The sequence below is a fragment of the Carassius gibelio genome, chromosome B10 (assembly GCF_023724105.1).
Source record: "Carassius gibelio isolate Cgi1373 ecotype wild population from Czech Republic chromosome B10, carGib1.2-hapl.c, whole genome shotgun sequence".
Taxonomy (NCBI): Eukaryota; Metazoa; Chordata; class Actinopteri; order Cypriniformes; family Cyprinidae; genus Carassius; species Carassius gibelio.
The window spans coordinates 3,938,019-4,082,197 of NC_068405.1; the positions used below are offsets into that span (position 1 = coordinate 3,938,019).

Consider the following 144,179-nt stretch of genomic DNA (forward strand, 5'->3'; position numbering starts at 1 on the left):
AAGTGGAAATATCTGGAAATTAGCTTACTTTAGTTGAGCATAAAGACAAAAACTTTTAGTCAAATGTAAGCTGTGTCTTTCTGGTTCAAATTACGGAGCCTCGCACGTCACCTGTAGGAGAAAAAAAATCGTTCTGTGGTGACGGTTTTGTAATCTGTCCCCTCAGTTTATAAATCGTACTCACAAATTCATAAACTGTTCCCTCGGTTTTAACAAATCGTGCCCACGGATTAACAAATCGTGTAATCAGATTTGGTAAACGGATTGCAAAACTGTTGCCACGGATTGTATTTTTATATCCTACATGTGATGTGCGGGGCTCCGTAATAAAGCTATTGCATGGTATGTTGTTGAAAACATGCAGCCTGTCTCTGTTGTGGAGTCGCTAGTGTTCTGTCGATTTGTCCTATGCTGTCAGATTTTCCTACGCTTTCAGGCACCTCGTTAGCATGATAACATAGATTTCATTTTTAAACAGTATTTATATTTTTTATGTTTTTTTAATGCATATCATTTATGGTTGTCAATAAAAGAAGTTTTTTGGTGCTGAGTTTCTCGAAATTGATTCTGAATAATTAAGATTGCTTTCATTTATTTATTTCAATATGTTTTGTGTTATGTTGTCCATTGTTGATAGTTTTCATACTTAAGCTGTGAAAGGAACATTTTTAAGGGCTCAACACAACAGCTTTTATGATGCAGAAGCCACTTTAGTTTTTGATTCTGAATATATTATTCAGGTGTTTTGTTATTTATTTCAGAAATCTTTGTGATATACAATATTCAGTTTGTGCTGGTCTGAATTAAATAAAATAGTGTTTAAAAATTACTTTCTGTTTAAGTCAGTTTTGTGTTTGTATAGACCATAACGCATAAAAGCGCATTAATGGGAACATTGAAGAACGTTCTTTAAAAAAGTAACCAAAAAGTTACTTTTAACAGTAATGCATTACTTTTTGGTGTAAGTAATTAACAAGGTAATTTAGTTACTTTTTGAATGAAGTAACTAGTAACTGTAACTAGTTACTATTTCTTAGTAACTAGCACAACACTGCTTAACAGACAAATAACTTTTTTTTTTAACAAAATTTGAATTGTTTGTAAATTAATAACATGCAAAGACATAAGTACTTCTGTTAGTTATTTAGTTCTGATACTGTTCCGTTAATTCTTCTGACAGATGGGAAAGGTGGCATTTGAAATATGTACCTCTATATCTCTTCGGTTAAGCATTACTCCTCTCACCCACCACTCTGCCCTGATACTCTAGTAATAAAATGTTGGATGGCTAATACATTTTTTTTTTTTCAATTAAATAGGGGCAAAAGTGAAATTCTGATTTTAGGTCAGTCTAGTCCAAAAGCTATCTCTCGTTTGGGCCCGCTTTCTGCTTGTGTTCAAACGGATGTAAGAAATCTTGGGTTTGTATTTGATTCATTGTTAAACTTTGAGAAACAAATTAGCATCGTAGTGAATGGAAGTTTTTACCATTTGAGAATGATTGCAAAAATAAAACATTTCCTGTCTTATAAAGATTTGGAAACAATAATCCACGCCTTTATAACTTTGCGCTTGGACTATTGCTACTCCCTTTATAGCGGCTTGCGTAAAGCAAATTTACAAATTGTGCAAAACGCTGCAGCTAGGCTTCTCACCGGTACTATAAAGAGGGATCACATCACTCCTATTTTAGCATCCCTTCACTGGCTTTCAGTACAGCTCAGGGTCGATTTTAAAATTGTTGTTTTTGTATACAAGGCTTTGTCTGGCAAAGATCTTTTGATTCCTTTCTCTCCTCAAATGGCTCTGAGATCGGGTAGTCGGTTTCTTTTAACCGTTCCTCGTTGTCGCTACAAAACAAAACGTGGGCGGTCATTTGCTTCCACAGCTCCCAGACTCTGGAATAGCCTGGCTATTAATGTGAGGCTTGCTCCTTTGCTGACAAGTTTTAAATCTGCTCTGAAATTTCATTTTTATTCTTTAGCATTTTCTTAAGAGTTGTTGAGATTGTGTTATTTGCCTTGTTCTAAATGTACAGCACTTTGGTGCAATGCTGTTGCTGTTAAATGTGCTTTAAAAATAAAAATGACTTGACTTCTGAACCATAAAACAGCAGTCTGGGTCATCTGTGCTGTCAATCCTTCCTTGGGGAAAAAAGCTACATCATTTTTATGTTTTTTTGCATTCTACCAAAATAGTGACGTTTAACTATTAGGAATGAATATTGGTCAAGCTTGTGGCCTCATAATATAATAATTACAGGTAGATTGTTCAGACACTGGGCATGAAAATATTTCAACTCAGTTAGCTGGATTTGAAGGTTGACGATTTGGTGTGATCTTGGATCATTTGGTTCTTCGAAGCTCATCCCGGAGCTGCTGTCATAGCAACAAGTCCGTAAGCTTAAAACTGCTCGGGAGCAGCTTATTTCATGTAAACAGGATTAGATCGCTTCTTTTCAACCAGAACTGATACAAAAATATGTCTGCTACCACCGCTACTTTATTACAAGAGTATCGTACTGATCCAGGGACAATAATTTAAAATAATAATCATTTAAAAATAATATAAAAATGCTGTGTAGTCCATAACAGCCTACTATAGACACAGCCAGTTTTACTCACTGAAATATTTATTTGTCATAAAATTATTACTTCATAATTGAATTAGAGTCGTACACACATGCTATACAGATAATAGAGTCGTGCATTATTTTGAGTGATGACTTCTATTATTCGAGTGGCTTGATGGAGCGCAGGAGATGCAGATAACATGATATTGACCCTTAAGAAACTTTTATTAATGCTGACACGTAACAAATCTGTCCCAATATAAAATGAAATGAATAGATAATTTCTACATTGAAATAAAAATGTAAAGACTGCACAACTATAAATTGCGAATCTAAATAATTGGGAATCATGAAAAAAATTCTAATAAAATAAAAACATGTATCTATTATCTGTCTCATGTATCTATTATAACATTTATGTAGTTTTGTTTGCTTGGCTGTTTCCTTATAAAAGTCCAGAAATTTGTTTTTCGTCAGGTGTCGTTTTAAATGATATGACGTCATTACGTTGCCGTCTTGCCACCAGCCAATCGCTGCACTGCTGATCATGGTTTCGAGTATCGATACATATCCCCTTTTAAGACAACACATGAACGCGCAATTATCTCAGATAACTCAATCCTGGTGGTGATTTCCACTTGATCGAGCTTATTAATCTGGTCCTTTGGTTGAACAAGTCGGACTTCGATGTGGAAAAAGTTTGTGAAGAGCCTAAATTATTTCCTCGTCCAGTCCCCTCAGGAACGAGCAGTGTTGAGCCCGCTCACCCCGTGCCGGGACCCTCTGCATACCGCTCCAGCAGCTCCTCCTGCCTGCCCAATTCCAACCGCCCCAGTAGCCTCCAGAACTCAGCTATTTCCCTCAGCCTGCCAATGCGGCAGCCGGTGGCGAGTCATATGACAAGCCATATATATATATATATATTAAACCACCCTCTCCTCCAAATCACCCTTCATCGCCAGCCCCCAGCTATAGTATCCTGAACATGGCAATAATCTGCACCCATCCTCTCCCCAGATTTCCCTCTAGAGCCCTTCCCTGACCCTCCTTCACATCCTGAATCTCATACGTCTCCACTGTTTCCATCCATCCCTTCCTCGTCTCTTGAGCAGACTGATGCCCAGTTAAGCCCAGGGAGGGCTCCCGATCCCCTGCTTGCTCCAGTGTCAGCTCCAGGCCCGAGTCCAGCCCCGTAAGTTTTCCCAAGTATTTTTTTGGGGGGGAGCAGTAGAGATCCAGCCATAGAGGCCGAGATTGGAGCCACGGCCTCGGAGGCAGTTCCACCATGGCCTCCCGAGTCTCCAGATCTGCCCTGGAGGTCCTCTTCAAATCCACCCTGTTCCTGTCCTGCACTGACCTCCATCATTTTCTGTTTTAAATTTATTTTAGATAAGTACATTTTTAAATAATTTTAAAAGTTTTAAAATTGCTTGTTTTATTCTTTTTTTCATTATTCTTTTACTTTCTTTTATGTAAAGCACTTTTACCATTGTGTATGAAATGTGCTATATAAATAACCTTGCCTTGCATTAAAACCAACTCCTTTTGGATTTTCATCTGGCACCCTTCATTTGTAGACACGCATGTGTTACTTTTTTTTTTTTTTTTAACCATAAAAAAACAATTATTGATGAATAGAATATGTCTTAATTGAGGAAAGGTACTTTTTGGGCCAATTTTTGCCAATAGGGTTTTTTTTTTTTTTTTTTTTTTTTTAAACCCTCATATGCTGTTAGTGCTCTTCACCTCACAAAATAAGACAAAAGTATGCCAAACATTTAATGTTGCTGTCAAATTATTTAAAATGACAGGGTGGAAAGGAGCCCCTGCGCCCCTGCGCTGAACGTTCTATTCAGATTCTAATGTTTCACTGAAGCGCACGGCTTGAATACGCCCATACAGAAGACAACACAGCGAGACTGTTCTTCTAGTTTTTTTATTTTACTGGATGATTTGTGATGAGAGGAATAAGACATAATTCACCCCAAAAAAAGTGATGTGGTTGAGGATTTGAGATTTGGATTTCCTCAGAAAAAAAGAATGAACTCAACTGCTTTATTCAGCAGAGATCATAAACAAGAGTAATTCTCTTTTTATTTATTTGTATACTTGTACTAGTTTTCAGATAATGTGTAAAAATGTTATTATATTATATTTTATTATATTATAATTCCTAACTAAATGTATAATCAAGTAAAACATTATGAACATTATGAAGTAATGTAAACATTATGAAGTTTCAATTACAGTATGCAATACTATACCTTTCTTAATATAAATAATATAAATGTAACAAATAAATGTAACTGTAACAAATGTAATAAACAATGCTGTTCTTTCAATTTATCCCCCCCCCCCCCTAAAAAAACCTGAAAAAAAAATATTCTCAGCTCTTTTTAACATTAATAATAATGATAATTATAATGGTAATAATATTAACAATAAATGTTTTTTGTAGAAAATAAGATTGTTAAAAGGATTTCTGAAGGATTGTGTGACTGGAGTAATGATGTAAAAAAATTCAGCTTTGAAAGTCAGCTTTGATTGTTCCTAATAAACTGTTTAACTGCTCCCCCAAGTGGATATTATATTATGTTGTGAAATAAGCTCATTATGCGGGTCTTTGTCTTCTCTGGTGTAAATCACAATGATATTCATGATAGTTGATGCCTACTTGCATATGACTTTTACCAACAAATAGTGTCTTATAAAATTTAAATCAATATATTGTTTTCTGTAAGATGATTTTCACTTAATTTAGAAAGAAAACTCCAGTTCTCAAAAGTCCCGGGAAACAATGTTCTGTATGTGTTTTATTGCCTTATTCAAGTGATTTACCATTTTTAGTTTTTCACTAACAACACATAACATTGTTTTTCCCAAAAATCATGTGCATTCATGCTGCTCGCATATTATTATAGCCCAGTATGTGCTGATTACAGTGAGATTAGACTTTAGCTATTTAGATATTTATAAGAAACTGAAAAAATCCCAAATGTCCTTTGTGGAGGGCGATCTTGGTGCCGGCGGTGTATAATTGGTTCAAAACATAGTCTATTTCTTTCAGGTGGTCGACCACCGTTGTGCTCTTCATGAGAACATAGTCTACATAGTTCAGGTTACCTCTCATTCTGGCATCTGGGCAGGCTTTGTTCAGAAAGATGTTGAAGTCAGCTGGTGAGTTGGCGCAGCCAAATGGACACCTGTTGAAGGTGAACTGTCTGTTGCCAAATGTGAATGCCAACTTGTATTGGTTTTCCGGGGTCACAGGTATGGTCCAGAATCCAGAGACCACATCCAGTGTAGAGAAGATTGTGGCTCCTCTGATTCGGGGTATTGCTAGCTGGGTCATGGGCCATCGTGACAGTGGTACCTGTTGATTCAGTTTCCTGTAGTCAATGGTGGGTTGCCATTTGCCGTTAGGTTTGAGGACGGGCCAGATGGGGGCTGAGTAGGTGCTGTTGCATGAAGGGATGACACCTTTCTCAAGCATAGATTCGATGACCTTGTGCACTGGTTCGTATGAGGCGATGGGAATATTGTACTGTTTGACAAAAGTGGGAGGGGCATCAGGGTGCGTAGGGATGTGCACCATGTGGAGGTTGGTAAGACCACAGTCTGAAGAGTCTTTGGCACAGGATTCTTTGAACTTATAAAGAACTTGTCCTTGATGATCTATATTGCTCTTAAGTGCATTAGTGTCTTGTAGAATTTGCTGCACTTGAGATTCAAAACCTGTGTAAGGCTCCTCCATTGGTGTGTCATCAGTCGGTTTGGTATTGAGAGGTGTAGCAGGTTCATCAGTCTCACCAATGCTCTGGTGGGAGACTATGTATACTGCGAGGTGTTGGTCCTTGGTCAGCTCCATTCTGCACACCTGGGGCCTCATGTACAAAGACTTGCGTTGAATTCATACTAAAACAGTGCGTATGGACAAAGCTGTAAATTAGCGTACGCACAAAAAAACAGATGTATGAATCTCTGCATACGAAGGATTCCACGCATATTCTCTTTGTACATCCCAGTAAACGAAAAATTTAGCTCACATGCACGAGCACAACGCCCCACCCAGTCTCCTCCCCTAATTAAATCAATTTAAATATAGTAATGAGTCCACTTTGGCAAAAGATAGCAGTAAGAAAATGGCTAAAGCAAGCGGCAAGAAACGAAACTTTACGGAAAGTGAATTGGAGGTGCTACTATCGGAGGTAGAGACTAGAAAAAATATTTTATTTGGAACTTTGTCCTCCGGGATTAATAACAAAAGGAAAAAAATATGAGTGATAGAGTTTGGCTGAAGCCGTCAATGCGGTGGGATCTGAAAGTCGCACTGTAAATGACCTTAAAGGGGGGGTGAAATGCTCGTTTTCACTCAATATCCTGTTAATCTTGAGTACCTATAGAGTAGTACTGCATCCTTCATAACTCCAAAAAGTCTTTAGTTTTATTATATTCATAAGAGAAAGATAGTCTGTACCGATTTTTCCCGGAAAAACACGAGTGCCTGGAGGCGTGACGTGTGGGCGGAGCTAAAGAATCACGAGCGCGAGTAAGCTTTTGTGTTGAGCACGTCTGGAAGCTGTGACACTGTGAGGACAAAACCAACCAAAACAAACCACGGCTAACAGTCAGATTCAGCGTATATTTATGATCCAGAATCAGATCCAGAGGCTGAAATTTAACAAGAGCAGCAGCAGCAAAGGCGTCTCTATGTGGTATGTATTGAAACTGTATATATTTGCTTAGCGGTTTTGGAAAATGACTAAGTTCCACTTTGTTGTCTTTTTTTTTTTTTTTTTTTTTTAAGCTGTACATGTGGAAAGTGCAGTTTGATGACAACATCGCATGTTGTTTACTTGATGTGCTTACGCGCCGATAGCTAAGTTAACAACACAGAGATATTTGAAGCAGTTTTACTCACCGCATGCGGTTCCAACACACAATCATGACCCTTTTTCGTTGGGACTGCATTATCCTTAAGAAATAAGCGATGTGCAAATCCGGCGTCAAACTGGACCTTGTTGTAAAACAAGCATCTTCGAAATGCAGGGGAACAAACACAAACACTTGCACAACTCCGTTGATGCTCTGTAAAAATAAACTCCATCCACTGGTCCCTTAATGCTGTTTCTCTTTTGGTAATCTGTGCAGGGTTGTCTTGCCCTGGCAACCAAAAACACACTTCTTTTGTGACATTTCGCGACGCTCTCGCTCTGATCAGTGAAGTGTGTTGTGCTCTCAGTGCTGTGCTGTACGGGAGCGCGCGCTCTTCTTCTTCTCTAGTAAAGAGCGCGCGCTCTTCCGGCAGACGTGCCCTCATATAAGGAAATTCCGCTCCATCTAACGTTACACAGAGCCATACTCGAAAAAAACTTTCCGAAACTTGTGACAAACCGGAAGTAGTATTTTTGGAACAGAAATACACCTTCAAAAGTACAACTTAATTTTTGAAACTTTGTCCATGTTTAGCATGGGAATCCAACTCTTTAACAGTGTAAAAAACTCAGTATGCATGAAATAGCATTTCACCCCCCCTTTAAAAAGAAATGGTCTGATATAAAGGTGGACGTTGAACGAAGAACTGCTGCACACCGACAAAGTGTGGGCAGAACAGGCAGTGGTAAAGGGGTCGATGAACTTACCCCCTTTGAGCAGAGAGTTGCCTGAATTATGGGTGACACTTTACTCTCTGGAGTAGTGTCTGCTGCTGTGGGAGACTCTGATTTACTACAGGACTGCCACGAAGGTAACCAGTTTCTCATTTGTTTTTACTTAGGTACATATAGCATACCTATTTCATTGTCAAATGCATGCAGTGTAGCGAACCAAAGTACACCAGAGATTTTACAGATCCATTTAATTTATTGCAAATGTGTGTGCCTCTTAAAAATGGAACGGACTTAAATTACAGTTAACATGTGCCTGTTTATTTAGACTGACATGGTGCAACAGCAGAAACATCCACTGCTCAGGAGGGGCACTCGGAGTCCTCCCCTCCTGAGCAGCCAGCGCCCACTGTGCCCAGCGTTTCCAGTGCTCTCCCCAGTGCTGACGCCCGTCTGTCTGGCCGCGTCTTGACGCATGCTGATTTGGAGTCACAACAGCAAATCGCTATAGCCATCGGAGAAATTAACAGTCACCTGAAAAATATCACTGACGCACTCACAGACATAAGCCACTCATTAAAGGAATTGGTCAAAAAATTAACTTTGTCTCTGATTACCATTTATATTGTTGCAATCACATGTTGGCAGGCATGAACGGCTTGTTGGTTGGGCTGCACATACATTGGTCCTGGGTCAGGGTCATCTGGCGGTGCTGCCACCTCACCAAGTGGTATGCCATGCCTGTTCGCGACATTGTGCAGCACACCACAGGCCAGCACAATGCGGCACACCTTGTCAGGGCGGTATAACAGCATCCCCCCAGTATTTAATTGCATAATTGATATAATATTCCCACAAGGCTCATGTGACAATATATGTCAATTATTTTATAAATTGCAAATTAATTGCAATGCTTCCGACAGGTGGTGGTGCAATAGACTTGTAGAACAATTTGTTGTGTAATGTTTGCAACTTCAGTTCATTGCCTGTAAGAGTCGCCAATTGACAAAAACAATGAGAAATGAACGTACGCCAGACATGAAATTGGCTTGGAGGAACGCACATTCTTGCGTTAATTTCACTGTTAGTACATCCGACCGTGAGTGTGAAAGCTGGCGTACGCAAAGTTTTTGTGCGTATGCAAGGTTGATACATGAGACCCCTGGTCTTTGGTCACCGACATGACAGATATGATGGCGATGAATTTGAAGGGTGCAGTGAACAATGTGTTGTCTGTACTCCCTTCGGGTATCTGTGCAGGTGGAATGGGCCCAATGACAGGTAGTACAAGTTCAAAGTCATGAAAGTCATGGCTCATTAGCCATCCCAGCCGGTAGGCCTTGGGAATGTTGATGTCAGTTGCTGTGCAGTTGTTGAAAAGGGTGTAGACTACACAATATGACACTTCAGTGAGGGGTCTGGATTCAAGTGTGAGTTCAAGTTCCACACATTCAGGTGAGGGTTGTAAGAAACCAAGCGTGTGATTTAGGGTTTGACCACATCGCATGTTAAGCCGAACAGCGCCCCCCTTTGGTGTAAGCTGGTACCACTGTTCCCTGTTCGTTGACTAAGGTGCAGAAGAGCGAACTTGAGCCTTGGTTTGTTGTTGAGGCTGTGTACCCATGGCTGTCTGCTGGGTTTCCCGTGAGCTCTGTTACCTGACAGTTTGTCACCAGCAACCTGTGTGGCTGGAGGGGAAGAGGTTCTCGCACTTGATCCCAAACTTTTAACTTTTTCTGATGTGGGCTCAGGATTGAGCTCACCAATGTCGTGTCGAGAGTGGTTCCACTGCCAGCTTTTGGGGCTTTGTGTCCTGGACGGTGGGGATAGGCTCTTTTTGGGTCGCCGGTCCCAGAATCTTTCCGATCGCTCGCTCTGGTGCTTTGGACGAGTACCAAAAATGATTGTGTGGCCCTCTGCTGGCTTGGAACAGTCTTGACCCTCTGTAAAAAGGTCTGTGACTGTGGTGTTGTGGAGCGCCCTCTAGGGTCAACTCCGAGCAGTGCTCAGAGACTGAGTAGATTGTGGGGTTTTTTCACAGTCTTTTCAGAAATAGTCTTTTGCTTGATGTAAGTTTTATGGGCTAAGTTCCGTAACTCTTGTGTAGACATGCTACGCGGACATGCTGAGACTCTGAGATGAAAACTCCAACTGGCATTTTAAAACAGAGTTTTAAAATTGACATCCTGTTCCATACCTGGTTTGTTGCATGCTCCAAAAATAGGCTTTTCGTAGTTGACTGTATAAAAGTCTGTGGGTTTTCAAGTTGGCCCTGTTTGAGGTCCATAGCGTGAAGGAGCCTATGGTCTGAGTCTGGATCAGAGAATTCAAGAATCAAACCTTTTCGCAGTTGCTGGTAGTCTGCTTTGACAGTCTCTGGTTGACGATTCAAAAAACTATGCACAACACGGCTGGACGTGATTTTTAACAGGTACAATTTGTCCAAAGATGTCACGTTGGCGACAGTTTGCTCTGGGTTTTTGGTTTAAAGGGTTGGAGTGGCGGGCCGGGAGAAACTTTGTGGTGTGTGTTTCTCCATTCCAGCCATTCTCTAATCTGTAAGTATGTTTCACTTCTGCGTGAACAGTATCAAGTTCATCTTGGAGCTCGTCTCTCTGCAGAGTAAGCTCGTCGATTTTAGCTTGGGCCGCTTGCAAGTATTTTTCGCAGGCCCTGGCTTTAGTGTCTCTTTCTTTCAGTACAGTTGCTCCTCTCTCTAGGAGAGCATCGCCTTGCTGGAGTTTTACGTTGAGTTCTTTTCTGGCTTCTCTCTCCAACTGTTCTCTTTGGTCTGTGTCGAGGCGAAGATCTTGCAGGGCATTTTGAAGTCTTTCTACTTCTTTCTGTAGCTCTGGATCTGTGGTGTCCTCTTTTTCGCACTGGTTCTGGGTCTCAAGGAGGAGCTGATCAAGGCGAAACACATTTTAAAAATAGGCACTGTCTTTATAAATAAACCACTGATTTGAGTTTTAAACAACTACATTCTCGCCTGAAATACTTTTAAAATTACATTTCATGACACAATAACAGTAACTTTAATATTTTGAAAATAATCTGAATAAATGGTGGTTAACCCAAACAATGTTGTGTGAACTTAGCAATTTTCCTCTCTGTATATTTACAATAAAACAAAATAGGATATCAAAGACCACTGCCTCCTTTCGTTTTCATTTAAACATAATAACAGCTGTAGAAATGTACTTAGTTCAGGGATATGTGTATATACACCTACTCATTGTCGAAATCATACTCTAGATTTAATACTGTCACATGGAATTGATGTTGATAGTGTTGAAATTATTCAGCCAAGTGATATCTCAGATCATTATTTAGTTCTGTGTAAACTTCATATAGCCAAAATTGTAAATTCTACTTCTTGTTACAAGTATCGAAGAACCATCACTTCTACCACAAAAGACTGCTTTTTAAGTTATCTTCCTGATGTATCCGAATTCCTTAGCATATCCAACAACTTGATGATGTAACAGAAACTATGGACTCTCTCTTTTCTAGCACTTTAAATACAGTTGCTCCTTTACGCTTAAGAAAGGTTAAGGAAAACAGTTTGACACCATGGTATAATGAGCATACTCGCACCCTAAAGAGAGCAGCCCGAAAAATGGAGCGCAGCTGGAGGAAAACAAAACTAGAGGTATTTCGTATTGCTTGGCGGGAAAGTAGCATATCCTACAGAAAAGCATTAAAAACTGCTAGATCTGATTACTTTTCTTCTCTTTTAGAAGAAAACAAACATAACCCCAGGTATTTATTCAATACAGTGGCTAAATTAACGAAAAATAAAGCCTCAACAAGTGTTGACATTTCCCAACACCACAGCAGTAATGACTTTATGAACTACTTTACTTCTAAAATCGATACTATTAGAGATAAAATTGCAACCATTCAGCCGTCAGCTACAGTATCACATCAGACAGTGCACTATAGACCCCCTGAGGAACAGTTCCACTCATTCTCTACTATAGGAGAGGAAGAATTGTATAAACTTGTTAAATCATCTAAACTTACAACATGTATGTTAGACCCTATACCATCTAAGCTCTTAAAAGAGGTGCTTCCAGAAGTCATAGGTCCTCTTCTGACTATTATTAATTCCTCATTGTCATTAGGATATGTCCCCAAAACCTTCAAACTGGCTGTTATTAAGCCTCTCATAAAAAAGCCACAACTTGACCCCAGAGAACTAGTTAATTATAGACCAATCTCGAATCTCCCTTTTCTGTCCAAGATACTAGAAAAGGTGGTATCCTCACAATTATATTCCTTCTTAGAGAAAAATGGTATATGTGAGGATTTCCAGTCAGGATTTAGACCGTATCATAGTACTGAAACTGCTCTCCTTAGAGTTACAAATGATCTGCTCTTATCATCTGATCGTGGGTGTATCTCTCTATTAGTTTTATTGGATCTTAGTGCTGCGTTTGACACAATTGACCACAACATTCTTTTGCATAGACTTGAACACTTTGTTGGCATCAGTGGAAGTGCATTAGCATGGTTTAAATCGTACTTATATGACCGCCATCAGTTCGTAGCAGTGAATGAAGATGTATCATATCGATCACAAGTGCAGTATGGAGTACCTCAAGGCTCAGTTCTAGGGCCGCTACTCTTCACGCTTTATATGTTACCCTTGGGAGATATCATCAGGAAACATGGTGTTAGCTTTCACTGTTATGCTGATGATACGCAGCTCTATATTTCCTCGCAGCCCGGTGAAACACACCAATTTGAAAAACTAATGGAATGCATAGTCGATATAAAAAATTGGATGACGAGTAATTTCTTACTGCTAAATTCAGAAAAAACAGAGGTGTTAATCATAGGGCCTAAAAACTCTACTTGTAATAACCTAGAACACTGTCTAAGACTTGATGGTTGCTCTGTCAATTCTTCGTCATCAGTTAGGAACCTAGGTGTGCTACTTGATCGCAATCTTTCCTTAGAAAGCCACGTTTCTAGCATTTGTAAAACTGCATTTTTCCATCTCAAAAATATATCTAAATTACGGCCTATGCTCTCAATGTCAAATGCAGAAATGTTAATCCATGCATTTATGACTTCAAGGTTAGACTATTGTAATGCTTTATTGGGTGGTTGTTCTGCACGCTTGGTAAACAAACTACAGCTAGTCCAAAATGCAGCAGCAAGAGTTCTTACTAGAACCAGGAAGTATGACCATATTAGCCCGGTCCTGTCCACACTGCACTGGCTCCCTATCAAACATCGTATAGATTTTAAAATATTGCTTATTACTTATAAAGCCCTGAATGGTTTAGCACCTCAGTATTTGAATGAGCTCCTTTTACATTATACTCCTCTACGTCCGCTACGTTCTCAAAACTCAGGCAATTTGATAATACCTAGAATATCAAAATTAACTGCGGGCGGCAGATCCTTTTCCTATTTGGCGCCTAAACTCTGGAATAACCTACCTAACATTGTTCGGGAGGCAGACACACTCTTGCAGTTTAAATCTAGATTAAAGACCCATCTCTTTAACCTGGCATACACATAACATACTAATATGCTTTTAATATCCAAATCCGTTAAAGGATTTTTAGGCTGCATTAATTAGGTAAACCGGAACCGGAAACACTTCACATAACACCGTACTTTCTACATCATTAGAAGAATGGCATCTACGCTAATATTTGTCTGTTTCTCTCTTGTTCCGAGGTCACCGTGGCCACCAGATCCAGTCTGTGTCCAGATCAGAGGGTCACTGCAGTCACCCGGATCCAGTACGTATCCAGACCAGATGGTGGATCAGTACCTAGAAAGGACCTCTACTGCCCTGAAAGACAGCGGAGACCAGGACAACTAGAGCCCAGATACAGATCCCCTGTAAAGACCTTGTCTCAGAGGAGCACCAGGACACAGGAAACAGATGATTCTTCTGCACAATCTGACTTTGCTGCAGCCTGGAATTGAACTACTGGTTTCGTCTGGTCAGAGGAGAACTGGCCCCCCAACTGAGCCTGGTTTCTCCCAAGGTTTTTTTCTCCATTCTGTCACTGATGGAGTTTCGGTTCCTTGCCGCTGTCGTCTCTGGCTTGCTTAGTTGGGGTCACTTCATCTACAGCGATATCATTGACTTGATTGCAAATTAAAACAGACACTATTTAAACTGAACAGAGATGACATAACTGAATTCAATGATGAACTGCCTTTAACTATCATTTTGCATTATTGAGACACTGTTTTCCAAATGAATGTTGTTCAGTGCTTTGGCGCAATGTATTTTGTTTAAAGCACTATATAAATAAAGGTGATTGATTGATATACAGCCATTACAATGAAACAAAATATTATATAAATTTGCCTTTTTTATTTTCATTTTATCATTTAGATAAATTGAATACCGACCAAAGATAACCTGTTAGATTTACCCAAAACGAATTATATTTTATGTTTAACCACTAAAGTTACATCAAAGCCAGCGGCACACATCAGAAGGTCTATCCCAGGTGAGGCTGCTCTCTGCGGATACATGAGGACTGAGCTCCCGCTGATCGAGTGGAGTTCACCGTCTCTGAGATCGGCGAAACACATTTTTAAATAGACTGTGTCTTTATAAATCAAATCAATAAATCACAGATTTGAGTTTTAAACAACTACATTCTCGCCTGAAATACTTTTAAAATTACATTTCATGACACAATAACAGTAATATTTTGAAAATGATCCGAATAAATGTTGGTTGAACTCAACCAATGCTGCGTGAACTAAACCAATCAGGATGTGTAGTGCCCAAGTCTTGCCCCCGAAAGTTCCGGAACTTTGAAAAAGTACCACCTCGCCAGCAGGGACTTTCTGAGGGGCATTTTTTTTACCCGGAACTTTATTTAGTTCCTGGTTCCTGCGGTGGAAACACACCGAGTACCAGGCCAAAGTCCCTAGTTCCTAGGTAAAGTTCCTGCGGTGGAAACGCGGCATTTGATTTACATTGCATGAGTTCAGAGGCTAAAAGTTTTGGGTTGGATAAGGAATGTGCCCCTGGTGCCTGGCATTGAGGGCCATCTAGTTATCTTAATTTAATTTAATTTAATCTTGGAATCAGGGCTTGACATTAACACCCGCCAAATGCGGGTGGGATTTTGCTCGTGGTGGGTAACATGGTGACTCCAACTAGCCACTTTGGCAGGTTGAGTAATTGTAGTGTTTTTAAAAGGCATCTGAAATGAGCCATATTGCAGTGTGACACTATAACACTACAACTCCCATGAGTATTACATGCACACAGTGTTTCCTTGCACTTGCTCACTAGTGACAAAAACAAGGAGACAGCTATCCATTTCTTGTCAACCCAACCCTCTACATTTCGAGTAAATCACTTGCATATGCGACTAAATCTTCATTCTGGCGACTAAATGATGTCTAATATTAACCAATGGCTAATAAATTCTCAGATATTACTCACCAGTGTGTGAGTTGGAGGCTAAGTGTAAGTTTTGCACAGATATACCTGTATTTTCACTCGCGAAAACACTGTGCATTTATCAAATGAGGAATGTGTGATGTCCAAACTAATTACATTATAGTTGTTGTATAATCCTTTCCTATTGAAATTAATTAAAACAAAAATTAATTGTGATATTTTTTAATGATTATTTTACTTTCTTTTATGTAAAGCACTTTGAATTACCATTGTGTATGAAATGTGCTTTATAAATAAACTTGCCTTGCCTACTGCTTTTACACATGACTGGTGAATGCATTGCATAGCGCCATTTCACACTTTTGGAGTATTTGCTTTCTGCAGTCCACTGTAGTTTAAACAGCACCAAATGTGTGGGAAGGTCTCATTTGCTTTGGCGATTGGCCAGCATTTTGAATGAATCGGGAGAACAATTTTTTCCATTGCCCATTCATAAAGAGAGCATGATTCAGCCATTTGAATAGAATCTAATTAATAAATGACTCAATGACTTAAGACATTTACCACCATCTACTGGCAGCTATAGTATTTTATATTTGTATATTTTGCTTGTCTCTTGTTTAACACACCTGACTTAAATAATATATTTTCATAATAATTAAAAAAGGATTACTGCATAACTTTGGCGATATTTTATGAATGTAAAAATATCTTGCAAAATGACAATATTTCCATTAACCGATGTTATGCGACTAAAACCTAAGTTTTCCTTTCACGATAAGTCATGTTGGTAGGTTTACATACTGTATATTGCAGCCATCGCACTAGCCATTATTTTTAATTGAAGAAGACGCATGCATGTATGTTGAGCAAAGCAGCATGGAAAGCCGCTTCTGAGCCGTTTATGAAACATGCTGCCCCGCATCTGCTATAAACACAAACTTTGACTTGAAGAGGCCAGTGGTCGTGTTGGAGTCGCAATGCACCGCAAACGTGTGCAGTGTAAATAAGGGGTTATCCTGACAACATATTAAGTGTTTCTTGCAGGTTATAGTATATAAAAAAATTATATTTGACTTTTAAGTATGCCAGATGACCCGGACATGTGAAAAGGGTTCCCACAGCAGTTTTGCAATATGTTCTTTTTCGAAATTGCCTGAAAAACTACCTCATGCAAGCATTCTTCTTCTTCTCCAAAGTGAATAGTATTTTTGAGAGCCTAAATATACTCCAAAACTCAAGAAACTGCACACACATCAGATCTGGCAAAAATTTACATCTGACATAGGTTTCAGAAGTGGGTGTGGCAAAATGGCTTGATAGCGCCACCTGTAAAATTTCAACAGAGTGCGCTTCGAGCAATGTTTTACGTACATGCATGAAAATTGGTACACGTGTAGCACACCATTACCTACAAAAAAGTCTCCTGTTACAAATTACAAAACTCAACAGGAAGTATATTATTTTGAATTTCCTGTACAATTTTTGTGCAGTTTTTGGCATTTCCATGCCTCGTACTTTGGCAAACTCCTACTACAGTTTTACTTGGATCATCTTCAAATTTGGTGAGGGTTATTTTAAGACCTTTGTGACGTTAAATTGGGACGATCTTAAATTTTCGTCAAGGGGTGTGTCCCTGGCGGCCTGACACATTTTGATGTTTTGCCATGAAACAGGACGTTGCTGTAATTCAGGCAAGCAATGTCCAATCTGCCCTTTAAATATGCTGACAACATGCTAGATATTTACTAAAAAATGCTAGCAACACTTAGCTAAGTGCTAAAGCGTGCTACTAATGCAGTGAAACAGGAAGTTTTTGTAACGCAGGCAAGCAATGTCTGATCTGCCCTAAACTTTAAATGTTTGATAAGAGTCCTGTCCAGAACACAAAAAAATGTCATAGCAACACTTGCTGGCAACAGGAAGTGTCATGTATAACACTTATATACTCCTAGCAACATATTCAAAAGTGTCAGCAAGTGCTAAATACACTGGCAACATGCTAGAACCATGCTAAAACATGATAGCAGCACTTAGCTAAGTGTTAAAGCATGCTATTATTGCAGTGAAAGAGGAAGTTAGTGTAACTCAGGCATGCAGTGTCCAATCTGACCCAAATTTAACAAGTTTGGTAAGAGTCCTGAACACACCTATATGCCCATATTCTATTATAGTCATAGCGCCACCTGGAAACATTCTAGAACCATGCTAAAACATAATAGCAACACTAAGTGTTTAAGCATGCGATTAATGCAGTGAAGCAGAACATAACTGTAACTTGTGCATACTATGTCCAATCTGCCTCACATGTTCACGTTTGACTAGAGTCCTGGCCTGAAGATATCTACGTTACATATTTTGTTGTGGTAATAGCACCACCTACTGGCAACAGTAAAATATGCCATTATGTCAAACCTGCTAGCAACACTTACTAAGTGCTAAAGCATGCTAATGATAGTATGAAACAGAAAGATTTTTGTTACTCATGCATACAATGCCCAATCTGCCCCAAAGTTTTATCTAAAGTCCAATATTCAATTATAATTATAGCACTACTTGCTGGCAACAGGAAATATCTTTTTTCACACTAACTTAAAAATGTAATGTCTGATCTTACCTAAACTTCACATGTTTGATAAGAGTCCTGGCCTTAACAGATCCTAAGGCCAATATTGATTTATAGTCATAGCACCATCTGCTGGCAACAGGAAATTTGCCACAAATATTTACCATTTTATAAGCATATTGCCCAACATTTGCTGTTCTCCTATAGCCACCGGGTGGCAGTAAGCCCAGAGTGAGGGCCCTTTCTTCGCTTCTTGCAGCTTTAATTTTCTGGTTATGTTTTCAAATGGCAATTTCAATATATGACATTTGAAGGGTAATGAAAATATGGCTATTTACTCACCTGCATGCCCTTTCAGACCTGGATGACATCTTACTCTCCTTTAAAAAAAATGTATTTATTCATTTTTATGTAGAATAATGTGGGTAAACAAACTGTTTTGGTTATGATTAAGTTCCATTGTATACGAGTTATTTCTCAAATTATCTTATTTTATGTTCCACTGTTTATGTTAGGCCATTGTAGCCTACATTTTTATAGTAAATTCTATGTTCAAATAAAATATTTCTTTTTAAAGTTGTTATTATTATTATTATTTTACATTTTATGTCTATTTAATACTTCCCTTAATGAAACAATAATGGCTCTGGGGCAGTCGTGGTTAGAGAGTCAGACTTGTAATCCAAAGGTCGTGGGTTGAAACTCAAACACCATTGGCTATTGCAGGCAAAATACTGCAATTCAATCAGGTTTCAGCATCTCAGAGAAAGTAAGTTCTCAAAAACATGAAAACCATCACACAATGTTGAGAGAACTTGATTTTTAAACCCCATAGGGAATTCTCAAAGGAAGCAGCAGTGAATTAGTCCTATAGCATCCAGCTGCAGCCCCGCAGACTCACCTCCGGCTAGACACCACTGGCTGGACACCAGTGGATAGACCGCCTACGTCATTTCCGTTTCGCCACTAATTTCCGTTTTCACCACTCGATGGACAGCAATTTTATTTCTTATTTTCACCTCTGGATTGAGATATATTTATTTTATATTTTCACCTCTGGATAGACAGATATTTAGTTCTCACTTCTGGATAGACAGCATATTTAGTTCTCACTTCTGGATAGACAGCATATTTAGTTCTCACCTCTGGATAGACAGCATATTTAGTTCTCACCTCTGGATGGACAGCATATTTAGTTCTCACCTCTGGATGGACAGCATATTTAGTTCTCACCTCTGGATGGACAGCATATTTAGTTCTCACCTCTGGATAGACAGCATATTTAGTTCTCACCTCTGGATGGACAGCATATTTAGTTCTCACCTCTGGATGGACAGCATATTTAGTTCTCACCTCTGGATGGACAGCATATTTAGTTCTCACCTCTGGATAGACAGCATATTTAGTTCTCACCTCTGGATAGACAGATATTTAGTTCTCACCTCTGGATGGACAGCATATTTAGTTCTCACCTCTGGATGGACAGCATATTTAGTTCTCACCTCTGGATAGACAGATATTTAGTTCTCACCTCTGGATAGACAACATATTTAGTTCTCACCTCTGGATAGACAGCATATTTAGTTCTCACCTCTGGATAGACAGATATTTAGTTCTCACCTCTGGATAGACAGATATTTAGTTCTCACCTCTGGATAGACAGCATATTTAGTTCTCACCTCTGGATGGACAGCATATTTAGTTCTCACCTCTGGATGGACAGTATATTTAGTTCTCACCTCTGGATGGACAGATATTTAGTTCTCACCTCTGGATAGACAGATATTTAGTTCTCACCTCTGGATAGACAGATATTTAGTTCTCACCTCTGGATGGACAGCATATTTAGTTCTCACCTCTGGATGGACAGCATATTTAGTTCTCACCTCTGGATGGACAGTATATTTAGTTCTCACCTCTGGATGGACAGATATTTAGTTCTCACCTCTGGATAGACAGATATTTAGTTCTCACCTCTGGATAGACAGATATTTAGTTCTCACCTCTGGATAGACAGCATATTTAGTTCTCACCTCTGGATGGACAGCATATTTAGTTCTCACCTCTGGATAGACAGATATTTAGTTCTCACCTCTGGATAGACAGATATTTAGTTCTCACCTCTGGATAGACAGATATTTAGTTCTCACCTCTGGATAGACAGCATATTTAGTTCTCACCTCTGGATGGACAGCATATTTAGTTCTCACCTCTGGATAGACAGATATTTAGTTCTCACCTCTGGATAGACAGATATTTAGTTCTCACCTCTGGATAGACAGCATATTTAGTTCTCACCTCTGGATGGACAGTATATTTAGTTCTCACCTCTGGATAGACAGCATATTTAGTTCTCACCTCTGGATGGACAGTATATTTAGTTCTCACCTCTGGATAGACAGATATTTAGTTCTCACCTCTGGATGGACAGATATTTAGTTCTCACCTCTGGATAGACAGCATATTTAGTTCTCACCTCTGGATAGACAGCATATTTAGTTCTCACCTCTGGATAGACAGCATATTTAGTTCTCACCTCTGGATGGACAGCATATTTAGTTCTCACCTCTGGATAGACAGCATATTTAGTTCTCACCTCTGGATAGACAGCATATTTAGTTCTCACCTCTGGATAGACAGATATTTAGTTCTCACCTCTGGATAGACAGCATATTTAGTTCTCACCTCTGGATGGACAGCATATTTAGTTCTCACCTCTGGATAGACAGATATTTAGTTCTCACCTCTGGATAGACAACATATTTAGTTCTCACCTCTGGATAGACAACATATTTAGTTCTCACCTCTGGATAGACAGCATATTTAGTTCTCACCTCTGGATAGACAGATATTTAGTTCTCACCTCTGGATAGACAGATATTTAGTTCTCACCTCTGGATAGACAGATATTTAGTTCTCACCTCTGGATAGACAGCATATTTAGTTCTCACCTCTGGATGGACAGCATATTTAGTTCTCACCTCTGGATAGACAGATATTTAGTTCTCACCTCTGGATAGACAACATATTTAGTTCTCACCTCTGGATAGACAGCATATTTAGTTCTCACCTCTGGATAGACAGATATTTAGTTCTCACCTCTGGATAGACAGATATTTAGTTCTCACCTCTGGATAGACAGCATATTTAGTTCTCACCTCTGGATGGACAGCATATTTAGTTCTCACCTCTGGATAGACAGATATTTAGTTCTCACCTCTGGATAGACAGCATATTTAGTTCTCACCTCTGGATAGACAGCATATTTAGTTCTCACCTCTGGATAGACAGCATATTTAGTTCTCACCTCTGGATAGACAGATATTTAGTTCTCACCTCTGGATAGACAGCATATTTAGTTCTCACCTCTGGATAGACAGCATATTTAGTTCTCACCTCTGGATAGACAGCATATTTAGTTCTCACCTCTGGATAGACAGCATATTTAGTTCTCACCTCTGGATGGACAGTATATTTAGTTCTCACCTCTGGATGGACAGATATTTAGTTCTCACCTCTGGATAGACAGTATATTTAGTTCTCACCTCTGGATGGACAGCATATTTAGTTCTCACCTCTGGATAGACAGATATTTAGTTCTCACCTCTGGATAGACAGCATATTTAGTTCTCACCTCTGGATAGACAGCATATTTAGTTCTCACCTCTGGATAGACAGCATATTTAGTTCTCACCTCTGGATGGACAGCATATTTAGTTCTCACCTCTGGATAGACAGCATATTTAGTTCTCACCTCTGGATAGACAGCATATTTAGTTCTCACCTCTGGATAGACAGATATTTAGTTCTCACCTCTGGATGGACAGCATATTTAGTTCTCACCTCTGGATGGACAGCATATTTAGTTCTCACCTCTGGATAGACAGATATTTAGTTCTCACCTCTGGATAGACAACATATTTAGTTCTCACCTCTGGATAGACAGATATTTAGTTCTCACCTCTGGATGGACAGTATATTTAGTTCTCACCTCTGGATAGACAGCATATTTAGTTCTCACCTCTGGATGGACAGCATATTTAGTTCTCACCTCTGGATAGACAGCATATTTAGTTCTCACCTCTGGATGGACAGCATATTTAGTTCTCACCTCTGGATGGACAGCATATTTAGTTCTCACCTCTGGATAGACAGCATATTTAGTTCTCACCTCTGGATGGACAGCATATTTAGTTCTCACCTCTGGATAGACAGCATATTTAGTTCTCACCTCTGGATAGACAGCATATTTAGTTCTCACCTCTGGATAGACAGCATATTTAGTTCTCACCTCTGGATAGACAGCATATTTAGTTCTCACCTCTGGATAGACAGATATTTAGTTCTCACCTCTGGATAGACAGCATATTTAGTTCTCACCTCTGGATAGACAGCATATTTAGTTCTCACCTCTGGATGGACAGCATATTTAGTTCTCACCTCTGGATAGACAGCATATTTAGTTCTCACCTCTGGATAGACAGCATATTTAGTTCTCACCTCTGGATAGACAGCATATTTAGTTCTCACCTCTGGATAGACAGATATTTAGTTCTCACCTCTGGATGGACAGCATATTTAGTTCTCACCTCTGGATAGACAGCATATTTAGTTCTCACCTCTGGATGGACAGCATATTTAGTTCTCACCTCTGGATAGACAGCATATTTAGTTCTCACCTCTGGATAGACAGCATATTTAGTTCTCACCTCTGGATAGACAGCATATTTAGTTCTCACCTCTGGATGGACAGTATATTTAGTTCTCACCTCTGGATGGACAGTATATTTAGTTCTCACCTCTGGATAGACATTTATTTTATATTTTCACCTCTGGATGGACAGTATATTTATTTTATATTTTCACCTCTGGATTGAGATATATTTATTTTATATTTTCACCTCTGGATAGACAGCATATTTATTTTATATTTTCACCTCTGGATGGACAGTATATTTATTTTATATTTTCACCTCTGGATAGACAGCATATTTATTTTATATTTTCACCTCTGGATAGACAGCATATTTATTTTATATTTTCACCTCTGGATAGACATATATTTATTTTATAGTTTCACATAAGGATAGACAGCATATTTATTTTCTGTTTTCACCAGTGGATAGACAGCATTCTTTGCAGGCTTAATTGCACACGTCTTTTCCGTATTGTCATTTTACTTTTATGACTTAAAATATATAATATAAAAACTGTGTGCAAATTGAAATATTATCTTTATCATATCTCTTCACATAAAACAATTCTCAATAATATACTTAATATTATAACATCAATAATTCATGCAAACTGCATTCACAAGAACCACCTTGAAAATATATATTGTTCAGATCATATCACTATTTTTTTGACTCAAATTCAGCCTAGATCAATGGACTATAACGTTTTGTCAATACAACAGACTTGTACATGTTAATTGACCACAATTTTTTGCCTTGCCCATTTGGATATTCAATCCTTATTTTTTATTTATTTTTTGTAAATGTAACCACTTCTGTTTTTAAAATATACGTAGATTCACATGATCAGACAATTTACCAAACAATCAAGATCAAATAAACACTTCATGGTTTTGCAATATTTATTGGAAATTACACAATCTAATTAGTAAAATTTGTCAAATCTGACCATCGGAATGAAGCTGCCACAGTCAGGCTCCTTAAGATTGTGGGGGAAGTCCCTATTTCAAGAGAAAATAAAACATGAACAGTTCCAAATAAACTATTGCACACTGTGCACACCACACCTCATTCCTGCCCCCTAAAACTAGCAGTCTGGGCAATGCTCAGGAAATTCAGGGTCTATATAAAACCCTTGCAGGTCTCCACGTCTTCCGTTTCCACAGTACCTCACAGTGTTTGAATTGCACAGCGGGCAGTGATACCGGCTGCAGCACTCTGTGCATTTCTGTATTGGTGGTAGCTCCGTCCCTTTACGCACACTAATGTGATTTGCCTTAAAGAAGAGGGTAGTATTAATAGATTGTTTACATAATAAGTATAGTGACACATATGAAATACCGGTAGTACCTTATAATTCATAAGAGTTTACAAAAATCCAATTAATAACTTAAAAAAAAAAGAAAAGGAACTGATAATGTAGGTGAAAAATTGTGTGTGGTAGATGGACTGTAAAAAATAGTGTGGTATCAAAAAAAAAAAAAAAACTTATATAAATGTTAACATTCTCCTATACAAAATATGTAAAATGGTAAATGGACTGCATTTAGGCTATATAGCGCTTTCAACAGACCCATGGCCACCAAAGCGTTTTAAACATCATCATAAACATATTAAACATCAGGCATTTACACCTGCATAGGGAAAAGTACTACTTCAACTAAAAAAAAAAAAAAAAAACCATAGTTAGCTAACAAACTCTCGTGTGCATAGACAACCTAGCATTTTAGACTATTCTCTACCAAGACTGTTCTATGAGATCTCGTTAACTGGGTACAATCTTCACACATCCAAGTGAATAAAAAACATGTTTACAATATTAAATCATACCACTCAAAGAACGATTTAATTGGAAAATCTATTGTAGCAACCTAACGTTAGCTCTAGAATTGAGGCACACCAGAGTTCACTTATACCTTTAAAAAACACGACACAGTACCTTGAAAACAAGACGTTTTTTTTAACTAGCTAGTTTGTGCATTTGAATTCTGACATGACCTATAAATCATCAACAGTTTATTATTTTTTCTTACCGCTGACATCTATATGGCGCGTTAAAATTGCGGATCAGCGTCAGTTCAGGTCCACAGGGATTTCTTTTTTCAAACACAAACCACTCAAATATGCAATACTTTTCATTTTCGAAGAGCTGGTTTTGTTCTGTTATGTAAGATAAATGTTTCTGACTGTCAAACGACGCACAGAGATTTCTGATAAAGCATTAACTTTATTTGATAACATAATTTATAACTAACTGTACAATTAAACGTAATGTACTTATGGTAGGTTTGCATTAAATAAAAGATGGCTGTTTGCATTCATGTGTGTTTTTATCTGTTTATTTGTTTTGTGAAAGATCTGCAGCATCATTATCTGTCTATGAGCAACCATGTATATTGTTATTGTTTTGCATTAATTATCAGATTAAACAGATATTAAAATCAGTCACATATTTTTTACTGTGTGAAATAATAAAGTATGTTGTGAAAATAACGATGAAACAGACTGATGTATGTGTACAATTGAGAAATGGATACTTCTGAAGATAAATCGCAGCCCACGTCTCACGAGGTAAATATTTAATATAAAAAAAATAATAATAATGCAAACATTTTCGAGTAATAAGTAATTTGTACATTTACATATTTGGTAAGATAAAATACATTATATAGCTCTGTATACACACCATGAGTTAAACTTTCATCTCGTGAACAGTAGTGAACATTAGTGTATTTAATTCAACAGGACCGAAACATACAGGTTTCAAATCCACTGGCTCAGTTAACATTTATAGTATAGTGATAATAGCAGTGTATATCTTATTTGCATATGAAGTGATATAAATCCTGTAAACATATAGAAGGTAATATTTGGACTTCTCCGGTTCTCTGCACTGACTTTAAGCACAACCGGAAATATCTACGCACACACTCGCAAGACCGGAAATCCAAGATGGCGGAGATATGCAACTAGCCCATTCTATCATGATGGTGGAGTGAAATTAGACTAGGTGCCACATCTTGTTGAACTGTTGTATAAAACCAATCATAATGCAATCGCCTATTAGTTTGAATATCACTCACTGTATGGTTGGTTACAGCTGAAATATTTTACCTAACTACCAAGAACTTGATGAGATCAGTTCAGATCATATAATTTCATTAATAGGAATCTATTCCAATGACATTTACTAAATTAATAAAGCTCACATAACCATGTCAACTTCACAATTATTTATTTCATTGTTAATCATATTTGCATGTATAGGATATTTCAGCTAAAAATTTAAAATAATTCATTCAAAGAAAATGTGGAAAGAAAGTGGTTGCAGAGTAGAAATATATTAGAATGTCTGTCATTGGGGAGAGAAAAAGGACACCTTTTGGGATGTATTACACTTTGTACATTTATTTAAAAAAAGAATCTGGAAAAAGCAAAACACAGTTTTAAGATACATACAGCACACACACTCAGATTTGTTTTTGGAATCAGTATTATTAATCATTTCTTTGTGTGGCATATTTAGCAGAGTAAAAAAAACAAACAAAAAAAGAGAAGTATATAGAGGTCCAGTCAGAGTCTTCACTGCATGTCCTGCTTTACACAGTATTGGTCAAGTTACAGAGGAATTTAGGAATATGTAGGAAATAAATGCAATTTATTAAAGAACTGGCACTATGTACAATTTTACACAGTTAAAGTCTAGGCTCAGAGTGCTTTAAGACTTATGTCCTAAATACTCCAAAGATGTATTAATTTCAAACTGACCCCACCACATCAACTTAAAGATTTGTCTTTCTTCGCAAAAGTCCAGCTTTAGCTTACTAGAAACTATAAAGTACTACAAACTGAAATATATGCATTTCATTTCATTTATCATGTTTAATAGGACTAAAATCAAAAGACAAGCCAAAAATGATGCTAATGTTAAAACTTGTGACTGTAAACTATAGTTACTGGGAGGCTGTCAATATCAATACAACACAAAGTGTGCATTATCAGGGCATGTCAACCTTTGGTAAACCTGAAATGCTTTATAAAAATAAAACCAGTACTAATACCCTCAATATCATAAAAAAATGTCAAACTGTCATTAGGAATAATCTGACATATTTGATCAGAAACATTAAAGAAATAGTTCACCCAAAAAAGAAAATTCTTAATCTGATCCCCAAATGGAAAAAGGAAAACCAGTCTCCTTTTGGCTTATATCAAACTCATTTGTGACCACTGTTGTGCTTTGCTCTCTCCTCTGTGCTTCTCTGCATTTGTCACTTCTCAGCGGCGCATGACATCCTCCGTCATCCACCAGAACAGAATTTATTGTGAACATGCATATGACAGTTAATGGAAGCTAGAGATTACTGTGTACAAAGTTTCAAATATGAATATTTTTCTTACACAAGTGCTAGGAGGCCTTTATTCACCCCTCGGAGCTGCGTGAGGCATGTCTTATCATGGATTGAAGCACTTTATTGGACTTCTTTTAGACTAATGAAAAATAAAGCTTGGAAGAGCCAGGACAATTTTTAATATACCTCCGATTAGATGTCTGAAAGAAGAAAGTCATATACATTAAGATGCCTTGAAGGTGAGTAAATCATGGGCTAATTTTCATTTTTGGGTGAACGATCCCTTCAAGGATTGTCCTGTATTTGTGTGCAATGTTGTTCTTAATGAATGGAATGATTTGTTTGTGAAGATTACAAATGTTTGCACCTCCACCGAAAAACTCCACATTACTCTGGGTAAGACTTGACAAGAACTATTGAATCCTGTAAGGCAAAAGCAATTAAGAACTCTAAAAAGGAGGGATGTCAGCACAGACAGCTATGGAAGGGTTAACAGAGTGCTGTGGAAATGCAGAGGTTCACGGTGCATCTCGGGTTTATTTGAGAGGCGAGGGGCTGCTGTCTCTCGTGGGAAGCAGGTCATAATGACACGGGATGTGGCTGTTCTTTGGTAGGTCGTATGGATCTTGACAAAATGGCCAGTTGCAGCTGTTGTTAGAGAGTGTGTGGACAGAACTGATGGTCGGCTCTGGATAGGGAAAAACACAGGTTTGAACCATTACATGGCTTACATACTGTTATCTCATTAATTATTTACAAATACTAAAAACAAGTTTCTGTTCTGTAGGAGGGTTGAGTCCCATTGTGGCAACAACGAGGAGCTTCAAGCAGTGTTCGAATTTAGGGGGGCTAAGCATTAAGGTACCCCCCATAAGGCCCAACGAAATGACCTTAGGTGGTCCCCTGGTTTTTCATTAAAACTTAAATAGAAACAATATCTGAGATAGCCTTATCTATTTTTTTTCTTTAATCAAAGTATTGCGCTGCCACTCCCATAAAAAGCTACTTCAAATTAGATGTGCGTCTGTAAATATGCTCAAGTGCGCCACACGCTGTTTTCTGAAGGGATTTACAGACTGCGGGCGCGACATCGCTGTGTGATTGGCTGACAGAGTGATCCTTCCTCATTATTTTACCTCACGATGATGGTAGGAATATTTCTTTGTTAAATGATTGTTTGGTACACCTAATGTACTGCTCCTGAATAAGTGTTTATCTTAGAGTCGGACAGTCACTTTTATTATAATCTTGGTCTGTCAATAGTTGTTTTTTTATCTTATGATGTTAGCTCACTATCGGATTGTTAGTTGTAAATTAGCCATCTAACGTAATTCTGAGAAAAAAAACTAGCATTGCACCCATTCTGAATTAAACAAATAATTTTAAATGTAGTAACATTAAGGCCGTGTGTCCACCAAAGCGTTTTTCACCGCAGCTAGCGTATTTTTTCAGTTGGCAAGAGCTTTGACACAATTCGAACACTGGCTTCAAGCATATCAAAGCCAAAATCCTGAACCTGGACTGGAAGACACAGACCTTTTAAACAAGTTAATAAACATGAAATAAAAATGTAACTTTTTTTCATGCAAGCCAATTGAAATGTTTAATCCACTCATTATTCCAGCTTCAAAAGTCTTGCTATCAAAGTGACAAATAACAAATGCGACTTTGCAGTTTTTTTATTTTTTTTTGTATCTGGAGTCAACTTGTAATATTAATAATAATAATAATTATAACTTAGATTATTTACCCATTTGGAATGTAATAACAATGTATCGTCCAGTGCTAACGTTAGCTTTAATTATTTGCTATCATCTCTGTGCTCTCTGAGCCAAGTCTGAGCAAAAATTTGAGATATAACTACCAGACGGTTTATTCATAATATTATTATAAAGCTTGGAGAAACTGCAAACTGAGATGGTGGAATAAGTCCCGCCATAGAAACATGGCATGCACACATGTGGGTTAGCCACCTGGTGAAACCAAATATAAACTTTAACGCAATTTCTGAGTGTCATAGAAAACAGTATGCAAAGATTTTTTTTGCTGTTTTGAAATATTTAATTGAAATGCCAAAAGGGACTACAGACGAAAATTAGCAATTGTTGGCTAAATCTGGCACATTTGACATATTTATGCATTATTAATGTGCATTGCCCCTGATTAAAAGAAAGAAATAAAAAAAGAAATAAAATGTGAGTGTGCAAGTCTGCAAGCAGTATTTCAGATTCCAAGCTTGTTTGCATTTATTGTTGCACACAATAAGAACATGAACTCGAAATTATACTTACATAAATTAATAATTAATGCCAAGAATAGGTATAAATATAGAAATACAAGTGTTTTGTTTGTTTGTTTGTTTTTCTTACACCTTATTTCAAATTACCGACTGACACTTTTCTCATCCTAATTTTGCAAGTTGAAAGTTACAGAACAACACACGAACAGCGCTGACTCTGCAAAAATGCTTGGTGTTCTCACAGTCTGATCAACTTGGCTATTACACACAATGTTAAACAGACCCGGAACCTGGGACCCTAAGTAATAGATTGGGACCAGACCCAGACCCGGATGACCATTTAAAATATAGCCTCGAACCCATACGGTTCCCGGGTCGGGTCCTCCGTGTAGACCTCTCAGAGGTGGAAAGAGTACAAAAATATTCTACTCAAGTAAAAGTACCATTACATTAATGAAATTTTACTTAAGTACAAGTAAAAGTACCAGCCTAAAAATCTACTCAAGTAAAAGTAAAAAGTAGCTCATTTAAAATTTACTCAGAGTAAAATATTACTTAGTTACATTTTAACAGCGGGAGGGAGTCAAAAATGGGTCTAGCCAAGGGTGTCAGACTCAGTTCCTGGAGGGCCACAGTCCTGCACAGTTTAGATATAACCCTAATTAAACAAACCTGATCCAGCTAATCTAATCATTTAGGTTTATTTGAAAACTACATGATATGTGTGCTGGAGCAGGGTTAGAACTAAACTCTGCAGGGCTATATGGCCCTCCAGGAACTGAGTTTGACACCCCTGGGATAGGCCTATTAATCTCAAACTAGTTGTTTTTAATTAAAGGAATCAGTTATTTAGAATAATAAGACATTTGGGCTGTTACCAGGCAAATCAGTATCAACAAACTCATCTTTTAATGCAGACGAAATGCAGAAGATTCATTGGAAGCTTTAGATGTATTTACACACTGTTTAGTGCAGGACGAGAATGCATTTAACCTGCAGTTACAAATGCATGAATAATGTTTTGATATACAAGACATAAAATGTTGAATACTCATTTGAAATGATTAGAAATTAATTATTTAAAAAAATCAAAAGATACTTTAAATGTGAAATTAAAATGGCCAGTATGTGTCAGCAAGTCACTGTTAATAAGTGAGTCATTGCGATTGAACCGAATCAATTAAACGGTTGATTCATTCAGGAACGAAACACTGTGTGCTTTGGTGGCTGTGTTTGGAATTATTTTCTGTTGTAAAAATAGAGCTAAAAAGGCAATATGGTGTCTAAAACGCAAGTCTCTTAATTAAATTGTTTACTGAACTGTTATATATATGTATGTATATATTCATGATGATTTTTGGAGGAAAAGACGGCATTATTTGTGTGATTCTGATTTAATATATGAAATTATATAAATATGTGAATTTTCTGCCCCTATATCTTCAATTTTGTGATCATTCTAAATGCATTTTAGGAGACTGAATCACACAGTGAAAGAACGCACTGTAAATGTGCGCGCACATCATTAAAACAAAAATTATGATATTATCGCAGACTATATATATCGCACACTCCTCACCACTGTCTTTTTGGCTAATTTGTGCAAAACCTCTTGCTAAAATGTCAAAGCTTCATTTTAACCATCAATGCAGCGATGCAATTATTTAGCTTACCTCTACATGCTTGCGAAGGGTTGATGTCGAGATTTTAGAAGCTGCTAGTTTGGTCTCTCTAGGTAAGCACAGTTTACACTGCATAGAGCATAAATATGGCCAGGGGTTCACTTCATTTCCTTCGAGTTAGACTTCAGAATATATCACGGGGTTTCGTTTTCAGCGGTGTCTGCACCACTAACGCCTTTTTTGTCCGTCTGCATCTTTCTTGTGATTTTAGCACCAGTTTGCCCTCCTGCCCATTATTTAGTACAATACTTCATACAAAATATATTTAAGTAAAAGTAAAATTACAGATTAAAAAAATTACTTTAAAAAGTATTAGTACACAAAAAAGCTACTCAATTACAGTAACGCAAGTAAATGTAATTCATTACTTTCCACCTCTGAGACCTCTAATAGTGCTACCTTTACTGTCATTTTGTATCAGAGCTTCTGTAAGAGTACTAGAATATTGCATGCTGATTACAGGAGTTTTCCTGTTGCTTTGCCATTGCTGCATGGGATGAATATGCAGAAGTGTCTCTGACCACCTTAGACCGCTGGAGGATTTGCTAGCACATATTTGCTCTTATTTGCATCAAGACAAAATACTGATGCAAGCGTCAAACAAGGCCAAAAATGGTTCCAAATCATTTGTTCATCTTACAGAATCAGTAACGGGGGAAAAACAGTGTAGCATTAAGTTCCTGAAGTGTACAGCTTCACTGTGTGGTACGAGTCAAAGGAACGTTAGGATCTAAAGTAAGCAATAGTGCGCTGTGGTTGGAGCGCTGAGGGAAGGGCTGTGTGACTTTAGCTGTGTCCCGAGTGCTCAGTGGAAGATGAACACTCAGAGACTGTGCTGTGTAGTTGACTGATGGAGGGCTCAGTGCTGGTTTTTTGAGCACCTGCTTAAACATTATAGGAATATTTCCTGTAGTAAGAGATGTGTGGAGAGTAAGATAAAGGGTGCATCTGCTTGGATCTTTCAAATGGAAAGTGACATTATAAACATTGTTTCTCTAGGTAGTCTGTCCTCATCTGCAGTGCCTGTACAAATGGGCCGGGGTGAGGACTGATGGAAAAGACAGGCGTGACGCCCGATTATAATGTTAGTGTGGTAACATGATGTGAACGCAAAAGCTGCTCTCGCACGACTCACGATTACTCATTTTCTGCTAGCCGAGGAAATGATGCGATGCCTTTAGGTTTGTAAGCATACAGTAATGGCCAACCGAGGCATCTGTAAAGTGCATTTGCAGCTTTTGAGTGTCGCTTTAACCACAAATTATCAAACAAACCATTATAGCACATTTTAGCTAATAAACGTGAGCTTTGCCTCACCGATGTGTTATATTTGACAGCTGCAGTCTGAGAAAATTAAAGAAAAACACTGTAGTTAAAATATTCACAGAAGAAAGTTTAGTCCTTATAAAGTTATGTTATGTGAATTCAAGCAATTCCTCTTTTGTATCCTTCCGATCTCCTCTGTGGGAGAGGAGTGTCGTTCATTTCCCAATCACTTCACCGGCCTCGCTACGTTCCCACGTTAACTATTTTAATGGCGATAGAGAGAGAGAAAAAGAAATAGGCTCCAGTCGGACTCAGGCCAGGATACTGGTAAGATGTCGGCCAAGGGCTGCTATAGGGCTTAGGTTTGAGGCCCATGCAAGGCTCTACCTGATTTCTGTGTTTGGAAATGAATGTTGTGAATCTGGGGTTGTTTACTAATTAAATTACAAAATTCTTCAGTTGTACAGTGTTGACTTATTTATTTATTACATTTTATGGATTCCTCTAATCTCCCACATGGCCTAAACTCTGTATACGAAACTGTTTAATTTATTTTAAATGGATTAATTATTATTTAAACATTTTAATTTCTTGATTCATGGACATAATGTTCGGCGTGTCATGGGCTCTGTATATGGGAATAAATGGTGTTAAAAAGGCCAGATAACGAATAAATATGTGTCACCAGCTGAAATAAATAAGTGTATATCAGTTTCAAGCCTTTCATAAATTGTGACATTAACTATAATGCAAAAATGTGTTAGAACTAGCACTAGCCTATAACAAGCAACAATAAGCCACCTTTTCAATCATTTTATGTTTTTATGGCATAATGCACACATCCTTGAAATTAATATAAATATTAAAAGTTAATATCCTACTTTTTTTTACAATTTTTAGTTTTTCCATGTCGTAATTTTAGCCTATTATTCTTTATTTCTCAAAACGTGTGAGTCAGAGGTGTGAGTCAGAGTTATTAAGATACGAATAAAGTATCATGTATGCGCAGCCATGTATACTAGTGATGTGCGGGTCATATTCTGATGAATTATCTCCCTTGACTTCATGCCTCCACGTCTCCCCGATAGCCTCATAGACAGTAAAAGATTGTCTGTGCGCTTCTCCTCCTGTCCAAACGGTAATTTATCTACTGCGCCACAGAGAGTAGCTGGTTATGATGCAATCATTAGCCTATTTTTACAAAAACTGCTTCTACAGGACCATAAAGTAAGATACAAGGTAATGGAGCCTTTCATACATTCTCGTGTTTCTTTAGAAATAATTAATGGACAAATTGAGTCTTTAAACGCCTCAGATGTAAAGTTATTCGCTGTCAAAGTGACGCCAAAATGAATGAGAGTCAATGGAACGCTAACTACAGGTGGGGGTCCGCTAGCCAATGGTGGCGCCCAAGGGTGCTTCAAAAAAATATGAAACCCTGCTCCCCTGGTTTCATCCTGTCAAAGAGTTACTTAAGATGTGACGGAGCATGTGATCTGTTGAATGTAGTGAACAAATATGATATTCCCGTTTGTCAACGAGTTGAATGAACTGATACATAGTTCGTTTGTGAATGAAATGAAAAAGCCATAAAACATAAGACACTCTTTTTCGCCAGCTGCTGTGGCGTATTTGTGTATAATATGAAGAAATGGTCACTGAACAAATCAGTGAACAAATCTGAATGAATCATTTTGGTGAACGAACTGAAAATCAACGAATCTCTTGAAATAATAAAAATTTCCACCACCTAATTCCACGCACCATAAATGTATTTTTGAAATTTTTAGTTTTTAGTGACCCGCCCCGCAAAAAAGTGCCAATTTCTTCAATTTCAATTTCTGTTTTATTTCATTATTTGATCTCTGTTTATCAAATATAATATAAATATAATCAGTTTGCAAAGTCCCTTTGCGCCACCTAATGGTTGTTTCGTAAAACAACTTTAACATGCGACTGAATTGCAGTTAACGCCGTGGCCCGGTGGCGGCGGTAATAGGCATTTTGGTTGGCCACCGATTGCACATTACATCTGTGCAGCATTACTGGAGACTTCAGGCTGTTCATACGGAGTGGTCAGTAAGCCCATTTCTAATACAGTTCTATCATGACAACTCTCAGAAGATTTTTGCATGGTCATAGATATGACAATGTTAATGTATTTGGTCTTGGAGAATAGATCTGCTACACTGTTGCTGTTGGTTATTGCTGTAGTTGTAGATTATTGCTGTTGCTGCAGTCAAGTACAAGAATTTGCCTACTGCCAATGCATTCGGCAATATGGTGCTGTGAGTATTTAAGACATACTGCTGCTGCACAAATAGCTGTTAATATTATCAGTTTGTATTAACGACCCACCAACCTGAGTCATCTAGAGTTTCATGAAGGAACTTGGCATTTATTACGTCAGCTTTGAATAATGAAAGTGCAAAGCTCACTACTGTGGCTGGATCTGTTATCCTCTTACCAACTTCATAGACATTTTTGTTGACAGAGTTGGAGGGGTGTATCTCAGCGTACGGTGCATCTCTATGAGCAGGAGACATCATCTCCACATAGCCGCACTCCGAGCTCTGGGTCTGCAGCAGAGGAGGGTCTTTGATGGTGGCGTACGGGTTCTCTGAGCTGTTTAGAGAGCTGGAGCTGGCGTGATGGGGAACGCTCTTCACCAGGTCTACAGACAGAGAGAAGGGGTCAAATCATCACACTATGGTAAGGCATTTACTCACCCTCAATCTGTATGCCTTCTTCACAAAGCAAAGAACATATTTTGAAGCACGCAAACAACAAGGGTGCAAACAACCCTGCACCCAACTGACAATGTTGTCTTTTGTGTCCACGGAAGAAATGCATACATTTCATGAGTAAATCACAGAATTTTCTCTTTGCTTGCTAAATGATAATTTACCTCGCAGTGACTTTCCAATGTAATGCCTGTCAACTCCATAAGCTCCTAATAAGAGAATCAAGACAGAAGAAGTTAAACTAATGCTTTCTTTTTGTTAACACAGCTTACAGCTGCAAATGCTACGAATGCTGCATGTGAGATGACGAGTGTTTGCACAGAGGCAGTCAGGAAACAAGTCTCCGCACAGATAGTCTTCTGTAATTTTTTGTTAATGATGGTTATTCAGTAGAATATTATTGTGTCAAATGTTTGGCTGCTGTGTTTGTTGTGCTCATGGTGGTTGGATGTCACACCGAGCTCACTGAAGGATCCTCCTTGTTTCCAGTCGGCCGGTAGAGTTCCTGTATGATCCAGCAGCGAAAGACGTTTCCGCGGCTCAGCGTTCTTCACGTTCACAAACAACTGATTGTTCTTTGGCTGTCAGGCAGAAGAAAATCAACAATTATAGTCAGTGTCTTTCTGCAATGTTCCACATAATTCCTCAATTATGGTCAGCTTCTGCTTCTAAAAGCATAAGTTAGAATGTTAGAATGGCAGTTTTAGATTCTTGATTAGCTTACGGTCAACATTCCATTTTCATGTACAATTTGTGCCAAATGACACCTTATTTTACTCCAAAATAAATAAAGAGATGCTTTTAACAACACACAGCCAAGGGAATCAGTTGAAAAAGCTGTATTCAGCAGCAGTATCTTGTAAACAGCCCAGAATATAAGTCCTTTATTCCCAGAGCTGTCTGTTGGTAGATTAGCACCTTTCCATAGGGCAGGTTGTTGGCGTGAGGTGGGCTGCTGCACTGGGTCAGCGTGTGGTAGCCGGGGTTGGAGAAATAGTTACTGTTGGGAAGGACATCAGACTGCGGGAGCGCTTCTACAAACAGAAAACACATCACACACTCACGTCTCCTCATGAGAATTACACAGGAAAACATATAATTGGGAAGAAATGTCATCGTGATGCTGACCTGCGATGGCGTAATCGGTGTTGGCCCTCATGGTAGGTGTGTATGTGACCGCAGGCATCGTGGATTCTTTGCCTTTCTGTTTCTTGCGGTAGATGATGAAGAGGAGGAGGAGGATGAGCACGAGGAGCACCAGAACGATGATTCCTGTGATCGCACTGATCTGATATGAGTCCACAGGCACAGCAGCACTTGTCAAGCTGTTGAGATTACCTACGATGATCACACCGGCTGAGAAAGACAGGAAACTTCAGAGTCACACAGTCAAAGAGCAACACGAAAGAATCCCACTGAGCAAAACCTCATTGTGCATCCATGTGCAGAACCAGAGGGTCAGTGTAGCCATGAAGCATCTACACTGGACATACAGTGTCTTGCAAAAGTATTCATTTTTTTCACGTGTTGTTGTTGCAACATTATTTTAATTATTTTGGAAATGTATTATAAATAAAATACTAAAATACGTACATTGCTCAGTACATACAGTATTGTTCAAAATAATAGCAGTACAATGTGACTAACCAGAATAATCAAGGTTTTTAGTATATTTTTTATTGCTACGTGGCAAACAAGTTACCAGTAGGTTCAGTAGATTGTCAGAAAACAAACAAGACCCAGCATTCATGATATGCACGCTCTTAAGGCTGTGCAATTGGGCAATTAGTTGAAAGGGGTGTGTTCAAAAAAATAGCAGTGTCTACCTTTGACTGTACAAACTCAAAACTATTTTGTACAAACATTTTTTTTCTGGGATTTAGCAATCCTGTGAATCACTAAACTAATATTTAGTTGTATGACCACAGTTTTTTAAAACTGCTTGACATCTGTGTGGCATGGAGTCAACCAACTTGTGGCACCTCTCAGCTGTTATTCCACTCCATGATTCTTTAACAACATTCCACAATTCATTCACATTTCTTGGTTTTGCTTCAGAAACAGCATTTTTGATATCACCCCACAAGTTCTCAATTGGATTAAGGTCTGGAGATTGGGCTGGCCACTCCATAACATTAATTTTGTTGGTTTGGAACCAAGACTTTGCCCGTTTACTAGTGTGTTTTGGGTCATTGTCTTGTTGAAACAACCATTTCAAGGGCATGTCCTCTTCAGCATAGGGCAACATGACCTCTTCAAGTATTTTAACATATGCAAACTGATCCATGATCCCTGGTATGCGATAAATAGGCCCAACACCATAGTAGGAGAAACATGCCCATATCATGATGCTTGCACCTCCATGCTTCACGGTCTTCACTGTGTACTGTGGCTTGAATTCAGAGTTTGGGGGTCGTCTCACAAACTGCCTGTGGCCCTTGGACCCAAAAAGAACAATTTTACTCTCATCAGTCCACAAAATGTTCCTCCATTTCTCTTTAGGCCAGTTGATGTGTTCTTTGGCAAATTGTAACCTCTTCTGCACATGCCTTTTTTTTAACAGAGGGACTTTGCGGGGGATTCTTGAAAATAGATTAGCTTCACACAGACGTCTTCTAACTGTCACAGTACTTACAGGTAACTCCAGACTGTCTTTGATCATCCTGGAGGTGATCATTGGCTGAGCCTTTGCCATTCTGGTTATTCTTCTATCCATTTTGATGGTTGTCTTCCGTTTTCTTCCACGTCTCTCTGGTTTTGCTCTCCATTTTAAGGCATTGGAGATCATTTTAGCTGAACAGCCTATCATTTTTTGCACCTCTTTATAGGTTTTCCCCTCTCTAATCAACTTTTTAATCAAAGTACGCTGTTCTTCTGAACAATGTCTTGAACGACCCATTTTCCTCAGCTTTCAAATGCATGTTCAACAAGTGTTGGCTTCATCCTTAAATAGGGGCCACCTGATTCACACCTGTTTCTTCACAAAATTGATGACCTCAGTGATTGAATGCCACACTGCTATTTTTTTGAACACACCCCTTTCAACTAATTCAACTAATTGCCCAATTGCACAGCCTTAAGAGCGTGCATATCATGAATGCTGGGTCTCATTTGTTTTCTGAGAATCTACTGAACCTACTGGTAACTTGTTTGCCACGTAGCAATAAAAAATATACGAAAACCTTGATTATTCTGGTTAGTCACATTGTACTGCTATTATTTTGAACAATACTGTAGTTGAAGCACATTTTCAGGTTCTTCAGAAATGTTTGATTGGGTTCAAGCCCAGGCTGTGGCTGGGCCACTCAAGCACATTTACAGAGCTGTCTATAAGTCAATCTTGCTGTGTGTTTACAGACATTTTCCTGTTGGAAGGTGAACCTTCTATCCAGTCTGAGGTTTTGAATGCTCTGGACTAGGTTTTCATTAAGGCTATCTCAATATTTTGGTGCACTGAGATTTTGTTGTACTTTGACGAGTTCCTTAGTCCCTGCCACAGAAAAACAGCCCCTCAGTATCAAGCTGCTACCAGCACATTTCACTTTTGGGATGGTACTCTGGAGTACAGAGCAGGATTTTTTCTGAACTCTTCCCCAGAAGTGTGTCTTGATGCAATATTTTCTCTGAGCACACTAGAAGTAGTTCTTTTGACCTCAGGGCTTGGTTTTTGCTCTTATATGCATTATCAGCTGTTGGACCTTCTATTAAGACGTGCATTTCCTAATCATATCCATTCAATTGAATTTGTCACATCTACAAGCGAGATGATACTCTTGAGTTAAAGTGTTAGAAAGTTTATTTCTAACAAATTTGAAAAGACTGATGTGAAAAAATAAATATAAAGCAGTTTAAGATAAGGCTGTAACAAAACATGCAAAAAATGCAATGCCCCATATTTATTTCTGATTGAGATGTTTTGCCATTCTAAAACAGCTTGTTCATACCAATGGATACAAAGGAAACAAAGATTCTACCTACAGCGGGTAAAATAAGTATTGAACACTGGTTAGATACTGTGCAGATCTTAAATAATATCAGGATATGATACAGTCCATTATACTGTAAGTGAAGTAAATTTAATATGGTGTTAATTGTGTGTTATAAATCATCATACTCTTAAAAGCTATAACCACAGTAAAAATTATAATATATTAAAACTGTTCTTATAAATATTCATGAGATGATACAACATATTATAAGGTTTTTTATAATGCATTATGCATTCATTATAATGTATTATAAATACGGGCTTCATAGACACTTCATACACACTGACTGTGAGTATAAGTTACCTGTCTTTCAGAAACGGGCTTGGCTTACCCTGCTTTCTCAGGTTTGACAAACCTCCCATTCCGAAATGGAAAACCCAGAGTTTCCCTCATTTCAGGGTTAAGATACTCAAGAGTTTTCACTTAACCTCCTTTCTGAAACAGGCCCCAGTAATTAAGTTCTGTTTAATAAAATGGAATGACACAGGGAAAAAGTTCTGAACACATGATGAAAGGGAGGTCCAAAAAGGCATGGAAAGCCAAGACAGCAGCTGAAATCTATCAGTAATTAGAAAGCAATCCTGCCCCTCGTCAGTGGAAATAAATATTAGCTTCAGTCCCAACATCTACAGTACCAGGATGATGAAGCTGAAACAAGGCTGGACATTTCAGCAAGACAATGATCCCTGACACAGCCAAGGGAACTCTCGATTGGTTTCAGAAAAAGAAAATATAGCTGCTAGAACGGTCAGCCAATCACATGACTCGAATCCAATAGAAAATAAGAACTAGAGATCAGAGGGTCCTAGAAGGGGCCCACAGAACCGTATAGATTTGAAGACTCCGTGGAAGAATGGGCCAAAACCATACCTGAGCAATGCATGCTACTAGTTTCTCCATAATTCATTTTTGCTGTCAGAAGTGCATGTGCTTTTGCTTTAACGATTCTCCGCTAATCAAGCACCGCCGCGTGCATGCGCCAAACAGACAGAGCCCCATGGAATAGGAATGCAAAAATTCTAATGTATACATTTTGCTGAAATATTTATAGTTGGACATTAAATGTGACGTTAAATTTTAAACAGATAAGTAAGTGTATTTGTATGCTAGCACTAACTGTAAAGTGAAATGAGGTAATCAAAATAGCCTTTTTACTCATTATTTGCTTTTTAATAATTTTCATTTTTAACTTTAACTTCTGCTTATATATATATATATATATATATATATATATATATATATTTATATATATATATATATATAGTTTTAATTAGTTTTTAATTAGTAATGTAGTTTTTCCCTTTGTTAAAGTAGTATAAAAACAACTAAATAGCAAAAATAAATAAATAATTAAATAAATAAACAGGTACAGTAAACTGCAAACTGTAGACCCTCCCAGCTGATGGTACTTAAAAAAATTCCCAAGGTTGGCAGGTCTGCTTCTGTAGGTATTTTGGTGAAAGTAACTCAAAAGTAATACAGGACTAATGTAATGCATTACAATTCTGAGACATCCATCCATCCATCATCTTCCGCTTATCCGGGACCGGGTCGCGGGGGCAACAGTCTAAGCAGAGACGCCCAGACTTCCCTCTCCCTAGCCACTTCCTCCAGCCCTTCCGGGGGGACCCTGAGGTGTTCCCAGGCCAGCCGGGAGACATAGTCCCTCCAGCGTGTCCTAGGTCTTCCTGGAGGCATCCGAAATAGATGCCCGAGCCACCTCAGCTGGCTCCTCTCGATGTGGACGAGCAACGGCGAGCAATGGCTCTACACCGAGTGGGGGGGAGTGCCCAGCCACCCGACGGAGAAAGCTCATTTCGGCCGCCTGTATCCGGGATCTTGTCCTTTCGGTCATGACCCACAGCTCATGACCATAGGTGAGAGTAGGAACGTAGATTGACCCGTAAATCGAGAGCTTTGCCTTACAGCTCAGCTCCTTCTTCGCCACGAACTCTCCACCAACCTGAAGTGGGCAATCCACCCTTTTCTGACTGAGAACCATGGCCTCGGACTTGGAGGTGCTGATTCTCATCCCAGCCGATTCACACTCGGCTGCAAACCGTCCCAGTTCACGCTGAAGGTCCTGGTTTGAGGAGGCCAACACGACAACATCTTCCGCAAAAAACAGTGACTAAATCGTATGGTCCCCAAACCGGACAGTCTCCGGCCCTTGGCTGCACCTAGAAATTCTGTCTATAAAAATTATGAACAGAACCGGTGACAAAGGGCAGCCCTGCCGGAGTCCAACATGCACCGGGAACAGGTCTGACGTCCGGTCGTACAGGGACCGAACAGCCCTAAGCAGGGGGCCGCCGACCCCATACTCCCAGACCACCCTCCACAGGATGCCACGAGGAACACGGTCAAATGCCTTCTCCAAATCCACAAAATCCATGACCGGGACAAAAACCACACTTATCCTCCTGAATCCAAGGTTCCACTATCGGCCGAAATTTTCCTCTCCAGTACCCTGGCATAGACTTTTCCCAGGGAGGTTGAGAAGTGTGATCCCCCTATAGTTGGAACACACTCTCCGGTCCCCCTTCTTGAAAAGAGGGACCACCACCCCGGTCTGCCAGTCCAGAGGTACTGTCCCCAACTGCCATGCGATGTTGCAGAGGCGTGTCAGCCAAGACAGCCCCACAACATCCAGAGACTTGAGGTACTCGGGATGGATCTCATCCACCCCCGGTGCCTTGCCACCGAGGAGCTTTTTAACTACCTCGATGACTTCAGCCCGGGTGATGGATGAGTGCTCCTCCGAGTCCCCAGCCACTGCTTCCTCAACGGAACACAAGTCGGTGGGATTGAGGAGATCCTTGAAGTATTCTTTCCACCACCCGACGATATTTACATTTACATTTATTCATTTAGCTGACGCTTTTATCCAAAGCGACTTACAATTGCTATATATGTCAGAGGTCGCACGCCTCTGGAGCAACTAGGGGTTAAGTGTCTTGCTCAGGGACACATTGGTGTCTCACAGTGGATTCGAACCCGGGTCTCTCACACCACAGACGTGTGTCTTATCCACTGCGCTAACACCACCCTCAAAGAGGACAGCTGTTTCTGCTCGGTTTCGAACAGAGGACCTTTCGCGTGTTAGGCGAACGTGATGACCACTACACTACAGAAACTCCACAGTTGAGGTCAACAGGTGCCCATCTCCACTGTAAACAGTGTTAGTAGGGCACTGCTTCCCCCTCCTGAGGAGTCGAACTGTTTGACAGAATCTCTTAGAGGCCAACCGACAGTCTTTCTCCATGGCCTCACCGAACTCCTCCCAGGCCTGATTTTTTGCCTCCACGACTACCCGGGCTGCAGTCCGCTTGGCCTGCCGGTACCTGTCAGCTGCCTCCGGAGTCCCACAAGCCATCCAGGCCCGATAGGACTCCTTCTTCAGCTTGACAGCATCCCTTACTTCCGGTGTCCACCACCGGGTTCGGGGATTGCTGCCTCGAAAGGCACCGGAGACCACAGCTCCGAGCAGCCGCAGCGACAATGGAGGTGGAGAACATGGTCCACTCAGACTCATTATCTCCAGACTCCATCGGGATCCGGTCGAAGCTCTGCCCGAGGTTGGAGTTGAAGATCTCTCTGATAGGGAGCTCGGTCAAATGTTCCCAACAGACCCTCACACTATGTTTGGGTCTGCCAAGTCTGTCCAGCTTCCTCCCCCGAGGAAGTTCTGAGACAGTAATATTTTAATCTAAGGAATTACTTTTAATGACAGTAAGAAGTAATCTATAATGTATTACAGTTTGGAAGTAACTTGCACAACACTGGTCATTAACCACAAAGGCTTTTGTACAAAGTATTAATACAATTTCAGTAGTTCAATGTTTTTTCCCTTTGTCATTCAATTTTATTACACATAACTTAATTTCTGGACTTGTTTGTTTTGTTTTCTTTGATTGTTTGGATCACTTGGGTTGTTACCAACATCTGGTGAAGATTTCATGTCTACAGCACATATAGAAATATATTTACTGAGAAAAACTTCAATACTTATTTTACCCGCTGTATTTAATAACTGCAAGTGCTAATGTAAGCTTACCCTGGTCACAGCGCATGCCTTTCCAGCCGGGGTTACAGTAGCAGGTGCCAGTCATGTGATCACAGGTGGAGTTATTGAGACAGTCACACACCTGCCGACAGCCGTATCCATACGTACCTGCAGGACATTCTGGAAACCAGTGGAAAACCGTGGATCAGACACAGACTCCAGCATGTGCTTGACAATATCACAGGACCAGCTCTGCTTTCATACTCACTCAATTCACAGTGGTGTCCCATGAAGCAGGTGCGGCAGGTGCACTGACCGGAGATGTGATCGCAGTCTGCACCGTTCTCACACTGACACGCCTGAACACAGTCCTTTCCAAAGAAGCCCAGCGGACAGCCTGCAGGACACAGCAGGACCATGGGGTCAATCTTGAGTGCACAGGCTAGAGGTCAGAGGTGATGAGTTGTACTCACGCTGTGTGCAGTACAGCCCCGTCCAGCCGGCCGTACACTTACACTCGCCGTCATATGCACTGCAGGATGCTCCGTTGTGACAGTTACAGGTGTGGATGCAGTCGGGACCCCACTGACCTGGGGAACACGCTACGGGGAACACACATACAAGTCACGTTTGGTCAGAAATGATGGAAAAACAGCAACCGTGTGGAAAAGTATTTCAGCACCAGTCTTCAGTGTCCCATGACCCTTCTGAAATCATTCTAATATGCTGACTTGCTGCTCAAGAAACATTATTTAAAAAAAATAAAATAATTTTGTTTAATAGTTTTGTGAAATCTTTGGTAACATTTTCTATGAAGCCCATATTTATAATACATTATAAGGGTATTCTTAAGGCATTAGAATGAATGCATAATGCATTATAACATATTATAAGGTTTTTTATATCAACTCAAACAACAATTATAATACATCATAATACTTATGTATTTGTGGTTATAGGTTTAAGAGTATGATTATTTATAACACACAATTAACACCATATTAAATCTTCTTCATTTACAGTATAATGGACTGTATCATATCCTGACATTGTTTAAGATCTGCACAGTATCTTACTACAGCTTATGAGTGGTTAGATGATGGGTGTTACTTGAGTGTTTCTGTGGAGCTAATGTTAATTCATTGATGTGAGCTTAATATTCCAACTGAAAAAAAATGCAGTGTTTTATTTAGTTACATTTCATTTAGATTGTCTCCTTAATCAATACTACATGTCAAATAACTCTCATTAGAGTATTAATATGCTCAATAATGGTAGGATCTAGTTTGGAAGAATAAGATAAGGTACTTGAAAAGAAAATTATAGTCAGTTTATCTGTTGGTTGACCATCAAAATAAAGTGTTAGCATATTTTTACAGTAGCAGACATACTAATACACTAATGACTGCTAGTTGATATGTAGTTACAGAGTTACTTATCAACAGCTACCATCAAACTGATATTACAATAAAAATAGTTAAAACCTGTGTCATTTTTATCATTATTATTATTACTACTTATAAGTGGTCTTTGACCGCTTTAAGTAAAGTAACATCGGAAAAATGGCAAGATATGAGACTTATAATACATTATAACTATTTATTTAAGACCCTTTAATTTTTCCATATTTGCAGAAAATGCACTAAAACTACACAGTCAGTAATATTTTTAGAGCTTTATAAATGAAAACCTTCTTTACGATCACTATTGTGATCGGTGGGATAAAATACTTTAATAAAAATACTGACATACTAAATTGATCAAAAGTTACAAAAAACATGTATAACTTAAAATATTTCAAAATTTATGGTGTTCATTGAACTTTCTGTTTATCAAAGATTCTTGGAGAAAAAAATATATATAATGGTTTCCACAAAAATATGAACCCGCAAAAACAGTTTTACCGCATCTTCACCAATAAAATGCAGCCTTGGTGATCATAAAGAGAAGCAAGAGACCACAGACACTGAATGAGGTCGGAGCACAAAGAGAGCTTTATTAAACCAAAGTCATGGGTAAAAACAAACTCGGTTCCTAATTCTCCTGAGTGATAAACTTTCACTGAGCATTGTCTTCATGTAAACCATCCACTTACAGGAGAAGAGCTACGTCAGCTCAGCCAATTCAAGGAACTGCATGGGATCGTTTGTCCAGATGTGCAAAGTAATATTTTCTATCAGTTACAACAACCCAGATGTAACATGCTATATATTATTCAGGAGGATAACACTTCACTATATATATATATATATATATATATATATATTTATAAAATCTCAAATAATTAATTTGATAAGTGTTATGTCATTAGACACATCAGTAAACATCTGTAATGGTCAAAATACAAAATCATATCACATCACATTATACAATGCTCAACATCTCAACATCTGCTATCAATTACAGATTGAGAGGATTTCCAGTAAGGATTTAGATCGTATCATAGGATCATACTGAACCTTCCTGAGAGGAAGTGTGCAGACAGCCACAATCTCTTCAGACACAGAGAATGGCCAACATTAAGGCTGAGAATACACGGGGCAAATGTATGAGCAATGTTGCTTGGGCACTTTCCCGTTGAAAATGGGAAATACATTTGCATAATTTAGATCGGTCAAGGGCTTCGTGTCTCACCTGGTTGCCTGTTGACAGCAACATTACTCAAAAAGTTGCCCCATGTTTCATTAGCTTAAGTCATCTGATGATCAGAAACTGGTTTTGTCATCCGATGAGCTGAGCTGAAGTCAGTCAAACAGCCGAGCACTAAAACACATCACATCACTGTTCTGAGTGGCCTTGTGTCTCACTTGGGACGGAGAATTAACTAATCTCGGTTCTAAAGCCCGAAGAAGCTCTTTTATGATGTTTTTTTTTACGAGATTCACCCAAAACACTGCAAACCAGTATAAAGGAGTGATTCTGTGTTTTAGAAAGAGCCTGAGATGAATCGGTGTGTAAGGCAGAATCTGACAGAGGAAGAGCTTTAGTGTTTTAGTGTGATTGCACAGAATACTGACGCTGTGAGCGGTCACTGCCGATCCAGCCGGGGAACACTGACACGAGCCGTCGATGGGGTCACACCTGCCGTTATTAGTGCAGGTGCAGCTCCACGCACAGTTCTTACTGAACCTGCCACTGGGACACACTGCAGACAGAGACAGACATCAACACCAGCGTCTGCTGACACAACCACAGCACAAACTCTGGAGTGTGGAAATGGAAGACACTACAGAAAGAGAAGACACTCTCCCCGCATGATTCAGACTATCTGACAGCTGGACAGCAGGAGTGAGTGAGTGCCTCTGTTTCTTGCCTTCGTTGCAGAGCGCCCCTCTGAACCCGGGCAGACAGTCTCATGGTGACAGGGGCCACTGCTGTGGACGCAGTGTGGACAGGCTACAGCGGTGGCCAAAGAAACCCGGAGAACAGACTAGGAGCGTGTGGAGAAACATGATAACAGAGCGGATGAGAAAACAGACACAGCACGGTGGGACGAGAGGCAGGCGTGTGTTCGAGCACTCACTGCGCTGGCAGGTGCTTCCTCTGAATCATACACTCGCACGTACCCTCGTCCGGGGAACACCACGCTCCATTCTTACAGTTACAGGACAGAGAGCAGTTGGGCCCCCAGCGGCCCTCCGCACACACACTGTCACAGTGAAGGCCTGTCAGAAACACACACACACACACACACACAACATCAATTTAGAGTCACAGAAAAAAAAAACATCTCTCAATTGATGCTTCACAAAACTATCAGTAACACTTTACATAAAGCCTCTATATATTATGCATTATTTCTGCCTTGTAATGCACACTTTAAGGCGATTTCATGAATTACTACAATCACAGTTATAACTGAACAGGCCAGAACTAAAGTAGCTTAGGAAAATGAAAAAAAAATGTGAATATTCAATTTTGAGCTTGATTAGTTTGATTCATTTTGAGTATAAATATTTTGTCCCTCTTGGGTTAGTTTATAACATGTAAGCAAAATGATGGGAAAGACTACTGACATGACAGTTGTCCAGAAGACCATCATCAACACCCTCCACAAGGAGGTCATCACTGAAAGGGACAGAGTCTTCTCCGGTTCCGGTTTACCTAATCAATGCAGCCTAAAAATCCTTTAATGGATTTGGATATATAAAGCATATTAGTATGTTATGTGTATGCCAGGTTAAAGAGAAGGGTCTTTAATCTAGATTTAAACTGCAAGAGTGTGTCTGCCTCCCGAACAATGTTAGGTAGGTTATTCCAGAGTTTAGGCGCCAAATAGGAAAAGGATCTGCCGCCCGCAGTTGATTTTGATATTCTAGGTATTATCAAATTGCCTGAGTTTTGAGAACGTAGCGGACGTAGAGGAGTATAATGTAAAAGGAGCTCATTCAAATACTGAGGTGCTAAACCATTCAGGGCTTTATAAGTAATAAGCAATATTTTAAAATCTATACAATGTTTGATAGGGAGTCAGTTCAGTGTTGACAGGACCGGGCTAATATGGTCATACTTCCTTGTTCTAGTAAGAACTCTTGATGACACTATTTAAACTGAACAGAGATGACATCACTGAATTCAATGATGAACTGCCTTTAACTATCATTCTTCATTATTGAGACACTGTTTTCCTAATGAATGTTGTTCAGTTGCTTTGACACAATGTATTTTGTTTAAAGCGCTATATAAATAACGGTGACTTGACTTGAGCTCAGGATTTGAGATTTCCTCAGAAAAAAAGAATGAAGTGCTTTATTCAGAAGAGATCATAAACATAAGTTAGTCTTTTTAATGTATATACTTGTATTAGTTTTACTAGTTAGACTTTTTCCAAATTATAATTCCTGACTAAATGTATAATCAAGTGAAACATGAAGTTTTAATAACAATATACACTATACCATACAAATGTAAATAATAACAGTATTAATATTCTCAGCTCTTTGCAACATAAATAATAATAATAATGATAATAATTACTAATATATATATATATGGTGTTCTGGTGTTCAGGGCTCGCGCAGAGAAAGGCGTCTCAAAACACTTGAACATCGAATTTGCTTATTTTTGCTCTTGTGCCGACAAATACATACAAAACATGTCAAAATATCCACCTTGGAAATTATGCTCAAAAAAAAAAAACTGTCAGTTATTTCTTAAGTGAAAGTAAACAGTTGAGGAAAAATGGGATGTGTATTATATTGGATGCGTTCATCTTCTCTTAAAGGGACCGCGCCTAATTTAGCTACTGGCTGCTGTAATGTTAATCCAAGAAAATGAAAATCACTCACTGCTCTCGACTGAATTTCTTTGTAGTTTTAACAGCCAAACCTTTTTTTTTTTTAAGATGTATAATGACACAGATTACAAACTAATTACCAATTTTCAAGAAAGAGTCATCTATTACATGTAATCTGTAAATAATTAAATTAAATACCATTAAATTTGAAGTTTCAGTTGATTCTGATGTTCTACTGACATTACTAAATAATAATGCTTCTCCAAAACTTATGTTTTGAACTTCATTTCATATCCCTTCTTCATCTCCCAATGCATGCACACACACACACTCACACACACTCACAGAATGAACAACAGTCAATCAAAAGTCCATGCTGCTGTCAAGAGCTTGATCACTGGAAGTGGCAGAAGACGTAAGCACAGAGCATGCTGATAATGAGCAGAACCATACTGCGTGATGGAGTGAACTGGTCCTAACCCAGCGACCGTCAGGACAGATGATTACACGTGAGTCTGGAGCTCAGGCCGAGCGCTGAAGTGGCTCAGTGCTGCCAGAACTCAGACAAAAGCTCTTCAGAGAGTGAGAGTGTGTTGCTGGGAGCTGGAGATCATTCTAGTGCCGCCGAGGGCATCAGTATGCAGCCGGAGTCCGGCACAAACCCCAGGAATGAGTGGGAGAGAACACCACACCACATACAAACATAATGACACATCCACACGAACGCTCACATGACCTGCTGCTCACACACTTCATCACAAAATAAACATTTGCTCCCAACCGTAAGAATGCTGGTACCCAAACTATTGCTTTTCCGCATTGACTTTCAAAGTAGCCTATGGAAAAAAAATACTGTGGAAGTCAATGGTGTCACGGTTATGTTCTGTGTAGCTTTAGTTTTCCATCTGTTTCTGATTCAGTTCCTGGTTATTCTCCATGGCTTTTGATCAACTACTCTACCGTTCCAGTTCCTCCCTGAATACTTCTCTAGTATTTAAGTCCTATGTTCTTCCCTGTTCCGTTGTCTGCAATTATTTGTGCTTATGTGGTCCTGTGGATTATTATTAAATATTACTATGTACCCTACTCCTTCATCGTGCACTTACTTTTACACCCACCGCGTGACAAATGGGGACCAGCAATCATTTGGTTACAAACATTCTTCAAAATATCTTCTTTTGTAGAAAACCTGCAGGTTTGGATCAACTTGATGGAGAGTAAAGATTTAACTTTACCTTTAGCAGGATATTTGAGTCAATCAGTAAATAAATAAACCTTTTCTAAATGGTCACTAAAGATGTTAGAAGCAGGACCAGTGGTTTTGGGTGATTGGGGTGGATGGACATTGAGGCTGTAACATCATACATATTTAGGAACAGCCACCTTAAAGCCCACTAATCTGAGAACTGGCTTCTGCGGTGGGGAACAGCTTGTGAGAAGAGTCTCAGCTGCTTTACCTGTCCATCCGTCCAGACAGCGGCAGTGTCCGGTCGAGGGCTGACACCCGTCACAGCGCTCACCACAGTCCAGCCCATACGTCCCATCCTGCATCAGTCCACAACACACAACAGATCCTCTGGTATTTCATTTACAAAAATATGTATAGCTATAACATACTGACTGCAAACGGGAAATCTGACTCATTCAGCATCCCAATATTGTTCTCTGTTGTTCTAGAAACATTGCGGTTTTATTTGTTTTGAGCAAATGGGAACATAAAATCATATTTGTTGTAGTTTCCATTCATCACTGTGACTGTATAGGTTTACCCAACCATTCTTCACGTCTGAGAACCCGGGACCCTGGAAAGGTCCCAGAGTTAGCTTTGACTGTGTGACTGGGTTCAGTAAGAGGTTTGGTGTCTCTGGGCTGAGGTGTTGGAGGTGTTGGAGGAAAGCTGACCTGACAGTGTTGATGGCAGCGGTCTCCTCTCCAGCCCGGGGTACAGGAGCAGCTCCTGTCCAGAGCGCTACAGGCTCCTCTGTTCCCACACACACACGTCAGGTTACAGCCCAGACCCCACCAGCCGCTGGGGCAGATGATGGAGCAGTCCACCCCGTGCCATCCTGACACCAAACACAAAACACCTTTATTTGTCTTCTGACGAGGAACGACATGAGATTGACAAAATGATCACAGAATTTTTCATCTGGGTTTCAAAATGTACACATTACTCTTTGTACTGTAAAAATCTTACAACAATACAAAGAGCAATTTTAAAAATACATACAAGTATATAAATAACATATAAACAAGTATATAAATCATTCATACAGAAATATAAAAGACATTTATTTTAAGGTGAGACACAGGCAGGCAAACACACGCTGTTTTTTCAAGCACCTGTCAATTTTGAGATTTTGGGCTTTTTGGTTTTTCATAAAGTGCTTTTTCAAACTAGTGGAAGGAAAACATCCAAAAGACACTGTTAAGTGTTTCTTTTATAGCACTTTATCTGTTTGTGTCAATAGATCTCAATTACAATACATATTTTTAAAGGCCGTTTTCTCAAAATGAGTTTTTTCTTCAACACTGAGCCATAAATCTCCACTTCAGTAGCACTTACACACACCAAACTTGACATTTTTATTCCTGTCTATATTCTGAAGGATTTTACAGAGGGATTTGTTCATATATATTTTCCTTGATTATATACAACATTTTATTCCCCCCAAAATTGTGAAAATATATTGTTTTCTGGCTGTTCAAAATATTTTCTCAATTATGGAGTGACAAAAAAAGATACCCAGAATTCCCTCTGTAAAAACATTCAACTCTAATATGTCAAAAAAATTAAACAAAAATTTTGAAACTGACTTCATCTAGTGTTCAGATTTTTGTACTAGACGTTTATGTCACAACCGGGGCTAGAACCCAGAATGTGTTGCAGGTAGCCCAATGCTCTAGCCACTACACCACAGAGCAGTGTAGACCCAAATTGCAGAGAACCACACAAGGCAGGATTGGAGAAAAACAAACTGTCTTTACTTAGTGTCTTTCTTGAATAAATATGAAAGTTAAATTCTGAAGCATGGCTGAAGAAGGTACAGATCCACAAGGCAAAAAGGTCCAGAAAAACAAAGTAAAGCCTACAAATAAGCAGGTCAATGTTCTGAGCAAAAAGTCTCTCAAAGAAATCCAAAACATAGGGCCAAAGGATCTGTCTGAACAAAAGACCTTCAAGACTGAGCAAAGATACAAATGAATGCAGGCCTTATATATGCCCACGCACAAACACTAACAAGCCAGACACAGGTGACATCATTGAGCTAATCATTAACAGGAAATCAGGAGGAAGTTGTGGAAGGTCTTGTGCTCTAGGTTTCCCTCTGCTGGACAGACCGTGGTGTGACAGGGCCCCCCCCCTTTATGGCCGGCTCCAGACGGCCCTGGATGGTCAGGATGCAAGCGATGGAATGTTTTGATCAAGTCTGGGTCCAAGATGTGTCATGCTGGCACCCAGGTACGCTCCTCAGGCCCATATCCCTCCCAGTCGACCAGGTAGTGAAAACCACGGCCACGGCGTCTTGAGTCTAACAGCCTCCTCACTGTATACGTGGGGCCACCTTCTATAATACGAGGAGGGGGAGGGACGGGACCTGGGGGAGACAAAGGAGAGGTTACTACAGGTTTCAGTTGAGAAACATGGAAGGTAGGTCTTACTCTCATCGATCTTGGTAGAGCAAGCTGGTATGTAACGGGATTGACCCTTCTAGTGATCTTGAATGGGCCAACAAATCTTGGGGCAAGTTTCTTGGACTCAACTCTTAAAGGCAAATCCTTAGCTGAGAGCCAGACCCTTTGTCCAATTCTGAAGTATGGGGTCACCCTTCTTCTCCTGTCAGCATACTTCTGGAAACGAGCTGAAGCACTTTTCAAGGCCAAGTGAGCCCTTTTCCATGTCTTTCTGCAACGTTCAACAAACTTTTTTGCATTAGGAACTCCAACCTCTATTTCTTGACTGAAGAACAATGGTGGCTCAAATCCAAATTGACACTTGAATGGAGAAAATCCAGTGGAGGAGCTGCGTAAGGTGTTGTGTGCCAGCTCTGCCCATACCAAGAACCGACTCCAAGAGGATGGCTGATGGGATGTGAAGCAGCGAAGATATTTCTCCAACTCCTGATTCACCCGTTCTGTTTGGCCATTTGACTGAGGGTGGAAACCTGAAGAGAGACTGACAGAAGAGCCAAATAGAGACCAGAATGCCTTCCAATAACGAGACATGAACTGGGGACCCCGATCCGTAACGATGTCCACAGGAATTCCATGGATCCTTACAACATTTTGAAGGACAATGTCAGCAGTTTCTTTAGCAGAAGGGAGTTTAGGTAACGGAATGAAATGTGCAGCTTTAGAGAAGCGGTCCACCACCACCAGTACAACAGTGTTACCTTCAGATACTGGCAAACCCGTGATAAAATCCATGGATACATGAGACCAGGGACGTTGAGGGATTGGCAATGGGTGTAGAAGACCGGCAGGGCGCTGATTAGAAGCCTTCTGTTGAGCACAGACTGGGCAGGCTTGTACAAAAGATCGGACCTCTCTTGACAACTCTGGCCACCAAAACCGTCTTTGAATAAAATCCAATGTCCTCTCTACTCCTGGATGTCCAGCAAGGGAGGAGGCATGACCCCACTGAAGGACCTCAGATCTTGCTTCCTTGGGAACAAACAAGCATCCTGCTGGAACCTCATCAGGAATGTGCACGCCATGTAGCGCCTCACGCACAGTATCTTCGATGGACCGGCAAATAGGTGCCAGTATGCGGTCTCTGGGAATGATGAATTCTGGGGAACGGTCCTTCTGGGAGCAATCATACTGTCGTGATAAGGCATCAGCCTTTACATTCTTTGATCCAGGTCTGTAAGAGATCACAAAATTGAAACGGGTAAAAAAGAGGGCCCACCTAGCCTGACGAGGGTTAAGGCGCTTAGCCTGCTGTAGATAGGACAGGTTCTTGTGGTCTGTCCACACAATGAAAGGATGCTTGGACCCCTCTAGCCAGTGGCGCCACTCTTCTAGTGCTAGTTTCACAGCTAGGAGTTCTCGGTTACCCACATCGTAATTTTTTTCTGCTGAAGACAGGCGTCTGGAAAAGAAGGAACATGGATGAACCTTGTTATCTGTAACGGATCTCTGAGAGAGAACTGCTCCTACTCCCACTTCAGATGCATCCACTTCAACAATAAAAGGTAATTCAGGGTCTGGGTGTACCAAGATTGGGGCAGAAGCAAACAGTATCTTTAACCTGTCAAAAGACTTCAGAGCTTCAGCAGTCCAGTGAATATGAGTGGGTGAACCCTTCGTAAGAGCGGAAATGGGTGCTGCAATTGTGCTGAAGTTACGAATAAACCTCCTATAGAAATTGGCAAAGCCAAGAAATCTTTGTACCTGCTTCAGTGTTTTGGGCTGGGGCCAGTTTGTGATGGCAGATACCTTCTTTTGTTCCACCTGGATGCCTTCTTGAGATACAACATAGCCTAGGAATGAGACTTGAGACACATGAAACTCACACTTTTCAAGCTTTACAAAAAGATGATTCTCAAGTAGATTCTTCAGAACTTGTTGGACATGGTGAATATGTTCCTGTAGAGAGTTTGAGAAGATTAATATGTCATCTAGATAGACAAACACGAAACGATTCAGCATCTCCCTCAGGACATCATTAATGAAAGCTTGAAACACAGCTGGGGCATTAGCCAATCCAAAGGGCATGACTTGGTATTCCCAATGGCCAGTTGGAGTACTGAAGGCTGTTTTCCATTCATCACCCTTCCGAATACGTACCAAGTTGTATGCACTCCGCAAATCTAATTTTGAAAAAATCTTAGCTTTCTGAAGCAGTTCAAACGCAGATGACATGAGTGGGAGAGGGTAACGATTCTTAATAGTTATTTTATTGAGCCCACGGTAGTCTATGCAAGGCCTAAGGCTGCCATATTTCTTAGGGACAAAAAAGAAACCAGCACTAGCTGGTGATGTTGATGGGCGAATGAAGCCAGTTCTTAAAGCATCCTGAATATATTCATTCATGGCTTTAGTTTCTGGGGCAGAGAGGGAATATAGATGACCTCTAGGAGGGAGTGTGCCAGGAAGGAGGTCAATAGCACAATCATATGGTCTGTGAGGTGGTAGTTTGGTAGCACATTGTTTGCTAAACACTTCTCTCAACTCATAATATTCAAGGGGCATAGGTGTCAGATCTGGTAGATTATTCAATGAACAGACACTCACCTCTTCAATAGCTGCCATAATTTCTTTATTCCCAGCCACAAAGGAAGCAGGAGAGGTGCAGGAGTCCTTACATGCTGAACCCCAGTCAAGAAGAGTTCCCGAGGTCCAGGAAAATTGAGGGTTGTGAAGCCGCAACCAGGGGTAACCAAGGATAAGGGGTTCTCTGGAAGACTCAATAAGATAAAAGGAGATTGTCTCATGATGGTTAGCTTCAATGGTTAAACACAGAGGAACGGTTCTAAACCTGATCACTCCAGACCCAATAGTCTGCCATTCCGGGCTTCAACTTTCCAGGATTCAGGACAAGTCTCATAGGGGATACACATCTTTTTTGCCAGTTCAATGTCCAAAAAATTGTCAGCCGCACCTGAATCCACAAATGCCTTCAATGATATTCTCTTATCTTTTGCATCCCCCCAAGTAATGGTAGCTGACAACAGTAAACGGGAGTGAGGAGTGTTAAACTGGGCAGTTCCACTCGCTAAGGTCCCCACACACCCTAGCGAGCCTTGGCTTTTAACGCTAATTCAGGGCAGGAAGAGCGCATGTGGCCAGTACCTCCACAGTAGAAACAACGACCCTCTCTCATGTGCCTCTCTCTCTCTTTAGGTGATAGACGAGTCCTGCCCAGCTGCATTGGTTCTTCCTCTGTCTGTTGGTTGAGATGAACAATTTCTGGAACATTTGTAGGTGATAACATGGGCATGACTTGGGGAGAGCAACGTTCTCTTCTCCTCTCACGAATACGGTTATCAATGCGGATGGCCAAGGTTATGAGTTCCTCCAGACTTGAACCCCAGTCTCTACTGGCTAATTCATCCTTAACATCTTCAGAAAGGCCACGGTAGAAGGTTGAAAGAAGAGCCTCTGAATCCCATTTACTCTCAGAAGCCAGAGTACGGAACTCAATGGCATAATCAGCCACAGATTGATGCCCCTGGCGTAGGTCAAGCAACCTTCTTGCTGCCTCACGGCCACTGACTGGATGGTCGAACACCTGTTGGAGAGTCTCGGTGAACACCTTTAGATCCGAGCAAACGGGGGACTGTTGTCTCCAAAGAGCTGAGGCCCAATCCAGGGCACGATCACACAACAGGGATATTATATATGCAATCTTAGCCTTCTCAGAAGCAAAGGAAGAGGGTTGGAGTTCAAAAATCAGAGAGACTTGAGTCAGGAAACCCTTACATGTACCAGGCTTCCCATCATAGCGCTGAGGGGCTGGGATCTTGGGTTCCTGGGAAATAGGTGCAGCTATTGGTGGAAGATCTGGGGCTGGTGCTGCTACAGGTTCTCGGGGAAAGTGGGCTTGTAGTTGTTGCAGAGATTCCCCAATCTGGTTAACAGCATCTGTCAGCCTCTGTAGCTGTGATGCATGTGTTCCAAGCAATACTCCCTGTTTGCTAAGGGCTCCATTAATCTGTTCAGCCTCTGCTGGGTCCATCATTTGCTGGCTCAGTCTTGCTGTCACAACCAGGGCTAGAACCCAGAATGTGTTGCAGGTAGCCCAATGCTCTAGCCACTACACCACAGAGCAGTGTAGACCCAAATTGCAGAGAACCACACAAGGCAGGATTGGAGAAAAACAAACTGTCTTTACTTAGTGTCTTTCTTGAATAAACATGAAAGTTAAATTCTGAAGCATGGCTGAAGAAGGTACAGATCCACAAGGCAAAAAGGTCCAGAAAAACAAAGTAAAGCCTACAAATAAGCAGGTCAATGTTCTGAGCAAAAAGTCTCTCAAAGAAATCCAAAACATAGGGCCAAAGGATCTGTCTGAACAAAAGACCTTCAAGACTGAGCAAAGATACAAATGAATGCAGGCCTTATATATGCCCACGCACAAACACTAACAAGCCAGACACAGGTGACATCATTGAGCTAATCATTAACAGGAAATCAGGAGGAAGTTGTGGAAGGTCTTGTGCTCAAGGTTTCCCTCTGCTGGACAGACCGTGGTGTGACAGTTTATTCAAATTAGCACATATTTCATTAAATAATGCTTCATTTGCATATTTAAACATAAAATTTTTGAAAACTTGTAATACAAAAAATGTTTGCAATAATCAATGTAATCAATCAACTGGGTAAGTAAGGTGATAACTATTAGTTATTTTTTTTGCCCTATTCACCTGCAGTGTCTCGCCTTAAATGTATAGCACAGTAATTAAGGCAGAAACATGTGATAGGACAGAACAAGAAAGACTATTATTAATCTTTGATTGAATACAAAGGCACCAGAGTGCTTATGCACATCCTGTGCTCAGAATGATGAGCTTGAAACAACAGGCAGTCACAGAGAAGAGTTACAACACACAAGCCGTTCATCTTCAGTTCTCTCTTCACAGCAGTTCAGTCAGTGTACTGTTTGAGTCAATGAATTACTCCGGGATACTGGTTCATTTCGACTGAGAGTGTCAGCCATGTTAAAACAGTGAATAACTTAAGTTATTTGTGGATTAATACTTACTGGAGACGTGAACCAGTTCAAACGATTCACTGAGAAGAACCGGTTAAATCAAACGATTCGTTCGTGAACCGGACATCACTAGTACAAAAGAAGGAGATATTGATTCTTGGTGTATTAAATCTGTGTATTAGTTAAATGAGCCTTTTCTATGAACAGTTTTAAACTGTAGTAACCAAACACAACACACAGTTTGGTCGATGAACGAAGGATGACAGACAGAGAAGAGTTTATGTGAACTGAATTTAATGACTTCAATATTATTCTGTACCTCACACTGAACTATGGAACAGCTTCAGAACACTTCAAATACAGTGCACAGAAACATTTTGGTTCTTTATGTTTTTGTGCCTTTCGATGGGGCTCAAGAATAACACAGAACAGTATACGCACATAATACTGGATTTGACTTGGTCTCGTCTGACGATACCCGATCCACAGAAAATGCCAGTATCGGAGCCGATACCAATAATAAAAGTAGATGTCATGAGTCCTTCAGAAGAGCGGGGTCTGAGGTAAGTTACCTGCTTGGCAGGAGCAGGATCCGTCGATGGGTGAGCAAGCAGCTGCGTTCTTACAGGAGCACACCGAGCTGCAGTTGATGCCGTAGGTGCCGGCGGGACAGGGAGAGGAGCACACATTAGTGTCTGACTCCAGCACACACACACACACACACAGAGTGTCTTTCTGAAGCTGTACCTTGAATCCGGGCGCGCAGACACACTCCCCGCTCACGCTGTGGCAGTCGGCTCCGTTCTGACAGCTGCAGATCTGCTGACATGCCTCGCCGTATAAACCAGGAGCACACGTCTCATTACAGTACAAGCCCGACCAGCCCGGGCTGCACAAACACTCGCCCGACATGGGGTGACAGCTGAGAGACACACACACACACACACACACACCATTCACTGCAGCTGCTGCTGGCATCTCCATATCTGACATTAAACCATTATTCAAGCATCTCTGAAGACTGCAACATAATCTTTGCTGTTAATAGTGTTCACCATCTGTTTGATTACAGGACATTCATTAACTACATGATTATTACCGTACATTTCTGCCATATGGACATCAGCTTGAGATAGTCACCACTTATAAGCTGTTACTAAATATAATGTGGAGTGATTCATTTCCTGCGAAGCTGATAATTTACATTGTGAAAAGTGCTATACAAATAAACTGAATTGAATATCATATTTCAGTCATTTACAGTGTGTTTCAACTGCTTGCACACAAAATCTTCACTTGTCACACAGTTTCTGAAAGCTGTCACTCAAACAGCAGAAGAGCACACACCAAATCTGAAAAACAAGACACTTATTCTCTAACTCTGAGACAGTTTTCAATTTCACAAAACACTTTCTGCAAAACACAACACACAATTCTCTATGTAACACACACAAATCAAACAGGAATTACTATCATGGCAAAGGTGTTTGCAAATGTTTGCTTTTGAGATGTGTTTGTAATATTTTGAATGCAGTGCTTCGTTTTGCAAGAGGTAAGGAATTTTGCATTTTGTGTGCAATTCTTTGATTTGTGTGTAATGTTTAAATTATTTGTGCAAGCTGTTGAAAAAAATGTATTTCCTGTTTTATGAATTTTTGTGTTACATAGAGAATTGTGTGTTGTGTTTTATGAAACAGAAATCAGATTCATAGGCAAGGAATTAGTGTATGGTTTGGTGTGTGCTTCTGCTGTTTCAGAAACTGTGTGACAAGTGAAGAGTTTGGGTGCAAGCAGTTGAAAAAAATGGTAAGGGTTATACGACATGCAGGTAAACAAAAAAATATATATTTTTGTAAGTTTAAAATATCTTCATTTTAAAATTATTTCTTTACAGTATAAGGCTGTGTTATTTGGCCAGAAATTATATTTTGATTATTAAACTGCTGCCAGTTCATTTCTACAGTAGTTGTTCTCAACTGTTAAATGAATAAATGAATCTAATGTTAAACATTCATTATTAATGTCTGTGTAGCTGACATGCATGAGCTGATTGTGCATGCAGTGGTATTACTACTGTCCCTCTCATTCTACACCAGTACAGATACATGCAGGCAATGCACGTGTTTTGCTTGCTTGAGTGTTTCTGCATTACATGAGTGGCTTTGGAAAATAAATTGTAGCACGTTTCAGATAAAAAACAAAAAACGCGACCTCTATTTGTGAAAGAGTGGTTCCCTTCAATAATACAGCGAAGTGCGTCATTACAGTAATAAGTCTCGGCAATGGAGCAGCTCTAATGCTATTAAATTACAGATGATGAACAAAAAAAGTAACAAAAACTTGTAAAATATGATTTAATGGGCATATTTAAGTGTGAAAACAACCAAAGGATATACAGTTAAACCAAACATGAGATAATTGGATAAAATTCGAAATCAGAGCACAGATATACGTTTTTTCACTAGTGGGTGCAGGACACTATAGTTCATTTATGTAAATGAGTAAACTGTAACAAAGTATACCCAAAAACTCTTCAATCAGTGGACTACCAGTAAGACTGGTACAAATTTGGGACCAAAAATTATTCAGACCAAGTCTGTGAAAAAAACTGAAGTTCAGGTTTGCATGAAGCTGGATGAACGCATGCCCAGGAGACTACAGACAGTCATTAAGAATAAGAGTTGCCCGACTGAGTATTGATAGTTGTGTGTAAATACCGTCATACTAACAGCTGTCTGAATAATTTTGGGTTGATTGTAATCCATTACATACCTTTCTATCAAAGTCATCTAACATTATCAAGATTAATTTGTCCTGACACTTTTTAACTGTGAGTTCTGGTCATATTTTATTACCATCTTCTAAACTATAGAGAATAAACTGTGATAATGTGTAATGGTAAGGTGTGGGGCTGAACGATATGGAAAAAATTTCATATCTCGATTATCATGCCAGATATCTCGATATCGATACGATATGACTACGTCTTCTTTTGCTAAGCATGACCTGCACAACACGTCACTCTGGTTTACATCGTCTTTTCTGAATCCAAAATGCTTCCAAATTATGGAAGATGATTTATGTTTTGGCACCAAGTCATATTCTGCACTGCCACCGGCCGCATTATCCCCGCACTCATTTATCCGCTGTCTCTGTACAGTGTGCATAGACATTGGAACAGGGGGGGCTGGGGGGGCTGGGGGGGCGGCCGATGATGAATTTAGCCAGAGACAGGCGCGCTCAGAGCTGTCATATATCATAAGTTTTCAGTGTTTTCAACCACATACTGTTTATTTTAGGTTTCAAACATATAAATTCACATAAGTACTAAAAAACAATACATTTAGAGTTTGTAAAATACACACTGATGTCTATGGAAGAGGTAATAATAATCCTTTCCATTATAATTCGTGACGTTTTATTCATATCAGATACACATTGTGTAAGTAACTTCAGTGTTTACATATTCTATTCCCAGTTCACCAGCCACTTACTTTTAAGTATTTCAGGAGAAGTGGATGAATTCACGTGTTTTAAACAGAGGTTGTAAATCAAACAGATCCGATTCTCTGAACTGCGTCTGCGGCACAAACTAACACGGCGGTGCCCATCGCGCATACAGCTCAACTAACGCGATCGTTATAAAGGTGTTTAAACAACAATATACTTCCACTTGCATGTATTTGACAATCGGAATATCAGATATTTCATGCCATAACTAACACATTTGTGAATATTCTGAATAAAAAAGGAAAAATGATATAAAAGCAGATCATCATTCATTCAGTGCTGTTGCTGCTGCAGTGTGTCACGTGACAAGCAATGACGCGTCACCATGGAAACGCCGCCCCCCCCCCTCACAATATAGTTCCCACGTCCCTAGTGTGTGCGCGCTGACTTTAGCGGTGCAGTCAAGGGCACTCCTAAAACTGATGTTTGTTGTGACTGCCAGAGTTGTATGCAGGGCGAGCGCGGAGAGGGGAAATCTATATCGTCTATATCGTTGCTTTTTTCGATAGTAATATCTTGAAAGTTCATATCTAGATATAGATACGATAACGATATATCGTTCAGCCCTAGTAAGGTGTCTAAATAAATTTTGGTTTGAGTATCTATTTAATAAATTAAGTTAACCAGATAACATACTCTTTTGGTTTCTGTACCTAATATATAAAAAAAATACAAATGCAATAAAAATATCGGTATCGGTACTCTGTATCGACAAGTACCAAAAATAAAAAGAATCCATATCGGGTGAGTACTGGAAAAAGTTATATTGGTACATCCCTAGTAATTATTTTATTTTATTTTTGGTAATGGTATTTCATTACTAATCCATCTAAATCATCAGTTTTAAATGTTTGTTTTAACTCTGAAGCTTTTATTTCGGTGGGGAAATGCAGCAAAGTCTTTAGGTCTGTGTTTAATTGGTAACAGATCTTATTACAATTCAAATGTAATGGCAATTTAAATATTAGAAAGTGTGTGAATGTAAAAAGAAAGTGATCCTGGCACATATAGCACTGTACAAATGAGAAGGAGATGGTTGAAGGAGGTCACAGAATATGAGGAGCAGGTCTACAGCAAACAGAAAAAACTAGAGATGTTAGATGAAAATGAAATTTCATAGATAGAGATGAAAAAAGTATCTCTGGCTCTCAAAGAAAGCAATCGCATTTTCTCTCCCTCTCCTCTCCCTTACCTTCCCTGCTTTGCTCCTCTTGTCTCGTATACTCTGAGACTATCTCTGCACTGCTCTCCATCTAAAAATCATGGATTTGATAACTGGTTTCTCAAAGCAATTGACACCATCTTTTGGCTTCGGGGGAACCTGACTGCCCTGCCGGAACGTTCGCAGCTTGCTCCATGATGGACGTGTGGGAGAGGTGGAGGGTCATGTGTCTGGTGGATCTTTCCGTGGAGGACATTATATCTACCTATTCGTAACCATGATAACAGGTATTCTGCTGATTGGATTGGCATTGCCCTGGTTTATCGAGGAATTCAGAAAACGGTGACAGCTGTCAAAGGCTTACAAGGCTGCCCGTCATGATCGAAGCAGTGGGCAGAGCGGTCAGCATTGAGATTGAGACTATTAACTGCAAAATGGATAACAACATGGAGATGAAATGCAACATGGAAAAAACCATGGAGAAGCTCACGGCTTTGGAAAAAGCAATTGGATCGATCTGAGACCAGAAATGGACAAAGAGAATATCCGTGGAATTGGAATGCGGCTACTCGCCCCAAGACCAAACAATTGCAATTGGTACTTGTGACAAAGGGCTACTACTACTACTACTACTACTATGTTCATATCTAAATAAAGTTGTGTTCAGTTTAATGCATTAAACAATGTGTAATGATGAGGACTTAAGATGGAATAGAGGTATTTTGTATTGCTTGGTGGGAAAGTATCTTACAGAAAAGCATTAAGAACGGCTAGATCTGATCACTTCTCTTCTCTTTTAGAAGAAAACAAACCATCCCAGGTATTTATTCAATAGAGTTGCTAAACTAATGAAAAATAAAGCCTCAACAAGTGTTGACATTTCCCAACACCACAACAGTAATGACTTTATGAACTACTTTACTTCTAAAATCGATACTATTAGAGATAAAATTGCAACCATTCAGCCGTCAGCTACAGTATCACATCAGACAGTGCACTATAGACCCCCTGAGGAACAGTTCCACTCATTCTCTACTATAGGAGAGGAAGAATTGTATAAACTTGTTAAATCATCTAAACCAACAACATGTATGTTAGACCCTATACCATCTAAGCTCCTAAAAGAGGTGCTGCCAGAAGTCATAGGTCCTCTTCTGACTATTATTAATTCCTCATTGTCATTAGGATATGTCCCCAAAACCTTCAAACTGGCTGTTATTAAGCCTCTCATCAAAAAAAAAAAAAAAAAAAAAAACACACACAACTACACCCCAAAGAACTAGTTTATTACAGACCAATAATCAATCTTACTTTTCTGTCCAAGATATTAGAAAAAGTGGTACTGTATCCCCACAATTATATTCCTTAGAAAAAATTTCCTTAGAAAAAATTTTCCAGTCAGGATTTAGACCGTATCATAGTACTGAGACTGCTCTCCTTAGAGTTACAAATGATCTGCTATTATCATCTGATCGTGGTTGTATCTCTCTATTAGTTCTATTGGATCTTAGTGCTGCGTTTGACACTATTGACCACAACATTCTCTTGAATAGATTAGAACACTTTTTTGACATTAATGGTAGAGCATTAGCATGGTTCAAATCGTACTTATCTAACCGACATCAATTTGTGCAGTGAATTTACGATCAGGAACCCAGGGAAACACAGGAGATGAGAGATCCAAACGCAGTGTGAGTTTAATGGGTAATCCAAATTCAGAATCCAACAAGCAGAGGGTCAAAACCAAAAATCAATCCAAACAAACAAACAAACAAACAGGGATAGGAACAGGAACAGGAATTAGAAACTCGGAAGGCAAGGAAACTGGGTGAAGGAAAGAAAGGACTCCATGAAAACAAACAGAAACAGACCAGTTAATATAGCCAGGGTAATGACTATCAAGTGAAGACACCTGAGTGCAATTAACAGGAGTGCAATTACTGTGATGAAGGGACAAGGCTTTGTGGGAATTGTAGTGCCTACGGTGAGGTGCCTATGGGGAAGTGAGACCACTAGTGGACACCCAGGGAAACAGAGACGAGACACCGTGACAGAATCAAAGATGTATCATATCAATCTCAACCTCAAGGTTCAGTACTAGGGCCGTTACTTTTCACGCTTTACATGTCCCCCCTGGCAGATATCATCAGGAAGCACGGTGTTAGCTTTCACTGTAATGCTGTGCTATGCAACTCTATATTTCTTCGCGGCCCGAAAAACATAATAATTTGACAAACTAACAGAATTCATAATCTGTATATTTATTAGTATCTATTAGTATATAATTTTAGTATCTGGCACCGATGCAATATGGCGGCTTCCGTGATGTGCTCTGCAGTTGTTTTTATTAGTTTGCCTTGTCTTTGGTTATATTCCTGCAATCAGTTTCACCAGAGATTAATTGCTGGACATTCTGCACCACACATCGCCTGATATATTACTGGTTTTCGACTATTCTGATGTTTTGCTGGACATTTTCGTCGGTGGAGCAGTTGCGCTGATCACGCGCTTCAGGAAGCGCAGATGGGTTAAAAGAGCCGGTGCACTTGTGAAACTCAGAAAGCGCGGATTACGTTGCCTAGCATACATCTGGCAAACCTCCGCTCTCTAACCACCAAAACAGACGAACTCCTTCTGCCCTCCTGGACAAATAAGGATTTCTCACACTCTGCTGTTCTGTGAAACCTGGCTAAACAACGCCAAGCCAGACGCGTGCTCCGTCTGCTGGCCTTTCAGCTGTTCAGAGTGGACCGCAATGCATAATCAATGGGGAAATGGTGCGGTGGCAGAACATGCTTTTACATCAACTAAAGGTGTTGTACAACTGTAACAGTGTTAAATATTTGCTGTTCAGATCTAGAAACACTCTTCATTAACTGCAAGCCGTTCTATTCCCCCCGGGAGTTTCACTCGTTCATTCTCGTGAATGTTTACATTCATCTACAAGAGCACATGAGCCTGGCTTTACAGAAACTTGCTGATCAGATCACAGAAACAGAACAACAAAACCCGGACTCTGTTTTGATCATTCTTGGGGACTTTAATAAAGCAAATCTCTCCCGTGAACTGCCAAAATACAGACAGCACATCACACGTCCCACCGGAGACAGTAATATATTGAATCACTGTTGCACCACAATAAAGAATACATAACACTCTGTTCCACGAGCAGCTTTGGGACGTTCTGATCACCTTCTGGTTCATCTTATACCGTCCTACAGGCAGAAACTTAAATCTGCTAAACCTGTAGTAAGGACTGTGAAGAGATGGACCAGCGAAACAGAGCAGGATTTACAATCTTGTTTTGACCTCACTGATTGGAGTGTTTTTGAAGCTGCTGCCACCGATCTGGATGAACTCACAGAGACCGTAACATCATATATCAGTTTCTGTGAGGATATGTGTATTCCTACAAAGACTCAACTAATTTACAACAATGACAAACCGTGGTTCACTGCAAAACTCAGACAGCTCCATCAGGCCAAAGAAGATGCTTACGTGAAGGGGGACAATGTCTTGTATAAACAGGCTAAATACACATTGGAAAAGGAGATCAAAGTGGCAAAGAGGAACTATTCTGAAAAAATAAGAACTCAGTTCACTTCCAACGACTCTGCATCAGTGTGGAAAAGTCTAAAGAAGATCACCAATTACAAGACACCACCCCCCAGCACTGTAGAGAATCAACGACTGGCAGACGATCTGAACGAGTTTTACTGCAGGTTTGAAAGAACACCCATCACCTGCCCTGAATGCCTCCCCACACAACCATTCACACCATTCACAACTCCTGCAACCAGCCCCGAATGCCTCTCCAAACAACCGTTCACACCATTAACAGCTCCTGCAACCCATCCTGAACACCTCTCCAATCAAGCACTCTCACCATTCACACCTCCTGCATCCCCCCTCTCCTCCACTCCTGCAATTCAGATCAGCGAGGATGCAGTGCGCCAGGTCTTCCGGAAGCAGAAAAGGAAAAAAGCACCAGGCCCAGATTGTGTTACACCAGCCTGTCTGAAATCCTGTGCTGATCAGCTGGCCCCCATCTTCACAAAGATCTTCAACAGATCGCTGGAGCTGTGCGAAGTCCCTTCATGCTTCAAACGCTCCACCATCATCCCCATCCCTAAAAACCCAAAATTACAGGACTAAATGACTACAGGCCTGTGGCTCTAACGTCTGTAGTCATGAAGTCATTTGAAAAACTGGTGCTGGCCCACCTGAAGGAAGGGCCCCACCTGGGCCCTTGCTGGATCCTCTTCAGTTTGCCTACAGAGCAAACAGGTCTGTGGACGATGCAGTAAACATTGGACTGCATTATGTTCTGCAACACCTAGACAGACCGGGGACTTATTTGAGGATCCTGTTTGTGGACTTCAGCTCGGCCTTCAACATGATCATCCCAAACCTCCTCCTGCCCAAACTAAATCAGCTCTCCGTGCCCACCTCCGTCTGTCAGTGGATCAACAGCTTCCTGACAGACAGGCAGCAGCTAGTGAGGTTGGGAAAATACACATCCAGCACCCGTACAATCAGCACCGGAGCTCCCCAGGGCTGCGTTCTCTCCCCACTGCTCTTCTCCCTGTACACCAACGATTGCACGTCTAAGGAACCCTCTGTCAAGCTCCTGAGTCTGCTTAAAGACAGGAGGTAAAAGAGCTGGCTGTCTGGTGCAGTCTCAACAACCTGGAGCTTAACAGCCTCAAAACAGTGGAGTTGATCGTGGACTTCAGGAGAAACCCCCCTGCACTCCCCCCACTCACCATCATGAACAGCCCTGTGACTGCAGTGGAGTCATTCAGGTTCCTGGGAACCACCATCTCTCAGGACCTGAAGTGGGACATTCACATTGACTCCATCGTAAAAAAGGCCCAGCAGAGGTTGTACTTCCTTCGCCAGCTGAGGAAGTTTAACCTGCCATAGGAGCTGCTGAAACAGTTCTACTCCACCATCATCGAATCCATCCTCTGCACTTCAGTAACTGTCTGGTTCAGCTCAGCTTCTAAATCTGACCTCAGAAGACTACAGAGGGTAGTCCGGACGGCTGAGCGAATCATCGGTTCAACTCTCCCATCTATTCAAGAACTGTACTTATCCAGAGTGAGAAAAAGTGCTGTCAAAATCACTCTGGACCCCTCACATCCAGCACACTCCCTCTTTGAACTGTTGCCATCTGGTCGACGCTACAGAGCACTGAGCACTAGAACGACCAGACACAGGAACAGCGAACACACTACACTTTATATTTATATACACATACACTTTATTTATCTAACACACATACTTAGTATACACTTAAATTTTGCACATAATACACATGTACATACATAACTGCATTTTGTAATATACCTGCCTACAATTGTCAATTTGTATATTGTCATTCACTATCTACTTATTTGTATTTTTTATTCTTTTATTATGTGTTTTATGTTCTGTCGCTGTCATTCTGTTGTACTGCGGAGCTTCTGTCACGAAAACAAATTCCTCGTATGTGTAAACATACCTGGCAATAAAGCTCATTCTGATTCTGATTCTGATTCTGATTCTCTTGCAGAAATGTTCCCATAACATCAACCCCTGTACTGGATCGCCAGCAGAATTAAACATGTCAAATAAACCAAATTAAAAATAACATAGCCATTCATCAAAAGTGTTGAGATGAGATTTTGTGCCATCTATCGTCAAAGGATAATTAAAGTTGGCAAATATGTGCCAGCCCTTGAAAATCAGTCACATTATGACTAACGAGTAACAGCCTTAGCTAGCAAATACTGTATCATACACAGCACATAAACATTTCCTTTTTAGTGATTGAAGGTCATATTAAAATGTATTTAATAATTTATTTTTGCTACTTTTTTGCAAATGCCCTTACACTTTAAATTCAATATCTCCATTCAGTGATTATCTTCCCAAACATTTATCATAAACCAGCACATGAGTCTTGGAATTCTCCCAGATGCACAGAGAACTGAATGATGTAGGGGGAAAAAAGCTATGGAATCAATAAATGTCATCAAAACATTATTGGAGAACATTGGATTCTTGTAGAAATGTGTGTTCCACTTGTAAAATGCAACTGGTCATTCTTCACATAAGTAACATTAAAACTATGAAAAGGATGCACAGTAGCAGTGAGTTGTCTGTTCTTGAACAGTCTGAGCTTGGGATCAAACCAGCAGCAGCGCAGATGAGAGACCTTGATTCAGCATCCCACAGATATCCTCCTGCACACAGAGACTCACTCTCTTCAACTCGTAAACACTTAGTTAAACACACACACACACACACACACTCTCTGGGGGACTCCTCCCTGGGGCTGTGAAGCCATTATTCTCCAGCCAGTGGGTGTAGTGAAATCAGGGGAAACCGGAGGTAACAGTGACGTCTGGTGAAGCCAAAGCTCTTATTAATTCATAAAAATGCACTTGCGTTTCTATTTCTGCAGTTTAAATAGAGATTGCAGCCGCTCATACTGCAATTACAGCTACACATTCTGCTGCTGATGGATGAAACACCAGGGTGAATGGCTGCATAACTCAAGGCCGGGACACAGCAAGAACTAGCGGCGGTGAAAGTGAAATGTGTTGTCACCTCGCGTCGGCAGCGTCGGACCTAAAACACACTAAGCCGTCGGTCAGGCTAGTGTTTGTTTGGTGTGTTCCACTTGTCGGCTCTCATCTGGCTTTGTGTGAAAACATTTCTTTACGTTTGGATCATGACAGGCAGTGGTTTGAGAGTCACTCTCCTCTTCACACAGCCTACAGTGCAGGCAGCAGCTGTCCTTATCAGTCTGGGCTGCATTTCCCAGAAGCATCGCAAGCCTCAGCTGATCAAAGCTCCATCGGTGACAGGTGTACGATGTACTTCATGATGCAAGAGCTACAGGTCTTTCCCCAAACAGGATGTTTTCCAGAGCACTGAGACTGCCTGCAGCGCTGGAGCTCAGCTGATCAGCACGGGAACCCTCCTATGATCCTCTGTGATGATTCGTCTACACGGGGTCGATCATGTGACTGAAGGATGCTTGAATATTGTGCACAAGTCATATAGATGTAAGTCAGGGTAGCACCATATTTGATTGCTGACCGGAGTGATCGTGAGACTATAAGAGACGGATGTCAGCTGTTCAGCCATTCATACTGCAAGGTGTTAGAGCATGCTGTCTCAGTACTGACCTCTCTCCTGTGTATCCTGCGCTACACATGCACTGCCCACTGGATGGAGAACAGCTTCCTCCATTATGACACTGACACTCCTGTGAGCAGCTCTTCCCAAAGCGTCCCGCTGGACACGGCTGCCCGCACACCGTTCCCTGAAAACACACTTCTGTCACAACACAGTATTCCACACAGTGTGTACAAATTAGACAAAAACCTTTTAAAGGGGTCATGATCTGAGAAGCCAAAATTTCCTTGATCTTTTGACATATAAGAGGTCATTGTTCTATAAAAACATCATGTCAATTTTCTAAACATCATGTAAAGAGTCTAAAAACAGCTCGTACTGAAGCCAGTCTGCCAAAATGACAGCTTGTGGAGTGTACGACTATGATGAAGTAGTGTGGATAAGCACCGCCTCCGCAGAAGATCAATGCCTGCTTCTACATCACTGCCTCTTTAGCTCCACCCCCCCCCCCACCGATTATAAATCACTGCCCGTTTAATCTCACCCACCAACTCCACATCATTGTCTATTTAGCCCCACCCAACAATTCTACACCAGTCTGTTTAGCCCCGCCCACCAATTATCAGCACTGTTTGTGTAGCCCCGCCCACTGATTCTATGCCAGTGTCTGTTTAGCCCCGCCCACTGATTCTACAGCGCTGTCTGTTTAGCCCCACCCACTGATTCTACAGCATTGTCTGTTTAACCCCGCCCACTAACTCTACGGTTTGTGCCTGTAGTGTAAATATTGGGAGAGGCTAGTGCACAGGTCGACGCAGAAATCAAACGATAAAGATGCTTTGACAACAAGACGCTGTTCAGTGCCAAGATGTGGACAAACAGTGTTGCATTGCCTTCCTTCTGATCCCAGCCTTAAGAGAGAGTGAATGAACTTTATTTTTAATGAAGATCCAGATCTTTTAAACTGATCGTTTGATATGTATTTGTGTGTTTTTAACATAAATCACAGCAGCGTCCATCTGTGAGGAATGTACACTGTCAAACATACTCAGCTAATAGCCAATCATAACAGTGAGAGTCTACAGCCCTACAGGCCTACAGCTTATAAGAAATGTGAATCAAGTATTGCATTTGGAAAAACTTGAATAAATGTTGATGACAATTTTCATTTTTGGATGAACTATCCCTTTAACAGTAGTTCACCTTTTAATCAGTCTATGTGTCATCCAAGCAGTCCTTGACTTGTTACAGTGAATACAACATTTCTAAAACTGACTAATGGTTGATTTCTTTGAGTTGTTCTGTAAAGTATTATGTGTCTTTCATTATGTTGTTTTAAATTTATTAAAAACACTTTAACACTTTTTACAAATCCTGTCATTGTCCTTGTCCTTGTCAAATTGGACCTGCAGCTTTCATAGTTCCCTTTCGAGGGAACTTCGAACTGCGTCCTCTAGGGGGCGCTTTGGGGAACACCTCGTCGTGACCCGTGTCTGAAGCATACAATGAAAAAACACCAACTTGTTGGCCGTCGACAGCCTCCGACGTCACTACCGGCGCGACTATAAATCAGCACCGGGAGAGCACGTCATTATCTTCTTCATCTTCAACTGACTGTTTTGTTTGAAGCGTGCATCTGAAAGAACCGGTAAGGGCGATCTTTCTCTGTTTATCATGGCGACAACTAGCAAGCGTTTAGACGATGTGTGCATCCGTGTCGGCGTTATTTGACACCTGATGACACACGCGATCTTTGCGTCATTTGTTCGGGTGAAGAGCATGCACGCGATGTCTTTGAGGAGGCAATCTGTGTGCACTGTGAGCGTTTTTTCAATGGAAAAAGCTCCGCTCTCGTTCGTCTCTCTTCTGAAAAAAAAAAAAAAAAAAAAAGAAGGCAAGCCATCTGCTTCCCGCGGTTCAGGATCTGTCCACGCTGAGGCAGGAAAGAAAATGAGCTCGTGAGAATACAGATGGATCTGTCTGAATGGTTTAAAGAGGGACTTTCCCTTTCGAGATCGTAAAAAAAAAAAAAAGGGGCGGAGGACGAGAGAGAGCCTTGGGAGGATGATGTTATATCTTTAACACTTTCTCATACTGAGGTTAGTGCTCTGCTGGGTTTTTACCCAGGAAAAGCAAGAGATATTTGAGGATGGTGAAGAAGCTGAGGCTGAGCCTTCTCAATTCTCCTGCCCTGCGTATGTAGAGCTGTTGGAGGTTATTGAGCGAAAATTACCTTTTTGACCATAACCCTCCAGCTCAGGTGAGCCTTTCATTTGTGCATGATCTCCATACAGAGATTAAAAAGAAATGAAAGATGCCGTTTTCTTCTTGCATCCATCGGTTTCGGCATTAAAGTAATCTGCCGACATCGAGGTGATGCGTGAAAGCGGCTAGGAGGGAATGCCCCTGTAGAAAGAGCTAAAAATTTTATAAATAATTTATAAATTTTTATATGTGAAAAATGTTTTCTTTCTGCAGGGGAAACCTCCTCTCTTAATCTCCCTCCTTGCCATCTAAGCCCCTTCAGAAAATCATCTCGCTTAAATGGCAAGGCATACGCAGTAGCAGGTCAGGCTGTGGCTTTATTACACACAATGCTGGTGCTTCAAGCTTATCAGATTGATCTGCTCAGAGACCTGGATAGAGGCAGGGGCCTTTTTCTGATCAGGTAGCTGAACTGCGGCACACCACGGTTCTCTCTCCGTGCTACCAAGGAGGCCGCCTCCACCATGGGCAGGACTATGGCGGCCATGGTGGCAGCGGAGAGACATCTGTGGATGAACAGACATCGGGAGGAAAGAAAATGCTGTCTGCTCGATGCTCAGGTTTCGCCTTCTGACCTTTTCGGTATTTCCGTTGAGGCGGCGATTTGAAAAGTTCAGGGAGACGAAGGCGCGCTCTGCTGCTTTCAGATCCTTCGTCCCACGAAGGTCCAGGTCTGAGCCCAAACAACATAGGGGTCCTGGCCTGTCTCGATCTGAGGATCAAAGATGGGCACAGAAGGCTAGTGTCGCAACTCGCGCTCCTCCCCCACCTGCGGGCAGGGGTTAGAGGAATCGTGGGTCACGAGGAGGTAAGCAGAACCTAAGAGGTATGATCTAGACGAGGCAGCGTTCTCGTCCGAATCAGAATGATACCGAGGTATCTACTAAAAGAAAAGACATAACGCGTATATGCGTTAATCGACTTCAAAAGGTTAACTTCTGCTTTTATCCTCCCCTTCCTAATTCCCCTGTAACCACCAGCTCTCCACCTGATCGAGGTTAGGTGGAAACCTCTCGCATAACAGTCTCCTATGCTGGACCTATAATATTTTTTATGGTTCTATGTCCATAGCAACCAACCTGAAACTGATGGTCCAGGTTAAAAGGAGGTACCCCTTGAGCGGGGCTCCGGCGTAGGAGGGTGAGTGAGTAAATGTAACCCTCTCTGTAAATACTTATGTGTATTTAATTTGCTGGTGGTTACGTGTCTACTAATAAACTCTGTCTGAGTTTCCTTTGCAGTGCTCAGTTACAGTGTTTACTAAACATTCGTCAGCAGCAGCCAACCGGCTTCATGTTCCGGTATTAGGCTGCTGAGATCACAGGTTTCTGAGGGAGCCTCCTTGATCATCAGGCCTGGCACAGCACTGCAGGGAATTTCATGGATGTCTGGCCAGGTCACCCCGAGGGGTCTCCTGGCCGCTTAGGGGTGCTGTCGTATCTACCGGGAAGTGGAGGTGGCAGTTACAGAAGTCTTCTTGTATATGCTGCCTCAGGTGATGCTCCCCTCACCCGAGGTTTGTAAAATTGAGCTTGCCTCTCCCGTGAGATTCAGCTCCTCTACGATGCTTAGGAACCTTTAAGTTCACACGCTAAGCTCTGTGTACTTTCTCAAAACCACATGGTGGTCAGTGTGTATAGGGGTAACGCTTCGTTCCCTTTCTTGAGATGATTAGACTTTGGTTCCTTGGGCTCCATTCAGCCAGTGTGTATTTGTTTATACACCTCAAGCATCGCTTTTCTCAACATGAGGGGCTATTTGGGTGATTCTCGTGGTAATTTAGCAGCGCTCCCCTTTTTCCAAAAAAGGGTCACCTATGAGTGCGCTACTCTGAGCTCGGAGTTCTCCTCTCGTACGAGACGGAGTTCTCTGTTTTTTTTCCCAGAGCGCTCCAGTATTGTTTCCATAGATCGAGTTGATGACTCTCAATCATACTGTTTTAAGATGCAACATTCCATCTATGAGCTGCTCTATCAGAGTGCCACGAGAGCCCCTCCTTAGAACAGTATTTGAAAACCCATGCTATGGTAAGTGTGCACGTGAAGTCTTTGCACACTTTCTGTAATCCACACTGTGGTAAGTTCGCACGCTAGTATTCTGCGTTCTTTCTAAAATCCTATATGGTGAGGGCTTCGCGCGGTTGCTTCGTGCCCTTTCTTGAGTTGGTAAAAGCCCCGTTCATCTTGGGCGCCACTCCACCTATGTATCCTCGGATACCTATCTAAACAGGGTGTTGCTACTAGAGAACTGTTGAGACAGCTCTTTCAGCAAGCTTATGCGTAAGCTAGCGGTAGCCCCTGTGTGACAGGCAGGACTTGGTACAAATGCTAGGTTCTTAGCCGTATCCCTTTAAAGGAATCTTTCCTGATTCCAAGCCTTCAGCTCTACCCAGGGCCGAGGCCCTAACAATTAAGTTGGGTATGTAGCTTAGGCCTTTTGGCCGTAAGGGGTACTGTCACAGACAGCCGTCTAAACGTCCCAGGGGCAACTCCCATAGTAATGGTAGAGTTGGTACTTAGTGTTCGCCATGATTCTGGTCTGCATTCCCCTCAGCATGGCGGCGTGGGTATACTGTTCCCCAAAGCGCCCCCTAGAGGACGCAGTTCGAAGTTCCATCGAAAGGGAACGGTCTCAGGTTACGTATGTAACCATGGTTCCCTGAGTAGGGAACGAGACACTGCATCCTCTAGCTCTCTGCCATGTTTCGGACGCAAGCTTCAGACGAAGAAGATAATGACGTGCTCTCCCGGTGCTGATTTATAGTCGCGCCGGTAGTGACGTCGGAGGCTGTCGACGGCCAACAAGTTGGTGTTTTTTCATTGTATGCTTCAGACACGGGTCACGACGAGGTGTTCCCCAAAGCGCCCCCTAGAGGACGCAGTGTCACGTTCCCTACTCGGGGAACCATGGTTACATACGTAACCTGAGACCGTTTTGTTATGCTAAAAACAGTTATTTAGGAAAAAGAACTCCATCAATAACAAGTTTAACTTGTTATAATTCACATCAACTGATTAAAACATTAAATTATACATAAATTCTACAAATAAATACTATTTTGCAACTTTCCCCATGTTTTCGGTCAGTCCTGTCACATTTACATAAAACTCAAAATAAAACGTATGCAATACACCTTTGACGGTATGACTTGGAGGAAGTGACATCATTTGACCGAGGTGAAGCTGACACTGATCAAGGGTGAGTTCTGTCACTGAATTGTATGATTTTAAGCTTGTTTTTTTTAATGGTTTTTTTAGGAGGACGAGCTAAAGGGTCAGGCCCTAACATGGTAAAACAGCCCAGAAAATAATGAAAATGTTTTAATTCCAAAAGATGTCTGAGAAAGCTACTGAAATTCCTTTATTGCATGTTAAGTTTTTATGCTAGCAGACTGTTTAAGTTGACTTAACTGATAACCGACTGTTTTTACATGTACTGCTGTGTGTGTATTTGAACCCTGAATTAGAGAGCAATGCTATCAGTGCGATTCCACCTGTCCTTTAAATAAGTTGACAAAATGTGACTCCCAGGGAAAGCGGGAGGTCTGGTCACCCTATCCCTACCCCTTCAGGTGCTGAGGCCATTGTTTCAGATCACTAGTTCATGTTTTGGTAGTCTATGCATCCACTGCAGCTGCCACAGACTACTGAGGCTAGATATGTGAACGCCCTTTATCTGATTCAGGGGCGGACTGGCCATCGGGAGCACCGGGACATTTCCCCGTGGCCTGACGGTCATTCTGTCCTGCTGTCTGCCGCTGTCAGTCGATCAGCCTGATGTGCTATAGACTGCTAGCAACTGCGAATTAATTAACGGACTTGTGAATCTACGACTCAGGTGATCGCAGAGTGAAAATGACACCACCACATGACCAAACATCAGCGAAGCACGGCTATATCCAGAGGCAGGCTTTATCTTAGAAAATCGCGCAAAAAATGGAGCAGAGAGGGACCGTATAAAAAGCAGAAAAGCCCTGGCCACAGACACAGCAAGTTGCTGCAAAATCCCAGCCATGTTCGGTCACTGGGACCGCTGTTCAACTTAAATCTGACAAAAGTCAGTTTGTTTTATTTTTACCTTTACTCTGTTGTATTTTTTTGTGTTGTTATTTGAAGTTAGAATATTCTTAATAATATGATAATATATATATAAATGAACTCTAAAACCGTGAAACAAACCGAACTGTGAAAAGGTTGAACTGTTCCACCCTAATATTTACATAATCATTTGGCAGATGGGAGCTTTCATTCAAAGTGACTTACAATAAATAAAATCTATAAAAAAAAATAATAATAATAATAATATATTTATATGACTTAGACTTTAGACTTTATTTGTCCCCATAGGGGCAATTGGTTTTGCAGCAAGATAAACACAGAACAGTCACAGATACATAAATACAAGACAAAAACCCGTAAGAAATATTTAATGTTACTGGCCCTTGTTAAAGTAAAATCTGACAATTTCATAATATATCAACAATTAATATATCAACAATTTCATAACCAACCCCATTTCAGCAACAACATCATCAAAAACAAGCAATACTATACATATTATAATAATAATAACCCCCATTACTATTTAATAGTTATAGTCTGTCTACTCCTCCGGGCTGAATTCATAAACAGGATGGCTCTCGGGACGAATGAATGCTTATATCTGTTATTCTTTACAGGAGGTAAACTGTACCGAGACCCGGAAGGCAATAATATCTGAAACTCAGAGTGAAGGGGGTGGGAGCTATCAGAGATAACTGCGTTGGCCTTCCTAATAACCTGTCTATCATACAGGACAGAAAGGCTACTCTGCTAGACACCTATAATTTTACTACTGACCTTCACTATATTGGAAAGGGCAGTTTTGGCCTTGACAGTGAGACTACCATACCAGCAAATTAATGAGAATGTAAAAACAGACTCAATGTATGATTTATAAAAAAGGGTCATGAGAGTCTTGTCAACACGAAATTTTGACAGTTTGCGAAGACAAAACAGTCTTTGTTGGCCTCTTTTGCAAAGCATTTCAGTGTTGGAGATAAAGGTTAACTTATTGTCAATCAAACTGCCTAGATACTTGTATGTTTCTACAAATTCCACCATCTTCCCATTTATAATAGTGGTCTGTGGAGTTGATGACTTTCGCCTAAAATCAGTCTGCATATCCTTTGTCTTTTCAACATTTAGTTGAAGGAATGCCCTATCACACCAAAGTGCAAAATCATCCACAACAGGACCATGGTCACTTTCCTCATTAGAGAGGAGACTGATAATAGCAGAGTCATCAGCAAATTTTAAAATATGTCTATTTTCATGCTGACTGCGGCAATCGTCGGAATAAAGAATATAAAGGAGAGGTGAGAGGACACATCCCTGAGGAGACCCAGTGGATGATGAAATCTCCTCGGACAAGCAACCATTTACCCTCACTCTCTGAGTTCTGTCGGTTAAAAAATCAAGAATCCATCCCACAATATTAAAATCGAGATCAAAGTTCTTTAAGAGCTTATCAACTAAAATAAGTGGTTGTATTGTATTAAAAGCAGAAGAAAAATCAACAAATAAAATCCTTGCGTGTGTTTTACTACCTTCAAGATGTTTGAATAGTAAGTTTAACAAGGTAGTGGTGGCATCATCTACCCCTCGCTTAGCCCTATAAGCGAACTGTAGTGGATCTAAGAGATTCTCTGTTTTTGTAAGTATGACTTTTTTAACCAGTTTTTCAAGACACTTCATGACTAAGGACGTCAGAGCTACTGGCCTAAAGTCATTTAATAATTTTGGATGATTTAGTTTGGCCACTGGAATAACTGTTGACTGTTTCCATATGTTCGGCACTTTCTGTTGGTATAAGGACATCTGGAAAATATAATGAAAAATTGGACCTAATTGCTCTGCACAAGAGATGAGCAGGCGACTACTTATATTGTCAGGCCCAGGGCTTTTTCCTGGTCTAGAGTGCTTAAACATATTAACCACAGCTTGTTCGTCAAAAAAGGGGACAACACCATTTCCAGATAAATGTGATTTCTGTTCTAAAATAACATTACTAAAATTAGTGGTATCAAACCTCATATAAAATTTGTTTAGCTCTGTTGCAAGCAAACTGTCACAACTAAACCCTTCAAACACAACCTTGACATTCGTTTCTCTCCTGGTGCCGATAACAGTTCTCATACCATCCCAGGCTGAACGTAAATTCCTACCACCAAAGTCTTTCTCTATTTTTTCCTTGTAACCCTGCTTTGCTCTCCTTATTTTACTTCTTATTTCCTTTTTCAATTTATTTAATTCTAAAAAGTTTCCTTCCCTAAATGCCTGCCTCTTTTTGTTTAGTAACAGCTTTAGTGATTTCCTTACCCATGGCTTATTGTTTGGATATACCTGAACAATTTTATCAGGGATTACATTATCAACACAATAGGAAGTATAACAACTAACAACATCTGTAAGATCATTTATGTTGGTACAGGAGTCCTTAAACATGCCCCAGTCGGTGCAATCAAAACAACCCTGTAAACTCAGGATTGCTTCCTCAGTCCAGTTCTTAACGTGTTTCATGAGAGTTTTTCCCCTCCTTAGGGCCGTGCGATATGACGGGATGAGCTGGACACAGTTATGGTCGGCCCTGCCCAGTGGGGGGAGCGGGAGAGCTTTATATGCGTCCTTGATAGAACCGTAACACAAATCCAGTGACTTCTTTTGCCTGGTCGGGCACGTGACATATTGGTGAAAGTCTCTCAGACATTTCTTCAGCGAGCAATGGTTAAAATCACCAAGAACGAAGACAGGTGCTTCGGGCGATATTCCTTGCAGTTTTTGAGTTACTTGCAGTATCAACTCTGCGGCTTTATCCGCATTTGCTCTTGGATGAATATACACAACTGTCACTGTCACATTTGGGGAAACTCCCGGGGCAAGTATGGGGGGCGCAGGGACACTGACAAAAGTTCAACATCCTTAGTGCATAAACTTTCTCTAACAAGAACATTTTTACAATATCTTTAATTCACGTATAGGCAAACCCCCCCACCTCGCGACCTTCCAGTAACACTCGCATCTCGGTCCAGGCGGACAGGTGCCCCAAAACCATCAATGACCAGCTCCGAGTTCAAATCACTTTCTGAAAGCCATGTCTCTGTGATCGCCAGTAAACGCGTCTCTGAATTCATGCTGGAAGCGTACATTGGCTTGCAGCTCATCAGTTTTATTTCGAAGTGACTGGGCATTTGATAGAATGATAGAAGGCAGGGGGAACCGGGAAAGAGATTGTTTTCTCAGTCTATGAAGTACGCCACCTCGCTTACCTCGTTTCCTGGTCTTGCGGGGTGGCTCATCTGTAAATTCCCCCTTTCCTCTCGATTTATCGGCGAAACAGCTTAGGTTAGGGAAGATTAAATCCGAGGGAGGGTTATTGACTTGGAAGTTACTCCATTTTAAGAGAAAGTCTCTACTGTATCGGATGTGCGTAGGGTTGGGCAACTCATTCAGCATCTCCACGATGTGTAACGCCGTCCACAACAAAAACAAAACAATCCACTCCATACTACTCAAAAAAAAAAATGAAATAAACTGATATATAAACAAGAAATAAATGAATATAAACAAACGATAAACAAAACATAACGTAAACATTAACAAAACATTTATCCTGTGCCTCGCTGCTGGTCGCTGCATGAGCATGTGCCCTTGAACATGACAAATGAATATATAATATATATATATATATATATATATATATATATATATATATATATATATATATAACAAATGTATATATTGATAGATATTTTAAAAGAGCATCTTAATGACAAACTAGCACACTGTTTTTCATATGAAGATACAGTATTTTTTTAGTGCCAAAATTGACCAGAAACTGATTTTCTATTTCTAGCCTAGTGTACAATGCTTATTTATTTTGAAGGTGATGAAGGAAGCAAAAAGTAGCACTAGCAGATTGAGAGATGGTAATGGTCTGTAATTGTCCTGTTTATATAGTGTTCACTTCCTAGAAGAGAGGCGTCCTGAAAGAGCACGAGGAACCTGATTGGTTTAGGCTCGAACAAGACACAACCTAAAATAATCATTCATAAAGTTCAAAAAAGTGAATAACAAGGGTGTTCACAGTGCTGTGTGCGTGTCATCTTTCAGAAGGTTTTGTGTGCAGGCAGTAGTAAGAACAGTAATATAGAGTGTGCTCTGTGTACAGTGAGTGTGTTCTGAGCGTGCAGGTCAACTCACAATGCTCCCGTGTATCCCGGGCTGCACACACACTCTCCGGTGACGTGGTGGCAGGTGGCGTTGTTCTGGCACAGGCACCTCTGCTGGCAGCCGTGTCCGTATGTGGAGGGTTCGCAGGGGTCCTGGCAGCGCCAGCCGTGGTACCCAGGTGCACAGAGACAGGCTCCGGTGATGGGGTTACACAGAGCCCCGTTCTGACACTGACAGCGGCTGTGTGGACCCCAGGGATCCCCGGCACAGGCTGCAGATTAAGAGTTACACTATTTACAATGTGATACTGGTACAATCATTTTATTAAAGCAGTGTAACTGAATATATTTGATTACGTTACTAAATTTCTAAAGAATATTTCTTTGATATTGTTATGAGATTAAATAGAGATTTAAAATCATAACAATATATAGTTTAATAGCTTTGATATTATTTTTGAAATAAATTCTTTGTACAGCTATGACTGGCATCTATCAATGCCTTGGGAAAAAATAGTTAATGTTAAAAATAAAACATATACATGAATCCAAATAGGAAATAAAAGAGTTATTGAATAAACGTGTGTCCTAAACTCCCAAACATTTTAAAGCAGTCACTGCAATTAATTAAAGAAGTCAATCAAATGTGTATGTGTGTGAAAATATTCAGATTAACCCTCTTTGTAATCATTAACATTTTCATAAATAACTAATTTAATTACACATTTTTGTCATTAAATGACTGTACTGTATAGTATACCACTGAATGTGGAGAAGACGAAGGAGATTGTTGTTGACTTCAGGAGAGCACACACTCAGCACGTTCCTCTGACCATCAACGGTGCGACTGTGGAGAGAGTGAGCAGCACCAAGTTCCTGGGTGTGCACATCACAGAGGACCTCTCCTGGACTGAAAACACCGCAGCACTGGCCAAGAAATCACAACAGCGTCTCTACTTCCTCCGCAAACTGAGGAGAGCCAGAGCCCCACCCCCCATCATGTACACATTCTACAGAGGCACCATCGAGAGCATCCTGTCGAGCTGCATCACTGTGTGGTATGGAGCCTGCAACGCGTCCTGCCGAAAGACTCTACAACGCATAGTGAGAGCAGCTGAGAAGATCATTGGTGTCTCTCTACCCTCCCTCCAGGACATTTATGGAACACGTCTCACCCGCAAAGCCCTCTGCATCACAGGTGATCCCACCCACCCATCACACAGCTTCTTCAGTCTGCTAACATCAAGGAGGAGACTGCGGAGTCTCCAGGCCAGGACCGGCAGACTGAAGGACAGCTTCATCCACCAGGCTGTCAGGAAGCTGAACTCCCTCCCGAACCTGCCCCCCCCTCCCCTCTTCTTCCCCAGGCACCACTGAACTATGAACCCCCCCCCACTAATTATATGATGACATGCACGAGTCACTTGTGCAGCATTGGTCTGCTCACTCACCGCTCACTACCTCATTCGGCATGGAACTACCTCATCAGTCAGTTAAATAACTGCTCTTGGTCACTTGTCACTTGTGACTTTAATCAGACTTAAGATATTTTTAATAAGTGATTTTTTTGCACTAAAAAATCTTTTAACTGCACTGTTGTTCACTTCATTGATTTGCACTATATCTGTAATTTACCTTGCGCTGCTTTATTTAACTTTATTTTTAACTTTTATTTTTATTATATGTCTTTTTTTATAATTCCCTTATTGTATAATTGTATCTACATTTTATATTTGATCTAGTTATTTTTTTAGGCTTTAATGTTAATGTCATCTGTATGCACCGGGGTCTGAGAGTAACGCAATTTCGATTATCTGTATGTATGTACTGTACATGTGGAAATTGACAATAAAGCAGACTTGAACTTGAACTTGAACTTACTCCCAAACACTGTTTACAGGCCCCATTTTTTTTCTTAAGAAAAATGGATGTATCCAAATTAATGAAATCAAGAATGAATCCAATCACCAGCCTGTGAATCAAAACTGAATCATGACATGAGTCTGAATACCCAACACTACCCAGATGTTGGATATTGAGATACTGAGAAATGATATCAGTATGTTTCTTCTGTGTTTTGAAACAACTGTTCTGAGTTGCAGTGTTGCAGACAGTTCAAGCTCTGAATCTGCTCTCGTCAGCTGTGTGTCAGTGCTCAGAAACACATCTGCTGCACTCGCTCAGGTGTGTGTGAGGCTGTGCTATCACTCCTCTACTGAGGCTGGGAAACCCTGTCATGTGCAGTGTTCTGAGGCTCATCTGAGACATGAGGTGCACTGATCAAAGCTTACCCTAATTCACCATGAAGCAATCATTAGAAGTGTTTCATCTTTTATATGTTTTTGATGGGTTTTGATGTCTTCCACAAACCTGATTGAAACCTCAGGAAAGTTTCTTCAGGCTATAAGAAGAGCTACAGTAAGCAGTGTTTTAGTGATGGCGAGTCGGTTCAGGTCATCCACACTGACTCTGATCCGTCACCAGCTCACCAAATCAAGAACCATTGTTTTCACCGGCTCGAATGCAAAACCTTCACGTCTGAACCGAACCCTGCTAATACATTCAGAACAAAGCAGATCACAGCACACAGGTGACGCAGAAGACGAGACAGCCACAACAACACAAGCTACACTGTAAAAACTAAACGTGCCTCAGGTATCCTTTTGAGTACTCCAGGAACATTAAAATGTATTTTAAGTGCCTCAAAGCTCTTTTTCTCATAATAGGGATCCTGGAAGAACCATTATAGTATTTGCAGTTTGTACAGGAACTCATGGGATCCTCTAAGCACTTTGTTCCCAGTTCTGAGGTTCTGGAGTCACCCTTTCATTACACGGAGACCTCAAAGCGCTCTGGAGGTTCCTGGAGGAACTAGGCAATAGGGAATATATACAAGCAAACAGGCATCCAGTAAAAATAGTTTTATTGAAATAGGCTAAATGTTAAATCATTTGAAGGTGGATAGTTTATCTTGAAACTTTAAAGCAAAAATTACATATTTTATTTAACTAAATATGACTCAATGCATTAATAAAAAAAAAAATTCTAATTATAACAATCGGTACAATAGTAATATTTAGATTTTTTTTATTTCCCTAATGAAATAAGTTTTAATTATTCAGAAATAATTGTTCAGCTGTTGTCAAGAAGAAGAAAATGCATGAGGTTTGTCGTCCTCGCGCTCCTGCTGTTTGCTTACACTCACGTGTGCGTGCGCGTGGAAGAGCGATTTCAAATACAAAGAAGTAACGGCTCCTTTCCTCAAAGAAAGAAACAACCGCAGCACAAGGTGAGTAAAGGCTCCCAAATAAATACACAGATTTATTATTTGTATACTAATTCCTACACTGGCACATTAAACTGTATGTTTTTTTATTTGAAATGTTTGTTTTAACCATTAATTTAATAGCTGCGATGCTTACGAGTCTAATGCACTTTGTGAGACGAAATGGAGACAACAAACACAAGGTCACAAACAATAATTAGTCAGGTTTACACATGATGTTTACGTTTATTCATTGTAACTCTTTTCTTCAACTTTTCTAAATTGTTGTCGTTTACATTTGTTAAATAGTTATACATCCATGTTAACTTACGTTTGTCACAATTTTTTATTATTTTGATTTTTAAAAAATGATGTGCATTTATAACACTATACTTTGTATTATATCACATTTGTATCAAATTACAAGAAAGATTGTAAATGCAAGGGTGTTTCTAATCCAGAGTCTTTGGGATGAATGCTAAATTTCACATTGTTCTCTCTTCTGACTTCTGTTATCAGTCTCTGTCAGATTTTTCCTTTGATTGAAAGGTGTGAAAATGCTATTGTAGAGTTTTTCATTTTGCTATTTGAGTAAATAAGAATGCAAAAAATATATTTGTGATACTCTCCCATTCACTGCTCTCGAAGTTTACTCAACTATAACAACTTCCGCTGCTGAGAAACTGGTTTATTAAGCTATCTTGAGGCTTATTAATTTCTTAAAATGTCCTGTGTGAATTCTCCTAATCAGATACCACTATTAGACCGGAAAGAAAATGTTACTATTAATTGCATTGTGTCTAAAATTTAATTGAATTTATTAATTTATACTGTATCATTGTTTTAGGTACATGAATTTTTTTTTAAAGTTCTAAGATAATTGAGTCACATTTATTTGTTTATAATTTTACCAAGGTGTAAATGTTTTGTTGTTGTTGTTGTTTATAGCAATACTAACTTTAATATTAATTTTAACTTTTTTTGTTTCCATGAATGGGATTGTGATGTGCAGTATTTATTGGCGTATCTTCTCAGTTAACAACGGCTCTGTGTAGTAACAGCTGCTCTATGTGGAATCAACACCTGAGGGAATTTACCGATCCACCTGATCCATGGGTTCAAAAAGTTCCAGTTTTGGTCACATCACTCCATAAAACATTCCTCCAGAGCTCCACAGGTCCACACAAATGAATTTTATCAAGTTCAAGTTCAAGAGTGGTATTTTCATCAAGATGTCTCCACATAAAGGCAATACTTGTCTAGTGATCTTCTTACACGCTGCATTGAAATGGTTTTCTTCCTTTCATTGGGTCATCTTGCAAGTCTTTGGCTCTACATTGCAGATTTTTCTCAGTTGCTCTGATTAAACATTTTATGATATTGTGCTTTTTCTTCCACAACCTCTCAAAGGTTTTCTGGTAAAACACACTTTAAGCTAAGGAATAAGGCTGAGAGCTGTGTCTCTATGAACTTTCAATGTCTTGGAAATCATCATATAGTCTTAGTCTTTCTAAAGTACTACAATATTTATTCTCTTTAGCTTTTGTGAGATCTCTGTTGACATTTTTGCTGCTCAACTTCAACACATGCATGGGTTAACTGTGTAACGGCTCAAGCTAATTCTGTTTTTAAAGTTTCTAAAGGCTAAATTGTGTTTTGAGACAGTTTTATTCTCCACCATGCAAATAAGTGATTTAAAAACAGCAATGTTGAATAGGGGTTGAATAATTATGACAAAAAAAGTATACTCTCAAAGTATACTCAAAAGTATTACATTATATATTGACAATATCACTTTTAATATGCCAGTGAACTGTTATAAATACAATTTTTATTTTATTCTGGCTCTTCAGAAAGGCTTGTATTTGTAAAGTACTGCAGTCTCTGGGGGTTGAGTCATTTTGATTGCAACTGTATATATTGTTAGCTTGACTACGTCAGACTTCCTACTTCCGCTCAATTTCATTTCGCTTCTGTACTCAGTCTGATACAGCGTCAGAGCTTTCTGTTTGCCACCGGTCTGGAAACAGCCGGGCCAATCAACGAACAGAGGGCGGGCTGAGAGCCGTGACGTAGATGCTAAGCGCAAGTTTTACATTGTAGGTTAGAGAAATCGAAAACCGAAACGACCGCGGAAATGGGAAACGAGACACGGGATGCAATTCGCTCTGTTATGGAGAACATTCAACTCTTTTTCAAACTGAAGCCAGAACAAGAAGAGTGTTTAACAACAGGTTTACAGTGGAAGTTCAATCATAGATTTGAGTTCGATGCATGATGTCTGTGCTCCGATGCGGCTGTACAGGCGCATAACATACGTCATGACTAAACGTATCTGATTGGCTCACGGGTAACCAATGATTTTAAACTTCAGACAAGCGCCCCCTAGCGAGAGAGAAAACACTTCTCTATTGTGCCATTCCAGACTCTGTCTGGTATTACCAGGCTAATATATAGTCACCTCAGCCCTATAAAGCAGGACTGTAATGTGAATGAGAGATTAGAGGCAGTAAGGTCTGTTTGAGCATCTTGTGTTATTGTGCAAGCCTTTCCTACATCTGACATCACATGAGGTCATTTCCTGGGTTTCTGGCCAACCAGTGCCTTCTCTTAGTTTTGCTCTCAGCGGATGAAGAAAAGACCTTTTTCCTTTAGCCTTAATTCAGAGCAGGGTGTTTTGTTGGCTTCTTGTGGCCCGGAAAAGCCAGATACAATGAGTCTTCAGATGGATTAAAGTCATATCACTGCTGACCGCAGCCGTGAAGCCAAATCCTTCTCCATGAGCCTCTATAATAAAACAGGAGCAGGACTAGCTAATGCTGAGATACTGCTGACAACACATCCAGAAATACCACAGCTCCACAGATTACTCACATTATTCGATAGACTGATCTTTGTTTAGTATGTAATGTAAAAGTTTGTAAATGTTGGATTTTCATTGCAATAGGAGTCGATTTATATAAATTATAAACAAATAAATGTGACTCAATTATCTTAGAACTTTAAAAAAAATTCATGTACCTAAAACAATGATACAGTATAAATTAATAAATTCAATTAAATTTTAGACACAATGCACATGGATCCAATGCATTCGAATCACTCTCGCGGTACTTTTGATGTCAAGTGAAGTGATCATTCTGTGCAGCGCTGATTCAAGTCGAACACGCCTAATATAACTGCTCTCCCTCTCTCATAACTGCATATAAAATATTGATATGAGCCGTGACTGTTTCCTACACATATGGGTTATTTTTCAGCAACAGGAAACCGGGACGTCTGGTCACCCTAGTGTGTGTGTGTGTGTGTGTTCTTGTATATGGTTTATAAATATCTGACATAGGTATTACAATGTAAACATGGTTTATGAGAACAATTCCTGTGCCCTCGTAAACCAATTGGCTTAAAAAATACTAAACGGTTTTTAATTGAAATTTTAAACATTCTGTGATGGATGGAGGTAGTTTATGGGGATATAATCAGTGCTTTAAGTGGGCCGGTAAGCACCGGTACTCAGTACCGCCACTTCCAAATATAGCTCTTGAGCGTACCGCCACCTCTCCGTGCGCCCAGAACGTGCTTGTAGCGTACCGGTACGCTCATTTGGACATCTGTTTTAATAGAGGTTTTAATCTTTTACCTGCACTGCCGCTTTTCAGAGCGCCCTTCACAATGCAAGCTTCCTAATTCATCCCACCCAGGGCAGAAACTACATTACCCATTCACCCTTAAGTTATACAAGTGAATAGCGCATGTGTCGCTTTTCCCACTGTTAAGTGTCAACAACTCAACGTGGCCGGAGAAGGTGTGTGAAACTCGTTGTGAGTTATACTAAAGCAAAATCTTGAGTATTTATTGTCTGATAAACATTAAAAACTGTCTGCGGAGGTTGAGTCGTCCTGCAGCCCCCGCTGGCTGTTCATTGGCTGCAGCATCTTTTTTCTAAGTTCTAAACAAATACCGTAGACGGCAAGGCACAAATTTAGATATTCATTTATCTAATTAATCTATAGCCTATGCACAAAGACAATATGATCTTTTTGTCCCCTTTTTGTTTTAAAGCTTGATGAAGAGAGAGAGCGCAAGTTGCTGCAGCTGAGGAGGACAGTGATGCACGCGTACAGGAGTGATTGACAGTTCGCGGCACTGTGTACAAAAAATACTCCGCTACACAATTATTTCGTTATTTTCGTTTAAGCTTATTAACGTTAGCGTTACAGAAAGGTCTTATTTACGCACTGTTACAACAGTCATTTTTTTTTTTTTTTACAATGACATTTGAGTTCATGATTTTAATGTTGCTGTTTCTTGTGGCAGACTAAAGAGTAATGACAGACGGTTGATCTTTGAATAAAAATGTGTTTAGTTAAGGTTTGAAATTCATTCTTTTATAATAGGCTACGAAGTCTAATATCATAAGCCCCCCATCCCGTCACCCAAGGCCACAGACACCCCCCCCCCACCCCACCCCTTTATAAAATAGGCTATAATGGGCTAGTTGCATATCTCCGCCATCTTGGATTTCCGGTCTTGCGAGTGTGTGCGTAGGTATTTCCGGTTGTGCTTAAAGTCAGTGCAGAGAACCGGAGAAGTCCAAAAATTACCTTCTATATGTTTACAGGATTTATAATATCACTTCATATGCAAATAAGATATACACTGCTATTATCACTATACTACAAATGTTAACTGAGCCAGTGGATTTGAAACTTGTGTATGTTTGGGTCTGGTGAATGAATTAAATACACTAATGTTCACGAGATGAAAGTTGAACTCATGGTGTGTATACACAGCTATATAATGTATTTTATCTTACCAAATATGTAAATGTACAAATTACTTATTTCTCGAAGATGTTTGCATTGTTATTATTATTTTTTATATTAAATATTTACCTCGTGAGACGTGGGCTGCGATTTATCTTCAGAAGTATCCATTTCTCAATTGTACACATACATCAGTCTGTTTCATCATTATTTTCACAACATATTTTATTATTTTACACAGTAAAAAATACGTGACTAATTTTAATATCTGTTTAATCTGATAATTAATGCAAAACAATAACAATGTACATGGCTACTGGTAGACAGATAATGATTTATGCTGCAGATCTTTCACAAAACAAATAAACAGATAAAAACACACATGAATGCAAACAGCGATCTTTTATTTAAGGCAAACCTACCATAATTATATTACGTTTAATTGTACAGTTAGTTATAAATTATGTTATCAAATAAAGTTAATAAAACATGCTTTATCAGAAATCTCTGTGCGTCGTTTGACAGTCAGAAACATTTATCTTACATAACAGAACAAAACCAGCTCTTCGAAAATGAAAAGTATTGCATATTTGAGAGGTTTCTGTTTGAAAAAAGAAATCCCTGTGGACCTGAACTGACGCTGATCCGCATAATCAACAGAAGAATAAAGCAATCTCCGCGTTGTCTCTTGATGAATTTCCACACAGAGGTACGCAAAATATAGGGAGGATGTTTCCCCATGTTTTTATATACCACTATCGGCTGTTAAATTTGAAAATCTTTAATTATATAAATCTAGCCAAGTTTCGTATGTAAGTTTCCCTTACAGTCAATGCGAGCGTCGCAAGACCGGAAATAAGCACACACTTGCGTCACTGAAGCTGGTGAATGAATGAAGGCACTGGCGCCATCTTGTGCACCTAGCCCATTGAGTACCGGCACCTCTTTTGGGCCACTTAAAGCACTGGATATAATATACAGTATAGAAAACTGTTACGTCTATGGAGAGTCCCCTTAAACGACATATGCGTGTGTGAGAGAGAGCGAGAGAGTGAGAGAGAGAATTAAAAAGCATGGCACACGTTGCTAGAAACCTCATATAGCGCTCCTGTTCCTGTCAGAGTTCAGCGAGTTTATCCTCCTGGTCAATAATCCTCATTCGCCGTGGCGCTGCCGTCTTCGTCTTTCCTTTTCTGTGGTTTTCCTAGTTCATTATTGGTCAACTTCAGATAGATCAACAAATCGGCTCGTTCAACCGCACACATGTCACAAATTCAAACCGATAGCTCACAAACTTTTTAGGCATGTTTAAAAATGATCAGGAGGTCAGGAAGTGCTCGTAAGCCACTCTGCTCGGCTCGTAATTCCTCACAAATGATACGAGCCGCGACCATACAAGCATACACGATTTCCACATGATTGAAAAAAAATCGCATGCAAACTCATACGACAGCAAAAATCGCACCGTGTACGCCCGCCTTAAATCAAGCCATTAAGTCTGATCATTCTGTCACCGATGGAGTTTCGGTTCTTTGCCGCCGTCTTGGCTTGCTTAGTTGGGGTCACTTCATTTACAGTGATATCGTTGACTTGATTGCACAGATACTATTTAATCTGAACTGAGATGATGACATAACTGAATTCAATGTTTAAATGCCTTTAACTCTCATTTATCATTATTGACACACTGTTTTCCTAATTAATGTTGTTCAGTTGCTTTGACGCAATCTTTTTTGTTTAAAGCGCTATATAAATAAAGGTGACTTGACTTGAGTAAATCGGTACTTCTCAAACCTGTCCAGGAGCCTCAACTATGCACATTTTCCCTCATCAGACACACTCAATCCAGCTTTTACCATATCTAGATGAGTTGAATCAATCATCATTCAACATTCTTTTGAATAGACAAAAAAATATGTTGGAACTAAAAGGAAGTGCATTGGCATGGTACTGTCAATCTGAACGCCATCAATTAGTGGAAGTTATAGAAAAGGAATAACACCAATCACAAGTGAAGTATAGAGTACCTCAAGGCTCAGTAGAAGGACCGCTACTTTTTATACTTTACATGTTACTCTTGGGAGATATCATTTGGAAACATGGTGATAGCTTTCACTGTTATGCTAATGATACTCCACTCTATATTTCTTTGCTGCATGACGAAACATACCAATTTGCAAAACTAACAGAATGCATAATTGGTATAAAAAACTGGATGACACGTCATTTATTACCGCGAAATTCAGAAAAAACAGTTGTCAACTATAGGACCAAAAACTACCACATGTCATAACCTATAACACTGTCTAATACTTGATGGCTTCTCTGTAAGTTCTTCACCATCAGTAGGAACCTAGGTGTGCTATTTGATAGCAATCTTTCCAAATTCTAGCATTTGTAAAGCTGTATTTTTCCATTTAAAAAATTTATCTAAATTCTTGAAACTCAGGCAATTATCAACTGTGGGTGGCAGATCTTTTTCCTATTTAGCTCCCAAACTCTAACATTGTTTGAGAGGCAGACACACTCTGTCTGTCACAGCACAGCGAAAAGTGTGCCGTGGAAGAAACACGGTCTGGGTCCAAATGCAGGGAAATTTCTTTTTAATGAACAAAAAGGCCAACAAAGAAAAAACAAAACAGAAACAGATACAGGCACACACCTCGGAATTCAACTAAGACATGACATACACCTACACCTACACGATCAACCATTAACAATTAATTCAGCCAGACAGAGTGGTGTGAGAGTGGAGAATATATAGTCCTTGACAATGGGCACCACTGTCATTTTAATCTAGATTAAAGACCCATCTCTTTAGCCTGGTTTACACATAACATACTAACATCTCTAATATTCATTTCACAAGTTTGCTTTCCCATACAGTCCTGATGGTTAATGGTGGTTAATGGTAAACAAACTTGGCTTGCTGTCCTTAATGGAGGCTCGAACCTAAGGCTCAGCTTGAGCGCCAAGTTTAATCCCCCATTTCGGTACTACATAGAGGGAGAAAAACAGGAATAGAGGAGGTGATGGGGAGGTGGAGGGATGCCAAAATAATTGACTCTGGGACGGTGCAATGAGAGCTGTTTGTAATGATGATTGTCAGGACTGAATGATTAGGCTCCTCCCGCACCTACATTTGGAACTTCATATAAGTTAAAGGATTTTAGGCTGCATTAATTAGGTAATCTGGAACCGGAAACACTTCACATAACACCCGATGTACCTGCTACATCATTAGAAGAATGGCATCTACGCTAATATTTGTCTGTTTCTCTCTTGTTCCGAGGTCACCGTGGCCACCAGATCCAGTCTGTATCCAGATCAGAGGGTCACTGCAGTCACCCGGATCCAGTACGTATCCAGACCAGATGGTGGATCAGCACCTAGAAAGGACCTCTACATCCCTGAAAGACAGCGGAGACCAGGACAACTAGAGCCCCAGATACAGATCCCCTGTAAAGACCTTGTCTCAGAGGAGCACCAGGACAAGACCACAGGAAACAGATGATTCTTCTGCACAATCTGACTTTGCTGCAGTCTGGAATTGAACTACTGGTTTCGTCTGGTCAGAGGAGAACTGACCCCAACTGAGCCTGGTTTCTCCCAAGGTTTTTTCTCCATTCTGTCACCGATGGAGTTTCGGTTCCTTGCCGCTGTCGCCTCTGACTTGCTTAGTTGGGGACACTTCATCTACATCGATATCATTGACTTGATTGCAAATTAAAACAGACACTATTTCAACTGAACAGAGATGACATAACTGAATTCAATGATGAACTGCCTTTAACTATCATTTTGCATTATCGGCACACTGTTTTCCAAATGAATGTTGTTCAGTGCTTTGACGCAATGTATTTTGTTTAAAGCACTATATAAGTAAAGGTGATTGATTGATTGATTGAGAGAGACAGACAAGCGCAGCTGCAGCACTCACCGCTGGAGCAGTCGGGCCCTCCCCAGCCCGGCTCACACTGACAGGTGCTGGGGGCCACACAGCGGCCGTGCACACACTTCTCAGCACAGTGGGCTGCAAGAGAAAACAAGAGAGACAGAGAGAGTGCTCAGATTACACCAGAACCCAAAAAACACATACAAACCCAAACCCTGCTCCTCACAACTCTACATTCAACATCAAATAGCTCTGTGATTATCAGATACGTTTTACATGTGTGTTGTGTTATCATGTTTTCATGGAGAGACTGGAGCTCAGGAATGTTCTGCTGTATTTGACTTTACAATGAGTCTCTTAAAGGGGTCATATGATGCAATTTCGATTTTTCCTTTCTATTTGGAGTGTTACAAGCTCTTGGTGCATAAAGAAGTTCTGAAAAGTTGCAAAGACTAAAGTCTCAATTCCAAAGAGATATTCTTTTTCAAAGTTAAGACTCGTCCACTGCCTCCTAAAACACCTATTTTAAACACTCCCCCACATGTCTACGTCAATGTGTGGGAAGATATTCATAACGCCACCCAAATCTTCAGAAAGAAAGCGTAACTTTTATTCTCGCTGTTGTCACTGCCTCCATGTTGTGGAGACACTGTGTTACGTTGTGAAAGCAAAACCTATTTGTTTGGCCTTCTAAAAGAGGACACAGCTAGAAATCAGTGGTTAAGTTGCATTTAAAACACTGTTCAATAACAGTTCAACCCAGTGGTGTAGTCTAGTTTTTTTGTAGTGAGCATACTCTGATTTTTCCCACAGCCTCATAGCTACTCACCGTCCCAAAGCGACACCCTATCACCACCTCACTCACTGATGCATACAATATACATTATATGTAACTGAGAGCATTCTGAAAACTGCTTGTGTGATATCAACATGTCAATTTATTTTTAGCAACAGAAGACTAATGTCCCTGGAGCACAGGTTTTATCAGATGGAAATTTTCAGAGCACATATAAATTCCCTAGCCTGACTTTCAGTCCACAAGGCTGGCCAGTAGTTCTCATTTCTCTCATCATCTGAAAGAATGAGATATAAACATTGTATTCAGTTTAACTGCTGCACATAGACACACACTATGTGCATTATCTCTCCTATTCTCCAGCATTCACTGATCCACCAAAGCTAACATATTGTTATACTACAAACACGATTCCAAAAAAGTTGGGACACTGTACAAATTGTGAGTAAAAAAGGAATGAAATAATTTGCAAATCTCATACACTTATATTTTATTCACAATAGAATATAGATAAGATATCAAATGTTGAAAGTGAGACATTGTGAAATGTCATGCCAAATATTGGCTCATGTTGGATTTCCTTAGAGCTACACATTCCGAAAAAGTTGGGACAGGTAGCAAAAAATTAAATGTACATATAAAGAACAGCTGGAGGACCAATTTGCGACTTATTAAGTCAACTGGGAACATGATTGGGTATAAAAATAGATTGGCAGTGTCTCTCAGAAGTCAAGATGGGCAGAGGATCACCAATAGTGAAGCAATATCAGAAAGGAGTTTCAGAGAGAAAAATTGCAAAGAGTTTGAAGTTATCATCATCTACACTGCATAATATCATCCAAAGATTCAGAGAATCTGAAACAATCTCTGTGTGTAAGGCTGGAAAACCATACTGGATGCCCGTGATCTTCAGCCCTTAGATGGCACTGCATCACATACAGGAATGATACTGTAATGGAAATCACAACATGGGCTCAGGAAAACTTCAGTAAAAATTGTTTCATCTGCTTCCAGGATGAATAATTGTGATCGTGGTATTTCTGGATAGCGTGGATAAAGCAAATGATTTGGTAGAACAAGGAATTTTAGTTGGGGGGAGAATTTGTTTTGGTCCTCCCACTTTCTTTACCTGCCAAAAAGGTAACTCTATCTAACTTGCCACCTTTCGTGAGTGATGAGATATTAACGCAAGCTTTGCCACGTTATGGCAAGTTGGTATCTCCAATAAAAAAGATACCAATCAGTAGCAAATCACCTTTATTGAAACATATAGGTTCTTTTAGGAGATTCGTCTACATGATCATCCCTGATGATGTGGATTTAGGCTTAACTTAACTTAACTTAAATGCTGAACTTTAGGATTGATGATTTCAGCATTTTTGTTACTGGAAAGAGAAGGTGTTTTGTGTGCAAAAAAATTGGACATTTAATTCAGAACTGCCCGAGTAAAAATATAGGTGAAACAGAGAATGAGAAAGCACAAGGTATCGAAGAGAACGGTGTAGTGGAGGCGCTGATGGGAGAAGAGACCTCTGAGAGCGATCCGGGGGACACTGAGGCAGATCTCGGAGTGGGTAAACTGAGTCCGCTCCGTATGATATAACCTCGGCTGCTGTTTATCTGACAGATTGTGAGGAGGCACAGTCATCAATGGAGGATGAACAGCTTCTTTTTAAGACCCCTCAAAAAAGAAACAAGAAGCCAAGTCACTGGATGCAAAAATAAGCAAAACTGACGAGTTACAAGGCAATGAAATGCAGGACACAGAGAGTGACAGCAATTCCTCTGAATGTGAGTCTCTCACAGAGTGAACCAATTTCTCGTAGTTATGAACTTGAGGACATACAATTGTTTCTCAGATCAACAAAAAATACAGGAGGAGTACAAGTAAAAGAATATTTCCCTGATCTGAAGCAATTTGCTGATTGAGCAAAAAATGGTGGCTAGAGACTGCTTTACCAACAAAGAAGATTACAGATTTAAAAAATAAACATTGTGAGAAATTGCGTTGCTCTAAATAATGATACTGTTTGTTCTGAAAATTAGGAATAGTTTTTTTCTTTGGCTTTGCAGGATGCATCTTTTCTTATTTTTCCTCTTTATAATGAGTGAAGTGCGTCTTGCTTCTTTGAATGTAAATAGTGCAAAGAATTTTAAAAAAAGAGTGAATATTTTTGAAGAAATAAAACAGAAATGTGTAGATATAGCTTTTTTACAAGAGACTCATAGTAGTTCAGATAATGGTGTTGACTGGATGAAAGAATTCAATGGAATATCTTTAAGTCACAGTTCAACACTAAGTGGTGGAGTTGCCATTTTGTTCAGTAAAAAAAAAATTACCAATTTATTATGACGTAAATGAGATTATTAAAGGTAGACTAACTGTTATAAGTTAGAGCTATTTATGAAATTTTTGTTTTTGTACTTATTTGTTGTTATGCTCCAACTGCACCTTTGGAAAGATTATTGTTTTTAGATACCCTTTGTTCAACTTTACAAAGTTGCTGTACTGAGGAGTTTTTTTTTTTAGGAGGTGATTTTAATTCACACTCTTGCATTTTTAATCTAGATTAAAGACCCATCTCTTTAACCTGGCTTACACATAACATACTAATATGCTTTTAATATCCAAATCCGTTAAAGGATTTACGCTGCATTAATTAGGTAAACCGGAACCGGAAACACTTCACATAACACCCGATGTACTTGCTACATCATTAGAAGAATGGCATCTATGCTAATATTAGTCTGTTTCTCTCTTGTTCCGAGGTCACCGTAGCCACCAGATCCAGTCTGTGTCCAGATCAGAGGGTCACTGCAGTCGCCCGGATCCAGTACGTATCCAGACCAGATGGTGGATCAGCACCTAGAAAGGACCTCTACTGCCCTGAAAGACAGCGGAGACCAGGACAACTAGAGCCCCAGATACAGATCCCCTGTAAAGACCTTGTCTCAGAGGAGCACCAGGACAAGACCACAGGAAACGGATGACTCTTCTGCACAATCTGACTTTGCTGCAGCCTGGAATTGAACTCCATTCTGTGTCTGATGGAGTTTCGGTTCCTTGCCACCGTGTTTAAAGCGCTATATAAATAAAGGTGACTTAACTTGACTATAATTGTGCTGAACTTGATATGGACAGAAATCATGTTGAACCGCACATGGTGTCAGGAACACAACTGGACACAGATGCAGGTATGGTGTGAGAATTTATTCAAAAAAAAATCCAAAAGAAAAACTCCCTCCAACTAACAAAAACAGGCCGGGAAATAATAGAAAAATGTCCAGCAGGAAAATAAGAGGCTTGAATGTCCTTTCGTAAACACCCGGCAGGGGGCGCCCGATGGCGCGGCCGCGTAGGAAGTGGAGGAGGGAGGAGAACACGAGAGAGCCCGTCACGGAGCAAACCAAAACACTTCTGAGGAGTATAGGGGTCCGGTCTAGTAAATGAGGGAGGGGAAAAAATAGAAAAAGCAAAACAAAACCAGTAGCAGCAGACAATGGCACGACAGAGCAGGACTAGACAGAATGACTACACATGGGCTGTAGTCGAACGACGATCTGGCACCGATTGGCGCGACAGACGGGAATAAATAGAGGAAGAGATGGACAAACATTGAATGCAGGTGAGTGGAGTCAAACAATTAGAAGCGGAAACTGTAGTAATGAGGGGGAGGGAGGAACGCCACAGATAGTTGCAAGACGAACGATCAAAACCAAAACAAACCACCATGTGCGCATGAAATGACGACATAAACAAAAACACACACCGAAAAACAGGGTGATCAGACAGCTGACATGACAGTACCCCCCCTCTGACGGACGCCACCAGGCGCCGCAGGAAGGGGCTCACCTCGTCGCCGGTAGAAGTCCTCGACCAGTGTCCGATCCAAGATGTCCCGGGCCGGGACCCAGCTCCTCTCCTCTGGGCCATAGCCCTCCCAGTCCACAAGGTATTGAAAGCCCCGCCCCCTACGTCGGACATCTAGCAACTTCCTCACCGTATAGACCGGGGAGCCATCCACTAGACGGGGGGGAGGGGGGGTTGGGGCAGATGGAACAAGATGGGAATGGAACACAGGTTTAACCCTGGAAACATGGAAAACAGGGTGTACCCGACCAAGCGTGGTAGGGAGCTTGAGCTGCACCGCCGCCGGACTCAGGACCTTGGTGATCCGGTATGGGCCAATGAACCTGGGTGCCAACTTGCGTGAGGCTACCCTGAGAGGCAGGTCCTTGGTGGAAAGCCATACCCTTTGACCACACACATAGCGGGGGGCAGGAGTCCGGTGACGATCGGCCGCTGCTTTGGTCCGCCTACTAGCCTGGGCCAAGGCCGCCTTAGCTTTCTTCCAGGTGCGTCGACACCGTCGGACAAAAGCCAAAGCAGACGGGACCGCAGCTTCGGGTTCCTGTGTGGGAAACAAGGGAGGTTGATAACCAACAGAACACTGGAATGGGGACATACCTGTGGCAGAAGCCGGAAGGGAGTTATGGGCGTATTCTACCCAGGACAGCTGTTGACACCAGGAGTTGGGATTGTGGGATGCCAGGCAGCGAAGAGTGCGTTCCAAATCCTGGTTTGCCCGCTCGGACTGCCCGTTGGTCTGGGGATGGAAACCTGATGACAGACTCGTAGAGGCCCCGATCTGCCGACAGAACTCCCTCCAAAACCGAGAGACAAACTGGGGACCCCTATCGGAGACCACATCGACCGGAAGACCATGAATCCGGAATATGTGATCAACCATCACCTGAGCAGTCTCTTTGGCAGAGGGGAGCTTGGGAAGGGGAATGAAATGGGCCGTCTTAGAGAAACGGTCCACCACCGTAAGAATGACGGTGTTACCCATGGATTCTGGGAGGCCAGTGACAAAATCAAGGGCCAAATGTGACCAGGGGCGGGAAGGGATGGGCAACGGGTGGAGCAGACCAACGGGGGGCGCATTGGAAGTCTTGTTCTGAGCGCACACAGAGCAGGCAGCCACGAACTGCCTGACATCCTTGGCCATGGATGGCCACCAAAATCGCTGACGGATGGCAGCCAGCGACCTCCGGACTCCTGGATGACAGACTAGCCTGGACGAGTGACCCCACTGGATCACTTCAGAGCGCAACTTGGTGGGAACAAAGAGATTACCCGCTGGACCCCCCTTCGGCACAGGACCCTTAAGTAGAGCCTCCTCTACTCGTCTCTCGATGTCCCAAGAGAGGGATGCCACCACCACCCCTTTGGGCAAGATGGTGTCTGCAGACTCCCTCCCCTCAGGAGCCTCGAAAAGACGAGAGAGTGCATCGGGCTTGATATTCTTGGACCCGGGCCTGTATGACAGGGTGAAATTGAACCGACCAAAGAAGAGGGCCCAGCGAGCCTGTCGGGAGCTCAGCCTCCTGGCCGAACGGATGTACTCGAGGTTCTTATGATCCGTCCAGACCAGGAAGGGCTGAGCTGCGCCCTCCAACCAGTGACGCCACTCCCCCAAAGCCAGCCTGACTGCCAACAACTCCCGATTACCTATGTCGTAATTCCGTTCTGGGGGACTCAGGCGGTGGGAGAAGAAGGCACAGGGATGCACCTTACCATCTTCGTGTGACCGCTGAGATAGGACCGCGCCCACACCGACATCTGAGGCATCCACCTCAACAATGAATTGACGTTCAGGGTCTGGAATAGACAAGACAGGAGCAGAGATAAAACGGGACTTTAATTTATCAAAGGCCTCCTGTGCCCCAGTATTCCACTTGAACAGTACCTTGGGAGAGGTGAGTGCCGTTAAAGGTGCAGCAATCTGACCAAAGTTCCGGATGAACCGCCGATAGAAGTTGGCAAACCCCAGGAACCGCTGCAGAGCTTTACGAGAGTCAGGAGCTGGCCACTCGGCAACGGCCCTTACCTTACAGGGGTCGGCTTTGATCTCCCCTGCCGAAACAACGAACCCCAGGAACGGAACCGACTGGGCATGGAAAACGCACTTCTCCGCCTTAACATAGAGCTGGTTCTCCAGCAGCCGTTGTAACACCTGGCGAACATGCTGAGTGTGTACCTGCAGAGATGGGGAAAATATCAAGATATCATCAAGATACACGAAGACGAATTGATTCACCATGTCTCTCAACACGTCGTTAACCAGGGCCTGGAAGACAGCTGGGGCGTTGGTCAGACCAAATGGTAAGACCCGGTACTCAAAGTGTCCCGTGGGCGTGTTGAAAGCTGTCTTCCACTCATCCCCCTCACGTATACGAACCAGGTGGTAGGCATTTCGAAGGTCCAGCTTGGTGAAGACCTTGGCTCCCTGCAATAGCTCAAAGGCAGACGACATAAGAGGCAAGGGGTACCTGTTCTTAATAGTGATGTCATTCAGGCCTCGGTAATCTATACAAGGACGCAAGGAGCCATCCTTCTTCTTGACAAAGAAGAAGCCAGCACCTGCAGGAGATGAAGAGGGTCGGATGAGACCGGCTTTGAGGGATTCATTAATGTATTTGTCCATGGCCTCTCTTTCAGGGCCTGAAAGGGAAAACAAGTGACCCTTGGGCGGAGAAGTGCCTGGGAGGAGCTCAATGGCACAGTCATAAGGACGATGTGGAGGTAACGAGGTGGCCCGGGACTTACAAAACACCTGGCACAGGTCGTGGTACTCCACTGGGACCCCCTTCAAATCAGCAGCCTCCACCTGTAAGACAGGACACACAGACACAGGAAAAGAGGCAGCACCCAAACAAGACGCATGACAAAACTTACTCCAAGACAAGACAGAGTTGCTCGACCAATCCACGTGAGGGCCATGTTGCACCAACCACGGGTGCCCCAGGACAATGGGAGCACTCGGGGATTCAAGAAGGTACAGCGTGGTTACCTCACGGTGATTGCCCGAGACTATTAGACTGACAGGAGGGGTAGCATAGGAGACAGTGGTGATCAAAGTGCCATTCAATGAACGGGCAGGAATAGGTTCAGGAAGAGGAATGACAGGAATCCCCCAACGGGTGGCTAGGGAGAGGTCCATAAAGTTGCCCTCAGCTCCCGAGTCAACCAGTGCTGCACAGGAGTTAGAAATATCACCAAACTGAATTGAGACAGGAAGGAGAGTGCGAGAGGAGGGGGAATGCAATAAAGGGGTAGCGCTCACCAGGATCCCCCTCTTTACTGGTGAGCCTTGACTTTTAACGGACAGCCTGCTGCGAAGTGACCGGACTTGCCACAATACAGACATAGCCCTTGGGTGAGTCTTTGCTGCTTCTGTTGCGGAGTGAGCCGAAGGCGCCCCACCTGCATAGGCTCCGGCTCAGTGGTTTCGGTGGGGGAAACAGGTGACGACTCCTCGGTCCTCCAGGGTGGACGAACTGCCAGGCGCTGACGGCGGCGGCGAAGGCGACCCTCGATCCGCAACGCCATATTAACGAGATCGTCAAAGTCCCGTGGCAAGTCCTGAGTGGCCAGCTCATCCTGGATGTCATCATCAAGCCCTGCACGGAACATAGCTCGACAGGCCCCCTCATTCCAATCGCAGGTCGCTGCCAGAGTCTTAAAATGAATAGCGTAGTCCGTTACTGAGCGACCCGCCTGACGGAGCCGTGCTAGCTGGTCAGCCGCTTCCTGACCTCTGGCAGAGCGGTCAAATAGCCTCTCCATCTCCTGGCGGAAATCCTTAAAAGAGGCGCAACAAGGGGCTTGAGTCTCCCAGACGGAAGTACCCCAGTCTCTAGCTTTACCAGTTAGAAGAGTCAATACATAAGCCACTTTGGACATCTCAAGAGCGTATGTGCGTGGCTGCAAGGCAAACACCACCGAACACTGGGACAAGAAGGCCCGGCAGGAATTGGGGTCTCCATCGTAGGGTGGTGGGTTATTGCATCGGGGCTCAAGCTCATGGCGAGGAAGATGGTGAGCTGCACCACCCTTTGCAGCCTCTCGTTGCAGCTCTTGGATGCGGGTGGTCAGCTCAGCCACTTGGTTGGTTAAGAACTCCACCTCCCTTGTGGTGTTCGTCAATCTGGCTTCGTGCTGGCCTAAAAGAACACCCTGCTGGGTGACTGCGGTTCTGACAGGATCTGCGCCTGCTGTGTCCATCTTGGCCAGATCGTTCTGTCAGGAACACAACTGGACACAGATGCAGGTATGGTGTGAGAATTTATTCAAAAAAAAATCCAAAAGAAAAACTCCCTCCAACTAACAAAAACAGGCCGGGAAATAATAGAAAAATGTCCAGCAGGAAAATAAGAGGCTTGAATGTCCTTTCGTAAACACCCGGCAGGGGGCGCCCGATGGCGCGGCCGCGTAGGAAGTGGAGGAGGGAGGAGAACACGAGAGAGCCCGTCACGGAGCAAACCAAAACACTTCTGAGGAGTATAGGGGTCCGGTCTAGTAAATGAGGGAGGGGAAAAAATAGAAAAAGCAAAACAAAACCAGTAGCAGCAGACAATGGCACGACAGAGCAGGACTAGACAGAATGACTACACATGGGCTGTAGTCGAACGACGATCTGGCACCGATTGGCGCGACAGACGGGAATAAATAGAGGAAGAGATGGACAAACATTGAATGCAGGTGAGTGGAGTCAAACAATTAGAAGCGGAAACTGTAGTAATGAGGGGGAGGGAGGAACGCCACAGATAGTTGCAAGACGAACGATCAAAACCAAAACAAAACACCATGTGCGCATGAAATGACGACATAAACAAAAACACACACCGAAAAACAGGGTGATCAGACAGCTGACATGACACTTTTCGGAAACATTTAATTAATTTAAATTGAAAAATTTGATCTGTGTAATCTTTGGAGAGCTCTAAATGGTGATGAGAGACAGACAATATACATGGGCTCACACACGTGATAATTGTTTATCTTTAGCCAGATTAGACAGGTTTTATGTTTTTAAACACCATTTGAAAATTTTTCACAAATGCTATATGCATTGGTGAGTTGTACATTTATTTTAAGCTCAGTAAAACCTAAAAGTGCATATTGGCATTTTAATACAAATCTTTAAAATGATAATTTTTTTATTGAACCATTCAAGGCTTTTTGGAAAGTTTTCAAAAAGACCACGTCTTCTTTTAAATCTGTATAACAATGGTGGGATTATGGCAAGGTGCAAATAAAACAGTTTGCACAGCAGTACACTCAAAATGTCACAAAAGAGTTAACCCTGACCTCGGGAGAGTTGTATGGAGCACTCCAGAGCATGGAGTCTGGAAAAACTCCGGGTATTGATGGGCTGACATTGGAGTTGATCTGCTGGAGGTGTTCAAGGACAGCTTACTGAAGGGTGGGTTGCCGTTGAGCTGCCGCAGAGCAGTGGTAACTCTTCTCCCAAAAAAAGGAGATCTCACTGAGATGAAGAATTGGAGGCCGGTCTCACTTTTATGCAGTGATTACAAATTACTTTCAAAAACATTGGCAATCAGGTTGGCTAAGGTAATGGGACAGGTGATTCATCCAGACCAGTCTTACTGTGAACCTAATAGGTCAATTTTTAACAACATTACTTTTATTAGGGACATTATACAGGTATCTAAACTACTTAATATCAAATGCGATCTATTGTCCTTAGATAAAGCCTTCGGTTTCCATGAATTTTTTTTAAGAATGCTACAAAATTCTTTATAGTGACATTGAGAGTGTGATCAAGATTAATGGTGGTTTATGTGCTCCATTCAAGGTTAATAGAGAAATAAGACAAGGATGTTCATTATCAGCAACAAATCATCAACAAATTAGGAAGAGGTTGGATGGGTTAAGAGTACCACAGTGTGATTTAATTTTTGTTTATCAGCTTATGCTGATGACATTATAATTATAATCAATAAACGAGGATATACATGTCTTATCGAATTTAATAGATGAATGTTCTTCAGCAAAGGTTATTTGGAAGAAAAGTGATGCTTTGTTATTAGGGGATTGGAATGATGGAAAACCAACTCTACCTGAAGGCTTATGTTGGAGTAGATGGGGCATAATATATATTGCAAAAAAAACTGGGATGGGATGTTACAGAAAATAAGAGGTCGACTAGACAAATGGAAATGGCTTTTACCTAACATGTGCTTTAAAGGCCGAACAATTATTGACAATAGCTTGGTGGCTTCACTTTTATGGCACAGACTGGCATGTATTGACCCCCTGTAAAACTGATGGCTGAACTTCAAGCAGTCTTTGTGGTTTATTTTGGGACAAACTTCATTGGATCCTGCAGAGCATATTGTATTTACCTAAAGATGAAGGTGGGCAAGGTTTAATTCATTTACAGAGCAGGATTGCAACTTTCCAGTTACATTTTATACAAAGATTTCTAGATGGACCAGTGAATGTAAGCTGGAGGGCAATCAGTGGCATCATACTACAGACTGTTGGTAATGGACCCCAAGAGTTTGAATCTCTCACAACTGCCTCTTTTTTATCAGAATCTTTTTAAAGTGTGAAGTTTTTTGGTTATTATTGGTTATTAAGGGAGCCTCTGTAACACAATGGACTGGCACAGAGGATTAGTGGAAACTGGTATTTATTGAAGGTAGCAGAATATAACAGTGAATGAATAGGGATTGGAGATTGAAGGAGGTCGTTGAAAATGGGTATAATAATAATAATAATTCTTTACATTTATATAGCGCTTTTCTAGATACTCAAAGCGCTTTACATAGTCAGGGGGTATCTCCTCATCCACCACCAGTGTGCAGCATCCACCTGGATGATGCGACGGCAGCCATATTGCGCCAGAACGCCCACCACACACCAGCTTACTGATGGAGAGGAGACAGAGTGATGAAGCCAATCAGCAGATATGGGGACTGTTAGGAGGCCATGATGGTCCGAGGCCAATGGGCGAATTTAGCCTGGATGCCGAGGTCACACCTCTACTCTTTCCGAAAGACATCCTGGGATCTTTAATGACCACAGAGAGTCAGGACCTCGGTTTAACGTCTCATCGGAAGGACGGTGCTTGTTGACAGTATAGTGTCCCCATCACTACACTGGGGCGCTAGGACCCACACAGACCACAGGGTGAGCGCCCCCTGCTGGCCTCACTAGCACCTCTTCCAGCAGCACTAGTTTTCTCAGGAGGTCTCCCATCCAGGTACTGACCAGGCTCAGCCCTGCTTAGCTTCAGTGGGCAACCAGTCTTGGGCTCCAGGGTGATATGGCTGCCGGTATCAACTTGCTGGATGGGGTGACCAGATTTATCGAGGACAGTGCCCAGAGTGGAGGGTGGTGGGCACACACCTCAGCGATGGTAAGTAGAGGAGATACTGATATTTCAGAGGTAACGCTGGAGAGAAACTGAGATCACGGGATGGATCTTCTGGAAGGGAGAGCGGGTAGATCTTCCCGCGAGGCACTGGCGCATCCAGAATCAGGTCTATGGCACAATCCCAAAGGCGGTGTGGAGGAAGTTGTGGGGCTTAGCGGTGGTGAGGGTCTATGAGTTTTTTTCATGAAACCTTTATTTTTTGTTTTAAGTATGCACAGAAAAAAAATATTGTGTTTCAGTTATTGAATTTTATATTTGGGCAAGCGAAATTGGCCATTTAAATGAGTAGGAAAAGTAAACTAGAGCAAGGGTGTAATGATGATGTGGTTATGGCTTTTAGGTCTTTACTCAAAGCTAAATATTATATAGGGTAAATGTAACTTGATCTGTTTCGGGTTATTTGTAGATAAAGTTTTTTTCAAAAATCAATCTCTCTCTCTCTCTCTGTCTCTCATGCGCGTGCATGAGCGTTTGTTGCATGAGCGTTTGTTGCATGAGGGTTTGTTGCGTGAGCGTTTGTTGGGTGAGCGTTGAGAGCGCGTGGTAAGTGTGAATGGTTTATGCCTGCTGTGGCGAAAAATTCCTTTTTCTTCTTTCAACTCTTTATTTAGTTGATATTTGTGGAGCATCGGATGGGGAAGTAAGGCTAACTTGGAGGAGGGGCTGGCCGTTAGCAACCAGTGTATCACCCATTCACTGGAAGCATGGCAGCCCAGAACACAAACACTAATTTAGATTCTCTCACGCGGCGCCACAGAGTCAAAGTGGTGTCCGCAGTGAATGTGGAGGAATGCATATTGGCCGTCGGAAATATTGTTGGTCATGACTGTATTTTAGCGGCATCTAGGAGGAATAATGCAATTGTTTTGTTTTTAAATTCTGTTGAGAAAGCAAACGAAGTAGTGGAGAGAGGTATAGTTATCAGCGGTTTGTTCACCCCGGTGCTTCCCCTCTCTACCCCCGCTAAGAAAGTCGCTTTGTCTAACGTTCCGCCGTTCATAAAAGACGAAATGCTGACAAAAGAACTGTCGCGTTTCGGAAAGATAGTCAGCCCAGTGAAAAAGATGTTTTTTGGCAGCAAATCAGACTTGATCAAACATCAAGGTTCAGGAGGTTCACTTACGTGATCCTGAAAGATAACCGAGACGAACTCAATCTGAATTTGAAACTCAGAGTCGATGACTTTGATTATACTGTTTTCGTTAGTACGGATGTGATGAGGTGTTTTGGCTGCGGGAAAACGGGCCACATATTACGAGTTTGCCCAGATAACAACGGTACAAATAAACGAGATGTTTCAGGTGAAGCCTGTGACCAAGTCAGCACGGATAATGTTTCTGATCCAGGGCCATCCACTAGCGACCAAACTGAAACACTTCCTCACTCACAGACTGAGGTGAATCAGGACAAGGCTGGGAAGAATCGGGAGAATGATTCATCTATCCCTGTGCTTGGAAAAGGTGAACCTAAGGCTGCTGACAGCATGGATGTTTCACATGATAACAAAGTGTCTGATTCAAAGTCTCCTTCAGAGAAAGTCAACTTAAGTGACGATTTAATGATGTTTAGGGACATAGATCAGGCAGTTTTCAAAACCCCTTTAAAGAGGAAAAAGATTGATGAGGTCTCTGAATCAAAGCAAACTAGAAAAAAAGAAAATGAAAATGAGTTTGAAGTTGATGGAGATGATGGTAATGAGAGCGATTTCACGAGTTCACCCTTACATCTAATCTGAAGGCAAATAGTAGGCATATTTTGGCGTGCTGTCCTGGGGGAGGGGTCCGGGCCCGGAGCATAGCCCGAACCCAAATAACTCCCCCTATCCCTAATTTGGGATAAAAAGATTAGAAGTGAGGAGTTGGGGTGGAGGAGGGTTGCCGAAAAACTGTCGTGGGACAGGAGGTAGGAAGACTGGATATATATACGCTTGCGTGCTATTTAAGATTATTAGCTAAACGAGATGAACCTGTGCCAAATTGGATGATTATCTGATCGTGCTTCTCCCGAACTTTGTTAATAAAACCACATGTCTCAGATTCCGGTGCTTCTAGTTGTTCTCAGACTGAATGGACATGTCTAGAGTATGATGCTGGTGAAATCAAGAAGTTTTTAAAGGTGTCAAAAAACGTGAGGGGAGTACAGGTTGCTGACTATTTTCCAGACATAAAACATTTTGTGGAAAATACGAGGGCTTTCATGACTGAGGGATGTTTCACAAATAAGGAAGTCTATAGGTTGAAAAAGTTTGTGACCAAATTAAAAATTTAATAGTTAATGGCAGTACAAAGGATTCTTTTTTTGGCCCTCTATGGCTGTTTTTTTCTTTATAGTTTAAGTCTATTTCTTCATACTTTTCAAATGGATGACATTCGCATTGCATCTCTAAATGTGAATGGAGCAAGAGAATGTATAAAACGCACATTAATATATAACACTATGAATCAGAAACAACTTGATGTTTTACTTTTACAAGAAACACATAGTGACACAGCAAATGTAGATGAATGGTCGAAAGAATTTAAAGGTCTCTCTTTTTTTAGTCACAAATCCAACTTTACCAACAGAAAGAATGAGCTTTTTAAACACCCTTTGTGAGACATTGAACAAATGTAATGGTGAAGAGCAGTTATTTTTAGGTGGAGATTTTAATTGTGCAGAAAGTAGTTTGGATAGAGATCATGTAGAGCCACATTTACTTTCTCGCAAGCGACTTATTGAGATGATTGAAACAAATGACTTATGTGACGTGTGGAGGAGTCTAAATGGGAATCTAAAGCAGTATACATGGGCACATGCTCGTGATAACAGGTTGTCTTTAGCACGTCTGGATAGATTCTACTGTTTTAAACACCATCTTAGTACTTTTAAAAATTGTTTCATAATTCCAGTTGGTTTTTCCGATCATAGTCTTGTTATATGTACAGTTACTTTACACTCTGTTAAGCTGAAAAGTGCATACTGGCACTTTAACAATAATTTATTAAGTGATGCAAATTTTAGAGAAACTTTCAATTGTTTTTGGAAGAATTTTAGGAAAGAAAAAGATGATTTTCAGTCGCTACAAAAGTATGGCAAAATACAAACTAAACAATTATGTCAACAGTATACTCACAATGTCACAAAAGATATAATAAGATCCATGAGACAATTAGAAGAGGAAATTCTTAAATTTCAAGAAACAGCACAGTTTAGTGGTAATCAAACACATATTGAATCCCTTTTTTTTTTTAAGAAATCAGCTTTGTCTGACATACAAAGAGTAAAGGCACAGGGGGCGCTAGTGCGATCACGTTTTAATGATATAGACCAGATGGACGTGCCATCAAAATTTTTCTTTAGTCTAGAAAAAAAGAACGGTCAGAAACGCTTTATACATTCTTTGTTTTCTGAGACCGGTTCTCTTGAATCAGACCCTATTGAAATTCGGAAAAGAGCAAACGGATTTTATCGTTGTGAGCACAGAGAAGATCATGTGGTTGAGCAGTGTTTTTATGAAGAGCTACCAAAGGTCTCTGAGGACTCTAATGCAGAACTCAAGAGAGCTATAAGCCTTGAAGAGTTGCATGAAGCCCTCCAGAGTATGGAGAACGGCAAGGCTCCTGGGATCGACGGAATCCCAGTTGAGTCCTCACCCTGCTGCCAAAAAAAGGTGATGTGAGAGACATAAAAAACTGGCGACCTGTATCATTATTGTGCTGTGACTATAAATTGCTCTCAAAAGTTCTAGCTACTAGACTAGGAAAGGTTTTGGAAGAGGTAATCCATTCTGGTCAGTCGTACTGCGTACCAGGAAGATCAATCTTTGATAATATCTATTTTATAAGAGACTTATTTGATGTGTCAAAAATATTGGGAATCGATATGGGTTTGATTTCCTTGGATCAAGAGAAAGCGTTCGATCGTGTAGAACACGATTACCTTTGGAAAACTTTGTAAGCATTTGGTTTTAGCTCTGATTTTATAGGTTATATTAAAATTCTTTATAATGACATTGAGAGTCTACTGAAGGTTAACGGTGGCTTATGTGCTCCTTTTAAAGTGTGTCGTGGTGTACGACAGGGGTGTTCTCTGTCAGGAATACTATACACTTTGGCAATAGAACCACTTTTAAATAAGTTGAGAAGAGTTTTAGAAGGGGTATCTTTACCAGCCTGTAACAGCACTTTGTGTTTGTCAGCATACGCTGATAATGTGGTCATTATACTTAGTAAGCAAAGTGACGTGGATTTATTATTAAAAACATTAAGAGAGTTGAAACCATATCTTCAGCAATAATTAATTGGGGTAAAAGCGAAGCAGTGCTAATAGGAAAGTGGGAAAGAAGGGTACCAGCACTCCCAAGTGGATTAAGTTGGAGAAAAGATGGTTTAAGATATTTAGGAGTGTTTTTAGGAGATGAAACAACTGTTTAAAAAAATTGGGAGGGAACAGTTGAAAAAATTAAAGGTCACCTATTGAAATGGAAATGGATCGTTAAGAGTTTATCATATAGAGGATGTACTCTGATCATTAATAATTTAGTAGCCTCTTCTCTTTGGCACCGACTGGTAGAGCTGTAATCGGGCCTTAAAAGTTAGGCCCGACAGGACCTGAGCCCGACTAGTACATTTTGATTGACAGCTTTTTTAAAGCCCGAACCCGTTTACAGCCTGACATTATTCAAATGTGCGCACGCACACAGCTCTTTTGCCTTTTGCCAACAATGAGTAATTTATTCATGTTTTAACATAATTTACTCATAACTAACGTAGACTAGACCACTTGGAAGTTGGAATAAAGAAATAAAATAAGTCCTGTGTCACATCGTAACATCTCAGCATTCTAGACATAGACTCATTTAACCTATAAATAGACCAACACACCAATAAAAACGAGTCATTTAAAAAAAAAAAAAAATTAAGATAAATTTTTAATTAAGATGGGTATTTGGCAATAACGAAATTAAGATAAAGGCTCCGCCGGATTTGCTTTATTTAATAAAAGAATAATGCCAACATTAGCGTAAATACTCTGTCAACATTATGCATCTAAGCCTCAATGAATATTTAGTTATTATTTGAAAAACCTTTACTCACAGAGATTAGGCTAGGTCTACATGTTTTTGTGGAGGAAAATGATTGAATCCACTGTATATGTCTTCAGCGCGTTCCTGCGCTCACTGATGGTGCGTCATTATTCTCATTATAAGCATGGTCAAAACTTTTCCACACCTCAGAGTTTGCTTTAGTTGCTGGTGCAACCAAAACGTAATCACCAGAGGCAAGCCTCCGTTACACCCGTCGGGTTCGGGCAAAGATCTTCAGCTCTACCGACTGGCATGCATTGATCCACCTGTATCGATAATTGTTAAAATTCAGACCCCTTTTAGTAGACTTATTTTGGGAAAAGATGCATTGGATACCTCATAATGTATTGTATTTGCCAAAAGAGGAAGGAGGACAAGGGCTTGTACATCTGCAGAGCAGGACTGCAGCTTTCCGGCTACAGTTCATACAGCGTTTCCTCACTGGTCCAGAGACTTTAAGCTGGAGACCGGTGACCAGGGCGATTCTAAAGACCACTGGAGGACTATGTTTGGACAAGTCATTGTTCTTGTTAAATCCCGGAAAAATCAACACCTCCAGATTACCAGAGTTTTACAAGAATTTTTTAAAAGTCTGGGACTACTTTCAAATCAAAAGAACTGATTCTCCGTCATCATTGTTTTGGCTGTTGAAGGAACCTCTGATTTATGGATCACGGTTGGACATTCTAGGAGCATGTGGGACAATACCAGCAGACTTTATTAAATCTAAGATCACAACCCTTGGGTGTTTAATTAAAGTGTCTGGTCCAAGCTTTGAAAAAGCTGAAGAGGTAGCTGTTTTATTGGGGGTTAGATCTGTTCGAATTGTGGCACAAGTGTTAAAAAAACTGTACTCTGCCTTTACAACTGAAGAGAAAGCAATGCTTCAAGATTACTGTGAAGGGGAAGTTATCCCTAACGAGAGGGATCCGTTTCCAAATCTGTCTCTTTCGTCAAATTTAGGTGAATATGCAGGAATTTTTTTTAAATCTGAAAAGTTGACAGATTTGTGTGAAAGCAATGGAAAGCTTGTGTAAAATCTTTTAACAAGAAAGAGCTACATGAAAGAGTTGACACACCATGGCGTAATGATCTAAAGATGAGTGATGATGTCAGACCAGAGTGGAGAGCATTGTACAAGCCACCGTTAGCTAAAAGAGATGGAGATTTACAACGGTGAATTTTACACGGCATTATTGCCGTTAATGCTTTTATTTCTGTTTTAAATCCGGATGTTGGCAAAGAATGTCCTTTTTGTTGCCAGAGAGAAACTGTTTTTCACACCTTTCTGTACTGTTCAAGACTAAAACCTTTATTTGATTGTTTGCAGAATCTTTTTCGTTGTTTTAATGAGGAGTTTTCTGTACAAACTTTTATTTTAGGTTTTAAATATGTTCAAAGGTGAAAGCATGAGTGTCATTTGTTGAATTTTAATTTGGGTAAAGCCAAAATGGCGATTTATATCAGTAGAAGAGATAAAATTGAGCAAAAAAGTGAATACAATGTTGAAAGGGTGTTTGCAGCAATGATCAAATCAAGGATTGTAATTGATTTTCGTTTTTACAATCAATGAATTCTTTAAATGTTTTTGAAGGAATATGGTGTCACAGAGGAGCATTGTGTTCTGTCATTGAGAATGAACTTCATTTTGCACTCCACTAAAAAAAAAAAAAAAAAAAAAAATTAACAAGATTTACAATTGTTTTTATGTGAATATTTTTGATAAATAAAGATGACTGAAAAATCAATATCTCTCTCTCTCTCTCTCTCTCTCTGAGTCTGAGAGGGTTGGGTGTCCGAGGGTTTCCACGTGGAGAGGGCGACTTTTTGTTTTTTTCTATTACTATTATTTCGTTTTTCTACTAAACTAAAATATTATTTTGTAAAGGAGATTATAGTTTATTTTCGGGGAGAACGGGTCAGAGAAAGCCGGGCCTGGTGCTGAACCAGAAGCAGGTGAAAACAGTGAAAACGAAAAACGATGCGAGTGAACATGGAGATACTGAAATGGAAAGTGTTGATCTATCAAAGAGTCAAGAAAACTTTGAGACAGAAATGAAAGATGATGATACTTTTTCTGAGGTTTCTGATGTGGGCTCGCAGATAGAAAGGGACGTGTACACTCTAAAAGAAATAAATGACTTTCTAGACATGACTTTTTGCAAGGCTTTCGATGTCACTGATGTTTTCCCAGACCCTGAGAAGTTCATAGCATCAGTACTGTTATTTCAGAGAACGGTTAGTTATGAGGCTTTAGACAAGAAAAAGAGGTTTAGACTGAAGAAAATGGTAACAAAATTGAGAAAAGATAATGTTTTTTTCCCAAAGACACCAAAATGTTTAAACATCACGTGGTGAATTTTACTTTTTACTGTCTCTTTCTGTCTCTGTCCTCTTTATTTTTATATTCCTACATGGATGTTTCAAGGGTGGGATCTCTAAATATAAACGGTGGACGAGACGAGTTGAGTTTATTAAAATTAAAAAGGTTAACGTTTCTTTTTTACAAGAAACCCACACTAACAAGGACAATGAAATTGAGTGGGGAATGTGGTGGGAAGGCAAGTTTGTTTTAAGCCATGGCACAAACAACAGTGCAGGAGTTGCCATTTTATTCTCTGCAAACATGAATATCAACATTTTAAATATAGACAAGATTATTGAAGGCATATTGTTACTAACAGAAATTGAATGCGAAGAAACGGTGTTTGTTCTGGTAAATATATATGCTCCCAATAACGGTCCAGAACGCAAGGATCTTTTTATGAAATTAAGAGATGCTGTCCAGAAGTATGATGAGAGTGTGTGTCTGGTAATTGGTGGTGACTGGAATTGCACAACTGATTTTATTGTAAACCGAAATTGTGAAGAGCCTCACAGTCAATCTGCTGCTACCCTGTTAAGTTTTATTCATGAATTCCAGCTAATAGATGTGTGGAGAACAAGAAACACGGGTGTGAGACAATACACATGGCTGAAAGTGTGTGATGATAGAGTCTCTGGAGCAAGATTAGACCGGTTTTATTTGAATGAAATGTGGAGTAATAGAGTTATTGATGCTTCTATTTCTCCCAATGGTTTTTCAGATCACCACATGATTACTTTGGTTTGAAACATAAAGAAGACACAAAAGTCTAATTATTACTGGCTTTGAAATGTTAAGTTTTTAAATGATGTTTTATTTTGTGAACGTTTTAAAGTGTTTTGGAGCAACTGGAAGTTGAAAAAGTCTTAATTTGAAAGTCTGTGTCAGTGGTGGGATGTGGGAAAGGTGAACATAAGACTTTTCTGTCAGAATTATGCTTCCCAAACATCAACCATAGTGAAAAACAGAGTAAGGACTTTACAGAAGGACATTGAGTCAATGGAAAGAAATCTTGTATTCAGTAGTGAAGCTGTGCAGTGCGACGTTTTAAAAAAGAAAAAACAAGAACTGAACTCTTATTTGCAGGAGCAGGCAAAGGGAGCGTTGATAAGAGTCAGATTCTGCTCTGTCAAGGACATGGACGCTCCAAGCGCTTTCTTTTTTAATCTAGAGAGAAAAAGTGTCCATCAGAAGCAAATGTGTCATCTCCGTCGGCAAGATGGATCGGTGACTTCAAATCCAGCTTAAATGAGGAAGCTAGCGAGAGACTTCTATAAGCAGCTGTTCAGCGCTGAGAGCTGTGATGCTGCGAGCGTTGAGGATCTGCTGGAGGAACTGCCTCCGCTCCAGCACCAGCAGAAAGAGGCACTGGACACTTTAATCTCTTTTAAAGAACTCACGGAAGCAGTGCTTCAGATACACACTGGCCGTTCTCCAGGGATTGATGGCTCATCTGTGGATTTTTATCAGCAATTCTGGGATATAATAGGACCAGATTTTTATGAAGTGTTGTTGGACTGCATCAAGAACAAAACTCTTCCCACAAGCTGTCGACGAGCCGTCCTGTCTCTACTTCCAAAGAAGGGGGACTTGGGATTTTTAAAGAACTGGAGACCTGTATCCTTACTGTGTTCGGACTACAAAACATTCTCCAAATGCTTATCGAACAGACTGAAAAATGTTTTAGACCAGTTGATTCTCAAGGACCAGTCATACTGCATTCCTGAAAGATCAATTACGGACAACCTGTTTTTATTAAGAGACATGATCGACATTAATCAGTTTTATCATGGAAATCTTGGGTTTCTGTCGTTAGATCAAGAAAAAGCTTTTGATCGAGTTGATCATGAATATCTTTTTAATGTTTTAAAGTGTTTTGGATTTGGTGACAGTTTTATATCTTACATTAATTTGCTGTATTTTAATGTGTCTGTGCTGGTGAAAGCAGGAGGTGGTTTGAGTGAGCCGATCCTGGTGTCCAGAGGCATCCGGCAGGGATGTCCACTGTCTGGACAACTATACAGCCTGGTCATACAACCTTTGTTGTGCAGGTTGAGGAAGAATCTTAATACACAGCAAATTTCTGGAGTTGAAAATTTAGGAGTTAGGCATAAAAGTGTGAAAGAGTTAGATTTTTGGAGTTTATTTTTTAACTCTGACTAAAGTTTGTGTTATGGGATACTCCTTGGCTGTGTTTTATTTTGGAGTTCATTCATTGGTGTTAAGGAGCGTGTTTTAACACCACATCTGGAGTTAAATGTTAAGAAAGTGCGCCATGACACGACCCTGGTTCAGCAGCACGAAGGACTGATGGAGTTTTGTACTTCGTCGTGACTCGTGAGGTATGTAAAAGCGTATTTATATACATATTAAAAATATATATTTCAAAATATTTTATATTTTCTGACGGAGATACGTTTTGTCAGGGATGAGGTGCAGCACCTGGCTGAGTGGTGTGCCACCAACAACCTGGAACTAAACACCCAGAAGACTAAGGAGATTATTGTGGACATCAGGCGGACTAGGAATCATGCACACACACCCATCTACATCAACGGAGCTGTAGTGGAGCGTGTGTCGAGTTTCAAGTTCCTTGGCATCAACATCTCAGATGACCTCACCTGGTCCCTAAACACCTCCACCCTGGTCAGAAAGGCTCAGCAGCGCCTTTACTTCTTACGGAGCCTTAAAAAAAGTTCACCTCAGTCCTAGGATCCTTTCTGAATTCTACCGTTGTACCATTGAGAGCATACTCACAAACTGCATCTCAGTGTGGTCCAGCAATTGCTCTGCATCTGACCGCAAAGCACTCCAGCGGGTGGTGAAAACTGCTCAACGGATCACTGGCACCCAGTTAACATCCATCGAGAACATTTATCAGAAACGCTGTCTCAAGGATGCCTCTCACCCTAACCATAGACTCTTCACCCTCCTTCCATCCGGCAGGCGTTACAGGAGCCTACGCTCTCGAACTAGTAGGCTCAGGAAGAGCTTCTTCCCCGAGGCTGTGACACTCCTGAACACCTCACCACCAATCTAACCTGCACCTGCTCTTTTACTGCACTGGTCACAGTACTTTACATACATGTATTGCACTACTCATATTTTGCACAGACTGCACATGGTTAAATCCATTACTCTATAAACTGTCTAAAGCTGTTACTGTACAAGCACAGTAAACTATTTCTACAAAAATATCATTCCACTACTGTTATTTTGCATATAATTGTTAAACAATACTTTTGCACACTCATTCAACTGTATTTATTACCACTGTTCTCAAGTTCCTGCTATTCATAATGTATATATAATCCTTCATTGCTCTGTTCATAATGCACATACAATCCCTACATTGCATTCATATTTATATTCTGTATATACTCTGATCAATATTGTATATAGCAACTCCACTGTACATTCTGTATATCATAGCTTTACTTACTCTGCACTTTTATGTATATAAAACACTATATTCTTGCACTTCTGGTTAGATGCTAACTGCATTTCATTAGCTCTGTACTTGTACTCTGCATAATGACAATAAAGTTGAATCTAATCTAATCTAATCTATTTTCTGACGGAGATACGTTTTGTCGTAGCTGTTACGTTCTGTATTGTAATGTCGTGGCGAACTGTTGACCGTTAAGTTAACTCAAACATGTGGCTGATTTGTGCGGGGTTTTTTTCTTTGTTTTTTTTTTGTCTGATGTGAACGAGCTAACATTAGCATCTTTCCTTTCACCATGTTTCTGAAAATGTGTGTTTTTCCGTCAAACTGAAGAGGTGATTCCGCTCAAAAAAACCTTAGTCGACGAGGTAATATCTTGTATCCAGCAGCAGCCTTATGTCTGTAGCATTGCCTAATGTTTTAATAAACTGCAGGGTACCCTGCTAATAAGATACATTTTGAGCCGTGAAAGTGTAGGCCTGTACTTTTTTGAATTGTAACAGCTATGATAAATACGTCTGAGAGCGCGTGGTTTTCAGCTTACACTTACACTTACTTACACACACACACACACACACACACAGTTTCTCAATCACACTAACATTAGTTGTTATGTTAAATAACGTTTTCTCTTTAATTTCAGGTCAAGATGTTGATAAAAGTGCAACTTGGAGGGAAGAAGAAATATATAAAACTGGAAGAAGTTTGTTTCTCAGATTTAGTGCTTAGTGCAGGTAAGTTATAAATTTAGTATTTAGTTAATAAAGACTAAGTAGCAGTAGTTTTGTAATTTCTTTTGTAAATAACCTGTTGGTATTATGGTTTAGTCCAACAGAAGTTTATGATATCAGAGAATACAACATTGAAAGTCACAGATGACCAGGGCATAAAGGTGGATGAGGATGTATTCCCAGAACTTGCAACAACCAAAGAAATGTGTTTTATCATCCACACTGATGATGGTAGGACATTAAAAGAATGTTTGTTTTGTTTTATAGATATTTTCTGATATTGTCTGCATTTCAGAACTTCTGTTTGCTGAAACATCCAAGAATTCTGTTGACTTCTCAGACCTGACAGAGTTTGGTGCCTCTTCAAATCAGACAGAATATGTTACGCTCACTACTTGTGGTTAGCAGAGATATATATAATGTGATTATTTGGTCTGACCCTGGATATATCCACTATGGTACATAAAAGAGTTTTGCTGAAGCAACTCTTCGATTGTATATGCCTTATTCTGTGTTTTTGTGATCTTCAGATTTGGCTGTCCTGCAGCAAGGGGTTGTTGAAGGACCCTCCTCCCCAAGTCTGACAGATACATTGTCTGTCTCAAGCAGATTAAGCAGCAGTGATTCTGGATCTCACAGGCTTCAACCTTTAACGGACAGTTTCAGTGCAAGAAATGTAATTTTTTTTTTTACTTCCATACAAATAGATCTTATGCTGTAGACATAATGTTGTAAAAGAAATGCATTTTGAAAGTATTCAATGGTATGTATGGTTATTTGATTAAGATTAATGTTTTTGCTTTAAAAAAGTCCAAGTGTGGTTGTAATTTTTCTAAATGTTTTCTTTTAGAATATAAAGCAAATTCTAACTTCAAAGACAGCAGGGATGACTGTGATCAAAGAGTGTGAAGACACTGGGAGTTTGAAAGATTCCACAAGGCGGTTAATGGTGAACATAATTGTAGCTCACATGCATGAAAAAGAAGGGTAAGAACCTTCAAGACCTGGCTTTATCAATAAAAAAATAAAAAATGAAAAATCAAACAAGAATCTTAAGACATTAGTTTCATCTTTGCAGGAGAACTGTTAGTAAAGCAACAAAGGAGTTCCATGCCCTTGGGATTGTGTCCCTGTTCCCATCTTTGAAAGACCCATACTCTAAAAAGGGATATGTAAGTTTGCCTACCGAACCATAAACATCTTATACGTTCTTGAATCACTGTAATTGTATTATTTTGTCTAACATAAGATACTGCTTCCTCCCAGGAACATTTCTATGACATTCAGAGCAACAAAGGCTTTCTTGAGTGGCGTATAAAGACCGTGCAACGTAAATCCAGAACCACCTCTGCATCAAAGAGCAGAGTGGAGCTAAAAGGAGGTCCCACATTATCAAGAACGATTGGAACTATAGATGACCAGCGAATGGGAGATGAATGTCTGGAAGCCGTGTCTCTCCTCAATCACCCAACTGACCGTGACTTAGTGTTCCAGAAGATGAGAGAAACTTTCCACTACCGTCAGCAGATTCTTCACAACCCACAGCGCTCAGCTGATGTACTACAAATGTTTCCTCGTTTCTTGGACGTCAAAGGACTGGTAAATATTAAATAAGAATATGAAATTTTATAAAAAATATTATGTTACATTATATGTTTAAACGGTTGGCTTTTGTTTTTTAATTAGATTTTGCAAGACTTCTCACTAATGTTTGGAGCAGAGGTTGCTTCAAGGTTTCTGGAAAAATGGAACACCAGTTTCAAAGAAAAAGTCATCCAGGAGGCCAGGAACCTTAAAGAGACTGCTCTCCTGAAACAGCATCTGAAAGCTGTACTGAAAGAAGGATCTGATACTACTGATGATCCAGGTACAGTCATCGTTAAAATAGTCATATTTTTACTTGAATCAATTAATCTTCTGGTTAAAGTTTTTATTGATTATTTCCCCAAAAAATGTATTTCCAAAAGTCTGCTAAAAACACAACACAGTTATTTCTTAAAATTTAGTCTATTACAAAAGCTCATCAGTAAATTCATGCTTTGTGAATGCTGTTCATAACTACTTGAATTAAAAAAAAGTGATGCGTGGAAAAGTCACCTTGGCTTTGAATATGTACAGTATGAAATTTAGAAATTTAGTTTGCTCTCCATCACACAACTAATAACTACCCCACTAATAGTTTTTACTTGTAAATTACACAATCCACGCTGTTAACTTGATGCCATAAACAGACTGGTTTGAAATAACTACTGTTATTTTCTGTCTCCAGAATGGGACAGTGACATGGCTTCACTATTTGTCATGCTTCATCTTCTTACTACACAACCAGCTGGAAGAAAGCGGGCCAAGAAGATCAGTGTTGGAGAGGCAACAGATCATCTGGTCAAATTTCACAAGGTTTGTTAAGACTTTCCTATTCCAAATATTGTACTTAATGCCTATTTTTTTTACAAATTGTTTACAAAGGGGACATTTATGTTATGTTTCAGTCATGCCAAAGCCTTGATGATCATCTCCTGACAACTGAAGGAAACCCTCAGCCATATCTTCTCGCCTCAGGGACTTCAAAAGCACAGGTTTCCACCTTTTACATTGTCTTGGACAGAAAAGTTCTGCCTTGTCAATCATGTACATCCTTGGGTGCCTTTGATGAGCTGTTCAAGTCCCATTTTGTTTTCAGTGTGAAGTATGATGATGCTCTGTCCAGTCTGTACACATTTTTGCAGACAACTGTGTACAATATCGATATAAGTACAACTGAGGAAACTCCAAGGGTCAAAGAGCTAAGAGCAAGACTGTTGAACAAGCACTAATTGTCTTTACCATAATGTTAAGTTAAAAAAAATGAAGCTCTGCACTTCATCCTTTTGTTCAGCTTTGCTTTTGTTCAGGCACCTCAAACTAATTCATGGAATTGTGGGGATCTACATAGGCAGGCACACAACCTAGTTGCATCACGTTCACACCCAGGATCACATGATGTTTTGAAAAGTCACATGACCAATTAGGAAGTGATAAGTGTCTGCTGGTTGCAAGGCAGATTCTCTTTGTGTTGGTGCTGGACACTGTTGTGCGTGTTGGGCTTCCTTTTCAGTGTAGGTACTGTTGGTCATGGTAGAGCATGATTAATCACTGCCATTTGAATTTTAATATTTATTTTGTTTTATCAGGGTAATTTCTAGAAGTGTGTGTCTACTCTTCATGGAGGACACAGGCTTCTGCATGGAGTTTTAAAATGTGTTGTGATCACCTCATTGTGACCTGAGCTGCTGGGCTGCCTTAATATGCCATTGAGTGTTTTATATCTGCATTGGAACATGTTTTAAAATACTTTTTCTGTCTGTAGCAACGGAATGTTCACCTTTGTCTTCATATGTCAATGAGCTGTGGGACAGTTGAGCATACTGAAAAGTAGGCCTATATTTTTTAGCCATGTTTGAGTTGACTATGATATGCTGTTTAATGAGGCTGGCAACTAACATGATTGTTTATTTCCCAAAAGGGACCAGGCCAGCCACTGTTTTCTTGTGATTAATGTGCATTTTTTTTATTGTTTTGTTGGTTTGTTTGTGTGATGTGATTTTGCTTCTGGGCCTACCACCCATGTGCCCTACTGGTAGTAGCATTGTTCCTTAAACTGGTATTATCCGTGCTGGTGGGTCTCCTCCCTAACTATGTCTTTTGCTTAGGCTATCCCTGTACAAGGCCGGATCCACACTGATGCTTTGCCCCTTCTTGCCAAGGGACCACATTGTTAGAGACATTGGTTTGGGGTGTCTTTATGACCATAACACGGTGTGAGATTTTTTTGTCGTGGTATCTGAAGATCTTGAATGAGTGGTGCTTGCTGTGTTGCATGCTTCTTCTGGTGCTGGGTTGCTGTCTCCTGTTTCTTTTTGTCTCACCAGGGTCCACCTGAGCAGGGGTTTCGCATTGGCTGATCCGACCTTCCTAGACTGAGGAGAATCCACCAATTGTATAGCAGTATTTAAGAGCCATTTTAATAACTTTTCCACACTTTTTGTATTAAATTGTAATAAATTTGAAATACATTTATATACCTGCCTCTTGTCAACTGTCCCTTTGCGGGGAAAATATAGAGCTAGCTACACTACATTAAGGGAAGACTTGTGGGTCCTCCTGCCCATCATCAGGGGGTGGCGTAGTCAAACCATAAAGATTTACTCCTTGACGGGTACCACATTTATGGCGTAGTCGGCAGGGTCTAAATGAGGCATTGATATTTTGTTTTGTCTACATGGTTTTGTTGTATCTTTTTTTTATTTGTTAAAATAGAAACAATGGCTGGTTCTGGACAACAGAAGACTACAAGTGGATGGCCAAAACACAAAAATAAAATCGATGGGAATCGACAGCCAGTGACTACTACATCTCAACTGAAGTGTTTGTTTGATTTCCATGTCTTTGACATTGTTCCATATTCTCTTCTGTGGTAGTGAGGTTGTTAAACTGGTAAGATGATTGAGGTGGAGGAACATGTACCTGAGGAACTCTTGACTCTTCGGGAAGAAGTGCAGAGATTACGAGTGGCTAATGAACAACTTCAGAGAGGAAGAGGTGCCAGCGCAGGTACCTCTGGTAATGGCACTACTCCTGGTGGGATAGCCCCCAGTGGCGATTTGGGCTCACAAAATTTTTCTGGTCCACAACCTAGACCAGAACGTTTTGTTTATATTCAAAGAGAGAGAAAGTGCCCCCACTTCTCCGGCTCGAAATCTAAATCTGATATATTGATTTATGATTGGATAGAAAATATTGAGTCATGCATGAGGGATAGGAATATGAGCGCTAGGGAGAAGGCCCTCTTCCTTTATGATCATTTGGAAGGAGAAGCAAAAGCTGAAATCAGATTCCGCTCTTTAGCTGAGCGGGAAAATCCGGATACAATCTTAAACATTTTAAAAGAAGTTTATGGTTCCTCCTCCTCCTTTGTCAGCCTGCAAAGAAAATTCTTTGACAGAAAACAGAAAAATGGGGAGTCTTTAAAAGAATTTTCTCACTGTTTGTGGGCTCTAATTGAAGAAATCAAACGTGCTTACCCTAATAGGTTGACAGACCCAGATATGTTAGTCAGAGATCAGTTCATGGAGCATGTACGTGATGTTTCCTTAAGACGAGAGTTAAAGAGCATTGTGCGTCAAAATCCGGCTGTTGCTTTTATAGCACTACGGCATGAAGCAATTAGATGGATGGAAGAGGGTGAGCGCCCATCTGAACAAACTCGAGCTGAGCTTCACCACTGTGGGGTGGATCTAAATGTTGAAGGGGCTTGTCATGCAGTGGGGTGGGAAAAGGGTTTGAAGTTTCTGTCTTGCAGGAACAGCTTAACCAACAGCAGTCACAGATTAATAAAATACTACTGAGTCTGTCTAAGATAGAATCTGTGTTAAACCAGCCTACTTCTCGTCCTCATAACCCCAATTACCAGTTTACCCCAGAAGGCCAACCCATCTGTCTCCGATGTCGTAAGCCTGGGCATGTCCTCCGTCAGTGTCGACAGGGACCGAGGCAGCGAACAGCCAGTTTACCCAATGTCCAGCCCGAGGAAAATCCTGCAGTTACAGGACAGTCAGGTATGCATCATATTGATCCAAGCACTGTGACAAACAATCCTAGTCCCTCTAATCAGGTCTTGCTCTCTTCAGATGAGTCAATCTCACTTGTAGGTAAATGCCCTGTAGTGGAGGTAAAGATGGGGGGTGTTAAAGTAAAGTGTCTACTGGACACTGGTTCTATGGTGACAACAATCACAGAGTCCCTTTTTAAGGAAGTATTTCAACATTGGGGAGCACCTAGGCTCAAGTCATGTGGGTGGTTGGCATTAAAAGCTGCAAATGGTTTAAATATCCCCTATGTTGGATATTTAGAGATGGATATCCAGGTACTGGGTAGAACCTTTCCAGGGCGGGGGGTTTTGGTGGTGAAGGATGCCCCTGGCACACTACAACATTCCATTCCTGGGCTATTAGGAATGAATGTCATTTCTCAGTGTTATAGGGAGTTGTTTGCACAACAGGGTGAGGAATTATTTGCTTCTCTAGGTGCTGTTAAGGCAGAGGCCTGTTGGGAGTCTGTGCTCCGCTACTGTCGCCGCCAAGATGTGTGCCATTTAACTCATGAGGGTCAGGTGCGGGTCCTAGAAAGGGGTGGGGAATTCATCCCTGCTGGGTCACTTAAGTTTATTAAAGTCACCTGCCCAAAAGTCCCACATACGCCACCTGCCACAATGCTGTTGGAACCTGGAGGCTCCGATCTTGCCCCAGGTTTGCTGTTGTCCCCGTCGCTACTCAGTGTTACCAATGGTGTGACATATGTTCCTGTAGTAAATGTAGGAGCCACTGGTGCTACTGTCCACTCAAAGCAGGTGCTGGGGATGTTGCACTCAGTGGTTGACATTCAGGCAGAGGAGCTGAAGTTTGAAGGGGAGAATGGTGATGTTGCCCTAGTTAATATACATACTGCTGGGGGGCCACCTGCCTCCATCTCAGAAGTTCTTGCAGCTTTACACTGGTCAGAGCTTTCACCTGAAGAGGAGGGCCAAGCAAAACAGCTGTTAGAGAAGTATAGTGATGTCTTTGCTAGATATGATGGAGATCTGGGTTGCACTGATGAGATTGTACATGAGATACCTCTTTTAGATGATGCCCCAGTCCGACAAAGATATAGGTGAATACCCCCTACACAGTGGCAGGCTGTAAAGGACCACATAAAACAGCTTCTGGACAGCAGAGTGATCAGGGAGAGTAGCAGCCCTTACGCATCACCCATTGTCCTGGTGCAAAAGAAAACTGGAGAGCTGCGGATGTGTGTCGATTACCGTCAGCTTAACGCCAAGACAAGAAAGGATGCCTACCCATTACCTCGTATTGAGGAGTCGTTGGATGCCTTGTCAGGGGCCCAGTGGTTCTCAACTCTAGATTTGGCTAGTGGCTATAATCAAGTTGCTGTCGCTGAGAGGGATAAGCCAAAAACTGCATTCTGTACCCCCTTTGGCCTGTTTGAATTTGAAAGGATGCCATTTGGGCTATGTAATGCTCCCGGCACGTTTCAGAGGCTTATGGAGCGAATATTTGGTGATCAGAGCTTTCACTCAGTTCTTTTATATCTGGATGATGTCATAATCTTTTCTTCTTCTGTGGCCCAGCACTTGCAGAGACTGGAGATGGTCCTTAGCCGACTCCAACAGAAAGGGCTTAAGGCAAAGCTGAGTAAGTGCCATTTTTTCAGGAAGGAAGTGCAGTACTTGGGACATCGCGTGTCCAAAGAAGGTGTGGCCACTGATCCAGAGAAGGTGTCTGCTGTGAGTAACTGGAGGAGGCCTTTTGATGTGACCGAAGTCCGATCATTTCTTGGATTTTGCAGCTATTATCGCCGCTTCATTAAAGGGTTTGTTCAGTTAGCGGCCCCACTTGACCAACTAGTGGCAGATGTAATTAAAACTGCAAAGGTGTGTAGGACCAGGCCAGCTGCCATCCTTCCCAGTATGTGGACTGAAAAATGTGAGAGAAGTTTCACTGAGTTGAAGAGCATGTTTGTAAGTGCTCCCATCTTGGCATTTGCTGATTTCACAAAGCCCTTTGTCTTGGAGATAGATGCTAGTCATCAAGGGCTAGGTGCAGTCCTTTCTCAGGAGAAGGAGGGAAAATTGAGACCGGTGGCATATGCTAGTCGCTCATTGCGTGGTTCGGAGCGCAACATGGAGAATTATAGCTCCATGAAGCTGGAGTTCTTAGCATTAAAATGGGCAGTTTCAGAAAAATTCAGAGAGTACTTGCTTGGCAGCAAATGTAAGGTTTACACTGATAATAACCCTTTAAGTCATTTTCAGACCCTGAAGTTGGGGGCTACTGAACAAAGATGGGTTGCCCAGTTGGCAGCTTTCGACTTCACTGTACACTACCGACCAGGAAAAAATAATGCTAATGCTGACTCTCTCTCTCGCCAGTACAGCATGCAGGCAGAGACCACAGATCTGGAGACTGACCAGCTGAGAGTTGAACCTTACCAACCCCTCATCCCTGATAGGGCTGAGGGAGCTATATCTCACCAAATCGGAGTCCTTCCAAGTCGATCCAATGCCGAACTGGCAATGTTGCAGGGGGTGGATCCTGTTTTGAAAGACTTTCTGTCTCTTTGGAGACTAGGAAGGCCTCCCAGCAAGGAACAGCAGACCAAACTCACCAAGGATGTACAACATCTCCTCCGGCAGTGGGATCGTATCTTGGAGAAGGATGGCCTGCTGTACCGGAAGACAACTGCCCCTCATGGAGAGCCATATACCCAACTACTCCTGCCGCAGTGTCTTCGCCAGGAACTTCTCCGGGGTCTCCATGACCAACATGGACATCAAGGAGTACGGCGAACCACTGACCTGGTGAGGCAACGGTGTTACTGGCCAGGGATGGGAGCAGAAATTGAGAAGTACTGTCAGAATTGCCAACGCTGTGTGCTGTCTAAAGCTGTCCAGCCCAAAGTCAAGACTTACCAGGGGGTTCTGCTGGCAGGTCAGCCATTAGAAGTACTTGCCATAGACTTTACCCTGCTTGAGTCTGCAACAGATGGCAGGGAAAATGTGTTGGTCATGACCGATGTTTTCTCAAAATACACCCAGGCAATCCCAACCAAAGACCAAAGTGCCAGAACAGTGGCGAAGATTCTAGTTGACTGCTGGTTCAACCGCTTCGGGGTGCCTAAATGAATACATTCCGACCAAGGGAGAAACTTTGAGAGTGTACTCATTGCACAGTTGTGTCAGCTATATGGGATTGAAAAGTCTAGAACAACAGCATACCATCCCCAAGGGAATGGCCAATGTGAGCGATTTAACAGGACCCTCCATGACCTCCTCCGATCGCTCACTGTGGAAAAGAAACGGGTGTGGCCAAAGTACATCTCTCAGTTGGTGTGGGCATACAACACTTCTACCCACCGCTCCACTGGTCATTCCCCTTACTCGTTGATGTTTGGCGTGCTACCTCGACTCCCTATTGATTTCCTCTTGGGGGCTAACGACATCGAAGAAACAAGCTCTTTGGATGAATGAGTCATACGGCATCAGGAACGGCTTCAGGTAACTCGTGAACTAGCCCGCAAGAACATGGAGGAGGCAGCAGATTACCGGCAGCGAAACCACAACCAACAGGTGTGTGATAAGGGTTTTACAGATGGCCAACTGGTCTATTTAAAAGATCACCGCTGCCAAGGTCGTCGCAAGATCCAAGATGTCTGGTCACCAGCACTGTACAAAGTCGTCAGGACACCAACTGGCCCTGGTGGGCCCTACACTGTCACATTGGCTGATGGAACTGGTAATGTCCGGCAAGTCCACAGAACAGAGATTAGAGCATCACAGTTGGATATTATACCATCAGTACCAAAGGTCCCTCAGCCATCCACAGAAACTACTTACCCAGAAGGTTATTCAACTTGCAGTGACGAAGATGTCCTTACCTGGATAGAAGCAGCAACACCTATTCCAGTAGCTGCTGTCACTCCAGATCCGCCACCAACGGCCCCCAATGAAGTTGCAGAAGTACTTGTGGAGGAGGATGAGGGTTGGGACAAGGATGACGATGATGACGATGATGATGATGACAGCGATGAAGGGCATCCCCTACTTCAAAACAGGTCACCAGGTCTTAGACGCACCAGGCGAGTAACAGCTGGAAGACACAAGAATCCTCACAATCTGCCAAGGTCCACAGTATCCAGTGCCAATGTGGGGGTGGTAAGGGCTGCAGCATTCCTTGGGGCTGAGGTTTGATCGTCGGGGGCGACGACACCTTTTGGGAGGAGTGAGTGTGGGGATCTACATAGGCAGGCACACAACCTAGTTGCATCACGTTCACACCCAGGATCACATGATGTTTTGAAAAGTCACATGACCAATTAGGAAGTGATAAGTGTCTGCTGGTTGCAAGGCAGATTCTCTTTGTGTTGGTGCTGGACACTGTTGTGCGTGTTGGGCTTCCTTTTCAGTGTAGGTACTGTTGGTCATGGTAGAGCATGATTAATCACTGCCATTTGAATTTTAATATTTATTTTGTTTTATCAGGGTAATTTCTAGAAGTGTGTGTCTACTCTTCATGGAGGACACAGGCTTCTGCATGGAGTTTTAAAATGTGTTGTGATCACCTCATTGTGACCTGAGCTGCTGGGCTGCATCGGTAAATGCCTTAATATGCCATTGAGTGTTTTATATCTGCATTGGAACATGTTTTAAAATACTTTTTCTGTCTGTAGCAACGGAATGTTCACCTTTGTCTTCATATGTCAATGAGCTGTGGGACAGTTGAGCATACTGAAAAGTAGGCCTATATTTTTTAGCCATGTTTGAGTTGACTATGATATGCTGTTTAATGAGGCTGGCAACTAACATGATTGTTTATTTCCCAAAAGGGACCAGGCCAGCCACTGTTTTCTTGTGATTAATGTGCATTTTTTTATTGTTTTGTTGGTTTGTTTGTGTGATGTGATTTTGCTTCTGGGCCTACCACCCATGTGCCCTACTGGTAGTAGCATTGTTCCTTAAACTGGTGTTATCCGTGCTGGTGGGTCTCCTCCCTAACTATGTCTTTTGCTTAGGCTATCCCTGTACAAGGCCGGATCCACACTGATGCTTTGCCCCTTCTTGCCAAGGGACCACATTGTTAGAGACATTGGTTTGGGGTGTCTTTATGACCATAACACGGTGTGAGATTTTTTTGTCGTGGTATCTGAAGATCTTGAATGAGTGGTGCTTGCTGTGTTGCATGCTTCTTCTGGTGCTGGGTTGCTGTCTCCTGTTTCTTTTTGTCTCACCAGGGTCCACCTGAGCAGGGGTTTCGCATTGGCTGATCCGACCTTCCTAGACTGAGGAGAATCCACCAATTGTATAGCAGTATTTAAGAGCCATTTTAATAACTTTTCCACACTTTTTGTATTAAATTGTAATAAATTTGAAATACATTTATATACCTGCCTCTTGTCAACTGTCCCTTTGCGGGGAAAATATAGAGCTAGCTACACTACATTAAGGGAAGACTTGTGGGTCCTCCTGCCCATCATCAGGGGGTGGCGTAGTCAAACCATAAAGATTTACTCCTTGACGGGTACCACAGAATGTATCCTGGGAAAAATCTAAGACTGTGTAACATCTGCATCCACTATTCATTCATCCAACCGCCAGAGGGAGCCGTCTCCTGAATACTGAACACTGCCGCTTCTTCTCTCATCACTTCCTGTCTACACCCGTTATAAGCCATGTTGTTTGTGCAATATGTTGCGAAGTATTGCCAGTTTATCCTGTCTCTACCAAGCGTTTCTGATACTCACGGATTGTTTGCTTATATATGTCTTTTGCCTGCCCTTGACCTTGTCTTTTGGATTGCTGATTTGGATTTGTTTGCTATTTGGATTGACGCTATTATATACGACCCTTGGCTTGCTTACTGACCACGATATCTGCTCTCTATTAGCCTCTGTTTGTGCTGTTGTGCTTAATAAAGCTCTGCACATGGATTCCAACCCACAACCGAGTCAGTCTTCGTTACAGAATACTTCGCCTGACCAGAATCCAGCAGAGTTATCTCAACTACAGGCCGCGTTCAGTTATCAGAGAGAGATGATACAGGAGTTCCAGGGCCAACTTTCATCTCTGCAAGCTACAAATGAATACCTGACACGTTACATTCAGTCCCTTCCTCCGACCAGGCCTGATCCGGTAAGATTTTCTTTACCCGATAAGTTTGATGGTTCACCTGAAAAATGCAGGGGATTTTTGCGTCAGTGCACCATCTATTTCGGTAGCCAGCCTGAGGCATTTCTGAGAGACTCAACTAAGTGCTCATTCATGATGTCACTGTTAACGGGAAGGGCTCTCGAGTGGGCATCAGCGGTTTGGGACCAGAATGATAATATACGAATCTCATTTGATTACTTCTCCACACAAATACGAAGTATTTGAATACCCAGCGGGTGGGAGAGACGTTTCAATGCAGCTACTACAGTTACGTCAAGGGAATCGCACTGCTGCTGATTATGCAGTTGAATTTCGCACCCTAGCGGCACAGAGTGGTTGGAATGAGGTAGCACTGAAACCAGTGTTTAAGCAGGGCCTCAATCAGACACTACAGGCCGAACTGGCATGCAAGGACGTTGGCTCAGATCTCCACCAACTGATTTCAATGGCTATAAAAATTGATAATCTGATACGTAATAATCCTTCGAGTTCGCTTGCTACTTCAATGTCCACCCCAACCACTAATTATCAGGAACCCGCTGAGCCCATGCAGATCGGTTTAACTAAAGTCTCTGTGGAGGAAAAGGAACGACGCCGAGTTAATCGTTTATGTTTCTACTGTGGTCAACCAGGTCATCAGTGTCGTTCATGCCCTAACAAGCCCTCCCAGATCAAAGTGAGTACGTCCTTAACTAATATGCTGACCAGTTGTTTTACTCTTCTCCTCACACTCAACCATGCTAATTCTGCTCATTGTGTTCCAGCACTAATTGACTCCGGTTCTGCTTTAAATTTGATTCATCATGAATTGGTCCGTGAACTCAACATACCTGTTATCCAGTGCATGCCACCTATTAACATCACTGCCATAAATAGCTAACCTATTGGTGGAGGAATTACCCATCAAACTGTGCCCGTTAATGTCAAAATTGGCCTGTTCCACTCTGAGACCATTTCTTTGCATGTCACATCTACACCACAACATCCAGTAGTATTGGGTAATCCATGGCTGACTATCCATGATCCACAAATTTCCTGGAGCTCCAAGGAGCTTACTAAATGGTCGCCTTACTGTAACAGCCATTGTCTTCAACTCCAGTTACAATTCCCCTGTTTAACCACCAGTATTGAAAGCCCTGCATCTAATGAATCAGTTTTTATTCCTCCAGAGTATTCTGACTACAATGAGGTCTTCAGCAAAACCAAGGCCACCCAGTTACCTCCTCACCGCCCCTGGGACCGCGCAATCGAACTGCTACCGAACACTACACCTCCCAAGAGCAAGGTATATCCATTAACCATTCCTGAAACGCAGGCCATGGAAAAATACATTGAGGAGGCTCTAGCATCTGGTTTCATCCGTCCTTCCACATCACCAGCAGCATCGGGTTTCTTCTTTGTTGAAAAAAAGGATGGAGGTCTACATCCCTGCATAGATTACCGTGGTCTCAACACAGTGACCATCAAGAACAGGTATCCACTTCCATTAGTCCCTCCTGCATTAGAACAGTTACGTGAAGCCACTATTTTTCACCAAATTGGATCTGCGCATTGCCTATAATTTAATCAGAATCAGAGAAGGTGATGAGTGGAAGACCGCCTTTATCACCACTAGGGGGCACTATGAATACTCAGTTATGCCGTATGGCCTGGCCAATGCCCCGTCTGTTTTTCAATCATTCATTAATGAGATTTTCCGTGACCTTCTGAATCACTATGTTATTGCTTACATTGATGATATTCTGATCTATTCAAAGACACGTGAGCAACACATCAATCATGTAAGAAATGTTCTGTCCCGACTACTGGCTAACAATCTATATGTCAAGGCAGAGAAATGTGAGTTCCACGTCTCTAGTACCACCTTTCTTGGTTACAAGATAAGTCACAAAGGAGTAGAGATGGACACTGGAAAGGTTGAGGCAATCACATAGTGGCCACGTCCTACCACGCTTAAGGAGCTACAGAGATTCTTGGGATTTGCTAACTTTTATAGGAGGTTTATCCGTAACTACAGTTCCATTGCAGCCCCTCTAACCTCATTGCTTAAGGGCAAACCAAAGAAATTATCTTGGAATCAGTCTGCTCAAACAGCCTTTGAGACTCTGAAAACTAGTTTTACTACAGCCCCAATTTTGAAACATCCGGATCCTGACTTGCCATTCATTGTAGAAGTAGATGCCTCTGACTTCGGCATTGGAGCAGTTCTGTCGCAGAGACATGGGAACCCTGGAAAAGTATTTCCCTGTGCTTTTTTTTCCAGAAAGCTAACAACCGCAGAAAGGAACTATGATGTGGGTAAAAAGGAACTGTTGTCAATTAAAGCAGCACTGGCATAGTGGAGACACTGGTTAGAGGGAGCTCGCCATCCTTTCCAGGTTATTACGGACCACAAGAATTTAGAGTACATTAAGTGTGATAAACGTCTCAACCCTAGACAAGCCCGTTGGTCATTATTTTTCACTAGGTTTCAATTCACAGTCACTTACCATCCAGGAAGCAAGAATGGCAAGGCTGATGCGCTTTCACGACAATTTGATTCAAATGAAACTTCTTGTTGCCAAGGTCCTATTCTACCTCCTTCAGTGATTGTGGCACCCATTCGCTGGGATATAATGGAGGAACTACAACGTGAAAGACAAACAGAAACCACGCCACCAGATTGTCCCCCTGACTGTCATTATGTCCCTGGGTCTCTCCGCCAACGAATTATACAATGGGTGCATACATCTTTAAGCTCTGGGCATCCTGGTATTCAACGGACAGTAGAAATGGTGCGTAACTCCTTTTGGTGGCCTAATCTAATTAATGATGTTTCTATGTATGTCAAGTCTTGCAGTGTGTGTGCTCAGTCCAAGACACCACGAGAATTACCAGCTGGTCTTCTTGAACCTCTACCAATTCCTCAACGCCCCTGGTCACACCTGGCTGTGGACTTCGTTACAGATCTGCCCAGCTCCAATGGCTACACCACAATCCTGGTAATTATTGATCGTTTCTCTAAGTCTTGCCGTCTTATCCCACTAAAGGACCTACCCACAGCTATGGAAACTGCACAAGCATTGTTTCACCATGTTTTCCGTGTTTATGGGATACCAGAGAATATAGTTTCTGATAGAGGTTCACAATTTACATCTCGTGTGTGGCAAGCTTTCTGCAAGCAACTGGACATTAATGTGAGCTTAACATCTGGCTATCACCCCCAAGCTAATGGACAGGTTGAGAGATTAAATCAGGAATTGGGACGTTATCTCAGATCTTATTGTAGTCAGGAACAACAACGTTGGAGTGACTTTTTACCTTGGGCGGAATATGCACAGAACTCACTCACTCACTCATCTACAGGACTCACCCCCTTCAAGTGTGTTCTAGGTTATCAGCCTCCTATGTTCCCTTGGTCTGGGGAACCTTCTGAAGTGCCTGCGGTGGATGATTGGGTCAGAAGAAGGGAACGTGTGTGGGACAGTGCCCATGTGAGCCTGCAAAGGGCAATCAGAGCTCAGAGGATCAAAGCAGACCGCAGGAGGCGTCCCCATCCCAACTATCAGCCGGGTCAGAAGGTCTGGTTGTCGACTCGGGATCTACGGTTGCGGCTTCCCAGCAGGAAGCTCAGCCCACGGTATGTAGGCCCATTTCGTATATTACGACAGATTAATCCAGTAACTTACAGGCTTGAGCTTCCTGCTCATTACCATATCTCTCCTTCTTTTCATGTATCTCTGTTGAAACCGGTCCACCCTGCTTCCGGCCCCACTACTGAGGAGAGAGAACCTCCTCCACCACTGGACATTGATGGAGCTCCAGCGTACTTGGTAAAGGAGATTCTGGATTCTAGGCGTCATGGGGGCCGGTTGCAATACCTGGTGGACTGGGAAGGCTATGGTCCAGAGGAGAGATCATGTGTGGCTGCCAAGGACATTCTAGACCCATTGTTGACTCAGGAGTTCCACCAGGCAAACCCTACTCGTCCTGCACCCAGACCAAGGGGACGTCCTCGGAGAACACCTGGAGGTGTTCATAGAGGGAGGGATTCTGTAACATCTGCATCCACTATTCATTCATCCAACCGCCAGAGGGAGCCGTCTCCTGAATACTGAACATTCTTCTCTCATCACTTCCTGTCTACACCTGTTATAAGCCATGTTGTTTGTGCAATATGTTGCAAAGTATTGCCAGTTTATCCTGTCTCTACCAAGCGTTTCTGATACTCACGGATTGTTTGCTTATATATGTCTTTTGCCTGCCCTTGACCTTGTCTTTTGGATTGCTGATTTGGATTTGTTTGCTATTTGGATTGACGCTATTATATACGTCCCTTGGCTTGCTTACCGACCACGATATCTGCTCTCCATTTGCCTCTGTTTGTGCTGTTGTGCTTAATAAAGCTCTGCACATGGATTCCAACCCACAACCGAGTCAGTCTTCGTTACAGACTGAAATGTGGTCAAGCAGATTGTTGCTTGCAGTTCTCTAGTTATTCTGGATTTAGGAGACATCTCATTAAGAAACATTCTTCAATTGGTGACAAATGTGACCCTCATGAAACCCCTTCCAGTTATGAAAGTGAAGAACAAAATTCTCATACCTTAAATGATGAAATACCTTCTACTTCATCCCAGTGACAAAATTTCGAAGCAGTCCCTTCAGTATCTACTCACAAGAAAGATATGTGTGCGTCCATTATAGCAAAACCTATGGCAAGTGGTGTACCAAATACTGTAGTTCTTTCGACAATTGAAAATTTGTAGGAATTTATTGAAGATTTGCATTCAAATATTAAGGACCATGTCTTAAACTTACTACCAGGTAACAATCCATCAAGACCAGCCATAGAAGAGTTATTTAAAAGTTTGGACAACCCTTTCAGCCAATTGAACTCCGATACCAAATGGAAAAAGTATTTCAGAGACAAATGGGGAGTAGTAGACCCAGTTTAACTGCGCCTTGGTGTTAGGTATGACACCAGACGAAATAACAAAACTGGAACTTATGAACAAGTTCCCGTTAATGGTAAATTCGTATATATTCCAATTTTGAAAACATTCCAGTTCATTTTCAGAAATGAAAACATTTGTGAGATGATGCAAACATGTACTCAGTCTGACATATATGAAGACTTCTGAGATGGTAGCTACTTTAAAAATCAACCTTTATTTTCGACTAATAAGTTTGCTCTCCAAATTCAATTATACTATGACGAGTTTGAATGTGCAAATCCTCTTGGTTCCAAAAAAGGAATTCATAAAATTGGTTGCCTTTACTTCATTCTTAGAAATCTTGCTCCAAAGGTGAATTCTGCCCTCATGAACATCCATTTGGTATCTTTGTTCCATGCCCAAGATGTTAAGAAATATGGGATTGATGAAATACTGAAACCTTTAATAAGCGACTTGAAAATATTAGAAACTGTTGGGATTGCTGTTCCATTTGCTGAACAACCTGTATGTGGCACACTTGCTCTCATTACTGGTGATAACTTAGGTATGCATAGCATTCTTGGGTTCTTGGAATCATTTAGTGCAAATTATTTCTGTCGATTTTGCTTAATTGATAAATCTTCAGCTCAGTCAGTTTTCTCAGAGGATGACCCAAGTTTGACTTTAAAATCACCAGTACTAAATGATCAGCATTATGCCAGTTTGGTAGATGATCCTCTTCTTTTGGCATCAAGAGGAAAAGCATGCTCAATACTTTGCAGTATTTCAATACTGGGGAAAACTATGCTGTCGATTAGAGCTGTAGTCAAGTCCAGCTTTGTCGAGTCCAAGTCCAGGACTAGTCCGAGTCAAGACCGAGTCCAAAGAGGTTTGAGTCCAAGTCAAGTCCAAGTCCAAAATTTTCGAGTCCAAGTCAAGACCGAGTCCAAATGAGAGAAAAAAGGGTCTTCTTTAAGACCACACACTTAACTACTGATAATGTTTGTGATGCGAGAGACAGCATATCTCTTATTCTAAGAAAATAATTTGACATTATTATTTGTAATGATCAAAAAGCATGTGCAAAGTAAAAACTCTGTAGGACAGGGGTCTCCAAACTACATCCTGGATGGCCAATGTCCTGAAAAGTTTAGCTCCAACTGGCCTTAACACACCTGGAAGATTCTAGTGTGTCTAGTAAGAGCTTGATTAGCTGGTTCAAGTGTGTATAATTAGGGTTAAAGCTAACAGGGGCGTTACACAAGATCCCAGGCCCTTTGCATAGGCAGTCCTGATGGGCCCCCATGCCCCCCACCCATGAAAATATCCAGGTAAAATAAAATATATTTCAGATTCATACTTTTCAATGGCCCGCTCTTCCTTTGGGGCCTGGTAATCAGTACTGGTTTTACCCCCAGTCCGACCCTGGGAGCTAAACTGTAAAGGACACTGGCCCTCTAGAGTTTGGAGCTGTAAGGTCAAATTATTTGTATGTACTTTATTTTCATTTTATTTACTTAATAATGCTGCTTTTGCTGACATTATGTCTGTGGTCAAAAATGTATATGACTGATGCTTTGGCACAGTGCACACACACACGCAAAGCTCGGGATATGAAAAATCCGCGCAGCAAGGCTGTCCGAGCGCTGTCGGAAACAATCGACTACTCCAGCATGCATTAACTATAATGCACACAAAGTGTTTGCAAGTACAATGTGAATTTTAGAATTACAATATTGCGTGGATCTGTTACTATATGACCTTATCTATGTTGCATGTAAAAAATAAAATATGTAATAATTAGGGTTGTGCCTGAAGCCAAATGCCTTATTCGGAATGGCAAGGACATTGGCTTAAAAAACGAATAACGCTCAAGGAATAATTCTGCCTGAATACTCGACTGAAGCTGACACAGTCTGGTGTTTTGTTAGATAACAGCTGAGCCAGGGCATCAGCGCCAGAAGTGAATGAATGTAAACTTTATGAGTGAAAAGAGCGCAAATCAAACACCGCATTGTTGCGCCTCTCTGTTTATCTCTCAGAAATCAGAGCGTTGCAAGAGTAATTTTACCTATAATAATACATCATACACGTTATATTATTTGTATATATTTAAAAGGCAACGATTTAAAGCTTAGGCTACGATGTGAAACGAATGAATAAGCACAGCGCGCTCACAGATCAAACAGCCGCGCTACGCGTCTCAGTCTCTCAAAAACCATTCAGTTCAAGAGTAGGCTAATAATCAGCTTCGATACGGATACATTGTCTACTTGTCCTACATGTTTGCATCTTTACCTTTTGCTGGTTTGCGCGGAACACACACATCTGTTTAGTGAAGTTCATTAACATAAAGAATCGCTCAAGTGTTCTGTTCTGCGTAATGAAAATGTGCGCATTGAATGGATTCAGTCATGTTCAAATGATCACTAAACGTTTGTCATGACATCTCTCTGCTTGCATGATAAATATTATTTTAAAAATTAATAATTAACTGGCTGTTACATGAAAATTAAATAAGTAATGTCATAATTATAAAGTTTTTAAAATTTACATATGTAATTGTTGCATAAGGCTATACATGAATATGTGTTGATTGATAAAAAAAAAACTATTTAATGTGTTTTCATTTACAATAGCATGACCCACGAGTAGCCAAGTAACTCGAGCATTTTTTCTTTAAAAAATCTACTAGCAGAAATCAGTAGTCTTGCAACCCCTATACTGTACAACAATAATTAGTATTTCATTATTGTAAAGGGTACGTTTAAGGCTATCTGGGTGTAGACGTAAATAAAACACAATCTAACAGGTAGAAATTAAATTAGAAACATCTAAACTTTTCAGGTCGCAGTAAGTGCACCACTGGTCATGCACATCCTTTCCCGGAACAATACTGAAAGCCAAGATGGAGAAACAGATGATCATAGCTGTACAAGGATAGCCATTTTGTAAATGAATATATTAGCAGAGTTACTACAAGGGATGTTTAGTGCTGGAATTCTATTTATTCTTTGCTGAAACTTCTGCGTCATCATGAAGAGCGAGTCATGGTTGCCCAGCAACAGCAGACGCCACTGGAGCGCGAGCGCAGGCTACAGAGTGCTTTGGAAATAAGGAGAGCGCGCGCCTAGCTTTTTCCACACGTTTTCAGTCGCGACATCATGCAAATGTGTTCTTGTTTTGAAGGAGAATTTTTTTTTTTTTTTTTTTGCTGGACTCGATCGAGACCAACTAGAAGACTTGGCGAGTACAATGGCAAAGTCCGAGACAAGTCCGAGTGCAAATGCAACGACTCCGAGACAAGTCCGAGACGACAGAAAAATGTCTGGTGTCCAAGACCGGACTCGAGTACTACAGCCTACTGTCGATATCATGCATGATATTTTGGAAGGGGTTGGTCAATATGAGATAAAACTGCTTTTTGAACATCTGAACATTTCATCTCTAAAGAAAGCTTATTGAACAGGACGTATGCTTTTAATTATGGCTATATGGAAACTAAAAACAAGCCCACAAATATTAATCTTGACTGCGGAGGACATGGAATAGGCTTAAATGCATCGCAAACACTGTGTTTAGTCACAAACATACCTTTGATATTTGGTGACCAGGTACCAGATGATGATTTGCACTGGCGCTTGTTGCTCTTGTTGAACATCATAAATATTGTGTTCTCTTACTCAATCACTGAGGGGATGACCGTTTATTTAAAGCACCTTATTATCGAACATCATAAGCTCTTTAAAGAACTGTTCCCATTAAAAAACTTGCTTCCAAAACATCATTTTATGGTCCACTACCCAAGGTGCATTAGAAAGATCGGACCACTCATTCATATCTGGACCATGAGATTCGAAGCGAAACACAAGTTTTTTAAAGATTCTGTGAAGAACTTCAAAAATTTGACAGTTTCGCTTTACAAATAAAGACCAGTTTGCAGTAGCATATCATTGGGAATGCTCGTCCACTGTTTGAGCGTGTTCAGCTCCAGGTTGTTAAGACTGCACCAGACAGCCAGCTGCTCAACCTCTTGTCTGTAAGCAGACTCATCACCGTCCTGGATGAGGCCGATGACTGTAGTGTCGTCTGAAAACTTTAGGAGCTTGACAGAGGGGTCTTTAGAGGTGCAGTCCTTGGTGTACAGGGAGAAGAGCAGTGGCGAGAGAACACATCCCTGAGGGGCACCAGTGTTGGTGGAGCAGCTGTTTGATGTGAATTTCCCCAGTCTCACTAACTGTTGCCTATCTGTCAGAAAGCTGGTGATCCACTGACAGATAGAGCTAGGAACAGAGAGCTGGGTCAGTTTGGTCTGAAGGGCTGTTGGGATGATGGTGTTGAATGCCGAACTAAAGTCCACAAATAGGATCCTCACAAAAGTCCCTGTTTTGTCCAGATGTTGCAGGATGAAGTGCAATCCCATGTTGATTGCATCATCCACAGACATGTTTGCTCGGTAAGCAAACTGGAGGGGGTCCAGTAAGGGTCCAGTGATGTCCTTCAGATAAGCCAGAACCAGTTTTTCAAACGACTTCATGACGACAGACGTTAGAGCCACAGGTCTGTAGTCGTTAAGTCCTGTTATCTTGGGTTTCTTTGGAATGGGGATTATGGTGGAGCGTTTAAAGCAGGAAGGCACTTCACACAACTCCAGGGATCTGTTGAAGATCTGTGAAAAGATGGGGGCCAGCTGGTCAGCACAGGTTTTCATGGTTGGGTAGGGAGATGGTCAGAATGGGGGTTGGGGGTTTCAAATCTGCAATAAAACTCATTCAGGTCGTTAGCAAGTCGTTGATTAGCCTCAGTGCAAGGGGATGGTGTCTTGTAGTCCGTGATGGCTCTTAGACCTCTCCACACTGAAGTTGAGTCATTGGAAGTAAACTGGTCTTCCAACTTTTTAGCGTAGGTCTTTTTAGCCGCTCTGATCTCTTTGTTCACTGTGTTCCTGGCCTGATTGTACAAGACCCTGTCCCCATTTCTGTAGGCATCCTCTTTGGCCTGACGAAGATGTCTGAGTTTTACTGTAAACCATGGCTTATCATTGTTGAATGTTAAATAAGTCCTGGTAGGAATGCATATATCCTCACAGAAACTGATATATGATGTTACAGTCTCTGTGAGTTCATCCAGATCGGTGGTAGCAGCTTCAAAAACACTCCAATCAGTGAGGTCAAAACAAGATTGTAAATCCTGCTCTGTTTCGCTGGTCCATCTCTTCACAGTCCTTACTACAGGTTTAGCAGATTTAAGTTTCTGCTTGTAGGACGGTATAAGATGAACCAGACAGTGATCAGATAGCCCCAAAGCTGCTCGTGGAACACAGTGATATCATCCTTTATTGTGGTGTAACAGTGATCCAATATATAACTGTCTCTGGTGGGAGAAGTAACATGCTGTCTGTATTTTGGCAGTTCACGGGAGAGATTGGCTTGGTTAAAGTCCCCAAAAATGATTCAAACAGAGTCCGGGTGTTGTTGTTCTGTCTCTGTGATCTGATCAGCGAGTTTCTGTAAAGCTGAGCTCACGTGCGCTTGCGGAAGGATGTAAACACTCACCAGAATGAACGAGTGAAACTCCCGCGGCGAATAGAACGGCTTGCAGTTGAAAAACTGCATTTCTAGATCAGGACAGCACATCTTCTTTAACACAGTTACATCTATACACCACCGTTCATTGATGTAAAAGCATGTCCCGCACGATTTTCCCGTTGATTCTGCGTCGCGATCCGCTCTAAACAGCTGAAAGTCCGGCAGATGGAGCGCGCTGTCCGGTATTGCGGCATTCAGCCAGGTTTCTGTGAAACACAGAGCAGCAGAGTGAGAGAAATCCTTATTTGTCCGAGAAAACAGAAGGAGTTCATCCGTTTTGTTAGGTAGAGTGCGGAGGTTTGTCAGATGGATGCTAGGCAACGGCGTTTGAAATCCGCGCTTCCTGAGTCTGACGAGCGATCCCGCTCGCTTCCCCCGTCTGTGCGTCCTGAAGCGCTTGATCAGCGCCGCCGCTCCTCCAATAACAACGTTCAGTAAAACGTCTGAATAATTGAAATCTGGTAAAAGATCTTGTGGTGTGTTCGAACCCTGATGAAACTGATCGTGTTTGTAAAACAAAAAACAGGAAAAACAAACAAAAACAGTACAAACACTGGAGAGCCAAGAACTGAAGCAGCCATGTACGGCGCCACCGAGAGCTCGAGCAAAAAGTGACCCAAATCTAGCTGCCATATCTTTTCTTAAACATATTGATAGATCATATATCAGACACTTAATCATTTCATAATAAACAGATACTTAAACATATCAACAGAATTCCTAACTGAAGATTCTTTTACTTGTGCTTTGTCATAAACTGACAAAATTCTTTATTATTAACTCAAACATTTAATCACCTCCAGTAAAGTATATAATAGGCTTCCTAATGAGATTTATTTTTATTACTGAAGCATGCTACATAACTTGGAGATAGACCCACCTCTCCCAGTGACTGCAGACATTCGGGTCGTCCAGGTTTAGTGATGACGTCAGAGCAATCAAACAGCACGAGATGGCCAATAGCAGAGGACTCCAGGATGACATCATTGAAGGAAACACCTTCACACAAACACACACACACTCAATCATGACCTGCATCACACACATGAGAAATAACAGTTAATCAAGCCTTCAAATGTGCTTGGGGTAACTGGATGGAGCACTAATGGCACGTCAAAGACAATGAAATCACATGTGTGTACTTCAGGGTCCATGAGAGATCCGGCACAGACGGCTGTTGATCAGACTCTAATGCAGGCGCAAGTTCTGTGTGTTTGGGATGTTTATGGTGCCCAGCAGCATGTTCATTAGGATCTCACACAGTTTGACTTTGATCTGATGACAAGAATTTAATCTTTAGAAGAACTTCTCTTCTGCTTAGCAGGACTACATTTATTTGATCAAAAATACAGTAAAAACAGTTAAATATTATTAGGATTTAAAACAGCTGTTTGTGTATGTGAATATATGGGTCATTCCTGGGATTCAGTAATATTTCAGTCCCCCAGAGTTTCTTAAGTTGTGCTTCACCAAAACTAATTGTTCAAAACTTTTGTAATACTTTGGTATGCCGATTATAATGCATAAAAATAATTATTGCATTTAAAAAAATTCTGTCTTATATCTATCTTGAACCAAGTATTTGAGTTCCTACTTAGGAAATTCTTAACAAAAAGGTCATAGTGATTTGAAGATTTTGGGCAATAATTTAAGCACTTATTTTGTGATCCTTTCTTGTGAAAAAAAAATTTTCTGAAAAACTTCCAAGATATTTTATAAAACACAGACTTAAACTTTATGTCCAGGGCCGTAGCTGGGGTCAGCAGGGACCCGGTGAAGCTTGTACCAGTGGGCCCTGTTTGATATTGTTTAACCCAATTGGGTTGTTGGGGACATTTTCGTCCACTAGGGGGTAGTTGAGTCTTATTTTGGCCACAACTTTCTCTGTGTTTTGAGCTATTGGAATAATTTTTGGTGACAAATCTTAGTGTAGGTGCCAGGTTTGGATTGATGTCTTTTATTTTGAAATTCACTTTCAATCTGTGATGTCACTTGACACAGGTGCATATTATCTGTTAGTTTGCATGTGGTTAGGAAGGGAGAGAAAACGTGTGAAACGCCTACGCACACACTGAAGTAAGATCGCGCTTCTGTATCCTGACGGCAGAAGAGGTATGTGAGCGGTTTTGCTATGTTTGGCTGCAGTCTTGCTGTTTATTGAATGAGAAGACGCTATTGTCGAAGGCCGGGCAGTGTTTGTGTGCCGTCTATTGGATGGATTGCGGTTGTGGAATGAAGTACAAGTTTACTATGCTTTCGTAATGGCGCTGTGGAGCTGCGCCCATTCATGAAATTGTTGGTTTGATCTACGCATTGAATACGGTGCTGTTTGGATGACTGGGATTGTGTGCTATGAGAAATGGATGCAGATGAGTCTGTGCAAGCTGCTGAGGGCAGCAAAAGAGAGCCTAAGCTTACGGCAAAGGCCTTGGCGCTTAAAATTGAGGCATTGCAAAAGGATCGTAGGGCTAAGGTGAATCAAATGAAGAGCTTGATTTTATCAATGAAAGATCTCATGGAATGTGATGAAAATGCTTCACAATTGTCTCCTATGGTGGAATCTTTGAAATGTTTGAAAGATGATGCATCTGTGTTGCACAAAGAAGTACTTAATTTTCTTCCTTTTGATGAACAAAACAAGCAAAATGAGTGGTTTGAGGCAGTTTCTAAGCACAATGATGGATTTGTGGAAGATGTTGAACGATGGTTGGTTGAAGCTAAGAATCTGAGGCAAAATTCTCAAAAAACAGAATCAAGTTCTACTCAACGTTATGCAAATCTTTGCCCATCATCTTCTGTCATGCCTGATTTAAGAGCAATGGATAGTTTTGTTGAACCTCAACAGAGTTGTGATACTATTATTCCATCTTCTGCTGAACTAGTTTCATCATCTCATAATATGCATGCTCCAAGTGAAAATCCAAACTGTGATATGGACAATGGGGATGTGCAAAATCAAATACAACCAACTGATAGTGTCTCTAACGTGAGCATGAAAACGACAACTTATGGATCTCGAACCAGTCGATCTTCTATTGTATCTATTCATCTTAAGATTAAGTCCGAAATGGCAGCCTTGTTGGCACATCGGAAAATGTTATCACGAAAACATGGATTGGAGAAGGAAGAGGAGTATTTGAGGAGGCGAAAAGAACAAATGGAACTGGACACTAAAATTGCTGTATCAATGGCCAAGATGAAAGTGTATAGTGATGTGAGATCAGACCGAAGTTATACAGATTCTTCTGATGCCAGTGCGTTAATTGCAAGAAATACTGGAACCAGTTCTCTTAACCCAAATGTGAATCCATTTTTACCTTTAAGTTTACATTCAATGCCACTACAGTAATCTGTTTCCTCTACACAGGCTAAAGCAGCACCAGACAATTCAGTGCGTTTTCCTACTCAGTCAGCTCGACAACAGCAACAGATTGTGAATACTAATACAAGGTTGACACATTCTACATTACCTAGCATCAGTCAGGATGGTGGACATGGACATGGAATGCAGGGTGCTTATAGATCAAACTTACAGGATGGTTTGGAAGGGAGAAGTATCCTTAATCTCATCGATTAATAATGAAATTACTGCCCTATTAGTTCAGCAACACAACTTCTCTTCACTCCCACCAAGGGAGGTCCCATTCTTTGATGGGGATCCATTACGTTATCATGACTTTATGCGAACATTTGAAGAAGTGGTAGAAAAGAAAGCAAGTGGCCATGCAGATTGCTTGCATTTCTTAGAGCAGTATACTAGAGGGCAACCAAAGGAGCTTGTTCGAAGCTCTCAATTGATGATTCCTTCACAAGGGTATATAAAGGCTAAGGCTTTGCTCAAGGAACATTTTGGCAATGAGGTAAGGATAGCCTCCGCTTACATGAAAAGGGCGCTCTCATGGCAATCAATACGAGCTGAGGATGCGAAGGCTCTGCAGGACTACAGCTTATTTCTCAGGAGTTGCTGCAATGCTATGCAGAATATTTGTTATATGAAAGAGTTAAATCTTGCCTCTAATATGCAAATTGTTCTTGAGAAACTTCCTTATAAGCTCAGAGAAAGATGGAGAATGGTGGCTTATGATTTACAAGAAAGATGTAACCATCCAGCTTGCTTTTCTGATATTGTGGACTTCATAGAAAGACAGGTGAAGATAGTCACCGATCCGGTGTTCTGAAACATTCAAGATGTTCTGCCTATTGGAGGTAGAAACCTGAATACCAAATTCCTTCATTCGAAATCTAGAAGTAGTTTTGCTACCACGGTCACTGCAACTGGAGCAAAGGAGTGTGGTGGGAAAAATGTGAATAAAACCCGTCTCTTCTGTGAAGAAGCGCATGCATTGGATTTCTGTGACAGGCTTGTTGAAAGATCTCATACAGAAAAGATGAATTTTCTGAAGAAAAAGGGGATTTGTTTCGGTTGCTTATGTTCAGGACATTACAGCCGTGATTGTAAAAGGAGAAGCATATGTAAAATATGTCATCTAAAACACCCAAGTCTTCTTCATATTTTTCCCTCAGAGAAAAAAGGCATTCAGTATAAAGAGGAGTCAAAGTCAACAGTGGGTAGTGCTTTGGTCTCGCTCCAGTCCAGTGCTCTTACTGGGGCTGGTAAAGAAAATTGTACATTGATTTCACACATACAGGAACGATAAACAAAGAAAGGAAGTAAAGTTGTGACCACCTATGCTTTTCTGGACTCTGGGAGCTCTGCATCTTTCTGCACAGAGAGTTTGATGTCCAAGCTCAATCTCTCAACAAAGAAGGTTAACATCCTAATGAGAACCATGAGTCTGGACAAATCTGTTTGTTGTTATGCTCTGAAGGATCTGGAAGTGTCAGGACTGAATCAGGAGCATTACTGTGCTTTGCCAGAGGTATAGACACAGAAGACCATGCCTGTAAGTACAAACAACATCGCCACACAAAATGATCTTGCTTGTTGGCCTCATTTAAGTCATCTGTGTTTGCCTTCGATTGATGCTGATGTGGAGTTGTTGATTGGTGCTAATGTGCCAGAGGCTTTGGAGCCATGGCAGATTATTCGCTGTCAAGACAGTGGCCCATACGCCATTAAGACTATGTTTGGATGGGCAGTTAATGGACCAATCAAGCGACAGGAAGAGTATGCTTTTAAGGAACATTCTCACATGACTGTCAATAGGATCACAGTTATGAAGTTGGATGAGTTATGGGAGCAACAGTTCAAGTGTGACTTTCCAGAATCGATTCAAGAGGAACAGCAAGGATTGTCAAAGGAAGATCATCGATTCATGGATTTTGTTTCGCATTCAGCAAGACTGACCAATGGGCATTATTGCATTGGTCTTCCACTTAAAAATGAAAAGGTAGTCATGCCAAGGAATAGAGCAATTGTGGAACAACGTGCTCTGAATCTTCAAAGAAGGCTTACAGTTTTTTTCAATCGCTAACAAGCGCTTAACCATACTTCAGATACTTTTTCTAAACTCTTAACACAGACTAACACCTACAAAACACAATTGGCTAAATGTATAATTTTCTTCTCAAAAACACATTTTGTTAAATATATACTAAATCTTCATTTCAAAATAGAACACATCTTTCTCTGCACACACCAACTTTACCAAAACACTGGAAATCTGACTCAAAATTAAATTATTCTGTCAAAGAATAACACTTGTTTTCACCTTACAAGTTACATGCAGTCAATCAAAGTACACCAGGTTTCAAAATACTGGCTATTGTTGACATTACAAAAACTGCATAGACTTTTCAGTCTCAGTTTTACAGGTATTTGCATGCAAAACATGCAATTCACTGTTTTACACTAAATTTCTTGGTTAGGAACTGTATGTCCAAATGTACAGTAATTTTCACATTCAAAAGCATTCCAGTAAAAAGCTATTTTTTTCCTTTACTGTTTACTGCAGGATGTACAGTAGAAACACGGTATGATAGAACAGAAAAGGTTTGACAGTATTGCTTACAGTGAACAAAATATCCATGAAACACATAAGAGCATTCCGAACAAAAAAACAACAACAGCAAAAAGCCCAGATAAAAAAAAAAAGGGGGGGGGGGGGGGGTAAAATAAAAACAATCTCTCACTTCTCCTGCTCCTGCTCCTGCTCCTGCTCCTGCTCCTCTCACTGCTCCTCTCACTGCTCATGCTCCTCTCACTGCATCTCTCACTGCTCCTGCACCTCTCACTGCATCTCTCACTGCTCCTGCTCCTCTCACTGCTCCTCTCACTGCTCCTCTCACTGCATCTCTCACTGCTCCTGCACCTCTCACTGCATCTCTCACTGCTCCTGCTCCTCTCACTGCTCCTCTCACTGCTCATGCTCCTCTCACTGCATCTCTCACTGCTCCTGCACCTCTCACTGCATCTCTCACTGCTCCTGCTCCTCTCACTGCTCCTCTCACTGCTCCTCTCACTGCTCATGCTCCTCTCACTGCATCTCTCACTGCTCCTGCACCTCTCACTGCATCTCTCACTGCTCCTGCTCCTCTCACTGCTCCTCTCACTGCTCCTCTCACTGCTCATGCTCCTCTCACTGCATCTCTCACTGCTCCTGCACCTCTCACTGCATCTCTCACTGCTCCTGCTCCTCTCACTGCTCCTCTCACTGCTCCTCTCACTGCTCCTGCACCTCTCACTGCTCCTGCTCCTCTCACTGCTCCTCTCACTGCTCCTGCTCCTCTCACTGCTCCTCTCACTGCTCCTCTCACTGCTCCTCTCACTGCATCTCTCACTGCTCCTGCACCTCTCACTGCATCTCTCACTGCTCCTCTCACTGCTCCTCTCACTGCTCCTCTCACTGCATCTCTCACTGCTCCTGCACCTCTCACTGCATCTCTCACTGCTCCTGCTCCTCTCACTGCTCCTGCTCCTCTCACTGCTCCTGCACCTCTCACTGCATCTCTCACTGCTCCTGCTCCTCTCACTGCTCCTCTCACTGCTCCTCTCACTGCTCCTCTCACTTCTCACTGCATCTCTCACTGGGCCTGCTCCTCTCACTGCTCCTCTCACTACTCCTGCTCCTCTCACTGCTCCTGCTCCTCTCACTGCTCCTG

The 144,179-nt window shown here is 41.1% G+C and overlaps 1 protein-coding gene, 1 long non-coding RNA gene, 1 other non-coding gene and 1 pseudogene across 6 annotated transcripts; 1 reads left to right on the forward strand and 3 right to left on the reverse strand.

The window, feature by feature from the left end:
- Positions 1-19,070: 19,070 nt before the first annotated feature.
- LOC127966204 (uncharacterized) lies at positions 19,071-23,464 on the reverse strand. The gene is made up of 4 exons (XR_008155564.1): positions 22,883-23,464; positions 22,046-22,075; positions 21,451-21,629; positions 19,071-19,197 (listed from the first exon to the last, which is right to left on the reverse strand). It is a non-coding gene; the product is annotated as an uncharacterized LOC127966204 (long non-coding RNA).
- A 3,639-nt stretch (positions 23,465-27,103) lies between these two features.
- Positions 27,104-93,660, reverse strand: LOC127966080 (multiple epidermal growth factor-like domains protein 10; annotated as a pseudogene).
- On the reverse strand, positions 42,177-42,249 carry trnav-aac (transfer RNA valine (anticodon AAC)). The gene has a single exon. It is a non-coding gene; the product is annotated as a tRNA-Val (tRNA).
- A 29,936-nt stretch (positions 93,661-123,596) lies between the features above and the next one.
- On the forward strand, positions 123,597-125,865 carry LOC127966194 (uncharacterized). Of its 4 annotated transcripts, none has more exons than XM_052567034.1 (2): positions 123,597-125,201; positions 125,293-125,865. In XM_052567034.1, exon 1 carries the CDS (start codon positions 123,992-123,994, stop codon positions 124,655-124,657), a length of 666 nt encoding a protein of 221 aa, XP_052422994.1. In that variant the 5' UTR covers positions 123,597-123,991; the 3' UTR covers positions 124,658-125,201; positions 125,293-125,865. The 4 variants fall into 4 exon arrangements, with proteins under 4 accessions (XP_052422994.1, XP_052422991.1, XP_052422993.1 ...); XM_052567031.1 differs by having other exon boundaries at positions 123,597-125,060; positions 125,137-125,865; XM_052567033.1 differs by having other exon boundaries at positions 123,597-124,877; positions 124,949-125,865.
- The last annotated feature ends 18,314 nt before the right edge of the window (positions 125,866-144,179 follow it).

Coding starts and splice junctions, on each gene's coding strand:
- LOC127966194 (XM_052567034.1), top strand. CDS start 123,992: ATGGAGGAGGCAGCAGATTACCGGCAGCGAAACCACAACCAACAGGTG.